Source organism: Saccopteryx bilineata, chromosome 5, assembly GCF_036850765.1.
Source record: "Saccopteryx bilineata isolate mSacBil1 chromosome 5, mSacBil1_pri_phased_curated, whole genome shotgun sequence".
NCBI lineage: Eukaryota > Metazoa > Chordata > Mammalia > Chiroptera > Emballonuridae > Saccopteryx > Saccopteryx bilineata.
In genome coordinates, this window is record NC_089494.1 from 137,357,164 (window position 1) to 137,483,154 (window position 125,991).

Below are 125,991 nucleotides of genomic sequence, written 5' to 3' on the forward strand. Positions count from 1 at the left end.
AGATGAGAACAGTTTAGTCCCATTTTACAGATGAAGTACTAGAAAGAGGCATAGGGAAATAAAATAAATTGTCTACTCTCATGCATGCAGTAAGTGGAAATGGGAGAATTCTAATCCAGAGCCTACATTATTTCCTTCTGTTGTCTTCCTGCCAAGAAGAAGGAACATATTAATATTTACTTAATGTATGAAATAAGATGTTGGAAGGGTGGCACAGAGTGTGCACACCAGGAGCTCCAGTAGGGTTTGTGATATGCTACTTCCTCAGCTTCAGTCATGGACTCACAGTGTTTGTTTCTGTGCTTCTTACTTAACATTGGTGTTGCACAGGACCATTCATATGTATCATCTACTGCACAGTAAAACTGTAAAAGTCTTATTATTGGTATAAAGATGTGCAACAACAATCTAAAGCCATGTTCTTTAGATTGTTGTAAATTTCTTGACCTGTTTCTTCATGGCTAGGGCAAGGAGGGACTGGAACGGTGATTTGGGAACCCAGGGAAAGCACATATCAAGTTTGGTCACATAATGAAATGGCCTCCACAGCAATTGTTTGTCTGGCACCCCTGTTCTAGAAATTGCTGTCTTCCCAAAAGTCCTGATTATAGTGGAAAGCACTATGACCCCACTTCCTGATACAGTCATCACCCAAACCAAGATACCGTTACTCTGGTAATTCATTGCCTGGCCTTGGTCGATTGGTCCATAAGCAGCACATAACTCAGGCCAAGCTAATTAGTGTCCTTTTCTCAGAATTTGAGAACTGGAATAGGGAAATTATATTTTTTATTTTAATTTTTATTTTTTCAATTACAGTTTACATTCAATTAGGAAACTATTAAGACTCAAACTTGAATCTGCCAGTAAACTCTGGGAGAAAAATTCATTTGCATTCAAAGAGGAAGATGCCAGGGCAGACAGCAAAACAGATGAGTCACTGGGAGTCATGATGGCAGTTAAGGCTTGGTTCCAGATATTCCCGAGGCTCAGCTTCACCCCAGACCTTCCAGAAACTAAGTTGTTTTGTAAGGGTCCACAGCATGCATTTAATAAATTACTTAAAAAAATTTTTTTTCTTTCACTTTAACCGAGAGCGTTCTAATCTCTTTAAGGTAGTTAATCAGCAAGTGGTGCAGTAGAAGTTTAAAGAGGACAGCTCTCAAGATAATGAGGACTGTTTCTCTGATGGCCACTGAAAGTTTAATAGCTTATAGACTCAGGACAATATTTCTACTGAACAACCAAAAGATAGCACAGTTAGCAAATCAAGAAACATATTTTATTAATAATCATATAAAAACCGACAAAAGTAAGAAGTTGCCAGAGGCAGAATTTCCTTTGCTACAAATTAAGAGGAAAATATTGAGAAGCAGAGAAAAAATAATAGATCCCAATCAACAGGAATAAAATCTTCTCTTTGTTACCTCCTCAGTTCTGTATAAAATAAAGTAGATGAACCAGGAAACTGCCTAGCTCCTTACTAGCTCAGAAATTCTGTTTTTTGTTTTTGTTTTGCGAGAGAGAGAGCATGAGAGAGGAACAGACAGAGACAGACAGGAAGCGAGAGAGATGAGAAGTATCAACTCTTCGTTGTGGCACCTTAGTTGTTCATTGATTGCTTTCTCATATGTGCCTTGACCAGGGGACTCCAGCAGAGCCAGTGACTTCTTGCTCAAGCCAGCGACCTTGGGCTCAAGCCAGTGACCATGGGATCGTGTCTATGATCCCACACTCAAGCTGATGAGCCTGAACTCAAGCTGGCGACCTCAGGGTTTCGAACCTGGGTCCTCAGCATTCAAGGCAGACACTCTGTCCACCGCACCACTGCCTGGTCAGGCCTAGCTCAAAAATTCTTTAGCTCTGATATTAAAAACATCAACAGTAATTCATAAACTTGTTAAAGTCCTGAACATATGACAGCTTATTTCATACTGAGCATAACTGTCAAAGGTAGAGGTCTTGGCTGGCTTAGTTTCACTGATAAAATCAGAGCAGAGCCTCAGCATATTCTTTATTGGTTAGTTAACAGATTTGTGCTAATGAAAAATTGTTACCAGTTCTTGGAGGTGACTTGTGAAGTATAAGATCTAGCCTGTGTGCCTGACCTGTGGTGGCGCAGTGGGTAAAAGCGTCGACCTGAAATGCTGAGGTCACTGGCCTGAAACCCCAGGCTTCCCTGGTCAAGGCACATGTGGGAGCTGATGCTTCCTGCTTCTCCCTCCCTTCTCTATCTGTCCCTGTCTCCTCTCTCTAAAAAATGAATAAATTAAAAAATTAAAAAAAAAAAAAAGATCTAGCCTGTGCTTTTTAGATGTTAAAAATATATAAAAATGTTGCATAAAGATGAAAGAAAGAATCAAATCTCTATCATTTTACTTCTATATGGCTTTTAATTTAAAATTGGTACTCAGTTCAAGATCCAATTTATATTTACTTTTTTAAAAAAGTCTAGCTTATTTTTCATTTAACACCAATGGTACACTTTATTATGAATATTTCTTTTCTGTGATTTAGGACAAAATGTATACATAGTTAAAGTGATGATTACAAAACATTTTTGACATGCATAGAAAATAGTAGTTAATATAGTATATCATCAAAAGAATCATTGATCCTGCAGAGTAGGGAAACACCTATGCAAGAACATGACAGAAACATAAATGTCTAATGAATTAATTTTGAGCATTATATATTTTTATAAATGCTACCATATGTTGTTTAAATTACCCATTATCAAAATTAGTACCTGGATGTTGTCACTTCCAGAGCTTCACTCTGGAAAGTTTTAAAAATTGTACTTATTTTATTTGTGTAAAATGATTTGTCATTTATTTCTAAAATTGAAGTTAAAGTTCTGAAGACTCTTCCTTAGAACAGCTTCAGGGGTGCTGTGGCAAAGTCTTTTTTTTTATTCGATAGACTTAAAATCTGCAGACTTGGAAAGCATTGCAGGTTGTCCATAGGAACTTGCCAGCATGGCTCCATGTTGGGATCCATCTGTCCCCATGCCACCCCACCCCACCTCATCTTTACCAGGGATTGTGCTTGAGGAAGAGAGCTCAGTCAGGATGAGCCTCAAAAGTTAAAGAAACTCTTTCTAGATGAGTCTATTTCACTGATCTGGTACAAAGATAAAGATCAGAAAGAATTCCCATAACCAAAATTATTGTTATAAATATTAGAAATACTGGCAGGTTATTTTGCTGTGTTTTGAGCATTTAATTGAGTTCTTACAAAGTACCAGCTGCTTAGAGGTATACTTACCCCATTTAACTCACCCAACATTACACAGCTAAGCCATGCAGCTAGGATGTGAACAGGCTCCTGATTATAGAGCCTGTGGCCCTAACCAGTGCAAAACCCCACCTTCAAATGACCACATAACTTTATTATATAGGGAAAATGTTAATCCATGAAAGAAAACCCAGCCTGTTTTTTCTATTTCTGTGGTAAAGTAATAAAATGCTATTGTGATTTATTCAACAGAAAACTTAGAGAAAAATTGAAAATATTTGCACTAAGGTTTACAATGCAGCATTAAATCGACACAAAGTTAATTGTTTCATCAAGAATATATGAGCTGGAGTCTCTGAGAAATCTTCCCTGCACTCATTCCCAAAGAAATGAATAAAGTACTCCTTTCTGTTTTTGAAATTGTTGCTCACAAGAGTCACAGCACTGAGTTAACATCTTAGAAATTTCCTTTTTCAGCATCCACATTAGAGTTCAAATGCATTGTTACAACAGGACCTAAATATTTCAATTATATCTTCACAGTATGGTATTGTAACTTGAAATCTTTCATTAAAGAGCACTTAATGTATATTTTATTGCTGAAAAATAATAAATACGATAAAGTTGCAAGATACTAAATCAATGTACAAAAATCTGTTGTGTTTCTATATGCTAATAATGAAATTTAAGAAAAAGAAAGGGTAAAAAAAACCAAATCCTTTTACAATTGCGACAAAAAGAATAAAATACCTAGGAATAAACTAAACAAAGAATGTGAAGAAAAACTACAAGACATTTTTTAAAGAAATGGAAGAAGACACAAAGAAATAGAAAGATATTCTGTGTTCATGGATTAGAAAAATGAACATAGTTAAAATGGCCATGTAATAAAAAACAATATATAGATTTAATGCAATCCCTATAAAAATCCCAATGGCATTTTAAAAGAGAAATAGAACAAAAATGATCAGATTAGTATGGAGCCACAAAAGACCCTGAATAGCCAAAGCAATTCTGAGTAAAAAAGAACAAAGTTGGAGATATCACATTTCCTGACCTGAAGTTATACTACAAGTCAACAATAATCAAAACAACGTGGTATTGGCAGAAAATCATACTCATAGACCAATAGAGAGCCCACATGTATATGCGCAAATAATTTTCAACAAAGAAGCCAAGAATAATACAATGGGGAAAAGAAAGCCTCTTCGATAACTGGTGCTGGAAAAATTGGAAAGCCACACGCAAAAATATACTAGATTGCCATGTATACCCATGCACAAAAATTAACTTAAAATGAATCAAAGACCAAAATATAAGATCTGAAACAATAAATTACATAGAAAAAAACATAAGTACTAAACTGACGGACCTTGGTCTTAGAGAGGATTTTATGAATTTGACCTCAAGGCAAGGAAAGTAAAAGCAAAAATAAATAAATGAGACTTTCTCAAACTAAAATGCTTCTGCACAGCAAATGAAACTGCCAAGAAAACAAAAAGGCAGCCAACCAAATAGTACAGGATATTCACAAACAACGTTTCCAACAAGGGTTTAATACCCAAAATATATAAAGAACTCGTACAACTCAACAACAACAAAATACAAACACAAACAATCCAATTATAAATGGGTAGAGGACCTGAACAGACACAGGTAAATAGCCAACAGATATATAAAAAAATTCAACTAGATACTTGGAAAATGCAAATTAAAACTATAATGAGACACCACTTCACACCTGTTAAAATGTCTATTATCAACAAAACAAGCAATAACAAATGTTGGAGAGGCTGTGGAGAAAAAAACTGCTGGTAGAAATATAAACCAGTATAACCACTATGGAAAATGTACAGAGGTGCCTCAAAACAATTAAGACCCAGCAACCCCTTTTCTGAGTATCAACTTAAAAAATTTGAAAACATTTATTTGTAAAGATATATGTACTCTTATGTTCATTGCCGTATTATTCATGGCATGCAAAACATGGAAACAACTGAAGTGTCCTTCACTAGATGATTGGATAAGAGGTGGTACATATATACAATAGAATACTACTTAGCCATAAGAAAAGATAAAATACTGTCAATTTTGACAACACAGATGGATTTTGAGAATCTCTTGCTAAGAAAAACAAAGTCTAATGGAAAAATTCAAGAACCATGTGATTTCACTCGTCTGTGGGATATAAAACTGAAAACACCAAATGAGCAAACAAAATAAACAACCAAAACCTCATAGATACAGACAACAGTATTGTGATTACCAGAAGGAAAGAGGTTTGGGGAAAGGGAGTAAAGGGTGAAAGGTGTCAAATATATGGTGATGGAAGTAGATTTGACTTTCGGTGGTGAACATACAATGTGATATATATAATGTATGTATTATATAATTACATCATTATACACTTGAAACATATATAACTTTAATAACTAATATCACCCTAATAAATTTAATAAAAAATGGTAATGAATGGACAGTCTCTTGGTGGAGAAATTAAATATGACTTTTATTTTGTGCTTTCTTTAATCAGTATTTTCTAAAAATTCTAAAATATACAAATATTACCTTAAAAAAATTAAGCCCAGGAGGTATGCACAATCTTTGAATACAGGCTCTATTATGAATGGAAATCATAGCAGAAATATATCTGCCCTTCTCACAATCCCCAAACTAGATTTCATTTATCGATGAATGCTTTGAAATTTTGCACTCCATTCTCTCTTATGGTAATTTTGCATTTTTACTCACCTCTCCAGAAACTGTTTCTCTTAAATAGACACCCTAATAAAAATGTGTAAACACATGCACATGTACACACACCTTAATCTTCTTCAGCTTTTTTTGGGCCTCTGATCCCCCCAATTTTTAATCATTTCTTAAAGCTTTTTTTTATTACATTGTTCATGATTATAAGACATTAGATATTCTTTCCTTTGTAACTTTCAGCATATTTAATGATATTATGTATGAAATTGTTAGGTTTGGTTTTTAAAAAGGAAGAAGGTACTATAACTATAATATTATAACCAAAAAGGCACTGTAAGATTTCCAAATTATTTCTCAATCAAGCCAAATATTACAATTCTTAAACTATATATTATTTAAAACAAAGATATGTTTTTCCCCAAAGTTATTGGCTAATCAATTTGAATCTTCCCAAATAGTTCATGATAATTCAGCTCAGAAATCAAATCAAGGCCCTGGCCGGTTGGCTCAGCAGTAGAGCGTCGGCCTGGCGTGCGGGGGACCCGGGTTCAATTTCCGGCCAGGGCACATAGGAGAAGCGCCCATCTGCTTCTCCACCCCCCCCCCCTTCCTCTCTGTCTCTCTCTTCCCTTCCTGCAGCCAAGGCTCCATTGGAGCAAGGATGGCCCCGGGCGCTGGGGATGGCTCCTTGGCCTCTGCCCCAGGCACTAGAGTGGCTCTGGTCACAACAGAGCGACGCCCCGGAGGGGCAGAGCATCGCCCCCTGGTGGGCAGAGCATCGCCCCTGGTGGGCGTGCCGGGTGGATCCCGGTCGGGCGCATGCGGGGGTCTGTCTGACTGTCTCTCCCCGTTTCCAGCTTCAGAAAATAAAAAAAATAAAATAAATAAAAAAGTAAAAAAAATAAAAAAATAAAAAATAAAGAAATCAAATCAAGATCACACTTTCGCACCTCCCCTCTTATCCATAATCCCTAGAAGTGACAGAAAAAAAAAATATTGGTAATGGTGCAGGAAAGTAAGAAAGGATATAAAAACTATTATTTTGAAAGAGAGAAGCATCAACTCATTGTTTCACTTTAATTCTGCCTTTGATTGCTTCTCATATGTGCCCTGCCTGGGGCTTAAACTGGTGACTTTAAGATCCAGCTAGCAACCCTGGTACTCCACGGTAGCACTCTATCCACTGCACCACTGGCCAGGGCCTGACTATTTTTAATCAGTAATTGGTTGAATCCACAGCTATAGAATCCATGAATATGGAGGGCAGACTAGACTATCATTATTATGGCTATTATTATTATTTATATAAATCCCACATAAATCCTTACATGCAGCAGGGTCAGTGAATCTTGGACCACAGCTCAAATATGAAAAAAATGTAACTTTATTTTTGCATAAGTCTACTTAGTTCCTATTCTGTTGGCCCATTCCAATGGGTAACAGAAACTTCATTCCAGTTAATTCAGGGTAATTTCACTCAATTCATTCTCCTTTTCCCCAGGGCTGTGTCTAATCTAACTCCTGGGCCTTTGTGGGATGCTAATGATCAGCATGGGCATCTGTCCCCAGGTTGGTTAAGGTCATCTTGATGGTCCTAGGCCAGCAGCCCAGCCAATTCCCTGCAGCGAAACTGACTCCCAGAGAATCCAGTTTGGATGCAGTTCTTTTTTTTTTTTTTTGTATTTTTTTGAAGTTGGAAATGGGGAGGCAGTCAGACAGACTCCCGCATGCGCCGGACTGGGATCCACCTGGCATACCCACCAGGGGGTGATGCTCCGCCCATCTGGGGCGTTGCTCCGTTGCAACCAGAGCCATTCTAGCGCCTGAGGCAGAGGCCATGGAGCCATTCTCAGCACCTGGGCCAACTTTGCTCCAATGGAGCCTTGGCTGCAGGAGGGGAAGAGAGAGACAGAGAGGAAGAAGAGGAGGAGGGGCGGAGAAGCAGATGGGTGCTTCTCCTGTGTTCCCTGGCCGGGAATCAAACCTGGGACTCCTGCGCACCAGGCCTACGCTCTACCACTGAGCCAACCGGCCAGGGCCAGATGCAGTTCTTTTCTCCTGGGGAGTGTTAAGCTGAGAAGGCCTCTAAGGAAAAAATCAACATTTTTTGTAAGTTTCAGGGGAATTATGGGAAGGAGGGAGGGGTGGTAAGGTAAGGACTTAGAATCTTATACAATGTGTTTTTCATTACTGGCCATTCATTTTTACCCTGTGGCCCTTTACTGAAGTAGACTGTAAGGCATCCATCCACTCTACATTTCAGGAAGGGTTTTTACATCAGAGAAGCAGAAGGAATACTTTAGGAAGTTGAAACATCTGGGCTTTTTGATATCAAAGGCCTGCCCTCGAAAGAGTCACAGCATTAATTTTATGCCATAAACAGTAACTTTGAAAGAATAAGATTTGATGGTGAAGGTCAGGTTTTCCAGGGCAAAATGAGATACAAATTCTCTAGGTTGGAAGGGAGGAGAGAAATGAAATGGAAAAGGAACTGGTAAACTAGATTCTGGGTGGGGATGAGGACCAAAAGGTTTAATGTCCAAACTGGGACACTGTGAAGGTGAAAGAGAATGCTACTAATAATTACGCTGGGGCCTAGCGTGCAGAGGACCCGGGTTCGATTCCCGGCCAGGGCACACAGGAGAAGCGCCCATTTGCTTCTCCACCCCTCCACCGCGCCTTCCTCTCTGTCTCTCTCTTCCCCTCCCGCAGCCAAGGTTCCATTGGAGCAAAGATGGCCCGGGCGCTGGGGATGGCTCGGGCGCTGGGGATGGCTCTGTGGCCTCTGCCTCAGGCGCTAGAGTGGCTCTGGTCGCAACATGGCGACGCCCCGGAGGGGCAGAGCATCACCCCCTGGTGGGCAGAGCGTAGCCCCCTGGTGGGCGTGCTGGGTGGATCCCGGTCGGGCGCATGCGGGAGTCTGTCTGACTGTCTCTCCCTGTTTCCAGCTTCAGAAAAATGCAAAAAAAAAAAAAAATTACGCTGGAACCACAGGCACAAACCAGGCCTGTCCCAAGCAAACCAGAGCGGATGTATGTTCATCCTACCTATGGGTCTCACTCTCTCCTTCTCACTCCTAGCCCAGGCCCAGGTGAGGTGGGGTTTCTAGAAACCACAGATAGGCTGGGGGACACAGTGAGGAGGGCTCCTGTTCCTCCTGGCTTACGAGAAAGCTTCCAGGACACCCCAACTAGGTGCAAAAGTAAGGCGACCGAGCTTGGCTGTGCAGGGCGGTGGACAAGGCCTGATGCCATTCCCCACACACCAGCCTGGCAGGGGCGCATTGCCAGATGTTTTCTCTGCCCCAGGAGGTCAGCAGTATCTGAGAAAAAGCCAGGCTTGCTGAGGCCATGGGGCAGAGATGGGCACGGTTTCACAAGGGCCTCATCGGAAGACCACCGCTGCCTGGGCCTATGAGAGTAAATGACAGCAAGAGAGGACCAAACCACTCTAACCCACTCTCACCAATGTCCCTCTGATTCCACCACAAATGAGCAGCCAGCTCTGGGGGTGAAAGGGAGCCTTAGGTTCACAGAGCAACCCATGAACTGGACGGCGATCCCTTCGTCTGATGGACCTCGTTTCCAGTGCAGTCCGACGGGGCTTGATGTAGACATGAACCGGTTATGAATAGCATGTTGTGCACATCTGATTTGGTGGCCTGAGATTCACACCCACTTTACAGTGAAACAGAGAACCCATTAGGTTTTCAATTTCTGGAGACAGAACATTTCTTAAAACTTCTAAATAGAAGTCCCTCTTTCAAAAACATTGCCTAGTGTCCAGTCTTCCAGGGCATTCTGGTATCTACACATGGTAATCTACACACAGAAAAACATTTAGATTTTTGGGGATAAACTTTGATATTTTATGTTAAAAAACAAAAATGCAGGTTTTATTTCTCAGCATCTGATTTCAAGAGATCATTGCCCATGTACATGAAAAGATTTGTACAAGAGTTTTCAGAGTTAAGTTGTTTATGAGAGCGAAGAATTGGAAATACTCTAAATGTTAGTCAATAGAAAGAAAAGAGGGAATGTTGATTTTGTCAAATGAAATTGCCACGTGGAGAGGGAGTGTGGAAGAACTGAGCCTGGACTTTTTTATTGAACCAGGAACTAGGAGGTTCTTGTAGACATCAGCAAGGGCAGTGAGAGCATGGATGTGGCCCCTAATCTGGTTTTGGTGAGATGGGGAAGTGTAGGTAATGAATGAACATGACGCTTTTAAAGAATGGGCTATGGAAAAGGGAAGATGACATGGCAGCCGGAGAGAAACAAAGGGTAGAGACAGACTTTGTTTTATAATGGCAGAGATGTAAGCACATTTATATGCAGCAGAGAAGGTAACAACACAAAAGGAGGGAGAAGACATTCCATGAGCCAAGACTCAGTTGAGACAGACAGAGGGAACCCTGATCTCTAGGAGAGGTGAGAAGGAAGCAGGGTGAGTATAACTGCAGGCCAACACGCTGGTGAGAAGGGAAAACAGTTGCTGGTCAGACAGAAGGCAAGGACACCTATGCGTGAGGTGGCAATAGGGAATCTGAGAAGAGAGTTCAAGCTTCAGGATAGTAGCTAACAATCTGGTTGAGGCTTAACACCCACAGTTTGGGAGAACCAGCCATAAGGTTAGCACATATCAGTCTACATTTTCTGGTTTGCCAGGCAATTGTACAAGGTGCTAAGAGAGTTGTGGCAGTGAGGAACCATTGGAAGAACATGGTTCAGTTGGAATCTAGTCAGGATGGGGGAAAAAATAAAAAAATACTTCCTATGTAGAGCACTCTATACAATTGCAATAACTGCCTGTTTATTTTCTGCCACGGGCCCCCATTAAGGTGTAAAGAATCATCTCCACCCTCTGTCTTTGAGAGTAGGGACTATGTGACTTAGGGTTATTATTTGGAAAATAACTGTCCACTGAATAAAGAAGAAAAGAAGTGTTGAGAGAATAGATGACTTAATGAAAGAGAAAAAATATAGTGGGATCAGTTTAATTAGATTCAACATATAAGAGCATCTCTTCTCTACCCTTGGCACTAAGCACAGCACACAAGCAGAGGCAGTCCTGACCCTACAGAGCCTGGGTAAAGGAAAACCATGAAGGGCATGGAGGCTGTGATCAGAGATTGACATATAGAATTTAAAATTTGGAGGTTGGGCTGGGTGACAATGCTGTCCAACTATCTTTTGATTAATGATCAGAACTGGCCAAGCTATCAATAAATGGGGAAAGGGGAAATTTTCAGGTCGAGGTCATGGCCGGACAGAGAGCACTGTGTACGCTGTTGGTGGGACTGTACATTGATGCAGATACTGTGCACAACATGGAGATTCCTCAAAAAATTAAAAATGTAACTACCACATGACCCAGCAATTCCACTTCTGGGCATTTATCCAAAGAAATCCAAAACACTTATTCAAACAGATATATGCACCCCTATATTTATTGCACCTTTATTTACAAGAGCCATGATATAAAAGTCATCTAAGTGTCCATCAGTAGATGAATAAATAAAGAAGATATGGTATTGATACACACACACACACACACACACACATATACACAATAGAATATTAGTCATAAAAAGAATAAAATCTTGTCATTTGAAAAAACATGGATGGATCTAAGGGGCATTATGCTAAGTGAAATAAACCAGAAAGAGAAAGACACATACCATTTGATTTCATTTATATGTAGAATCTAAAACAAAAATAAATAAATAAACGAACAAACCAGAAACAAACTCATAAATACAGAGAATAATACAGATAGTCAATACAGGTAGTTAGGGGAGGTGGGCAAAAAAGATGAAAAGGATTAAGAAATAAAGATGGCCAATTATGAAAACAGTCTCAGGGAAGTAAAATACCACATAAAAATATAATCAATAATATTGTAATAACTATGTATGGTGCCAGATGGGTACTAGTCTTATTTGGGTTATCACTTCATAATGTATATAAATGTCTAAGCACTATATTGTAACCTGAAACTAATATAATATTAGTTTTATAATTGAATGCAATTATAATTGAAAAATAAATAAATAAAGAGTATGATATGCCTGGGGGAAGGAGTGCAGGAGGTGAGGATGGGAAGCACAGTTGCAGCGCGTAGTGGTTGAAAGTGTAGCTTTGACTCAGAATGGGATTTGAAATCTGACTCCCCTTCCTCCATGACACTTGGGTGGGTAACTTTGCCTCCAAAACAGTGGTTGTCACCTGGAGGTGATCCCCACACCCCCAGCCCTAACCAGGGGATAGTTGGCAATGTCTGGAGACGTTTTTAGTTTCCCAGCTGGGTGGGAGGAGTGGCGTGCTACTGACATCTAGTGGGCTGAGGCCAGGGGCGCTGCTGAACGTGCTGCACGCATAGCACTGCCCTCACCAGGAACCATCCCCGCCCTGGTCAGCAGTGCCAAGCTGAGAAACTGCTCCAAGGCTTACCTGTTGTAGACTTCAAGTGGCAAAAAGCCTTTGTAAATTCGAGGCTTAGGAAAAGGCTAGTTCTCCCCCCCTCCACCTCCATATTGGCTATGATGCTGAGTATTTGCACCCACTTCACTTGCTTGCTTAAGTTGCTGGAAGCAATTTACATGGCCTTCCTCTCACTCTTGTTTATTCAGATGTTGGTTGATTTCACTTATGCATGGTGGGGGGATTCCTGTTTATGACTTGGGAGAGTTCCTGTTTTAGCCTGAGATGTGTAACTTTGTATCAAGGACTTCCTTGATTTGCATATGGCTATATAATAAAGCAAACTGGGGCTATGGGGCACTCCGATATTGACATCAGCATGGAAGAGGTCTCCCGATCCCATCCTTTTTTCTTAATGAGCCTGTTTTCTTAATTCCACACCATTCTCACTCAAGACCCAGAATTACGAACCACGCTGGTCCGCGGCACTTACCCGTAAAACTGGTCTAATAACTCCAGCCTTTCAGAGGTTTTACCGAACATCAGCCATATAGGATAGATAAGAATGAGAATGAGAATGAGAACAAAAGGAAGGAGGAATATTAAGTGGAGAGAGGAAGAAGCTAAAGGCAAATTTCCCACTGCGATTTTGAATCAAGCATTTATTTGAGGGCATGGAAAACCATGTTTTGTTGGACTGTTACCACAACAGGACCAGGAACTGGGTTTGCTGTGGATCTGAAGGAGAACCGTTAGGAGTAAGCTGATAGCAAAAGGTCCTCAACTTCCGGTGTTGTAAGACTCGCCCCATGAGAAGAAAGAGTACACCCTGAAGAGTGTGGGGACAGCCGCGGTCCCTCGTCCAACAAGGCGCAGCCCTCTGGATTTAGCGCTCAGGTTGCGAGACGAGGTGATGCCTCCAGCTCTTTTTTTTTTTTTTAATAATTGCAAAATATTATAAACTCAAATCTAGGAGGCAAAAAAACTGAAAGTATTTGTTGGTGAAATTAAAGTGCTGCAATTTTTATTTAAATTTTTATTTATTTTTTTAAATCTTTATGTAAGTCATTCCGTGTTCATTATAGGGGTCAAAATGTAACAAAAGAAAAACAAATCAAATATAATCTGACCATTCAAAAATAATTACAATTATTTTAGCACACATATCTTCAGATTTTTTCTCTACATACATAGCATTATGTATGTATGTGTGTATATGTATATATGTATAGATAGATGATAGATAGATAGATAGATAGATAGATAGGTTTTAGAGGGAGAAGATGGGAGAGATAAATATCAATTTGTTGTTCCATTGATTCAGGAATCCATTGGTTGATTTTTGTATCTGACTGGGGTTTGAGCCTGCAATCTTGGCATATTGAGATGATGCACTAATCAGTGGTCCCCAACCTTTTTTGGGCCACAGACCGGTTTAATGTCAGAAAATATTTTCACAGACCAGCCTTTAGGGTGGGACGGATAAATGTATCACATGACCGAGACAAGCGTCAAGAGTGAGTCTTAGACAGATGAAACAGAGGTAATCTGGTCATTTTTAAAAAATAAAACATCATTCAGACTTAAATATAAATAAAACGGAAATAATGTAAGTTATTTACTCTTTCTCTGCGGACCAGTACCAAATGGCCCACGGACCAGTACCGGTCTGCGGCCAGGGTGTTAGGGACCACTGCACTATCCTACAGAGCTACCTGGCCAGGGCCTATATATTTTTATATAAAATTGGAATCATCTCATTCAAAAACTTTGTAACTTGCTTTTAAATTTAATGATACATCTTAAATAGTTTCCAGTATCTTTAAGTATCTTTCTGTAGTAACTTGTCACAAACTTTTTTTCCTTATTACAAAGGAATAAACCACTAAATAGGAAAAAAGTATAAGCAATATGGAAGTGTATAAAGAAGAAAGAAAAAATCCAGAGCTTAAATTAGAAAACCATGACTTCAACTGGCATCAACAACTAAACAATGGGAAGTTCTGAATTGGGACGGGCTTGGCAGCGTCTCCAAGGTGCCAGTTCCTGTCTCTCTCCTCCGCTATTTTTGGTAGCCTCATCTGCAAGCTTGTTCTCCCAGTGGTCACAAGATGACTTCCAGTGGCAATCAAGGTTGGACTACATATGTCATAAAAATCTGGTCCTGGCACTTTCTTGAAATTTTTAAATTCCACTTTCTCAGTAACAGGTTCTTGATTTACTGGGAAACCTTTTCCAGGAATCAGGGTGGGACGGTGGAAAGAGCATAAACTTTAGACTAACCCATGCCTGGATTAAATTGTGGCTTTTATGCCTATTAGCTATGTGACAGTGGTAACGCATGGAGTTCCATGAAGGTCCCTTGTCTCATCTCTCCATTGTTTCTCTCTTACAGACAAGGCACAATATAGAAGGATTTTAAAACTATTTTTAACCTGTGGATGTATCTAGCACTCTCTTAGCACTCATTGTCACCAGTATGAAAATTAGTGTAAACCCTCTAGACAACACCAACAAAGTAATATGTCTTCTCACAAGGAAGACAGAAATTCAATCACACATGTTATGAATTAGAGTTAAGAGATTAATTATAATAGAAGGACTCCACCCAGTGCTGTTTCTCCTTCTCCCTGCCCATTAATCCAGGGAAAAGGGCCAGTTGTCCCTGGAATGATGGAAAAAGAAGAGCCCTAGAAAGGTTTCCAGCTATTCCCTGAAGGATCTGTGACCCAATCAGACTTAGCCAGTTTTCTTCCTTCTGTTTTGTTAATACCTATCTGCTTATGCTAACAATTTGAGCCCCAATTTATTGCAAGTAATTTTTAAATTTTTCAGTTGTTGCTTACTCTAACTTCTGTCTCCTCCTCCACTGGCAGAGGAGTGAAAAGTACCCAGTAGCAAACTTCCCTCAAATAAAATAACACCCCCTATCTGTCCCCAGCTCCCCAACAAAAACAAAAGAAAAAATCTCCCAACATACAAGCCAGTGCTTGTACAGGAATGGGAAGGAGGAAGAGAAAGTGTACAAGTACTGAGCAGTAGATCTAACCTTTGTAGGAAGAGCTGTTGTGCCCACCAAAAATGGACATAGAACCATCAATTCCTTTACCCCATTAGAGAGAGCACGGTGAGGGGGCGCAGTGAGAAAGGGAGGAGAGGAGTTTGAAAAAGAGGTGATCAGGGGAAAGTATGCAATAGCAGGAAGCCCCTCATACTAGAAATCTCAGTCAGTAAAAATGGGCTGTAATTTATATATAACCCCTTTGACAAAGTTCTGTTGTCTCCTGAAGGAGGAGGCACAACCAATCCCAGGTAAGTCAACTAACAAACCATTTATAAGTTGTAGACATAATACTTCTTCACTCCAAACTACTTTAGTGTGTATTTTCTAAAATAAATGGAATAATCTTACATAATTGTAGTATAATAATCAAAATCAGGATTTCAAAATTGGTTCAATATTAATAATCTTAGATCTAATTCAGATTCTCCCAATTGTCTCAATAATATCCTTTATTTTGATTTATTTATTTATTTGTCTATTTATTTATTTTTAGAGAGAGGAAGAGAGAGAAACAGAGAGACAGGGAAAAAAATACTGATTTGTTGTCCCACTTATTTATGTTTTCATTGGCTGATTCTTGCATGTGCCCCGACCCGAGATTGAACCCATATCAGAACAATGCTCTAACCAACGAAAATACATGCCAGGGCCTCAATAATATTTTTTATAGTAAAATAAATAAATAAATAAATAAATACCTAAGGTGATATATAATTGTCCCGATTCTTTTTTTACCGAGTTTATTGAGGTGACATTAGTTAATAAAATTATATAGGTTTCAGGTGTATATTTCAATACACATCATCTATATATTGTATTGTGCATTCACTACCCCAATTTAAGTCTCCTTTCATCACCATTTATCCCTCCTTTACCCTCTTTTACCTCCCCTCACCTCCATTCCCCCTAGGAATCATCACATTGTTATCTGTGTCTATGAGTTGTTTGTTGGGTTTTTTTGCTTAATCCTTTTACCTTTTTAACTCAGCACCCCAACCATTTTCCCCTCTGATAGCTATAAGTCTGTTTGCTCTCTGTATCTATGAATCTGTTTCTATTTTGTTTGTTAATTTATTTTGTTCATTAGATTCCAAATATAAGTGAAATCATATGGTATTTGTCTTTCTCTGGCTGGCTTATTTCACTTCACATAATACTCTCTAAGCCCATTCATCTGATGCAAAATGTAAGCTTTCCTTCTTTCTTAAGCTGAGTAATATTCAATTGTGAAAATGTACCACAGATTTATTTTATCATTCATCTTCTGATAGATGGATTTGGGATGCTTCCAAATCTTGGCTACTGGAAATAACACTGCAATTAACACTGGGGTGCATATATTCTTTCAATTAGTGTTTCAATTAGTTTGTTTGGATATATTGCCAGAAGTAGAATAACTGAGTCACAAGACAGTTCTATTTTTAATTTTGGGGAGTAACTCCATACTGCTTTTCATAGTGGCTGCACCAATTTGCATTCCTACCAACAGTGCATGAGGGTTCCCTTTTCTCCACATCCTTGTCAACATTTGTCATTTGTAGATTTACTTATGATAGCTATTCTGGCAGGTATGAAGTGATATAGCATTGTGTTTTAATATGTACTTTTCTGATGAATAGTAATGGTGAGCATTTTTGTATATGTCTATATATATGGCTGTCTGAATGTTTTCTTTAGAGAAATTTTTATTCAGGTCCTCTTCCCATTTTTTAATTGGATTGTTTGTTTTTGTTGTTGTTGACTAGCATAAATTCTTTATAAATTTTTTATATTAATCCCTATCAGGTATACCATGAGTAAATATGTTCTCTATTTAGTAGGTTGTCTTTCCATTTTGTTGATACTTCCTTTGCTGGGCAAAATCTTTTTAGTTTTTGTTTGTTTGTTTTTGCTCCCCTTGTCTGAGGAGACATAACTTAAAATATTACTAAGATAAATGTCAGAGATTTTATTGCCTATATTATCTTCTAAGTATTTTATGGTTTTGAGTCATATCTTTAAGTCTTTAATCTATTTTGAGTTCATTTTTGTATATAATGTGTAAGAAATTGGTTTCGTTTCATTTTTTTACATGTATCTGTTCAATTTTCCCAGCACTATTTATTAAATAGACCATCTGTACCCTGTTGTACATTCTTGCTTTCTTTGTCACATATTGACTCTGCAGCCATGGGTTCATTTCTGGGCTTTCAATTTTGTTCTATTGCTCTATGTGCCTGTTTTTATGCCAGTACCATATTGTTCTGTTTAGCTTGATATCAAGTAGTATAATACCTACAATTTTCTTTATCTCAGGCTTGCTAAAGATAGTTGGGGTCTTTTATGGTTCCATATACATTTTTGGATTTTGTTCTAGTTTGGTGAAATACGTGACTGGTATTTTGATCGGCATTGTGTTTAGACTGAATGGGGCACTTCAAGGCTTTCTGCCACAGATAGAGCCTCAGGTGGGATGTGAGTTGGGTCCCCTGGGTATCAGGAATTCACCAAGGTGGGGAAGTGATGGTGACCAGGGTAATGTAGATTCAGATTTTTCCATGGATGGGAGGGTCCAACAACCAAAAAATGACACTGGCCTGACACTTGTGTTGGAAAAGGGCTCAAGAGAGTGATGGTGGTGGCTGTCCCCCAGTTTTTATCCTGAAACCACATAACTCAGTTTCTCGCCATACGTCTTTGGCCTCCCCCAAGCTGCTGTTTCTCTGCCAGAGCACAGGTGAGTGCCTGCAAGTGAGTGAGGATATATCTGGATCCTTTGAGTGGACACCTGGGCTTCCAACAGCATCCCATCTTACCTGGATGGACAAAATCCCTGCTGATTTCCACAGCCAGAGTTTGTGAGAGCTCCCTTTTTTGGCACTGGTGCTCTGTGCTGAGGAGCCTATTGTGGGGCTGGAACCTTTTCTCTAAAGTGGGGACTCCTGCAGCTAAAATATCCCTTCTGATTCTCAACCCCACACATGGCTGTAGAGCCAACCCCTTTCATGACTCTGCCTCTCCTATCAGTCTCAGCATGGCTGCTTCTTTATATAGGACTTCTGTTCAGCTAGTCTTCAGCTAATTCTCCAGGTAGATTGTTCTATAACTTAGTTGTAATTTTGATATTGTCATTGGAAGAGGCAAGCACAGCATTTACTAACCTCATCATCTTGACTGGAACTTTGTTAAAATTTTTAAATCTTGCTTTATAAGAGTTTCTGTTCTGTCTTTCTAGCTTAGCCTTTAAACAAAGGTTGGACTGAGGTTGTGTTCAGACCCGTCAGCCAGGCCTTCCACCCTGCTGGTGGATCTGTTTGTTGGCTGCAAGTACATTCAATGTTCAGGTCACTTCCAAGTCTGCCCTAGTTTTGCTTTCTCATGGACGTTTTGGATTTTCCTTTGTGCGTACTTGCAGGCGTTAGCAACCAGGGATGTGCAAATAAATGGCTTAACCAGTTTCAGTATCTGTTTTGCATTCCTCTGGGAAATCTGGAGTATTTGAAGCAGTTATCAAATCCAAATGGCTATCTGTCCTCCAGATTTCAGTGACATCCCTCGCTACTCCATCTGTTGTTTGCTTCAGACAGGACAACTGCAGGCTGGCAAACTCTGTTTGCTTTCCATGGAGATTAGCACTCTCACTATGCAGGTGAGTCCCCTCTGGAAGAGGCAACAAGGCCTGGCATGGATAGTGGAACCACAGCAACAGACTCACACTGTTCTTACCTGAACTTTAGTGTTTTTCATGAATAAACACTTCTTAGTTTGTTGTAGGTCTTCAGCAGATTTCCAGGGTGCTGAAATGGTTGTTTTAAAACAATTTTATCTGACGTTATAGTTGCTTTTTGAAAGTGGGGATGTATTGTCAACCTCTTCACCTTATCATCCTGAAAGTGAAACTCCCTGACTTATTCTTAATCACACTCCAACCAAAACAGTTTTGTAACAATGAACTTTGAAAGGACTTGTGAACTTTTCAAAGCTACCGTATGCAAGCATTTCACAGGTATACTACATTTATTAAGTTGATTGTTTTTGCCTGACCAGGTAGTGGCGCAGGGCATAGAGCGTCAGACTGGGATGCTGAGAACCCAGGTTTGAAACCCAGAGGTGGCTGGCTTGAGTGCCAGCTCATCCAGCTTGAGCTCGGGCCCACCAGCTCAAGTGCAGGGTCGTCAGCTTGAGCATGGGATCATAGACATGATCCCATAGTTTCTGGCTTGAGCTCAAAGGTTGTTGGCTTGAAGCGCAAGGTCATTGGCTTGAGCAAGGGGTCTCTGGCTCAGCAGCATCCCCACCCCACCCCGGGGTCAAGGCACATATGAGAAAGCAATCAATGAACAACTAATATGCCACAACAAAGAACTGATGCTTCTTAACTCTCTTCCTTTCTGTGTCTGTCTGTCTCTCTCTCTCTCTCTGTATCTCTGTCTCTCATATATACAAATATGCCATAGGGAGGGCAGGAGTGGGTTCTTATTTCTCATAAAACCTTGTTTGGTGAGTTTGATATGCACCTGTAGTTCTGGAAACAAAAAGGTTAGATGTCCCTCTTAGCTAATTACTGAAAAAAATTGGCTACTGAGATGAGGAAAAAACAGTTAAATGCTTTAAAAAAAATTAGCAGTTATTCAGTCCCTCTTGTTTGTATTTTACTTTTTTTAAAATAATACATCTTTCTGGTGAAATTTTTACTATATAGTCTGCCTTCCCTAAGAACCTACCAGAAACTGTTAACTTCTTCTGTTATAAAATTATATCTTAAGAAAGTTCTTCACTCTGTCAAATAAATACACAGATATAAAAACAATAATCATTAACAAAGTATAAAAAATATACCATCACAATAAAAAATGAAAAAGCCTCAGAAACAAATATATCAAAAAGTAGGAAGAGTTTACATGAGGAAAAGGCTACCAAAAGTTAATTGGGGACATAAATAAATTGAGGGACATAACATGTATCTGGGTACACTTATTCAAGGCACTAATTCTCAGTTAAAATTCTCAACCCAATTAAAATTAAAATCTCACAAGATTCATCTCAAATAATTTCGAGGTAAACATTGCCAGGAGAATACTGAAAAAGATGAGAGGAAAATTTGGATCTCTAATGTATAATAAAATGTTTTTAAAAGAAGTTAAAATACTGGAGTACTTTTGCAAGAAGTAGGTCATTCAATGAAACAGCAGAAAACCCAGACACAGAAAAAAGATACAGAGAATTTAATGTAAAATAAAGTGGTATATTAAACTAGGTGAGAAAAGACGTTTTGTGATATGTGAACAGCCATTTTTTAAAAAGGTATTAAATGTTACAGCATGCTTCTAAAAAAATCTTGGATTAAAATTTTAATTGGGGGAAATAAAAGTAAAGAAAATGAAAATGTATGACTGGGCCAAAGAGGAGGATAAAAATCAAGCAGGCAGAAATAAGCTTTCAATTCATCTGGAGAGGTGCATTTGTTTCTCACAAATTTCCACTTGTATACTATTTACTACAATTTCTGAAACCATGAAACACTTTTCTGTTGTTGCATCGCTCAATTCCCTGGAGATTGGCTGGGGCCCAGAAGGAAGTGGAAGAGAAATAAACTGAGGGACAAAAAGATTTGTTTTTGTTTTTTTTTCCTTTTTTAGAGGAGCTTTCAGGGGGATGAGGTCCCTGACGTAGGCAAAACATGGTTTTCCACAGGGGTGAGTCTAATGCGTCTAAATGTCTGGAAACAGTCAACTCCCTCCGACGTTGGAACGGAATCCAACGTCGGAGGGAGTTGCTTCCGACAAGCAACCGCTGAGATTTTGACTTCTGGATTTTGCATATGCGCTCTGAGAAATCTTTGGCCGTAGGGCCTTTGTGCGCACGCGCAGTGACGTGAGTTTGGGGGCGCAGGCGCAGTTGCGTTTGGAGGGGGGGCGTAGCTTGGTTACTTTGATATTGAGCTGAAAGATTTCAAACCTCGGAGCTTCCCTGTTGGGATGTTGTGGTGTGAGGCGGTTGGCTTATCTAGAGCAACAGTGTTGGGCTCAGGAAACAGCGAAAAACTGCCCTTAGGCTATCTGCGATGAAGAAGATTTTTGGATTTGGGAGTAGGAAGGGCGTGTTGCCCTTGGGCTCGCCCAGCAGCCCAGGGAGGAGCAGCGTGGGAGACAGAGAACCCGGGTACCACATCCAAGACAAAGATCTGGGGAAGATTCACAAAGCTGCCAGCGCGGGCAGCGTAGCAAAGGTGAAGCAGATTCTGTTGCTCCGAATAAATGGCGTAGATGATAGAGACAAGATGAACAGGTAATGGGGTTTGCGAGGGTCACCGGGAGGGGGCCGGCATACCTGGGAGGAGCCCTTAGAGCGCTCAGCTGCCTGGGTGTAGCTAAGTGGAGTTCAGCCCGCCTGTCACTTGTGCTTGGGTCTTAACCCTTCCGCGGGAGCTGGATGCTGCAGATTTTACGTGGGGTCTGTCGCTCAGGTCGCCTTTTTGAGCAGCAAAAACAAAACTTTAAGGACCCATTCATAATTCCCCTTATAGAGCACTTTGCTGACAATTTTAAAGTGATTTAAATATCAATAATAGAAGGGAAATTAAGTATATATTGCATTTTGTATTTGATGTTCACATTTTAAACCATATACTATATACTATAGAAAGTGCGTAATGAGAGAAATGGAATCTCATAATAGATTAACTTCTGGGCTAAAAATTCTTTGGATAAAATCCAATAACCATTTTGTATCAGTGTACACTGATGCATATATATATATATATATATATATATATTCTTTACTGAGGGACCTCAGAAGGGAACTGTGAATTAGGGAGATGGCTGTGGTCTTCCATAGGAAGACCCAATTTCTCAAAATGTGTGCTCTTCCTATATTTATCAATTTTACATAAATGAAATAAAAATATGGTTTAAAAATTTTGAATTACACATGCTATCTGTCTTTATGGTTGTAATGAAATTAAGAAAATTATTCTATGGTAGATAAAGATTTGCCCTTCTGTGTTATAAATTTCCACAGATTACTTGTTTACTAGTGCTGAGAAGACAGAGAAACAATTAGAACAGAACAGAAATGCCCAAACACCCAAATGACCAATGGACATAAAAAATATTTAGTGTCACCGGTAAATAAAAGAAAAAAAATTTACATTAAAAGAGAAGTGAAATACTTTTTTCCATCCACAAAGTTTGTGAAAATGACCAGTGATGGTACTTAGACTGCTATTAAAGTTTAAGTTCCTTTTGATTTTTCAAATAGGTGGTTTGTTTATAAATACCACATTAAAAAATATATTATTTTTACCCATTAATTCTATTTATCCTAAAATACCATTATAAAGTAATTAGATGAATTGCAGACAATCTTTTCAGCATTGTTTAAAATAGTGTATTAAGAGCTCATATAAGTGGATTTTAGTTAAAATTGCAGTGTATCCATAGGGTAAAATAATATGTGACCACTGATAGAAAATAGATATATATTGAAATGCAAAGGTGTACTTTGTTTTTTGTTTGTTTGTTTTGTGACAGACAGAGGGAGGGACAGATAAGGACAGGCGGACAGACAGGCGGAGAGAGATGAGAAGCATCAATTCTTCCTTGCTGCACCTTAGTTCATTGATTGCTTTCTCATATGTGCCTTGGGCAAGGGCTACAGCAGAGAGAGTGACCCCTTGCTCAAGCCAGAGACCTTGGGCTTCAAGCCAGCAACGTTTGGGCTCAAGCCAGTGACCATGGGGTCTTGTCTATGATCCCACGCTCGAGCCAGTGATCCCACGCTCAAGCTAGTGAGCCCGCTTTCAAGCTGATGAGCCCGCACTTCAGGTGGCAACCTTGGAGTTTTTTTTTAATTAACTTTAATTTATTGTGTTAACATAGATTCTAGTGTTGCCCCGAATGCATCCTCGCTCCCCCCCCCCCCCGTATTCCCATCAACATCTCCTTTGCCCCCTCCCCATAGCGCCCTCCTTCCTTCCCTTAAGGTTTATCCCATCCTATCATCTCCCTTCCATCTACTCTCTTCCTCGGGTCCCATTGATCTCTCCACTGTCTCAATTCTGTTCCTCAGTTCACATTGTTCATTGGATTCCTCAAATGAGTGAGGTCATATGATATTTTTCTTTTTCTGCCTGGCTTATTTCACTTAACATAATAGTTTCCAGGTCCATCCATGTTGTCCCAAAAGGTAAGATTTCCTTATTTTTCATGGCCCCAAGTATTCCATTGTATATATATATGTACCACTACTTTTTTAATCCACTCGTCCACTGACAGACACTTGGGCTGTTTACAGATCTTCACTATTGTGAACAATGCTGCCATAAATATAGAGGTGCATTTCTCCTTTTGGAACAGTGCTATGGTGTTCTTGGGGTATATTCCTAAAAGTGAGATCGCTGGGTCAAAAGGCAGTTACATTTTTAACTTTTTGAGGAATCTCCATACTGTTTTCCATAGTGGCTGCACCAGTCTGCATTCCCACCAGCAGTGCAGGAGGGTTCCCACACCATCGCCAGCACTTATTCTGTGTTGTTTTGTTGATGAGCATCATTCTGACTGGTGTAAGGTGATATCTCATTGTGGTTTTAATTTGTATTTCTCTAATGATTAGTGATGTTGAGCATATTTTCATATGCCTATTGGCCATGTGTATATCCTCTTTGGAGAAGTGTCTATTTATTTCTTTTGCCCATTTTTTGATTGGATTGTTTATTTTCCTGGTGTTGAGTATTACAAGTTCTTTATAAATTTTGGCTATTAACCCCTTATCAAACATATTGTCGAATATGTTCTCCCATTGTGTGGTTTGTCTTTTTATTCTGTTCTTATTGTCTTTAGCTGTGCAAAAGCATTTTAGGTTGATATAGTCCTATTTGTTTATTCTGTCTTTTATTTCACTTGCCCGTGGAGATAAATCAGCAAATATATCGCTGCGAGAGACGTCGGAGAGCTTACTGCCTATGTTTTCTTCTAAGATGTTTATGGTTTCACGGCTTACATTTAAGTCTTTTATCCATTTTGAGTTTATTTTTGTGAATGGTGTAAGTTGGTGGGCTAGTTTCATTCTTTTGCAGGTAGCTGTCCAATGTTCCCAAAACCCTTTGTTGAAGAAGCTGTCTTTATTCCATTGTATGCTCTTACCTTCTTTGTCAAATATCATTGTCCATAAAAGTGTGGGTTTATTTCTGGGTTCTCTGTTCTATTCCGTTGATCTATATGCCTGTTCTTATGCCAGTACCAGGCTGTTTTGAGTACAGTGGCCTAGTAGTATAACTTGATATCCAGAAGTGTGATACCTCCCACTTTATTCTTCCTTTTTAAGATTGCTGAGGCTATTCGTGTTCTCTTTTGGTTCCATATAAATTTTTGGAATATGTGTTCTATATCTTTGAAGTATGCCATTGGTATTTTAATTGGTATTGCATTGAATTTATAAATTGCTTTGGGTAATATAGACATTTTAATGATGTTTATTTTTCCTAACCATGAGCAAAGTATATACTTCCACTTGTTTGTATCTTCCTTTTATCAATGTTTTATAATTTTCCAAGTACAAGTCTTTAATCTCCTTGATTAAATTTACTCCTAGGTACTTTATTTTTTTGTTGTTGTTGCAATAGTGAAGGGGATTGTTTACTTAATTTCTCTTTCTGACAGTTCATTGTTGGTGTATAAAAATGCCTCTGATTTCTGAGTATTAATTTTATATCCTGCCATCTTGCTGAATTCGTTTATCAGGTCCAGTAGTTTTTTGACTGAGACTTAGGGTTTTCTATATACAATATCATATCATCTGTAAATAATGATAGTTTTACTTCTTCTTTTCCAATTTGATGCCTTTTATTTCTTCTTGTTGTCTGATTGCTGTGGCTAGGACTTACAGAACTATGTTGAATAAGAGTGGTAAAGGGGACACCCCTGCCTTGTTCCTGATCTTAAGGGGATTGCTTTTAATTTTTGCCCATTGAGTATGATGTTGGCTGTGAGTTTGTCATAGATGACCTTTATCATGTTGAGGTATGTTTCCTGTATTCCCACTTTGTGAGAGTTTTGATCATGAATGGGTGCTGGATTTTATCAAATGCTTTTTCTGCATCTATTGAAATTATCATGTAGTTTTGTCCTTCCTTTTATTTATGTGATGAATCACATTGATTGATTTGCGAATATTGTACCAGCCTTGCCTCCCCAGAATAAATCCCACTTGATCATGGTATATGGTTTTTTTCATATATTGCTGGATCCGGTTTGCTAATATTTTGTTGAGGATTTTAGCATCTAAATTCATCATGGATATTGGCCTATAATTTTCTTTCTTTGTGTTGTCTTTGCCTAGTTTTGGAATCAGAATTATGCTCGCCTCATAAAAGGAGCTTGGAAGTCTTCTTTCCTCTTGAATTTTTTGAAATATCATGAGAAGGATAGGAGTTAGTTCTTCTTTGAATATTTGGTAGAAGTCACTTGTGAAGCCATCAGGCCCAGGACTTTTCTTTGTTGGGAGTTTTTTGATAACTGTTTTGATCTCATCTGTTGTAATCAAACTGTTTAGGTATTCTGATTATTCCAGATTGATTTTTGGAAGATTATATGTTTCAAGGAATTTGTCCATTTTATCTAGATTGTCTAGTTTTTTGGCATACAGTTCTTCATAGTATTTTCTTACAATATTTTGTATTTCTGTTGTGTCAGTTGTTATTTCTCCACTCTCATTTCTTATTTTATTTATTTGAGTCCCCTCTCCTTTTTTTTTTTTTTTTTTTTTTTTTTTTTTTGATGAGTCTGGTCTTGTTTATCTTTTCAAATAACCAACTCCTGGTTTCATTGATCCTCTGTATTGTTTCTTTAGCCTCTATGTCATTTATTTCCGCTCTGATCTTTATTATTTCCTTCCTTCTACTACCTCTTGGCTTTACTTGCTGTTCTCTTTATATTTCTTTTAGATGCAGGGTTAAGTTGTTTATTTGAGCTTTTTTCTAGCTTCTTAAGGAATGCCTGTAATGCTATGAACTTCCATCTCAGTACTGATTTTGCTGTGTCCCATAAATTTTGAGTTGTATGCTCATTATCATTGGTTTCTTGGAATTTTTTTATTGTTTTGATCTCATTGTTAACCTATTTGTTATTTAATAACATGCTATTTAGTTTTCAAGTGTTTGAGTATTTTTGAGTTCTTCTGTTGTGGTTGATTTCTAGTTTCATGCCATTGTGATCAGAAAAAATGCTTGATATGATTTCAATCTTCTTAAATTTGTCGAGACCACTTTTGTGCCCTAATATGTGGTTTATCCTAGAGAATATACCATGAGCACTTGAAAAGAATGTATATTCTGCTCCTTTAGGGTGAAAGGTTCTGAAGATATCTATTAAATCTAGTTGATCTAGTGTGTCCTTTAAGTCTGCTGTTTCTTTGTTAATTTTCTTTCTTGAGGATCTATCTAGTGATGTTAGTGGGGTATTGAAATGCCTACTATTATAGTAGTGCTGTTGATCTCACCCTTTATACCCATCAAGGTCTGCTTTGTGTATTTAGGTGCTCCTCCTATATTAGGTGCATAGATATTTATAATGGGTATACCTTCCTGTTGGATTGCTCCCTTTGTCATTATGTAGTGACCGCTTTTATCTCTTACTATAGCCTTTGTTTTAAAGTCCATTTTGTCTGATATAAGTATTGCTGCCCAAGCTTTTTTTTTTTATTTCCATCTGTATGAAATATTTTTTTCCATCATTTTACCTTCAGTCTATGTGCTTCTTTTGTTTTAAGGTGTGTCTCTTGTAGACAACATATGTATGGGTCCCGTTGTCTTATCCACACAGCTACCCTATGTCTTTTGATTGGATCATTTAATCCATTTACATTTAAGGTTATTATTGATATGTAGTTGTTTATTGCCATTTTATTCTTTAAAGCTGTATTCATTTTTTGCTATATTCTTTTCCCCCTTTGTTTACAACAGGCACCTTAACATTTCTTGCAGCATTGGTTTGGTAGTAATGAGTTCTTTGAGGTTTATTTTTTGGTCTGGGAAGCTTTTTATTTCTCCTTCAATTTTAAACGATAGCCTTGCTGGATAAAGAAGTCTTGGTTGTAAGCTCTTGTTCTGCATTACTTTGAATATTTCTTGCCATTCCCTTCTGGCCTCAAGTGTTTCTGTTGAGAAGTCAGAAGTCATCCTTATGGGGGCTCCTTTGTAGGTGATAGCCTTTTTTTCTCTAGCAGCTTTTAATATTTTCTCTTTATCACTTAGCTTTGGTATTTTAATTATGATGTGTCTTGGTGTTGATTTCTTTGGGTTTCGTTTTAATGGAATTCTCTGGGCTTCTTGAACTTGTGTGACTTTTTCCTGCATCAATTTAGGGAAGTTTTCAACTATGATTTGATTGAACAAAGTCTCTATCTCTTCTTTCTCTTTTTCTTCAGGAACCCCTGTGATGCGGATGTTATTTCTCTTCATGTTGTCACAGAGCTCTCTTAGAGTTTCCTCAGACTTTTTGAGTCTTTTTTTTTTCTGCTCTGCTTCTGTGCCTTCATTTATCTTGTCCTCTAACTCCTGATTCAATCCTCAGCTTCATCCATCCTGCTTTTAATTCCCTCCATTGTGGTCTTCTAATGTCTTTGAGCATCCTAACAATCATTATTTTAAACTCTGCATCTGGTAACTTGGTTAATCTTACTCATTCAAGTCCCTTTCTGGGTATTGCTCTTGATTCATTTGTGTTGCATTTCTCTGCCTTTCCATTTTGTCTTTGTATAAGAACGGTGTGGCCTCTGGGGTCCAATGGGTGTCGGCTTTGTGTTCCCTAGGTGTGGTCTGTCTGAAGGCCCACCACCTCCTCTGCAAATGCCTCCGGCATTCAGGTATAGGTGTAGCTGGTGCCGGCCCGCTGTGGCTGTCACTGCGGTTTTTGCCTCTCCTCCACGGGAGGGGCTGTGTTCACGTGCCTGAGCCTACAAGCCTCAGCTGGCCTCGGTCTTCGTCCCATACCCACGGGTGGGGCTGTGCGCCACGTCTGGGACTGCAAACCTTGGCACCTTGGGCAGGTCTGTGCACCTATGCTCAGCTACTGGTGTCCGCCTGTTCCCGGGCTTTTGCCCTGCCCCCGCAGGCGGAGCTGTGCTGGCAAGTCCGGTCGCTAGCCCAGGTTCCACAGGCGAGACTGGACTGTTGGCCTGCGCTCAACCTGGGGTCTCTGCAGTTCCCAGGCTTTCACCTTTGCCCTGCGGGCGGGATTGCAGGTGGGACCGCTCTTGCTCCCCTGGCCCTGCAGCTTGGCTGGACCGCTTTCCTTCATCCCCTCCGCCCCTGCCCTGCGAGACTGAGCTCACGCTGGGCCTCAGTTGTGGCCGCGAGGCTTCCGCCCCCACTGATGGGACCACGCTTTCACGTCCTGCCTCCTCCGCCCTCCCCGCACACCCTCAGCAGTGTGGGTGGGGGTGCTGTAGCTCAGACCTAAGCACTTAATACTGTATTCCTGAAGGCTCCTTCCTTCTAAGTGGCTCTGCTCTGAGTGCTGGGGGAGAGCTTGTTTGGCTGGTGTCCTGCTTCCCTTTGCTGGTATTGCTGTTTCCAAGGGAAATATTTTCTTCAGATTTGGGGAGTGACTCAGCCCAGGGGTTAGGGTGGCTGTTCCTCAAAGTGTTTCTCCCTGTGCCTCCTGGATTATACTCCCTTTCGGTTGCTCCGGTCCTCTCCTCTCTCCTGTCCCCTGGAGCCCCAGGTGGGTGGTTGTGAGAGAGGTTTTCTGCACGGTTCCTTTAAGAATAATCCTGGGTCTGAGAAATCAGTCTCTTTCTCACAACCAGTATCCTGACTTGTTTTGCAGCTAAATACTGCCCATAGGCTTCTTGTAGGTTCTAGGGCAAGGGTCCCCAAACGTTTTACACAGGGGGCCAGTTCACTGTCCCTCAGACCATTGGAGGGCTGGACTATAAGAAAAACTATGGGCCCTGGCCGGTTGGCTCAGCGGTAGAGCGTCGGCCTGGCGTGCGGGAGACCTGGGTTCGATTCCCAGCCAGGGCACATAGGAGAAGTGCCCATTTGCTTCTCCAGCCCCCCCCCTCCTTCCTCTCTGTCTCTCTCTTCCCCTCCTGCAGCCGAGGCTCCATCGGAGCAAAGATGGCCCTGGCGCTGGGGATGGCTCCTTGGCCTCTGCCCCAGGCACTAGAGTGGCTCTGGTCGCGGCAGAGCGACGCCCCGGAGGGGCAGAGCATCGCCCCCTTGTGGGCAGAGCGTAGCCCCTGGTGGGCATGCCGGGTGGATCCCGGTTGGGCGCATGCGGGAGTCTGTCTGACTGTCTCTCCCCATTTCCAGCTTCAGAAAAATACAAAAAAAAAACAAAAAAAAACTATGAACAAATCCCTATGTACACTGCACATATCTTATTTTAAAGTAAAAAAACAAAATAAGAACAAATACAATATTTAAAATAAAGAACAAGTAAATTTAAATCTGCAAACTGACCAGTATTTCAATGGGAACTATGCTCCTCTCACTGACCACCAATGAAAGAGGTGCCCCTTCCGGAAGTGCAGTGGGGGCCAGATAAATGGCCTCGGGACCGCATGCGACCCACGTGCTGTAGTTTGGGGACCCCTGCTCTAGGGCTTCAGGCTGGAGCTTTGTTCCTGGGGCTCAGGACCCTCCCCTCTCTGCTAAACTCACTTCCCACCACATGAGTCTCTCCAGGCTACTGTTCGCACCCGGGAGCTGGGCAGCCCTCTCTACGTTTCCGCTTTTCCCTCCAGTATCAGTGTGGCTTCTTCAGTGTTCCTTGGTTAAAGAGTCCTCTTAGTTTAGTCCAAAGTTGGTTTTTCCAGATGATGGTTCTTAAAATTAAGTTGTAATCCACTTTGGTTCTGGGAGGTGGAAGTTGGTACATCAGCCTACTCCATCACCATCTTGCCGCCTGACCTTGGGGTTTTGAACCTGGGTCCTCTGTGTCCCAATCCAATGCTTTATCTACTGCACCACTGCCTGGTCAGGCCAAAGAGGTACTGTACTTTGAAAGATCAGAAAAGGAGACAAAAATTAGTTTGATTATACATACACACAGACTACACTCTCATCATAGCCAAAAATATGTGGAAAATGTGATAAAATTTATTTCTGAACATTTGTATTGTCAGTGAAATTTTCTCTTTTTAAAAATCTGATTTCTACAATAAACATGTTTAGAAATTCTAGTAAAAGTTTATGATGAGTGAAATAATCCTGGGGAAGAGCAGTCATATGGTATTGCACAGATAAAAATAATTTACTTTCTCTTCTTTTAATTTTTTAAGATTTATACCTTTTGACAATTTTTAGCCTCTTCTGAAATAAAGGGAATTTTTTTTGTGCCTGTAGCATTTCTGTATATATTTATATACCTATGGTTTTTTTATTTTATATAGCTTTATTACATAAAATATATAAATGATTATAGATTGCCCTGACCAGTCTGCTCAATGGTAAAGCATCAGCCCTACATTTGATGTCACGGGTTTTATTTTTGATGAGGGCACACATAAGAAGTGACCATCTTTTTTCTCTCCCTCTCCACCTCATGCAGCCATGGTTCGATTCATTAGAGCGCATCGGCCCAGGCACTGAGGATGGCTCTGTGGAGCCTCCACCTCAGATGCTAAAAATAGCTCAGTTACCAGTGTGGCCCCAGATGGGCAGAGCATCTGCCCCAGATGGGTTGCTGGGTGGATCCCAGTCAGAGTGTATGCTGGAGTCTGTCTATCTCCCCTCCTCTCACTTGGAAAAAAAGAAGAGAAGGAAGAGGAAGAAGAAAAATGATTATAGATTTATCATTTAGGTTGTGTTCTTATAGAAATAAAACAACAGGCCCTGGCCGGTTGGCTCAGCGGTAGAGCGTCGGCCTAGCGTGCGGAGGACCCGGGTTCGATTCCCGGCCAGGGCACACAGGAGAAGCGCCCATTTGCTTCTCCACCCCTCCGCCGCACCTTCCTCTCTGTCTCTCTCTTCCCCTCCCGCAGCTGAAGCTCCATTGGAGCAAAAATGGCCCGGGCGCTGGGGATGGCTCTGTGGCCTCTGCCTCAGGCACTAGAGTGGCTCTGGTCGCAACATGGCGACGCCCAGGATGGGCAGAGCATCACCCCCTGGTGGGCAGAGCATTGCCCCATGGTGGGCGTGCCGGGTGGATCCCGGTCGGGCACATGCGGGAGTCTGTCTGACTGTCTCTCCCTGTTTCCAGCTTCAGAAAAATGCAAAAGAAAAAGCAAAAATAAAAATAAAAAATAAAATAAAACAACAAAAATAAGAACTATAAGTGATTATTACTATTGAAGAAGTATGGCTTTACTTTATAAAAGTTTTCTTTAAAAATAATGAACTCTCCAACTATATTTATTCATTGTTTCTATTTATTCTTGAAATATAACCTGAATACCTATGTAACAGATAAGACCCTTTCAACCTATTTCTCAGCCTTTTTCATCCTTTAAAACTTGATGTTGCCACCTGACCAGGTGGTGGCACAGTTGATAGAGCGTTGGACTGGGATGCGGAAGGACCCAGGTTCAAGATCCCGAGGTTGCCAGCTTGAGTGCCGGCTCATCTGGTTTGAGCAAAGCTCACTAGCTTGGACCCAAGGTCACTGGCTCGAGCAAGGGGTTACTTGGTCTGCTGAAGGCCCATGGTCAAGGCACATATGAGAAAGCAGTCAATGAACAACTAAGGTGATGCAATGAAAAACTGATGATTGATGCTTCTCATCTCTCTCTGTCCCTGTCTGTCTATCCCTATCTATCCCTCTCTCTGACTTTCTCTCGCTGTCTCTGTTAAAAAAAAAATCAAAACTTGATGTTGCCCAGTATGAGCAAAATGAAAATTTTTAAATGGAAGTATTAGGACCTAACACAGTTGAAATTTTTTCTCCCTTATTTCAAACAAAACTTTTTTGAAAGGTAGGAAATTGCAAAAGATATCATTTACTTGCACTTTTGAAAATGTATAATAGTATTAAATACTAATATTGATCATTGGAATTATCTGATTTCATACAATCTTTAAATCTAAATATTGAATAAAATAAGCCATCTGTATTCATTTGCATCCCGAGTTTTCCTTTGGCTTAACGTTTCTTCAATATTAAAGTAAAATTTACTTTAAAAATTCTTGTCCTGGCCGGTTGGCTCAGTGGTAGAGCGTCGGCCTGGCATGCAGGAGTTCCGGGTTCAATTCCCAGCCAGGGCACGCAGGAGAAGCACCCATCTGCTTCTCCACCCTCCTCCTCTCCTTCCTCTCTATCTCTCTCTTCCCCTCCTGCAGCCAAGGCTCCATTGGAGCAAAGTCGGCCCGGGCACTGAGGTTGGCTCCATGGCCTCTGCCACAGGCGCTAGAATGGCCCTGGTTGCAATAGAGTAACGACTCAGATGGGCAGAGCATCGCCCCCTGGTGGGCATGCCGGGTGGATCCTGGTTGGGCTCCTGCTGGAGTCTGTCTGACTGCCTCCCTGTTTCCAACTTCAAAAAAATACAAAAAAAAAAAAAAATCCTTTCCTATTTTGTTATTTTAGTTCTTTTTCCCCATAATGCTTTGAAGAACTAAAAGTGATTTAAATGCCAACTATATGACTAGAACTGCAAAAGGTCTGTTGTACTTACCATTATTTCACTTAATGTGAGGCACTATGGATGGTATGATGCCCAATATTTTTAATAACAGTAAGAATTTTTTTAACTGCTGCCAATTATAATCATAAGACATTCTGTATTAAATATTGCATTCCAATTTCAAAGAGGTTCAAGTGTGAGAATATAAGCATCTTAGAATCATTGAAATACCATATTCTTTCTGACCCTTAAAACATGTCTGCAAAGTAAGTATAATAATATCATTTTACTGAGTTGAAATGTTGTCTTTATAAAGTTGGAATAATAGTAATAATGATAATAATATTACCTAACAATTATTGAGCTGTTTTTTTTTTACTTGTTTGTTCTTTTGTGCTAGGAACACTATAGTACACACTTTGTATAGATTCTCCTTGAAACACACAGTTGTGTTCTGTAAGATAAGTTTCTGTCCCTACTTTGCTGATGAAGTCGAGGCACAGAAAGGCTGAGTGATAGCTAACACACGGCAGAGTTAAAAAAGGATCAGACCCAAGTTGAGCTGAATTCCCAGGTCATGCTCTCTCTAGTCATTTAGGCTGCTCCTTCACTTATGTGGTGAGTAACAAGAACTAATAAATAGTGTAGTCTCCAGAATAAAACTGCTATTTGTTTTGAAGGCATAGGGATAATATTTAATGTTTACAGTTATGTGAGTAATTGTATGTTTTGAAATGTTGAACTCTTAAGTTCCTAAAGAGTCCTCTCACTTTGTAGGACTGCTCTGCATCTGGCCTGTGCCAATGGCCACTCAAGAGTGGTAAAGCTCCTCGCAGACAGGAAATGCCTGTTGAACCTCTGTGACAATGAAAACAGGACAGCTCTGATTAAGGTATGTGGTAGCCAACTATGTCATCGTGAGATGGATTTATTTTAATTATTTAGAATAAAAATGAATTTAGTATTTACTGTAAATTTTTAGAATTTACAATCTATTTCTTGGCATAATTCTTACAGGCCGTGCAATGCCAGGAAGAGGAATGTGCAACTCTTCTGCTAGAGCGTGGGGCTGATCCAAATGTAATGGACATTTATGGCAACACTGCTCTCCACTATGCTGCCCTTGGGGAAAGTCAAGCCCTTGTAGACAAGCTGCTTGAGTACGAGGCAAATATCGAAGCAACAAACAAGGTATATACAGATCAACTAACTTTATTTACAACATATTTGAAATACATGTGTTTATTTTAGCCACAAGCCATTTCTTCCTCACACACATATACTGACTACAATCTATCAGGCCCTGTCACCTTGGAAACACCTCCAAAGCCAAGTCACAACGTGGTGTCCCCAGAAAAGGCAAAGTTCTGTCTTCCAGCTATCCTCTGCCCCAGGAGGAAGAACTTCCTATTAGGGCCTGGGGGTGGGTGCTGGGCTCAGAGCCTGCGGGGCACTGAAGGGCCGGGGGGGGGGGGGGGGGGCACTGAAGGGCTGGGGGGGGTGGAGTGATGGTGGGGCTGCCAGTGGGTGGGAGGAGGAGACCTAGCACCCAGCACGGGGAGCTGGGTCCATGCAAGAGGGAGGGAAGCAGCATTCCACAGGCAGTGTAATAAGGGCAGTGTGCCAGGTAGGTACTGGGACAGGAGCAGAGTTTCTTGGAGCCCGTGCTGTGAATGTTTGAAGTGAGGTTTGAAGAACGATGTTGCAGTTAACCTGCTGAAGAGAGAGAGGAGGGCATTTTAAAGAGAAGGAGCAGCAGGTGGCAGCACAGGAGCGAGGAGGAAGCGGCTACTTTTTAGTCACTTTCTGTATTTTTTATAGGTTTTAAAATTCAGCTTGGCTATATATAATTTTACAAACTATAAATTATTTTTGCTGCTTTACAGGATAACCTCACACCACTTTCACTTGCTAAAAGTGAAAACAGCAAGCAGATGGTGGAACTTTTATTGAATAGAGGGGCAAGGGTCAATCAGATTGAAAGGTACAGTAGATTGTTCTATTTCTTTAACTTTAGTATTGTTCTAAATTGCTAACAATTATTCAAGTTAGGAAAAAATAAATTAATAAGAACATTAACTTAAACATTTTGAAAAAAATCAACCCATCATCAGGTAGAAAAGCAATTTTTCCAACAGGGCCCTGGAAGGACAGCACCCGGCAGGACTCATCTTCATTTTTTATAATATTGACTGATGTCATTTTCAATGTGATCTTTTTGGTCATATGGTATTATTTAGAGGGGTTGCATATTAGTTTTATTAGATTGTAATAGTATGGACTCAGTTTGCTTTATGATACAATAGTGGACTTAGTCTCTCTTACAGTTTTTTAACTTTTTATTTTTAGTTTTCCTTAAAAGATACATGTGGAAAAAAATAATAATATGAAAAAAAAAAGATGCATGTGAAGCATAAATAGAAGTTGGTCTTGTCTTTTGGATGACTCTGCTTTAAAATGCTTTCTGTGACAATACTGATGTTATTATGTTATCCCTAAGTGACTATATATTACTGCTAGATAAAATAGGCTCATTAGTTTTTATCATGTTTCATTTTTAGTATAGTTTAGTATTTTTATTTTTAATTTGTATGGATAGAAGGAAGAACGGTAACTTTAATTGAACAAACTTTTCCATTAATGAAGACAAGTCATAGGTGGGCAATAAAGAAAAAAGAGATGGACTTTCAGGTCACACAAGATGGCATTTAATGCCTAGCGTTCCTGCTTGCCAGGTCTGTGACCTTGGGAACATTACTCGTCACCAACTATGTTCCTAGTGTAAAAAGGAGAATAAGAGTATATCCTTCCAGGGTGGTTGTGCATAACATTATCTAGCATTTAATTTGATGTCTAGCACATGCTTATCAGCATCATTAACTCTAAGTATGATAATTATTATTATAACTATTAATATTATTGTTTCAAGTCTGCCAGACAGTTGTTACTTACCTGACCTTTGTCTGACTTTGAAGCACAGTATGTCAGACTAAGGATGAAACAGGAAATCCCACATTTAAGTCTTTGCCTTCTTAAATGAGACTACTAATCTCAGCATAGTTTCGTCTCTGTTAGAGGACTTGAAGTTAGCAGCTTCTACTATGTAACACCCAAAAGGGACAAGAGGCTGCCTCTCGTCCCTGCATTTTAGCCTTGGAAGTAATTTACAAAGACGAACACTTCAGCATGTAAATGCCGGTGTACACAGACAAGCAGGGTATTAACCTGGTGATGTATATCCAGTTAGCAGTTTAAATAACTTAAAGTTCCTGAGGGTGCTGTAAGAGAGCAGCCCTCACGCTGCTGTGAGTGACCAGTCCACCAATGCAGTCGGCTTCTCGACAAGGTGCGGACGTCTGTTCTCAGGGTGACTACGATTGGGATGCAAAAGAATGTGCTTTCCGTGGTGGCTTTAATTTGTAAGTGTTTGCATTAAAGTGTTAGTTATCACTGAAGTGAGGTTGAAACCAATATAACTGCTACTTTTCATGGAACATGTGAGATTTCATAGTTTGATTCAGGCAGTTTGGGAATGGCAGTGAGTTAGTCAATGTCATCGGCCAGAAACCAAGCAACGGGCTAGACTAGTTAGAAGTTGCAATGGGTACAGGTTCTTTATCTCAGAACTTTTAAGATCTTTATCATCAGGGACCCTGACATTTATTCATTTCATTCAAAGTGGAACTCCTATGCATGGGGTACAAATAAAGTCACATCTCATGATTTTTCGAACTAGTTATTTGGGGTCTTGAAGTGTTCAGTTTAACAGAATGGTCATCTTTTCTGGGGGCTATCTCCTATACTGTCCCCCTTGAATTTTTCATGAACCTAAAGGGTTCTTTAAGCCCAAGTTTGATAGTTCTCTTTCTCAAGTCTGAAAGAGAGGTAAAAAGGACTTCCTAGTCATCCTGTTGCTTCCATTGGGTCTGTCGCTGCAGACTCGCTGTTGAAACTGGTCCTGTAGTCATGACTGCCCTTTGCTCCGGGGTTACCCTTGCTGATCCAAATTCCACGTCTTCCTGCTGATCCACACTTGGACTTGAAGGTTACAGAGGTCTTTAGTTTAGACACATGTGCGTGGGTCAGCCACTGTCCAGTCACCAGCCCTGTTCTGGCAGCGGGGCCTCCTAGCTTTAGCCACCCATAGCTGCACCCCGCACCCGAAAAGCTGGTGGCTCTTAGCCCTGACCTTCACGGACAAGTTTCCCTTTGAGCATCTTGTTTTTTCCTGCGAGCAGATGTCAGCTGGCACCATTCTAAGCTGTCAAAGAGCTTCAAATAACGCTGCCAGAGAAGATCAGACTTCCCTTTCTCCTTGATACCAGAGCCGCACCCCAGGCCTCTCTATATCCCGTGGGCCAGAGCACCTTTACTTAGGTTGGGGAAGGTTCCATATCGGCCTTCCCCGAGGAGTGGGCACCAACCTGCCAGAGATTCCACAATTAAGGTTGGCCCCTCAATTGATCTCTTTGCCATAATAATGAAACTTTCCCAGGTGATTTGAATGTTTCAGAATATTGATATTATGCCTCACATGAAAGGCAGTCAATAGAAAGCTTTGGATTTAAAGTAGATTATTGGGCATTAGAATTGCTAAGGCCCCATCCATGCCTCATCATATGCATGTGCAACAAGTAGGACTGTATTTCCCACATCAGTTGGGGATGGACAGGAAGACTAAGCATTATTCTTGTAAAGATCTGGTTCAGAGGTTGGGTAGATAGAGAGGGATACTAGTGCGGGCTAGGTCCTGACTTCTGTTCATTTTGTGCCGTGGTCTGATTAGCTACAATAATAGGGGAGCATTATGTTATCTGACTTCACAAGGCACTATATTTATGAATAAATGAGTTGCAAGTTATATAATAGTTGAGATGCCCTGAACTACAAACCACAAGGAAAGAACAGCTAATAACCAAATTAATAACATTTTCTGAAAATGAGAACATTTGAATGTTTTAAACATGTAAAAACTCCACATTTTGGGGGATTTATTTGGGATTCCAAAATAGTTTCAACATAGTTCATGAATGAATTTTCCCTTTGACTTACTCTTTCTTTGAGCTTCTCTTTTTGGTGTATTATCTCACATAATTGTTCCAACAACCTTGTAAAATAAGGCATCAAGATCCTTGTTTTGTAGAGGACTGTGAGCCAGAGAGAAGTGACTTACTTGTTTGGGAACAAAAAGCTGTTGGTTATAGAGCCGGGATGTCTGAGTTCAGGACACTTGCCATTATGTCAGGCTGCCTCTAATTAATTTTGAGCTATATGTACTGCCCTGGAATCATGACTGTTACATCTTTTTTCTTCTTTTACTTTTTTCTTCTTTAATTACATACTTCTTTAGTTACATACTTAATAAAATGTTTATAGATCTTAAAATTTTTTAATTTATGGTATAATTAAAGTTTTAATATTAACTCTGATATTATCTGAGATACTCTAAGAATTTAATATATTTGTAAAATACTTTTATATCAGTGTTAAAGTAGCAATATTATTTGTCATTGTTTTTTATACACAGCAATCACCAACTCACTTCTGAATGCAAAGAAGAAAGGAGATCTAGGAAGTCTTTTGAAAGCAGCAAACATCTTGGTAAGACTTCTGATAGTGAATTACTCTTGAATAAGTAAGAATAAGGAAGTTTTGATAATGAAAGAGCAGTGAAAAAAGTGTAAATTGCATTTTTAGTTTTTCTGTCTTTTTTTACTAGTCTAGTATCAGAATTATTTAAAAAGTTACTGTAGGTTATTTATTTAGCCTGACCATTGGTGGCACAGTGGGTAAAACATGGAACTGGGACACTGAGGTCGCCCTTTCGAAACCGTGAGGTCACTGGCTCTGACTGCAGGCTCGTCAGTGCGGTGTCACTGGCCTGAGTGCAGGAATCATCCACACGATCCCAAAGCTCGCCAGCTTGAGTCCAGAGGTCTCTGGAATGAAAAACCCAAGGTTATGGGCTTGAGCAAGGGGACACTGGCTCAACCCTGATCAAGGCATGTATGAGGCTTAATGTACAACTAAAGTGAAAGCAACTATGAGTTGATGCTTCTTGCCTTCTTTCTCCCTTCCTGTCTCTCTCACTCTCAAAAGACCAACCAACTTAATTAATTAATTTAAATTGTAGGTATTTAAAATCCGAGCCACTGTTGCCTGAAAAGAAATTCATTTATTTAGTCATGACCCCTAAAATCTTATATGATATCTTAATGTAAAAAAGATTTTTAAGTTAGGATGTTGTATGTTTCCTCTATAATCACATTATAGCAAATTGGACTTGTTAAAAAAGTGGATCTTTTGTTTAATTTTTATAACAAATGTATTACTTGTCATAAACAAATACTTGTTATTACATAGTAATTTTTCTCAAAAAAAAAAAAAGGAATTCAACAATACTTTCCTGGGACTATAAGCAAATGGAAAACAGTAAGAGCTATAAAACTGACTAGTGTGCAGCAATCCCAATGAGATTGTTTTTTAAAGATACCTACCGATAATGCAGAAGGTAGAAAGGTGATGCCTTATTTAGAAGCTTAGGTCGCTTTACATGTTGTTATACCAACAAGGTCTCACTCTTATCAGCTTCATTTCTCATAAGGCAAAACTGGATGAAATATGTTGACTTCATTAGACCAAGATATTTTCTTCAGTTTGTTGAATAGTTGTCATGACACTGATTTCTTGAGAACAAGATGCTTTGTTGCCATTGGTCAAAAGATAGTCACAATAAATATTCAGCTTGACTGGGGCTAGTGAACACACCTTACAATATAAAGATGATGTATTATAGAATTACATACCTGAAACCTATATCATTTTATTAACCAAGGTCACACTAATACATTCAACTAAACAAAAAATGTAAAAAAGATAATTATTATAATATTTAGCCCAACTCAGCACTCAACAAATTGTAATGAAAGCACAAAGATAATTAATTCACAATGACAAAACACTCCTGTGCTCCCTAGAGGTGGCACTGGTGCCTGGTGCAAGCTAACCTGCAGGACACCTGGGACTCAGTGCACCTTTACCAAAGAATGTGTGTAGGATGGGTTTGCAAGACAGAGGAAACACAAAGATGAAATAGAAATAGAGTTTTGATCTTTAAGGTGCTCATAATATCACAGAGCTGTCCCTGGATTATTTCTATGAATTTTTAAAACATAATTTTCAAAGAAAACTTCCAAATTCATTTATTCATTTGCCTACTTAATGGCTTACTATTTAACTCTCAAGTGTCTGAGGTACTAAATGTTATTCTGATGTTGCAGAATACAAACATTTTCAAAGCACAGTCACTGCCCTTCATATTATTGTCCTTTTTATTTTTTATTATTTGCTATAATTTATTCAGTGCTAACAAGGTGCTAGAGCCCACTAGGAGCTTATAATTATCTTTATTTGTTCTTCTTTATTGGTGTGTAGTATGTGCCAGACACTTTAAGTCCATGATGGGAAATTAGAGTTTCAAAAAAGGAGGTAGAATTTTCCTTGCACTAGCATCAGTTCATTCTGAAGTTTTCGTCCATCCATGCTGAAATAAAAAAGTTAGGAAACCTGACCAGGTGGTGGCGCAGTGGATAGAGAGTTGGACTGGGATGCGGAGGACCCAGGTTCAAGACCCCAAAGTCGCCAGCTTGAGAGCAGGCTCATCTGGTTTGAGCAAAGCTCACCAGCTTGAGCCAAAGGTCGCTGGCTCAAACATGGGGTTACTCGGTCTGCTGAAGGCCCGCGGTCAAGGCACATATGAGAAAGCAATCAATGAACAACTAAGGTTTTGCAACGAAAAACTGACGATTGATGCTTCTCATCTCTCTCCATTCCTGTCTGTCCCTATCTATCCCTCTCTCTGACTCTCTGTCTCTGTAAAAAAAAAAAAAAAAGTCAGGAACCTCAATTTAAAATGTAGTCTTTTTCTAGGCCTATGTGTCTTTTATTTGTTTGGCTCTAAAAACCTTATTCATTTTAGAAATAGCAATAATAGTTGATAGTGGTTTTTATTTCCTTTTGAAAGCCATCTTTTTTGTTTGTTTGTTTGTTTTTGTTGTTGTTTTTTTTTGTTTTTTTTTTTGCATTTTTCTGAAGCTGGAAACAGGGAGAGACAATCAGACAGACTCCCGCATGCGCCCGACCGGGATCCACCCGGCACGCCCACCAGGGGGCGACGCTCTGCCCACCAGGGGGCGATGCTCTGCCCATCCTGGGCGTCGCCATGTTGCGACCAGAGCCACTCTAGCGCCTGGGGCAGAGGCCACAGAGCCATCCCCAGCGCCCGGGCCATCTTTGCTCCAATGGAGCCTTGGCTGCGGGAGGGGAAGAGAGAGACAGAGAGGAAGGCGCGGCGGAGGGGTGGAGAAGCAAATGGGCGCTTCTCCTGTGTGCCCTGGCCGGGAATCGAACCCGGGTCCTCCGCACGCTAGGCCGACGCTCTACCGCTGAGCCAACCGGCCAGGGCTGAAAGCCATCTTTTAAGAAACCATGTTTGACGAGGATAGGGGCAGTGGCAAAATAAGGCAGGGACAGAAAAGAGGTACAGTCAGAATTTAGTGATGACTGAATGTAAAATGTTACTGGGGAGAGAAAATGTAAGATCATTTACAGGTTTCTGGTTGTGCCCTGGCATTTAAACTGGACATAAAGAATAGGACTAGATCAGATGCACAGGGAGAAGCCACAGGTCAACAAGGAAAACTAGTTTTGTTCCATACATGATGAGTTTGATAGAATATTCATGGATAACTCTTCTACATTTTTTTTTTTTACGTTGGAAACAGGGAGGCAGTCAGACAGACTCCCGCATGTGCCCGACCGGGATCCACCTGGCACACCCACCAAGGGGCAATGTTCTGCCCATCTGGGGCGTCGCTCTGTTGCAACCAGAGCCATTCTAGCGCCTGAGGCAGAGGCCACGGAGCCATCCTCAGCGCCTGGGCCAACTTTGCTCCAATGGAGCCTTGGCTGCGGGAGGGGAAGAGAGAGACAGAGAGGAAGGGGGGGGAGGGGTGGAGAAGCAGATGGGCGCTTCTCCTGTGTGCCCTGGCCGGGAATTGAATGCGGGACTCCTGCACGCCAGGCCGACGCTCTACCACTGAGCAAACCAGCCAGGGCCCAACTCTTCTACATTTTGAAAGAAGTTTCTTTGACATTTTGACTTTTCCATGTTAAAACTGTCTTTATTATTACTTTTTTTTTTATTTTAATGGGGTAACATTGATAAATCAGGGTACATATGTTCAGAGAAAACAGCTCTAGGTTATTTTGACATTTGATTATACTGCAGTCCCATCACCCAAAGTCCAGTTGTCTTCCGTCACCTTCTAACTGGTTTTCTTTGTGCCCCTGCCCTCCCCCAAACCCCTCCTCCCCTCCCCCCCACCACATAACCCCCACACTCTTGTCCATGTCTCTGAGTCTCATTTTTAAGTCCCACCTATGTATAGAATGATATAGTTCTTAGTTTTTTCTGATTTACTTATTTCGCTCAATATAATGTTATCAAAGTCGATCCATGTTGTTGTAAATGATCCGATGTCATCATTTCTTATGGCTGAGTAGTATTCCATAGTATATATATACCAAAGCTTTTTAATGCAGTCGTCCACTGATGGACACTTGGGCTGTTTCCAGATCTTTGCTATTGTGAACAATGCTGCCATAAACATGGGGGTGCATTTCTTCTTTTCAAACAGTGCTATGGTGTTCTTGGGGTATATTCCTAAAAGTGGGATAGCTGGGTCAAAAGGCAGTTCAATTTTTAATTTCTTAAGGAATCTCCATACTGTTTTCCACAATGGCTGCACCAGTCTGCATTCCCACCAGCAGTGCAGGAGGGTTCTCTTTTCTCCACATCCTCGCCAGCACTTATTCTGTGTTGTTTTGTTAATGAGCGCCATGCTGACTGGTGTGAGGTGATATCTCATTGTGGTTTTAATTTGCATTTCTCTAATCATTAGTGATGTTGAGCATTTTTTCATATGCCTATTGGCCATCTCTATGTCCTCTTTGGAGAAGTGTCTATTCATTTCTTTTGCCCATTTTTTGATTGGATTGTTTGTCTTCCTGGTATTGAGTTTTACAAGTTCTTTGTAAATTTTGGTTATTAACCCCTTATCAGACGTATTGTCAAATATATTCTCCCATTGTGTAGTTTGTCTTTTTATTCTGTTCTTATTGTCTTTAGCTGTGCAGAAGCTTTTAGTTTGATATAGTCCCATTTGTTTATCCTGTCTTTTATTTCACTTGCCTGTGGAGATAAATTGGCAAATATATTGCTGTGAGAGATGTTGGAGAACTTACTGCCTATGTTTTCTTCTAAGATGCCTATGGCTTTATGGCTTACATTTAAGTATTTTATTCATTTTGAGTATATTTTTGTGAGTGGTGTAAGTTGGTGGTCTAGTTTCATTTTTTTGCAGGTAGCTGTCCAATTTTCCCAACACCATTTATTGAAGAGTCTGTCTTTATTCCATTGTATGCTCTTACCTCCTTTGTCAAATATCAGTTGTCCATAAAAGTATTGGTTTATTTCTGGGTTCTCAGTTCTGTTCCATTGATCTCTATGCCTGTTCTTATGCCAGTACCAGGCTGTTTTGAGTACAATGGCCTTGTAGTATAACTTGATATCCGGAAGTGTGACACCTCCCACTTTATTCTTCCTTTTCAAGATTGCTAAGGCTATTCCTGTTCTCTTTTGGTTCCATATAAATTTTTGAAATATGTGTTCTATATCTTTGAAGCAAGTCATTGATATTTTAATTAGTATTGCATTGAATTTATAAATTGCTTTGGGTAATATAGACATTTTAATGATGTTTATTCTTCCTAACGGTATATGCTTCCACTTGTTTGTATATATCTTTCTTGATTTCTTTTATCAATGTTTTATAATTTTCCTAGTACAAGTTTTTAATCTCCCTGGTTAAATTTATTCCTAGGTACTTTATTTTTTTGGTTGCAATGGTAAAGGTGATTACTTCCTTAATTTCTCTTTCTGACAGTTCATAGTTAGTGTATAAAAATGCCTCTGATTTCTGAGTATTAATTTTATATCCTGCCACCTTGCTGAATTCATTTATCAGGTCCAGTAGTTTTTTGACTGAGATTTTAGGGTTTTCTATATACAATATCATATCATCTGCAAATAATGATAGTTTTACTTCTTTTCCAATTTGGATGCCTTTTATTTCTTTTTCTTCTCTGATTGCTATGGCTAGGACTTCCAGAACTATGTTGAGTAAGAGTGGTGAAAGGGGGCACCCCTGCCTTGTTCCTGATCTTAAGGGGATTGCTTTTAATTTTTGCCCATTGAGTATGATGTGGCTGTGGGTTTGTCATAGGTGGCCTTTATCATGTTGAGGTATGTTCCTTGTATTCCCATTTTGCTGAGAGTTTTGATCATGAATGGGTGCTGGATTTTATCAAATGCTTTTTCTGCATCTATTGAAATTATCATGTGGTTTTGTCCTTCCTTTTATTTATGTGATGAATCACATTGATTGATTTGCGAATATTTTACCAGCCTTGCCTCCCAAGAATAAATCCCACTTGATCATGGTGTATGATTTTTTTTATATATTGCTGGATCCGGTTTGCTAATATTTTATTGAGGATTTTAGCATCTGAATTCATCATGGATATTGGCCTATAATTTTCTTTCTTTGCATTGTCTTTGCCTGGGTTTGGAATCAGAATTATACTCACCTCATAAAAGGAGCTTGGAAGTCTTCTTTCCTCTTGAATTTTTTGAAATAGCTTGAGAAGGATTAGAGTTAGTTCTTCTTTGGATATTTGGTAGAAATCACTTGTGAAGCCATCAGGCCCAGGACTTTTCTTTTTTGGGAGTTTTTTGATAACTGTTTCAATCTCCTTTGTTGTAATCAGTCTGTTTAGGTTTTCTGATTCTTCCAGATTAATTTTTGGAAGATTATATGTTTCAAGGAATTCATCCATTTTATCTAGATTGTCTAGTTTTTTGGCATACAGTTCTTCATAGTATTTTCTTACAATATTTTGTATTTCTGTTGTGTCAGTTATTTCTCCATTCTCATTTCTAATTTTATTTATTTTAGTCCTCTCTCTTTTTTTCTTGGTTAGTCTGGTTAAAGGTTCATCAATCTTGTTTACCTTTTCAAAGAACCAGCTTCTGGTTTCATTGATTCTCTGTATTGTTTCTTTAGCCTCTATGTCATTTACTTCTGTTCTGATCTTTATTATTTCCTTCCTTCTACTAGCTGGACTTTACTTACTGTTCTTTTTCTAGTTCTTTTAGATGCAGGGTCAAGTTGTTTATTTGAGCTTTTTCTAGCTTCTTTAGGTATGCCTATAATGCTATGAACTTCCCTCTCAGGTCTGCTTTTGCTGTGTCCACAGATTTTGAGTTGATGTGTACTCATCATTCATTTATGAATTTTTTAATTTCTTCTTTGATCTCATTGTTAACCCATTCGTTATTTAATACAATGCTATTTAATCAGTCTGTTTAGGTTTTCTGTTTCTAGAGAGACCGAGAGGAAGGATTGGGGGAGGGGTGGAGTAGCTATTTAGTTTCCAAGTGTTTGAGTATTTTTCAGTTTTTCTGTTGTGGTTGATTTCTAGTTTCATGCCATTGTGATCGATATGAGTGATCGAAAGAAAGTGTTCGATATGATTTCAATCTTCTTAAATTTATGAGAGCACTTTTGTGCCCTAACATGTGGTCTATCCTAGAGAATGTACTATGAGCACTTGAAAAGAATGTATATTCTGCTGCTTTAGGGTGAAAGGTTCTGAAGATATCTTTTTTTTTTTTGTATTTTTTTTTTCTGAAGCTGGAAACGAGGAGAGACAGACAGACTCCCGCATGCACCCGACCAGGATCCACCCGGCACGCCCACCAGGGGCGATGCTCTGCCCACCAGGGGGCGATGCTCTGCCCCTCCGGGGCATCACTCTGTTGCAACCAGAGCCACTCTAGCACCTGGGGCAGAGGCCAAGGAGCCATCCCGAGCGCCCGGGCCATCTTTGTTCCAATGGAGCCTTGGCTGCGGGAGGGGAAGAGAGAGACAGGAAGGAGGGGGGGTAGAGAAGCAAATGGGCGCTTCTCCTATGTGCCCTGGCCGGGAATCGAACCCGGGACTTCTACACGCCAGGCCAACCCTCTACCGCTGAGCCAACTGGCCAGGGCTTTTTTGTATTTTTTTGAAGTTGGACATGGGGAGGCAGTCAGACAGACTTCCCACATGTGCCTGACCAGGTTCCACCCGGCATGCCCACCAGGGGGCGATGCTCCGCCCATCTAAGGCGTTGCTCTGTTGCAATCAGAGCCATTCTAGCACCTGAGGCAGAGGCTACAGAGCCATCCTCAGCTCCTGGGCCACCTTTGCTCCAATGGAGCCTTGGTTGCGAGAGAGAAAGAGACAGAGAGGGAGGAATGGGGGAGGGGTGGAGAAGCAGATGGGCGCTTCTCCTGTGTGCCCTGGCCAGGAATCGAACCCAAGATTCTTGCACGCCAGGCCGACGCTCTACCACTGAGTCAACCAGCCAGGGCCTGCTGTTTCTTTGTTAATTTTCTTTCTTGAGGATCTATCTAGTGATGTTACTGGGGTATTGAAATTTCCTAGTATTATAGTATTGCTGTTGATCTCACCCTTTAAATCCATCAAAATCTGCTTTAGATATTTAGGTGCTCCTATATTAGGTGCATAGATATTTATCAATATAACGGTTATATCTTCCTGTTGGATTGCTCCTTTTATCATTATGTAGTGACCTTCTTTATCTCTTACTATAGTCTTTGTTTTAAAGTCCATTTTGTCTGGTATAAGTATTGCTTCCCCAGCTTTTTTTTAATTTCCATTTGCATGAAATATTTTTTTTCCATCCTTTTATCTTCATTTTATTTGCATCTTTTGTTTAAAGGTGTGTCTCTTGTAGACAGCATATGTATGGGTCCTGTTTTCTTATCCACACAGCTACCCTATGTCTTTTGTTCAGATCATTTAATCTATTTACATTTAAGGTTATTATTGATATGTAGTTGTTTATTGCCATTTTATTCTTTCAAACTGTATTTCTCTTTTGCTATATTCTTTTTCTCCTTTGATCTGTTTACAACAGGTCCATTAGCATTTCTTGCAGCCTTGGTTTGGTTGTAGTGAATTCCTTTAGTTTTTTTTGTCTGTAAAGCTTTTTATTTCTCCTTCAATTTTAAACGATAGCCTTGCTGGATAAAGTAGTCTTGGTTGTAAGCTCTTGTTCTGCATTACTTTGAATATTTCTTGCCATTCCCTTCTGGCTTCAAGTGTTTCTGTTGAGAAGTCAGAAGTCATCCTTATGGGGGCTCCTTTGTAGGTGATAGTCTTTTTTTCCCTAGCAGCTTTTAATATTTTCTCTTTATCACTTAGCTTTGGTATTTTAATTATGATGTGTCTTGGTGTAGATTTCTTTGGGTTTCTCTTTAATGGAATTTTCTGTGCTTCTTGAACTTGTGAGATGTTTTCCTGCCTTAATTGAAGGAAGCTTTCAGCTATGATATGTTTGAGCAAAGTCTCTATCCCTTGTTCTTTCTCTTCTTCTTCAGGAACCTCTATGATGTGAATGTTATTTTTCTTCATGTTGTCACAGAGCTCTCTTAGAGATTCCTCAGACTTTTTGAGTCTCTTTTCTTTTTTCTGCTTTGCTTCTGTGCCTTCATTTATCTTGTCTTCTAAGCTGCTGATTTGATCATCAGCTTCATCCATCCTGCTTTTAATTCCTTTCATTGTGTTCTTCATTTCTGATACTGTATTTGTCATTTCTGACTGATTATTTTTTATTATTTCAATGTCTTTTTTTATATTTGCTATCTCTTTATTTAGGTGTTCATAATGACCATCTATTGTTGTTCTAAGATCTTTGAGCATCCTAACAATCATTATTTTAAACTTTGCATATGGTAATTTGGTTATATCTGACTCATTCAGGTCCTCTTCTGGGTATTTCTCTTGATTCATTTGTGTTGCATTTCTCTGCCTTCTCAATCTGTCTGTGTAAAAGAAGATTTTGGCTACCGGAGTCCACTTGGTGTGGCCTCTGTGTTCTCTAGTTGTGGTCTTTCTGCAGGCCCGCCACTCCCTCTGCTGCTGCTGCCTAGGTCATTCGGGTATGGGCGTTGCCAGTGCCAGCCCACTGGGGCTGTTGCTGTGGTCTCCGTCTCTCCTTCACGAGAGTGGCTGTGATCACGTGCTTGGGTGTACAATCCCCGCCCCCGTGGGTGGCATTATGCTCGGCCCTGAGGGCAGGGGTGAACACCTTTGCTCAGCTGCAGGTCTCCTTTTGATTCCGGGCTTTCGTCCCGCCCTTGCAGGAGGAGCCCGCTCATCGGATGGAAGCCTTGGCTCCACAGGCCTGGCAGCACTGTGTGCCCATGCTCAGTAGCGAGACTCTGCCTATTCTGGGCTTTTGGCTCCACTCCCATGGGAGGAGCCGGCTCCCAAGTCAGGCCACAAGCCTCTGTTCCGGGGGGCGGGGCGACGCTGTGCTCCTGCGCCCTTGCTCAAGGACAGGTTTCCACCCCTTCCGGGGCTCCTGCCCCCCCCCCCCAGGCTGGATTACAGGCTGCCCGCTGCTGGGCTTGACCACTTTTGCACGCCCCCTCCTCTCCAGCCAGGCAAGACTGAGCTCACACCTAGGCCTCAGTGGTAGCCAGCCGGCTTCCGCCCTTGCTGACAGAATCGCACTTCTGCATCCCGCTGCCGCCCTCTCTTGGGCGAGCCCTCAGCTGTGTGGGGTGCGGGTGCTGCAGCTCAGACCATAACACTCACTACTGTAGTCCCAAAAGCTCCCTCCTTCTAAGCAACTCTGGTCTGAGTGCCGGGGGAGAGCTTGTTTGGCTGGTGTCCTGCTTCCCTTTGCTGGTATTGCTGTTTCCAGGGGAAATACTCACTTCAGATTTGGGGAGTGACTTGTTCCAGAGGTTAGGGTAGCTGTCTCTCAAAGTGTTTCTCCCTTTGCCTCCTAGATTACACTCCCTTCCTGTTACTCTGGTCCTCTCCTCTCTCCCCGTTTCCCGGAGCCCCGGGTGAGTGGTTGTGAGAGAGGTTTTCTGCGCGGTCCCTTTAAGAAGAATCCTGGATCTGAGAAATCAGTCTCTTTCTCTCAAATAGTAATCTGACTTGTATCCAGCTAAATACTGTTTATATGCGTCTTCTAGTCTCTGGGGCTGCAGGCTGGGGCTTTGTTCCTGGGACTCAGGACTCTCCCCTCTCTGCTAAACTCACTTCCCACCACACGAGTCTCTCCTGGCTGCCGTTTGCTCCGGGGAGCTGGGCAGCCCTCTCCATGTTTCCGCTTTCCTATCAATCTCAGTGTGGCTTCTTCAGTGTTCTTTGGTTGAAGAGTCCTCTTAGTTTAATCCAAAGTTGGTTTTTCCAGATGATAGTTCTTTTGTGTGTGTGTGTGTATTTTTCTGAAATTGGAAACAGGGAGGCAGTCGGACAGACTCCTGCATGCGCCCGACCGGGATCCGCTCGGCACACCCACCAGCGGGCGATGCTCTGCCCATCTGGGGTGTCGCTCTGTTGCAACCAGAGCCATTCTAGCGCCTGAGGCAGAGGCCACAGAGCCATCCTCAGCGCCTGGGCCAACTTTGCTCCAATGGAGCCTTGGCTGCAGGAGGGGAAGAGAGAGACAGAGAGGAAGGAGAGGAGGAGGGGTGGAGAAGCAGATGGATGCTTCTCCTGTGTGCCCTGGCCGGGAATTGAACCCAGGACTCCTGCATGCCAGACTGACACTCTACCACTAAGCCTACCGGCCAGGGCCCAAATGATGGTTCTTAAAATTAGTTTGTAATCTACTTTGGTTTTGGGAGGTGGAAGTTGGTATGTCTGCCTACTCCATCACCATCTTGTCTCTCAAAAAATTTTTTTGAATGCTGATGTACAGGGCCATTCAGCAGCCCAGAGACTCGAGTGTGGAATAACAAAAACTTTATTAAGAGCGTATCTCGGGCAGAGCTCTCTGGTCCATGAGATGAGCCAGAGAAATCCTGTCTTTATTCTTTTTTAATTTCAAGAAATTTTACTTAGAAAATTAAATTTAATGGGGTAACATTGATCAATAAGAGTACATAGGCTTCAGATAAATATTTCTATAGCATTTGAACTGTTGATTGTGTTATATGTCCATCACCCAAAGACAAATTAAAACTGTCTTTAATAGGTGACCTCTTTTTAGTTTAATAAGAAATAAAGAAAAAGATAGCAATAAATAAAAATAACTGTAATCATTAGTACATTATTATATTATATATGATAATTATATGTTTTTCTGTAGTTATTCCAGTTGCTTGAATGATTCACAACTATTATATAAAGAAATTAAAGCCAGCTTAGAGAAAATTAACAGTGTGATGTTTTTATTTTCTTTATAGGGAGTTTCATCCTATAGAACATATTGTCAATCATTTGGAATTCTTTATTTTTTATTCTGATTAAAATGGGATTGCTGCTTGTTTCACATTATTTTCTGACATCATTGTTCCATTTATTTCTTTTATGCTTTTGTTCACATGGATATAGATCTACAAGAATCTCCAAAACAAGTATCAAGAAAAACAAATTCAAGTTCAGGTATTCTGTGAAATTACTTTCTGACCATCATCATGTCTAACACATCAATCCAAATAATGACTCATCATTGTCACCCAAAGACCATCATTTACATTAAGGTTCACTCCTGGTGTTGTACATTCTGTGGGTTTGACAGATGTATGGTGACATGTGTCCACCATGATGGTATCATGTAGAATCGTTTCACTGCCCTAAGCGCCCTCTGCACTCTGCTTATTCATGCCTCTCTTCTTCCTGACCCTTGGAAACCACTGATCTTTTTACTGTCTCCATAGTTTTGCCTTTTCCTGAATGACATATAGTTGGAATCATAGAGTGGGTATATTTTTGAATGTTCAAAAAAATTAATGTCCCAAGGTAATTGAATGTAATTATCCCACATGTTGTCTGTCCGTTGTGGCCTTTGTTGTTGATGTTCATAAGAACAGGGTCGGAGGACACATGCCTTACAAGCTGACAAGGCACAAATTCTATAGGCATCTGCCACCTACTGGGGAGGGTGGAGAAAACAGCATCTTGCCGTGCTACAGAGCACTGAGCATTCAGACCATCCTGCTCTATGCGGGGGTTCCAGGGAGACTCTAGCAATGGAAGGAGACAGTCTCAGCGGGCTATACTTCATGAAACTGAAATCACAGAGTTTTTCGCAACTGGAAATAAGGCCAGATAGAATCTGATTCCTGTGTTTTGCCATGCTGCAAAGTGTAGCGTCTCTACACCAAGCTTCCTTGTGAATGTATCATCCTAACCAAACAGTCTCCCCTGAAGAGCTGGAGAAATTATGTTATAGAGAATAATGTACAGTCTTTTAACTGCTCTTAATATTAGGCATCCAGAAAAGTTATTCTCTTTAAGTCTGACATTGTTCATTTATGGTACTGATTCTTCTAATGAAACTATTTTCTGTCAGTCTGATTGGGTCTAGTTAGGATTATGATCATTGTAAAGTGCAGTTCAAATTATGATAGACCTCAATCTCTTTTTCCTTGCATTTGATATATATCAAGGAGAGGAATAACGTTCTTAATGTATTAATTGCCTACCAACAGTATCATTAATGTTCACTCTAATATAGTCTTCAGGTGTGCTCCCCCCAAAATACTTTCTAACAAAGCATAAGGCTGGTATTTTTCAAGTCCTGTATTTTTCTATTGTTATTTTAAAATATATTTTACTTTTTTCTTTAATAGTGAATGAGAGTTCTGAAGAAGACTCTTTAAGGAGGTAGGAATTTATGGATTTTTTTCTTTTCTTTTTTAGATTTTAAGGATTTTCAAACATTTTATGTTAACTCAGGGAATACAGATAAAAAGAACTGACAATTCTTGAGTGTTCTACCCTGGGCTAGATAAACACTGTTTTAGTATTTAACATTTGTTATGGGACAATAGCTTTGCAAGGTAGCTGTGCTATTTTAGCATACTTTTCATTAACTAGGTTACTGTGGTCCAAGAAGGTTGATTGATTGACCCCTGATCCCATACTTAACAAGTGGCTGACCCATGATTTGTCAACTTAGCTTCCAAATTCATCTATTGTCCCTCAGCATACACTGACAGGGGCCTATGCAGCACTGGCCTCAGGGTAGAGATGCAGCTCAGATCAACTCAGAAAGCCAGATCTAACTGTGGTAACTCTGTGAGAGTTTTGCTGAGCCCAGTTAGCCCAAGGCTTTGTCGTAGTGTACTTGACAACAGCAGTGAAAACTAGTACTTTGTTTTCTCCATCAAAGACTTAAAGGCACATCTCAGTTAGCTATGGCCACAGAACCACAGAGTTTACCTAAGGAAGACCTAATCAGCCAAGTGTTATTCGGTATAATGATATCTGTTCTCCTTGAAATGAGTTATTTTTCTATGATGGAGGAATATCAATGTATAGACCATGTTATGTTAATTAAATTCAGCATCTATTTAGAGGGTATTTTTAGTTGATTTCTCTGCTTACTAACTTCTCAGTATGGTTTTTCCCTTTAGGCTACTAACTGCCTAGTTGTATCAAGTTTTTAATTTTCTCTCTTAGTCTTTTTTTCATGACTAAATTTTTTTTAACTTTTTTTGCTGCTGTTCTTGACGTTTCTCTTATTGTGTTATTTTTTCCTACTTTGCAAGCTATGTGTTCCCCATTTTTCTATAGACAGAATCAAAAGCACATAGAATTTCAGTTTAAAGAATCTAAGTGATTCATTCATCAAAACACCCTTAGTACTTCAGCCTGTGTTTAACATCCTGGCCAAATGGTTACTCACATGGGAAATTTGAAACTCAAAGGGATTAAAGTGACTTATTTGGATATTGTAAATGGTGGAAAATGAATGTAAATTCAGATTTCCTTTGTCATATTGTAAGTGAGTGTTTTAATAATAGAAAAGTAGGGGAGTGGGTTTAGTGAATGCAGTGGAAGAAAATAAGGATGGAATTAGCAAGAAATCCAAGTTTTAAGAGGAACAACACGGGGTTGGCGTAGGAATATGGGCTTTTGAAAAGAGATGAGAGATCAGATGAGGGAAAAGAGGTCCGAATATTGGGGTTTATGACAAGTTAAAGATAAGTTACAAGAAGGGAGGCCACAGGATGTTGGTAGTTGTCTAGAAAGGCAGATTAAAATAAAGGGATCCAGGGAGTCCTGAAGAGGCTGCTGCTCTTTTGTTTGCTTAATTGGAAAAACTAGCAAAATTCGGTTTCTATTGAAAGGTTTTACAATAATTTGAGCCACTGGGAAGATTTCCCTTATCAAAAACAGGACTGTGGTGTCATCTACCTGCGCCCCAACTTACAGATTGGGGCTTAGATCCCCTTGAGTCCTAGGAGACAGGAGATTGCTGAGCTACATAGGGCTGTGGTGCCGGCAGGTGTCTCCTCACCTCTCTGCCTCTTCTCCCGCTTAGCTGATGTCCTTCCCACGTACTTGGAGGTTGGGCTGGGTGGGACTGGCTGTCCAGTCACTAATGGAGTTGGGTGGTTGGTAACAGGCCTATGGTATGAGTCATGGCTGAGACTCCCTTTAGCTTGTTTTCCAGGAGCAGGGAACTAGAGAGCTCCTACTTGGGGTCATTTGATCCTATCCTTGTTTCTGGAGTCTGTGCCTTGAGGCTGAGGATTTAAAGTTTGGAGACTGCTTTGGAGCCTGCAGAAGGGAGATTGGGGCTGGGAACGCAGGCGTCATATACTTTGTTCTCTGACACTGAACTCTTAAACATTTCAAGGAACTCCCTGTAAAAGTGTAAAAGGATGAAATGGAGTCACCTCAATAAGCACTTTCCATCCTAAAAAAAACCAAGATTGCCATTTCTGAAGGACATAGATCAGTCTTTGAACCAAGGACAGACAGTGCAGAAAAAACAGTGTATCTTTCCTCCGGGATTTAGATCATCAGATTTTTTCCATTTCAGGAAGCAATAGCCATGTCAGCAAATTATTGGACTTTCAATTCAGCCTTCAGGACTTTTGGTGAAAACAGATTAACTTCAGGCTTTGCCTGTATATTGGCTGTCACCCTTTGTTACAGGAACTTAGAGTGAGTCTTCGTTGACTATTTCATAGGCTGGGAGAGGTGGGGGAGAAATAGATCACTAAAAGTTGTTTTTAAACAGAGGCCAAATTTTAATTATCAATATATCAAGAAAGTTCCTTTAGTCCACAGTTAGCTGACCTTTTACTCATTTTTCTTGGTTGCTTTTTTAAAGAAATGAAGTCATTTATTGATTGATTGATTGATTTTTGTATATTTTCACTCTTAACGGCTTTCCAGCAAACCTGACATTGATGATTCCTGGCCTCCATCAGACGATGAAGACTTCGAGTTTGATACCAAGGTAAAGTGTTGCCTCATGAAATTAATTTTTCTGCTCTGAATGTAGTTTTGTGTAGTTCTTACTCTTAAAATTTAGTAGTGGTCTACCTATCATTGTTTTTTATTTTATTTTATTTTATTTTATTATTATTTAGAAAGAGAGACAAGAAGAAAGAGAGAGAGGAGAAAGAGAGAGATGAGAAGCATCAACTCATAGGTGCTTCACTTTAGTTGTTCATTGACTGCTTCCCATACGTGCCTTGACAGAGGCAGGGAGGGGCTCAAGTTTACCCAGGGATCTCTTGCTCAAGCTAGTGACCTTGGGCTCAAGCCAGCAACCTTGGGCTTCAGGCCAGTGACCTTGGGCTTCAAGCCAGTGTCCTTGGGATCATGTCAATGACCCTGTGCTCAAGCTGGCAAGCCCACACTCTAGCCAACAACCTTGGTGTTTTGAACTGGTGCCCTCAGCATCCTTGGCCAAAGCTCAATCCATTACACCACCATTAGTCAGGCACATTGTTTTATCTGTAATAAAAATTGGTCAGAGCAAACCATTTTTGTAGAAATATGATGTGTTGAATTTTCTTTTAAACTTTAATTCAAGTACTTAAGTTGGGGCTGAAAAAGAGGAAGGACTGGAGAATATATAGTGATAGAAAAGTTTTATTGTGGAAAAGTTTCCCACAGTAGAAGAGAGATGAAATTAGGCCAAGGATAAGGATATTTAACGTGACTTTTAAATCATACCAACCTGACTTTTATAATACTCATGCCTAAATAAATTCGTAATAGACCCAATTACTATTGTAATTATCAGAAATCTTCCTGTTGCCTCTCAGTTCCAAAAGTGTGTATCATGTAATATATAGGGTTGTTGGGGTTTTTTACTGTATTTATTTTGATGTAATATAATTGTTAGGAGAGTTTTTACTGTATTTTTAAGCTGGCTTCTACATTTGAACTGAAATTATATTATAAAAATTATAAATTTAAAAATTTAAATTGTTTCTCCAGGCCTGTATAAAGGGATTCCACTGTGTTCTAAATCATTACATTGAGTCTGCTTAAAACTGTTTATTTAATTGAAGAATACATGTTTTGGCCCTGGCCGGTTGGCTCAGTGGTAGAGCATCAGCCTGGCGTGCAGGAGTCCCGGGTTCGATTCCCAGCCAGGGTACACAGGAGAAGCACCCATCTGCTCTCCACCCTTTCCCCTCTCCTTCTTCTCTGTCTCTCTCTTCCCCTCCTGCAACCAAGGCTCCATTGGAGCAAAGTTGGCCCGGCACTGAGGATGGCTCTGTGGCCTCTGCCTCAGGCACTAGAATGGCTCTGGTTGCAACAGAGTGACGCCCCGGATGGGCAGAGCATCGCCCCCTGGTGAGCATGCCGGGTGGATCCCGGTCGGTTGCATGCGGGAGTCTGTCTGACTGCCTCCCCGTTTCCAACTTCAGAAAAATACAAAAAAAAAAAAAGAAAAAAAGAGCCTGACCTGTGGTGGCGCAGTGGATAAAGCATCGACCTGGAAACACTGAGGTCGCCAGTTCGAAACCCTGGACCTGCCTGGTCAAGGTACATATGGGAGTTGATGCTTCCTGCTCCTCCCCCCTTCTCTCTCTCTCTTTCTATCTCTCTCTCTCTCCTCTCTAAAATGAATAAATTAAAAAAAAATTTTAAAAAGAATTCATGTTTTGCCTAAAATAATCAACAGCTATAGAAACAGAAATTCTTAATAACTATCTGGTAAAATTTCAGAAATTTGTTCTTGTTCTTGCTTTTAATATTTTTTATTTGAATTACAGTTGATACTCAATATTATATTAGTTTCAGGTGTACTGCATAGTGGTTAGACATTCATATAAATTACGAGGTAATCTCCCCAGTAAGTCTAGAATCCCCGACTCCATAAATAGTTAAGTACTATTGACTCTGTTCTCTATGCTGCATTTTGTATCCCCATGACTATTTTGTAACTACCAATTTATGTTTATCTCTTCAACTTTTTCTCCAACCCCCCCAACCTGATTACCATTTGTTTGTTTTCTGTTTCTATTAATTTGTTCCATTACTTTGTTCTATAGATTCCCCATATAAGTAAAATTATATACTATTTGTCTTTTCTTTTTTATTTATGTCACTTAGCACAATACCCTCTAGGTCTGTGCATGTTATCACAAATGATAAGATCTCATCCTTTTTTTTTTTTTTTTTGTATTTTTCTGAGGCTGGAAATGGGGAGGCAGTCAGACAGACTCCCGCATGCGCCCGACCGAGATCCACCTGGCATGCCCACCAGGGGGCGATGCTCTGCCCATCCGGGACGTTGCTCCATTGCGACCAGAGCCACTCTAGCGCCTGGGGCAGAGGCCATGGAGCCATCCCCAGCGCCCGGGCCATCTTTTGCTCCAATGGAGCCTCGGCTGCAGGAGGTGAAGAGAGAGACAGAGAGGAAGGAGAGGGGGAGGGGTGGAGAAGCAGATGGGCGCCTCTCCTGTATGCCCTGGCCGGGAATCAAACCCGGGACTCCTGCACGCCAGGCCAACGCTCTACCACTGAGCCAACTGGCCAGGGCCTCATCCTTTTTTTATGTCTGAGTAATCTTCCCTTTTATATATGTACCACCTTATTTATCAAGTCATCTATCAGTGGACACTGGTTGCTTCCATATCTTGGCTATTGTAAATAATGCTGCAGTGAACATAGGGATGCATTTATCTTTTTGACTTAGTGTTTTGGCTTTCTTCAAATAAATACCCAGAAGTGGATTGGTGGGTCATATGGTAGTGCTATTTGTAATTTATTGAGAACCTTCTGTACTGTTTTCCACAGTGGCTGCAGTATTTTGCATTCCTACCAATAGTGCACCAAGGGACTAGGTTCCCTTTTTTCATATCCTTACAACACTTGTTGTTTGTTGATTTATTGATGATAGACATTGTGAGAGGTGTGAGGTGATATCACAAATTGGTTTTAATTTGTATTCCTCTGATGATTAGTGATGTTGAGCATCTTTTTTCATATTTCTGTTGGCCATCTATATATCCAACATTCTGTGGAGAAATGGTTATTCAAGTCCTGTGTTCATTTAGTAGATAACATGGTGTTGGTAACTGCCTGTGCTTGGCTTGAAGTTCCTGGGAGATACTATGTTGTGATCGGGTTTGGCTGCTACTGGGGCTTAGCAAGAGTTACAGGGCATGCCAAGACCAGATGCTGCTTGTTTGGAGTTCATGAACCTTTGAGAGATTTTAGAGGAGTCCACATCATGAACCAAGGCCAGCAGCTTGTGAATAACAGCTGAGACATCCTTCCTGATTCTTAACCAACACACATGGGTGTAGGACCAGTCCATTTTACCTCTTATCCTTCTTACCAGTCTTGACTTGGCTTCTTTTGATATTCTTAGTTATAAGAATTCTGTTCAACTAGTCCTCAGGTTTTCTCAAAGGTGGCTGTTCTAAGACAGGGTTGTCCACTCTCTTCACTCTTATTTAACGTGGTACTAGAGGTTCTAGCCAGAGCAATCAGACAAGACAAAGAAATAAAAGGCATCCATATCGGAAAAGAAGAAGTAAAGGTATCACTTTTTGCAGATGATATAATCCTATACATCAAAAACCCCAAAGAATCCACAAAAAGACTACTAGAAACAATAAGCCAATACAGTAAGGTCGCAGGATACAAAATTAACATACAGAAGTCAATAGCCTTTCTATATGCCAACAATGAAACAATTGAGAACAAACTCAAAAGAATAATCCCCTTCATGATTGCAACAAAAAAAATAAAATACTTAGGAATAAACATAACAAAGAGTGTAAAGGACTTATATAATGAAAACTATAAACCATTGTTAAGGGAAATCGAAAAAGATATAATGAGATGGAAGAATATACCTTGTTCTTGGCTAGGAAGAATAAATATAATCAAGATGGCTATATTACCCAAAGCAATATACAAATTTAATGCAATTCCCATCAAACTTCCAATGAAGTTTTTTAAAGAAATAGAGCAAAAAATCATCAGATTTATATGGAACTATAAAAAACCCCGAATAGCCAAAGCAATCCTAAAGAAAAAGAATGAAGCTGGGGGCATTACAATACCTGACTTCAAACTATATTATAGGGCCACGACAATCAAAACAGCATGGTATTGGCAGAAAAATAGACAGACCAATGGAACAGAATAGAAAGTCTAGAAATAAAACCACATATATATAGTCAAATAATTTTTTATAAAGGGGCCAACAACACACAATGGAGAAAAGAAAGCCTCTTCAATAAATGGTGCTGGGAAAACTGGAAAGCCACATGCAAAAGAATGAAACTGGACTACAGTCTCTCCCCCTGTACAAAAATTAACTCAAAATGGATCAAAGATCTAAACATAAGACCTGAAACAATTAAGTACATAGAAGAAGACATAGGTACTCAACTCATGGACCTATGAGTTTTAAAGAGCATTTTATGAATTTGACTCCAATGGCAAGAGAAGTGAAGGCAAAAATTAATGAATGGGACTACATCAGACTAAGAAGTTTTTGCTCAGCAAGAGAAACTGATAACAAAATAAACAGAAAGCCAACTAAATGGGAAATGATATTTTCAAACAACAGCTCAGATAAGGGCCTAATATCCAAAATATACAAAGAACTCATAAAACTCAACAACAAACAAACAAACAATCCAATAAAAAAATGGGAAGAGGATATGAACAGACACTTCTCCCAGGAAGAAATACAAATGGCCAACAGATATATGAAAAGATGCTCATCTTCTTTAGCTATTAGAGAAATGCAAATCAAAACGGCAATGAGATACCACCTCACACCTGTTCGATTAGCTATTATTAGCAAGACAGGTAATAGCAAATGTTGGAGAGGCTGTGGAGAAAAAGGAACCCTCATCCACTGTTGGTGGGAATGTAAAGTAGTACAACCATTATGGAAGAAAGTATGGTTGTTCCTCAAAAAACTGAAAATAGAACTACCTTATGACCCAGCAATCCCTCTACTGGGTATATACCCCAAAAACTCAGAAACACTGATAAGTAAAGACACATGCAGCCCCATGTTTATTGCAGCATTGTTCACAGTGGCCAGAACATGGAAACAACCAAAAATCCCATCAATAGATGACTGGATAAAGAAGATGTGGCACATATACACTATGGAATACTACTCAGCCATAAGAAATGATGAAATCGGAACATTTACAGCAAAATGGTGGGATCTTGATAACATGATACGAAGCGAAATAAGTAAATCAGAAAAAACCAGGAACTGCATTATTCCATACGTAGGTGGGACATAAAAATGAAACTAAGAGACATTGATAAGAGTGTGGTGGTTACGGGGGGGAGGGGGGAATGGGAGAGGGAAAGGGGGAGGGGGAGGGGCACAAAGAAAGCAAGATAGAAGGTGACAGAGGACAATCTGACTTTGGGTGATGGGTATGCAACATAATTGAACGACAAGATAACCTGGACTTGTTATCTTTGAATATATGTATCCTGATTTATTGATGTCACCCCATTAAAAAAAATAAATTTATTATAAAAAAAAAGAATATTGGGAAACTTGCTTGTAATAAACCTTATAAATTATATTGATTTATTTGCATGTTCATATTTTCCATACCACGTGGCAATGCAGACATATATGGAAAACATGGCACACACAAACCCATGAAGAGAAGCATACAAAAGAATCCCATATGTACAAATACATGCAAAAGTGGAAAATTTGATAAAAGAATGAGATGGAGTATGATTAATTTTTCATTAAAACATTAAAATAATTTATGTATCAAAAAAAAAAAGGTGGCTGTTCTACAGTTTAATTGTAATTTTGATGTAGTCATGGGAGGAGTCAAGCACAACATTTACATACTCTGCCATCTTGACCAGAGAAACCAAGAAACAAATTTTTCTGTTATATTTTTTAAAATATTTACCCAAAGCTTTGTATCACCTTTTAAAAGTTCAAATTTCAAATTTTTATTATTATAGTTACTTAAATATTTACTTTAAATTCCTGTACCACTATAAGCTCCTGGAGGTTAGGAAACACAATTGTGCATGTCCTGGGAAATAAGATCTTGCATGTCAGAAGCATTTTTTATACTTTTGAATGTGTATAAATGAACAGACAAGTGGAGTTCTGTGTAATGAAATGTTAGAAGTAATATATTAAGAATCAAGTGTCTTAATTAAATGTTTTTAGTTTCTAGAAAAGTACTTAACTACAATATTCCCTTTTAGTGTTTAGGATAGATAAGTTCAATTGAGTTATGATGAGGAAATATGTCATAAGGAAGAAAGGATGAAGAGTATTTGGTAATCTAGAAACAAGGTTATCATATATTTTTTAGTATCTTCAATTGTAAGCTTATAATTTAAGACTAAAATTTTTTAACCTTTTCTTAGCCTCATCTCATGTTCCATTAAAAGTATCTTTTCAAGCCATACATTTTTTTTTAGAATTCTGATTATCAGTTCTCTTTCCAAGTAGAAAATGGATGTGTTGGGAATATTCCTTTTTCTTTCTTTGTTGTAAAAATTTACAGTTGACTATGTTGAAATAATTGAATGACTTATAGTGAGAAAATTAAACTATTTTAGTGGTATATAAAAAGAAAGAATTATAGAGTAATTCAAATCAGTATTATTAGGGATATACTATGACCAAAAGCCTCTATTTTATGTATGTATTTTTTATGTTTTTTTTTACATTTTATATTTAAAATATTTATTTTTTAATTGTATATATTTATATAGTTATAAAATTTTTATATATTTTATTATACATTAAAATATATACAGTTTTGGCCCTGGCTGGTTGGCTTAGTGGTAGAACGTTGACCCGGCGTGTGGAAGTCCTAAGTTCGATTCCTAGGTTTGATTCCAAATCAGGGCACACCGAGAGGTGACCATCTGCTTCTCCCCACCCCTCCCCTCTCCCCTTTCTCTCTCTTTCTCCCTCTCTCTCTCTTCCCCTCCGGCATCCATGGCTCGATTGATTCAAGCACACTGACCCCAGGTGCTGAGGATGGTTCCTTGGAGCCTCCGCCTCAGGTACTAAAAATAGCTCAGTTGCAACTATTGGCCTCAGATGGACTGAGCATTAAGCCTGTTGGTGGGGTCACCGGGTGGATCCCAGTCCGGGTGCATGTGAGGAGTTTGTCTATCTCCCCCCCTTCACTTAAAAATACACACACACACACACACACACACATATGCACACAATTTTATATTTATAAAAATGTATAAAATAATCTGTTATATTTTATGTTTGCTGTAATATAGTTATATAATTTTATAAAATTCATTTATTTAAATAACATAATAAACAATATAAAACAAATGCATTTGTTGATAGTACATTCCTAAGAATACTGATGTACTACTCGTATTTTGTAAATATATTCATTTGTACTGAAATTCTATGTATTTTTCTCTACATATTATATTGTACTTATGCTTTCCCTTTGTTCTTGTATTAAGCATATACTTTCCCCACCCTTTTTTCTTGTTGTACCACCAGGATTATTTTTTCCTTGCAGAAACATTTCTTCAGTGCCTGTTTTTTCAGTGCCTATCTCCTCCATTGTCGACATGTTTGGTCATAGCTTTCTATTTAATGTGTGTGGCTTGCATTTGTAAATCATTGTCCACAGGGCTGGTCTTGTCTTTTTCCTTCCCTTCCCTTCCCTTCCCTTCCCTTCCCTTCCCTTCCCTTCCCTTCCCTTCCCTTCCCTTCCCTTCCCTCCCCTCCCCTCCCCTCCCCTCCCCTCCCTTCCCTTCCCTTCTCTCCCCTCCCCTCCCCTCCCCTCCCCTCCCCTCCCCTTTCCTAGCTGAATTTAAGTAATCATTTCTTCTTAGCTTTTTGATAAACAGAATAGAAGCAACTTTGTACTGTTTGCAATTCTAACACATCTAAATAAGATGCTACTTAAAACTAAACTGTATACCCCCCCCACACACACACAGGAGAGTTCATGTAAATATAAATCATGCAAACACATTACAAAATTTAACAAACGAGTAATTTAAATTTCTTAATTTCTTGCAGTAGTACTCTGAACTACCTAGGGATAAATTTTATAATCTCATGGATTTCATAGTATTTAGATAATATTCATCATTTAGGGGTAAAAAGTTAACATTTTGGGGCTTACTATGTTATGTCTCATAATCCTCATCCCAGGAGAAAAAATGTATGTTAGTTTATGGAATGACTCCATTTTTTAATGAGATCACATAGTAATGGTGCATATGATCATTACTGTTATCAAATTTAATACTTAAAGATATGATTTTTTTCCAGAATGTCATGAAACCAAGCTTAGCAAAGCTAATGACTGCTATTCGACAATCCCAAAAAAACAGTAAGTTATTGGAAGACTGTTCTTGTGTTATTCCCAGATTTGAGGTTATTGCAATATTCATGTATTCTTTACTTTTCTTTATTGTAGTAGAAGGAAAATATCCCTTTGTGAGACCAGAAAATAGGACCTTCTGTGAAGACTGTACTTTTCATAGTGAAAATGAAGACATGGTTGAAACCCTTCCCAACACATCAGAAAACGTCCAAGGCTTTTCTCAACCCGCCTTGGCATCGCTTGGACCTTTTCTCAAAGTTCCTCCCATGTCTTCAGCAGTCATTGATGTTACAAAGGTAAGTTGTTTTGTTTTATTTTAAATGTCTTTTCCCCATGATTCTTCACATATTGTCCCCAACTCTCAGCAGAGTGGGATTAGAGGGATCACACTTCAACATAATAAAAACTATTTATGACAGACCAACAGCTAGCATCATACTTAATGGGAAATGCTAAAACCATTTTGATTAAGATCAGATCATGTTTTACATTTTAAAACCATTATTAAATGGGCTCATTTAAAACATGACAGTTAACATTGTTCTCTAAGCAGCTACTTCATTGCAGTGGCTGTAAAGATTTATATTATGCAGAAGACACGTGAATGATTTATTCTGTCCTCAATGGAGGGAGAGCTGCTTGTGTCGCCATTATAAACAGTGATACATGGAACATCTCTGAGCTCTGGTCTGTGGCCTCCTCCAGGGCAGGGTCAGACTGAGCAGGACTGGGAGGCCACAGACTACTGCAGACTCCCTGCCCATGTTCTCTGAGTGCCTGTCACAGTGCTTCACTTTAGAACTTGTTCAGGATTGGGGAACAAAGGAAGAAACAAACAAGAGGAAGTTGTGAAATGGAAGCAGGAGGGAGAGGACAGCAGAGCAGAATGTGGTCCCAGCATGAGCTTGGGAGCCAGGCAGCCTTGAGCCCTCTCTATACCATCTCCCAGCTGCAAGACTGTGGGCAGCTCACCCAGCCTTGGAGACCTAGGTTCTGATTGATCTTTTCTAATAACATATGCAATTAATGGACACATGTGCTCACATTAAATGAATGAAATCACAATTTATGATATTTTTCTGATAAAAGTGCTTGCTATTATAAAATAATAAGATTATCAACAGTATACAGATTATCTCTGAAAAATGACTTTTTAAAATATCTCCAACAATGGGTACATTTCATATTATTCTTAAGAAACTTTATTAATTGTAGTGTTCATATTTGTTAAACCTAACATGAAAATTCTTTCATATCTAAGTGCCAGATGTCCTGGTGACTTGATTTTTCAGCCCCTTTTTCATCAGCCCTCCTTGATAATCATAAATGTATTTGAAGACTTTTAAGTATTCAAATTGGATAGTCATGGTTTTATTAGTTTGTTTATCCTTTTTTCTTTCTTTTTTTTTTAAATGAGAAGAGGTTAGCTAGTGAGACAGATTCTGCATGCACCCCTAGAGGAATCGATCTTGCAACCTTAGTCTGGGGCCGTCACTTAGACCAACTGAGCTATCCTCAGTGCCCAGGGATGATGCTGGAACCAGTTGAGCCACTGGCTGCAAGAGGAAAAGAGAGAGAGAAGGGGAAGAGGGAGGGAAAAAAGCAGATGGTCACTTGTCATGCGTGCGCTGACCAGGGATTGAACCTGTATGCTGAGCTGATGCTCTATACACTGAAGCAACTAGCCAGGGTAGTTAGTTTTAATACTGGATATTTTTATACATCTTTAACTACCATCATAGGTAGAGTAGAGAGGCAATTAGAGCCATCAGTGTGCTGTTGACATGGGAAAAAGAAAACCATATATATTTTAAAATAGGTTTATATATCTTTTATACATCATAGTGGTACTTAAAAAATGCCTCATAATTCTATAATCACATAAGTATTTCTCTTCTATAATTGAAAATATTTCTTTTAAAATTAGTTTTTGAAAAGGAAATTTCTTCTAAAATTGTGAATTGGTATTTTACCATTAATTTTTTTTATTACACTTAAAATACTTATTACTAAAATAACCTGAAAATGTTTGCATAATTTATAAAGGGTATTTTATATTGTTGAAAGAAATTTTAAAATGTGTAGTTAAAAAATTATATCCCGTGTTATTTTTCCCTACTCTTTCAAAATTTCAGAAGTTCTATGTAGGTTTGCATTATTAAATTATATCAGCGTATGTCTTTTACAAGTATCAATCTTTTAGCATCATATGTATTTCTTGAATACAGTCATCTATTTTTACTTCAAGTGTATTTATCTAGGTCTTTCTGCTCCCTGGCCGCCTGAATTTGATATGCGCCAAACTGAGGACATTGCCCAGCTCTTTTCTGTTTCCTGACTCACTGTAACCTCTGCTGTCTTTTTCTCCATCCTCATGAATGGCAGCTCTGAGGCACGAAACATCCCAACTTCAGCCCTCCCTGAAATCACCACATCTAGTCACTCACCTGCTACCAGTTTTTAGACCAGTAATTTATTTACTGCAGTAATTTACTGTCCCCTTTTTTATTTTGAAATACTCTTTTTTTTAAATTAATTTGTTTACTTATTTATTTATTTTTTACAGAGACAGTGAGTCAGAGAGAGGGATAGACAGGGATAGACAGGGACAGACAGACAGGAACGGAGAGAGATGAGAAGCATCAATCATCAGTTTTTCATTGCGTGTTGCAACACCTTAGTTGTTCATTGACTGCGTTCCCACATGCGCCTTGACCGCGGACCCTCAGCAGACCGAGCAACCCCCTGCTGGAGCCAGCGACCTTGGGTTCAAGCTGGTGGGCTCTTCCTCAAACCAGATGAGCCCGCACTCAAGCTGGCGACCTCGGGGTCTCGAACCCGAGTCCTCCGAATCCCAGTCCGATGCTCTATCCACTGCGCCACCGCCTGGTCAGGCTGAAACACTCTTTTCCAGTTTGAATCCCCCACATTCATCTTTGCACTGCTGCCGGAGTGACTGCTCTCAAGTGTATTGTGATGATGTAACTCCCCTGCCCATTTGGTGACTGGCCATTCCATGAGGGTAAACTCATATGCGAGTTTTAGGTTAAGCTCTGATTCTCCAGTGTCCTCTCTCCATCGCGTTTTCACCAGTCCTGTTTTCCCACGTGACTATGGAACCCTCACTCACTGCGTTGTCTCAGACCTTATGCTTTTCCTCATGCTGCCCTTTACAGAATGTCCTTCACACCCTCCCTCTGCACTTAATGTATCTTTCGAGATAAATCTCTCATTTCCAGAGCTTCCCAGTGACAACACTGTTGTCTCTTTTGTGCCCTTGCTGTAGTTTAGTGTCTTCAGTTGTACAACGGGCAACTTTTCTTAGTGATTTCATGCAGCTCTACCCCTACTAGAATGCAGGGCAAAGCCTTTTATTTATATGTCTAGCCTCTCCCAGGTTAATGCCTACAGTCAATGTTTGCTGTCTTACTGACTGAAGGATTGAGTGACTGAGCAAGTGAATGAATATAACAGTTTTGTAAAGTTGGATTTTTGTTTTATTTTGTTTTCATAGGAAGAAGCAAGTGTTCCACAGAACAAAACAGATAATAACAATTTGACTTATGTTGATGAAGAACACAAAAATAATAGTGGTGGTAAGTTAGTGACTATGAATTTTTCCTGTGCTTAAATGCTAGTATACACAGATCTTATTTTTGTACATCCAAATCTGTTATCCACTTTTAAAGTATATGTTTTGCTATCTTTATTCAAAAGTATGCCAACTACTACCATCTTTTTCTTCCTACAAACGCTTCGACCTTCTGAAAATCTTTTCTGATATTACTTTTATTTGATCAAACTATTTGTAAATGGAGATAGACCTATATATGTATTTATAATTCATAGTAAAAATGTTCACATTAATGTTTCTGTGACTACTATTTTATAGATAAAATGTCAGCATTAGGATTAGGAGAAGATAAAATGTCATCACTAGGATTAGGAGAAGATGAAGATGTAGAATCACCTTGGGATTCTGAGGTACTATCTTTTATTTTTATTATTATTATAAATATCAGCATTGTGATATTAAAACATATAGGGAGATAATTTGACTTTAGGTGAGGGGTATGCAACATAATCAAATGTCAAAATAATCTGGAGATGTTTTCTCTGAACATATGTACCCTGATTTATCAATGTCACCCCATTAAAATTAATTAAAAAAAAACAGATAGGGGATGCTTTGACTTTACTTTCTCACATCTATATTGACCCATAAAAATTATTTCTTATGTTTTTTAACCTATAATTAATAAAATAACTATGTGCTAAATGCAGTGCTGGGCAAACGTAGGTTTACAGTTGTTTGTGTGGAAAATAATACAGTGTTTAATCCCGTGCTTCACACAGTCACACCAGTAAACCTACGTCTGCTCCATGCTGTGTAGTGATACTGCAGAATCCAATTCTGCTCATTTACAAGATTCATTTATGAAATTAGTGTAGTATATTATATAAAATTAAGGCTTTGAATGTATAAGTAATCAATTTGGGTTCTGGAGTTTATTTAAAAACTAAAAAATTATTATAACTCATCCTGTGCCAAGTGTATGTTACTGTGGTTTATATGGACACGTGAAACTCCTAATGAGATTTAGTGAGAAACAATTTGGATTACAGTTTTTTCTATCTTCATACTTGGAAAGGATTGTTCTATTTATTTATTTTTTTGGTATTTTTCTGAAGTTGGAAATGGGGAGGCAGTCAGACAGACTCCCGCATGCGCCTGACCAGGATCTACCCGGCATGCCCACCAGGGGGCGATGCTCTGCCCATCTAGGGTGTCGCTCTGTTGCAACCAGGGCCATTCTAGTGCCTAAGGCAGAGGCCACAAAGCCATCCTCAGCGCCCGGGCCAACTTTGCTCCAATGGAACCTGGCTGCAGGCGGGGAAGAGAGAGACAGAGAGGAAGGAGAGGGGCAGGGGAGGAGAAGCAGATGGGTGCTACTCCTGTGTGCCCTGGCCTGGAGTCGAACCCAGGACTCCTGCACGCCAGGCCGACGCTCTACCACTGAGCAAACCGGCCAAGGTTAACAAAGTATTGTTCTATTTGGGTTGTCAAGTAGGTTTGCAAGGAACATTTCCTGAGAAAGAAAAGCATGGTGAATAGTGGTAAGCATGTAGCAGTAGAATAACACCTGTTTGGATTGGCAGTGTTTTCATAATCACAGCTGGTTTGGGTCGTTCAAAGGGCATGCTGTGAGTACCCGTGTGGCAGCCATAAGTGTAAAGCATGCTGAGCTGTTCTGAGGTGACAACTGTGGGAAGAGACACGGGGCTGCATCTGCCGCCTAATGGTGCTGACACTGCATATGAAGTCAGGTGCTGCCAGCAGTCCCGGTCAGTCACTTCTTGGGACATCTTACTTTAACCTGTTGGAACGTCAGTGACCTCGTTCGTAATAAGGGTGCCAGTACCCACCTGTCACCTATGTGTGACGAACCAGTGTGGTAACAAATGTGAAAACACTCTGTAAACCGTAAAGGATGCTATGGAAATGTAAGGCCCAGTGATCCCCATGGTATTCAGGGACTTATGAAATACTGAGCACACTTTTTGTAAACCTGAAGGACAATAAAGTGGCTGTAGGGTAAAGACAGAGGTGACGGTCGGAGGGCTCTGTGGATCTCTAGTGCGGGTGGGGTGCTAAGTTTCTGTGGACTGCTCTCAGGGACCTGTCCCGAGGTCTGTGCTGCGCTGGCACCAGAAGCCTTGATGAGATCTCACGTTTTGACATTAAATAATTTTCTGTTATTGAATACCAACTATGTGCCGGGCAGTAGACACTGAACGTACAGGTTCAGGGGTTAGGCTGCAGTGAAGGGGAGGGGCATAAAAACAAGTAAACAGCAATCCAGTGTAAGTCAGTGTCAGTGCTTTGTATAGGGGGAATGGAGAATGTTAGGTTAGAGAATATGGGGGACATGGAGGACCCAGGTTTGAAACCCCGAGGTCACCGGCTTGAGCATAGGCTCATCTGGCTTGAGTGCGGGCTCACCAGCTTGAGTGTGGGATCATAGACATGTCCCCGTGGCCGCTGGCTTGAAGCTCAAGGCCGTTGGCCTGAGCAAGGGGTCCCTCACTCTGCTGTAGCCCCCCGGTCAAGGCGTATAGGAGAAAACAGTCAATGAACAACTAAAAAGGAGCCACAACGAAGAATTGATGATTCTCATTTCTCTCCATTCCTGCTTGTCTGTCCCTGTGTGTCCCTCTCTCTGACTCTGTCTCTGTCACAAAAAAGAAATTAAAAAAATAACAATAATTTGTTTGAAAAAGTATTTAAAATGTCCTCTCATTTCAGTGGGGAATGCAAAGTAGAGTTAGGTATTTTAAAGTTAGTTCCATGTTAAAATGTGCATACACATCAGTATTTTCTCTACAAAAGTACCTTCTCTGACTTTTCTTGCTCAATATGCAGCCAGTAGCCAAATAAAGATAAAAGAAAGCTTGCTCTAGAGACCACATGTGAGGGGAGCTAGTTAAATGTTTCAGTCAACAGGTTTTCTTATTTTTAAGTCTAAATGCTTTTGAAGTGTGAAATTGAGATGTTTTTGTAGAAAGGGGTTAGGAAATCTTATGTAATGCATTATCAATACAAATCGTAACAGAGTTCCTCTACAAGTCTCCCACAGAAGTCTGTTGATGACTTACCTGAGGCTGCAGATCAAAGAGGAAAAGATACACTAAATGGGCAAGTAGAAGGTAAGAACTGTATTTGTTTTAAAAAGTCTTTTGACAGAATGTTGATTAACATGAATTTCTCACATATTCTAAAAGCATAGAAAGTCTTGGTCAAACGCATAGTGAGTAAAGGAGAAATGAAAGGAGGTAGCTGTGAATCTTACCAGTGCCAGCAAGGGAGCTACTGAGGTGTCCCGCAGGTGCTGAAGTGTCAGTTCCATTTCAGGAGACACTGAGGCCCAGGAGAGTCGGGTGTAAGGAGGAGGAAAAGAACAAAATAGGGAGTGAAGAGTGAGAAAGGCAGAAATCACAGGGAGTAAGTGAAGGAAACGGAAGCAGGTATATGTGGTGGGAGGTGATAAACTAGTGCTTCAGAGAAAGAAGAGCAGCGTATCTCTAGTTGGCAAGAACGGAGAGAGAGACCCCAGTCCTAGAGCTCCTCAGAGCAGGGGAGGCACGGCGGAGTACAGGAAGCGAGTGAAAGGGGGGAGGATGAAGACCACAGATCTGGAAATTTCTTTTGAAGAGGAAAGGGAGAGAGTGAAGAGAAGGAGGGAGAGAGGAAGGCATGAGCTGGGTGATTTGGAGTTGAGGAGGGAATGTGAGAGCCCTCACTTGAGATGACTGGGATCCTGGCCCCAGGACAGGAGATGAGGTCACCACTGCTCCAGAGTACAGGGAGCAGGATGGGGCGAGCCTGGGGTGACCGTGGCCCCTCGTTTGCCCTCCTCGTGGTCACCAGGCACCCAAGGTACAAGTTACATTGGTATTTATAGTACGGTGAGAGTCATTTGAATACAGAAGCATTGGCTGGCTTTTATGGTAGCTCAGGTTTTGATAAGATAGCTGTTTTCTAAAACTCCTTTAAAAACCTGTATAGTATACCACACTGATTTTGGAAATAAAAGAGATTAGAGTTTATTCCCTTAAGTGGTACAAATGTTATTTTCAGTATATATTACTGATTTAGAAATAAAAAGGATTTTAATATCTATTTCCATGGCAGTTAAATTCTTTTTGTTTGTAGTAACCATATTTCAATATTCAAAGTTCATTTTACATTATTTCTTAGATGTGTTGTACATACCTTCTTGTATGAGTGGATCAAGAAACTTTAAGATGCCTAAAGTGGAGGATACAAGAAATGTAGGCATACCAGTAGCCCACATTGGTATGAAAAAAAAATGAATACTTTTAATTTAATAACTATTATTCTATAAGTGTATACAAGCAAATCATTTTATAACACTTTCTCTGTTGATAAATGAATTATACATTTGCCGGTTCAAAACCCTGGGCTTGCCCAGTCAAGGTACATATGGGAGTTGATGCTTTCTGCTCCTCTCTCTTTTTTCTCTCTCTCCCCCTCTCTCTCTTTCCTCTAAAATGAATTAATAAAATCTTTAAAAAAATAATATAAGTTAAAAAAAAAGAATTATGCATTCAACTGAACTAACATCACAGTCATGAACTTCCTAAATTCCAGGCCAGATTGAAGAACATTATGATCAACACTTGTAGCATAATAGTATAAGTGATTCTGACATGCTGCAGCAAAGATGTGCTGTTGCATCTGTTTCACCTTTATCCTGTCTGGGTCGTGATTGTCCTCTGGTTAAAGATCACTTTTCTCCCATCAAGCATTATATTCACTTTGGTACTGCACTCGTTTTTATTTTAGTTCAAAGCATAATCTTATTTTTGAAATCTCACCTGCATGTTTTGTTAAACCTTTATTCCCATTTTTACTTCCGTATTTATAGTGTATTCACATTTCTGTCTAGTTGGTGTTCTAATCTGCCTGCCCCTTGAAAAAAAATAGAAAACCACTAACACCAGGAGTAATCACTCCCAAAGCCAGGCGCGAGGATTCAGCTCAGTACTCACTCTGCATGAATGTACAATTACTTCCGTTTCTCATTGGATTGAGTATATGTCCGTTTGTTCTTTAGATTCCCCTGAGAAATATTCTCACTTGAAGGTAATAACTTTCATATTTTTATATTGAAGTATTAACTACAGAGTATATGAAGTATACATTATTTATTAAACATCTTGTTTCAAAACCCATGCAGCCTGCTTTCGAAGTGCAGGACCCCGTTCCTGAGAAAGCAGGAGGGAGAGCGGGCGCACAGCCATCCAGGTCAGGTGAGTGTCTACTGCGTTGCACTCGGGGCAGGAGTACAGGACAGTGGCATGCAGATGGGCTTCTTATTCCTAATTCCTTTTCTTTTTCAAGTTTAATTGTAGGTTTTGACATGAGTAATATAGATGTCATTGTTGGTATCCATGTTTCACAAAAAAGATATTTACAGAAAAAAAGATAACAAAAATGTAAGCTAAAAATAGATGTTTTTACTTTTGTTTTGTTACCTACAGTTCCCAGTGCCTAAAGTTCCCATACTTTTTAGGAATTCCCAGAGGTTAATTTTTATCTCTAAAATTTTTCTACTGTTTTAAAGTGTTTATTTGAAATCTGACCTTTATCTAGAGTAAATCTTCAATTCCTAACATGTCAACAGTGTTTGAACTTTATTCATCTTACTATTGTTACACTGATGATCTTAAGACAACAGATACTGTGATTAGACACATCTTTTATTTTTATTTTTATTTTGTGTGTGGCAGAGACAGAGAGAGTCAGAGAGAGGGACAGATAGGGACAGACAGACAGAAAGGGAGAGAGATGAGAAATATCAGTACTTCGTTGTGGCCCCTTAGTTGTTCATTGATTGCTTTCTCATATGTGCCTTGACCATGGGGCTTCGGCAGACCGAGTGACCCCTTGCTCAAGCTAGCAACCTTGGGTCCAAGCTGGTGAGCCTTGCTCAAACCAGATGAGCCCGCTCTCAAGCTGGCGACCTTGGGGTCTCGAACCTGGGTCCTCCACATCCCAGTCCAATGCTCTATCCGCTGTGCCACCACCTGGTCAGGCTAGACACATCTTTTAAAACAGTAATTCTGAAATCTTTTGGCCTTAGAATCCTTTTATACTTTTAAAAATTATTTAGAATTCCAAAACAAATTTTTAAGTGGGAAGTACTTATTGATAGTTACAATATTAGAAATTCAAACCGAACAAGTTGATAAATAAGTACTAAAATCATACCTTTTATTAGCCATTAAAACTGTACCTACAAACCATTAAGAGCTTTGATGTTATCACATCATGTCTGGAAAATTCTACTGTACACTTATCAGAAAATGAGGGTGAAAGTTACAAATAACAATTAGTATTACTATGAAAATAATCTTGACCACTTGGACCCCTGAACCAATGAGTCTTGATTCCAGGATTCTCAGGTGATACCTGAGTACAGGCAGTCCCTGGATTACGGTTACGAATGACAGAGGTTCTGTAGGTTTGAGATGTTTCTGTACCTTGAACTTTGTGGCATCTAATATTTCCCAGATGCTTTGTTAAAGTTTTCAGTAATTAGAAGTATTTCTTTTTCTTTCTTATTTTTTAAAATCTTTATTTATTGGTTTTAGAAAGAGAGGAAGGGAGAGAGAGAGGCAGGAACATCAGTCTGTTCCTGTACCTGGCCTGACCAGGGCTTGAACTGCCACCTCTGCACTGCAGAGCGATGCCCTGACCAACTGAGCTGTCTGGCCAGGGCGGAAGTATTTCTAAAGTAGTAAAGATTCAGCTAAAGATTCAGCTTAGACTCTCAATTAATAAATGTATTTTCCATTTTTATAAAGATTATAGCTTTAACTGTTCTAAGTAGTTCATTTTAACTACCACGTAGATTTGTCAGCAAAGTTGGAGTTAACAGTGACATCGCAGGAAGAGCAAGAAAGGCTCGTCGATCGGGAGAAGGATCGTCCACAGGTAAGTAGAAAGTTAACTTTAACTTTCTGGTGTAATACTGTTTTCTATGTTTTATTAATGTAACATAGTCCAAATGAAATTACCTTTCAAGCTAGGCTTTCAAAGTCCATAAATCATATATAATAATGTTTTTATAAACTTTTAACTAATTACAAGATTTAAAATAGTGCTAGAATCTATAGTAACTCAATAGCTAAACTTTGTATTTGTAATTGATGCTAAAAATATACCCAAATATTGTTTGTGTCTTTCATTTTTATAACTTCCTTACATGATAAAGAAGGTAGTATCAAGTACTGAATTATATGATTAAATGGTTGAAATTATGAACAATATAACAATAATGGCCATTGAAATGGATTCATGTGAGAGAGTATTCATCATCAGTAGTTCAGAATGTTCAGTGTCATATTGCTAGTCACTAATGCAGGGTTTAACTAATAAAGGTTAAAGCTTTATTCTTCTTTGTGATCTTTATGTAAGTGACCTCAGGGTATACATTCAGGGAGAGAATGGGATCATAAAATCATCTCTACTGCCTATGAAGGGAATCCACTTTTTCTGGTGGAACCTTTTGTTGTTAGGGTACAAACAATAGCTTTTTAATTTACATCTTTCAGTGTAGAAAATCAGTAAATATTATTAATTTTTTTATCCACAATCATTAGTGAATATAGAACATATCAGACATGGATGCACTAGATAACTATATTGATGCATACATAAACTATCATATATATCATTTGAATTAATTTTTTTTAAGTGAGAGAAGGAGAGATATGGAGACAGATTCATGCATGCACCCTAACCAGGGTCTACCCAGCAACCCCTATCTTGGGCCAATGCTCTGCTCACCTGGGGCCTATGCTCGCCACTGAGCTATTTTTAGTGCCTGAGGCAGAGGCTCCACAAAACCATTCTCAGCACCCGGAGCCAACGTGCTCGAATCAATCAAGCCATGGCTGTGGGAGAAAAAAGAGAGACAGAGAGAAGGGAGAGGGGGAGGAGTGGAGAAGCAGATGATTGCCTCTCTTCTGTGCCCTGACCAGGAATTGAACACAGGACTTCCACACGCCAGCTAACGCTCTACCACTGAGCCAACAAGCAAGGGCCTGAATCAGAGTTTAAGAGTTCATTTTTTCTTATTGTTGTTAATCATTTTGACTCCTAATAATTTAAAGTTTGCTTCTTCTTGAGTCATTATCCTTTTTTAAAAAATTTTGTTTTTCAATTATAGTTTATGTTCATTGTTATTTTGTATTAGTTTCAGGTATACAGCATAGTGGTTAGATAATAAAAAGGAAAAAACAACTTGGAGACAGAACATAACGGTGATCATCAGAGGGGAAGCAGGGTGGGGGGAGGTAGAAGAGGGTACAGGGGGAACTAATCATGATGGAAGGAGAATGACTTGGAGTAGTGAACACAAAATGCAATATATATATATAGTGTATTTTAGAATTGTACACTGAAGCCTACACAATTTTATTAACCAGTATCACCCTAATAAATTCAATAAAAAATATATAGTATACTATTTTTAAAAATCATATACTTTGCAATGTATTTTTACCGATATTTCCAATACGTACCTAGCACCATAATCAATACAATATTATTGACTATATTTCTCCCATCCAAGTACTAACCAGGCCCGACCGTGCTTAGCTTCTGAGATCAGACAAGATCGGGCGCGTTCAGGGTGGGATGGCCGTAGACTTGACTATATTTCTTATTCTGTATTTTATATCCCTGTGATCATTTTGTAACTACCAAAATGTACTTCTTAATTTCTTTACCTTTTTCACCCAGTTGCCCACCCCTTTTCCCTCTAGCAACCATCATTCTGTTCTCTATATCTATGAGTTTGTTTCTCCTTTGTTTGTTTATTATGTTCTTTAGATTCTACTTATAAGTGAAATCATGGTATTTGTCCTTCTCTGCCTGGCTTATTTTACTTAGCATAATATATCTAGTTCCATCCATGCCGTTGCAAATGGTAAGTTTTCATTGATTTTATGCCTGAATCATATTCCACTGTATCTATGTACCACTTCTTTTTTATCCACTTGTCTATTAATGGATACTTGAGTCATATCAAAGCATGACTGTTGTAAATAATGTTGTAATAAATATATGAATAAAAATGTGCATATATTCTTTTGAATTAGTGTTTTAAGTTTCTTGGATATATACCCAGAAGTGGAATCACTAAGTTCATAAGACAGTTCCATTTTTAATTTTTTGAGGACACTCCATACTATTTTCTATAGTGTCTTCAATGATCTGCATTGCCACCAGTAGTGCACAAGAGTTCCCTTTTTCATATTCTTGCCAATACTTGTCATTTGTGGATATATTGACGATAGTCATTCTGACAGGTGTGAGGTGGTATCTCATTTTGGTTTTAATTTGCATTTCTCTGATGATTAGTGATGTGGAGCATCTTTTCATATATCTATTGGCCATCTGTTGTCTTTAGAGAAATTTTTATTCAGACCCTCTGCCTGGTTTTTTTTTTTAGAAACATTCAGGAGATTGTGTGTGTGTGTGTGTGTGTGTGTGTGTGTGTGTGTGTGTGACAGAGACAGAGAGAGGGACAGGTAAGGACAGACAGACAGGAAGGGAGAGAGATGAGAAACATCAATTCTTCGTTGAGGCTCCTTAGTTGTTCATTGATTGCTTTCTCATATGTGCCTTGACTGTGGGCCTTCAGCAGACCAAGTAACCCCTTGTTGGGGCCAGTGACCTTGGGTCCAAGCTGGTGAGCTTTGCTCAAACCAGATGAGTCTGCGCTCAAGCTGGTGACCTCAGGGTCTCGAACCTGGGTCCTCCGCATCCCAGTCCGATGCTCTATTCACTGCGCTACCGCCTGGTCAGGCTGCCTGGTTTTTAATATGATTTTTTTTTATGTTGAGTAGTATGAGTTATTTATAAATTTTGGATATTTATGAGATGTATTTTTGGATGCTTATGAGATGTATCATTAGTGAGTATATTCTCCCGTTCAGTAGGTTATCCTTTCATTTTGTTGGTGGTTTGTTTGTTTTTTTCTGTGCAAAGACCTCTTTAGTTTGATATAGTTCCACTTGTTTATTTTTCTTTTGTTTCCCTTGCCAAAGAAGATATGTCAGGAGAAATATTGCTGAAAGAAATCTCAGATTTTACTGCTTTAACTTTATTGGTTCTGTTCCCATTTTCAGCAAATATGGGGTTAAGTAAATAATTATTTCTATACCATACCCTCTAGCTATAAATTTATGATTATTTAATGTGAAATTTGGGGAGCATTACTCATTTTCCAAAGGTTTTGCCTCATATATTGTATGAACACTATCCCTTTTTGATGACCCCAGAACCTTAGAGCAAAAGGAACTGTAAACAGCAACGGGAGAAAGAACAGCTAGTGCAGACAGAGGAAGGCTCCCTATCTGTCACTGAGGCGCAATGTCACCTCCTCTGGCTGTGTAATGAAAACTGCAGGTGGTTAAGACGAGGGGACAAATGATGTGTCTTTGTCTTATTTCTGTCTGACACATGGGAGCAGGGAGGTAGAGGGCATGTTAAGTAGCAAAGAGTGGATGTGAAGAAGAGCACAAAATTAAGAAAGCCCTTTTTGAAATTTTGGAAAATTTTGCTTCTTTACTGAAACAGAAATGAAGCAGAATTTACAACTATTCAGTGATCTGTAATGGTAAAATTAAGCACAAAACTATTTTTATTGATGAAAGTCATGACAATTAAACTAAGAGCCAAGCGACAAAATTAATGGAAATACAAATGTTTTTTTAATGAAGTAATAACAATTATTCTTAATATCAAACTTTTATTAAAGGTTGAAGAAGAAAATAAGATGCATACAAGTAGTGAAATGGAAGTGCAGGGAACATTGAATGCTGCTGCTGACAGCAGTGAGTTAACTCAGCAAAGGAGGAGCAAACACACTGACAAGCAGAGACTTCCTGTTATGGAGAGTGACCGTTCTAATTGGTAAGCCTATAGCAATATTTAACAATAAGTAATTATTTCCCTGTAAAACAGATTCTAATTTAAGCTAATATTCCTTATCAACAAATTATATTTTTCTACTAGGGATATTCATTCAACTTTTCCTGATAATGAGGAAAATGCAAATTAACAATGAAATACCATTTTTTGAAGTCATGATGGTAAATATTTTATTTTAAAAAATAACAAGGGTTGCCTGACCAAGCAGCAGCACAGTGGATAGAGCATAGGACACAGAGGACTCAGGTTTGAATCCCCAAGGTTGCCAGCTTGAGCACAGGCTTATCTGGCTTGAGCATAGGCTCACCAGCTCTTGAGCACAGATTTGATGGCTTGAGAGTGGGATCATAGACATGACCCCATAGTCACTGACTTGAGCCCAAAGGTCGCTGGCTTGAAGCCCAAGGTCACTGGCTTGAGCAAGGGGTCACTCACTCTGCTGTAGCCCCCCAGTTAAGGCACATATGAGAGAGCAATCAATGAACAACTAAGGTGCCGCAATGAAGACTTAATGCTTCTCATCTCTCTCCCTTCTTGTCTGTCTGTCCCTATCTGTCCATCTCTATGTGTATCTCTCTCTGTCCCTGTCTCGCTAAAAAAAATAAAAATAAAATAACTAGGGTTGGCAAATGGGAGAAAAGGGATTTCTTATACAACATTGGTAGATAAAAATTGACATATCTTTTTTGAAGGGTAATTAAGCAGCATGTTTCAGAATTTCAAATGTGTCGTTCCTTTATCCCAACAGCTTCAATTTCAAAACTAGAACCTATGGAAAAACATGACTTGTATATACACCTGCACACAGTCTAAGGACATTTATTATATATTATGTATATATGACATATAATAGGTCATTATGTATATTATATATGTAGTATGATGGATATTAAGGATATATAATATACATATATGCATCAAGGATACTTATATAAATGTTACATACAGGGTATATATGTCCATGTATATATGTGTATATGTAGTATAAACACACATAAACATATATATACATACACACCACATCTTCTGTGTCCATTTATGTACTTACTCTATTTATATACCTTGGCTATTGTGAATAATGCTACAGTGAACAGGGGAGCACAGACATCTCTTTGAGATCCTGGTAAAGGATGGATGAAATTGCCTATAAATGTTTATTAGGTCCATTTGGTCTAATGTTTGTTTCAGTTTAACATTTCCTTGTTGATTCTGTCTGGATGATCTATGTGTATTGCTGAACGTGAGATATGACAACCTCTAATATTATTGTAATATCTATTTCTACCTTTAAATCTGTTAGTATTTGCTTAATATTCTTAGGTGCTCTAATGGGTGTATATATATATATTTATAATTGTTATTTCTTTTTTATGAAGTGATCCCTTACCATTATATCCAGACCTCCTTTGTCTCCTACTACAATTTTGGCTTAAAGTCTGTTTTGTCTGATATAAGCATAGCTATAACTGTTCTCATTTGGTTTCCACTTACAAGGAATATCTTTTCCATCCCTTCACGTTAAGCTTGTACATATCTTTAAGGATAAATTGAGTCTCCTATAGGCAGCATATACAATAGTTGGATCTTATTATTTAATCTGTCAAGCCATTCTGTGCCTTTTGATTTGAGAATTCAATCCATTTACAAAGTAATTATTAACAGGTAACAATTTATAAATGGAATCTTACTGTTTTCTGGCTGTTTTGTAGTTTCCTTGTGCTTTTTTAAAAAAAATTTATTTACTGATTTTAGAGAGAGAGGATGGGGGCACCAGGAGTAGAGAGAGACAGGCAGACAAACAGACTGAAACATCAATTTATTTTTTTATGTTCCTTGACCAGGGATTGAACCGACAACCCCTGTGCTTCAGGATGAAGCTTTAACTAACCGAGCTATCCGGCCAGGGCATCCTTGTTCCTTTTTTCCTTTTTGCCTTCTTTTTTGAATTGGTTTTCCATAGTGGTATGCTTTAATTAAGTTCTCTTTATCTTTTGTGAATCTATTGTAGGTTTGGCTTCTGTAGTTATATAAAACATCATATAACAGTGTATTTTATGTTGATAACAGCTTCGGTGTTTGTTTTTTTTTATAAAACTTTACGTATTTACTCTCCCCCTTTTTTTTTTTTTTTTTTTTTCCATTTTTCTGAAGCTGGAAACAGGGAGAGACAGTCAGACAGACTCCCGCATGCGCCCGACCGGGATCCACCCGGCACACCCACCAGGGGCGGTGCTCTGCCCCCCAGGGGGCAATGCTCTGCCCATCCTGGGCATCGCCATATTGCGACCAGAGCCACTCTAGTGCCTGAGGCAGAGGCCACAGAACCATGCCCAGCGCCCGGGCCATCTTTGCTCCAATGGAGCCTTGGCTGCGGGAGGGGAAGAGAGAGACAGAGAGGAAAGCGCGGCGGAGGGGTGGAGAAGCAAATGGGCGCTTCTCCTATGTGCCCTGGCCGGGAATTGAACCCGGGTCCTCTGCACGCTAGGCCGACGCTCTACCGCTGAGCTACTCTCCCCTTTTATGTTTTGTTTTGTTTTGTTTTGAGAGAGAGAGAGAGAGGGGCAGGGAGAGAGACAGGAACATCGAGCTGCTCCTGTATGTTCCCTGATAAGGGAATCGAACCGGCAACCTTCATGCTCTGGGACAACACTCCAACCAACTGAGCTATCTGGCTAGGGCCCCCTTTTATGTTTTTAATGTCACAACCTACCTCTTTTTATGTTGCAAATTATTCATTATTAAAGTATTGTAGCTATAGTTATTTATAGTAATTTTTTAGCCTTAATAGTAGGATTATTTGGTTAATACATCATCATATTACATTATTAATGTGTTCTGAATTTGACTATATTTTCACGTTTATATTATCTATTATTGTCCTTTCATTTCAGTAGGTCTTGTGGTGATTAACTTTCTCAGGTTTGGTTGTCTGTGAAGGTTTTGTTTTTGGTTTTGTTTTTGCTTTATTTTTTAAATTTTGCCTTCATTTCTGAAAGGCAGCTTTGCTAGACTGAGTGTTCTTGGTTGTCAGTTTTTTTCTTTGAGCAGTTTGAACATGTCATCCTACTTTCTCTTGTCCTGTATGTTCTCTGCTGAGAAATGTACTGACAGACTCACGGGAGTTTCCTTTTAAGTTACAGACCTCATTTTCTTTCTGTTTTACAATTCTCACTTTGTCTTTGATGTTTGACAATTTTATTATAATGTGTCTTGAAGAAGATCTTTTTGAGTTTATTTAGTGACTTGTGAGTTTCAGGAACTTGGAAGTCCAAATCTCTTCCCAGATTGGGGAAGTTCTCAGCCACTGATTCTTTAAATAAGCTTTCTACCCCTTTCGCCCTCTCTTCTTCATCTGGAACTGCAGTCATTCACAAATTGTTTTATTTGATAGTATCCCAAAATTCAAATAGGCTTTCTTCACTCTTTTTTATTCTGTTTCTTTGAAGGACTTTTAAAATAGTGGTCCTCACCTGCAAATTAAGAAAGTAAATAAAAATGAAAATGAAAAATGGACATCAGAAGAGCCAGTGTTGGAGAGGCTAATTCTGGTGGTCTGCTTCTAGTGAATGGTAACAGCAGTGAAATTGAAATAGATCAGGATGGTAGATTGTGAAATCTATAAATTTTTTATTTCTAGGTGAAGGAATATTAGCAGTGATTATTTTTTATGGAAATAAAGCATCATGATGTAGTGTACAGGACAAGCAAGAGAACGTGCAGCTCTATCAGATACTGTTGAAAAGTTAAGATAAAAATTGACTCTTACATTAAGCAGTTTCAATAAATAGCTGTCATGAAAGCCAGACTGTAATGAAGAAGTATAAACAACTCTTTAGCGAATTTTTACTGGGAAAGGCAATAAAGAAATGGGTGACACAGTGGCCCTCGTCTACCACGGGGGTTAGGTTCCAGAACCCCTGCAGTAGGCGAAAATCCGCAAAGTAGCAACCTTATATTTATTTTATTATTCATATATATTTTAAGGCTTTATAAACCCTCCCCACACTCATATAAACCTTTCCCACACTCTTATAAAAACTTCTTATGCTTACTTTACCGCAAAAATAATTAAAATAATAAACATCTAAAGATACCTATATACCGCAAAATCCCACAATATTGCAAAAAATCTGCGATACAAAATTAGATATATACAATTTTAAAATCTGCAATACAGGGAGACTGCAAAAAGTGAACCAAGATATAGCGATGGACAACTGTAATTGAATATATATCTGTGTATTGTTGGAAAATATCCAATAGAGAAGCATGCATTTATTAAACTAAGTATTAGAAAGCTCGCTGATTGTATTACATTATATTTTTTAAATTATAGTTAACTGTGTATAATTTTAATATTTTTCAAACTTGTATTTATTTTAATATTTTTTTAATTTATTGATTTTTATTTAAGTGAGAGGAGGGGAGATAGTGAGACAGACTCCTGCATGCACCCTGACCAGGATCCACCTTGCAAGCCCTATCTGGGGCCAATGCTCAAATCAACCAAGCTATCCTCAGTGCCTGAGGCCCACACTTAGACCACTTGAGCCACTGGCTGCAAGAGAAGAAGAGAGAGAAGAGGGGGAGAGTGAGGGGAAGAGAAGCATATGGTTGCTTCTTATGTCCAGGGATCAAACCTGGGATGACTACATGCCGGGCTGACACTCTATCCACTGTACCAACCAGCCAGGGCCAAAATGTATTGATTTTAGTGAGAGATCAAGGGGGGGAGAGGTAGAGAGACATAAATTTGTTGTTCCGTTTATTTATGCATTCATTGTTTGATTCATGTATGTGCCCTGACTCGGGCTGAAACTTGCAACCTTGTTGTATTGGGATGACACTACCCAACTGACCTACCTGGCCAGGTCGTCCACAGTGTATTATATATTTCTAGCACATCCAGATTTGTGGTAAAAGGTTCTTTGTTCAGAATTGGTTCCCCCTTGGAATATTCTTTTAAAATTAACATGCAGATAATTCCTTAAAAGTTACATGATCAGCCTGACCAGGCAGTGGCACAGTGGATAGGGCGTTGGACTGGGATGCGGAGGACCTATAGGTTCGAGACTCCGAGGTCACCAGTTTGAGCGCGGGCTCATCTAGTTTGAGCAAGGCTCACCAGCTCGAGCCCAAGGTTGCTGGCTTGAGCAAGGGGTCACTCGGTCTGCTGTAGCCCCCCAGTTAAGGCACATATGAGAAATCAATCAATGAACTACTAAGGAGCCACAGTGAAGAATTGATGTTTTTCATCTCTCCTTTCCTGTCTGTCTGTCCCTATCTGTTTCTCTCTCTGTCTCTGCTACAAAAAAAAAAGTTACATGATTTTAAAAATTATATAATAATAAATATATAAACATTGAGATCATACTGAGTGGAGTTTAATCATTTGTAATGATTCTGGATATTATAGTGCCTTTCACAGTATCATCATGAATAAGTATGATTTTGTATGCTACTCTGAAGTATTAGGTTATATTAACTTAATAGTCTTTCTTAGATTCTGGGGAAAGGGGAAGATCCTACTTAGATACAATAGAAAAACAAACTAGTAACAATCTATCACAGATTATTACTTTAGATTATAAAGATTTAAAGTATAAACAAACATGCCTTCTGTAACAAAGGTGGCATTGAGACATACTGGTGCTCAAAAAGTATGTGTGCCAATGGTGAATAACAGCTGAATGAATGTCTGTTGATGAATTTCTTTAGAAAAACCCACCTTTAGTTTACTGAAAGAATATTTCCAATATTACGTAGTTATAAAATCTTTCTTATTTTAAAAAAAAATTTATGTAATTTTCAGAAATTATAATTATAGCTAGAAATGGAATAATAATACAGATTTATTTGCTATCATAGAACTTAAACACACTTAAAAGTAAGTGTTACTTTCAAGGCATATTATGACACTCACGTTTTGAAGCCAGATTTCTGGATTTGAATTCAGGGTTTGTTTTCGATCGGCTCATTAGACTCTGGCAAGCTACTTAGCCTTTCTGTGCCTTATTTTCTTCCTTTGTGAAATATATAATATATTGCCTACTTCCCACAATTTTTATGAAGATTAAAATGTACCTAAAACATGTAAAATGCTCATAACAAAGCATAGTAGTTGCATAGTAAGTCCTTAAAAAATTAATACCATGACTGTTATAAAATTGTTTCTATATAGACTTAAGCACTACTTTCCAAATAGGTTTTAGTTCCAGTAAAAACTTCTTTCAATTGAAAATGACAATAAAAAACCATAGTATCTTGTTTCTTCCTATCAAATAATGCAAAGAACAAACATTATGCTTTTCCTTTTGCTTTAACCGTCCTCTTCATCTAATTTTAATATTTTGTGTTAATATTATTAGTAGTATATTTTCTTTGTCCCTTGATGTTATTCTATTTATTGCTTAATTCTCCTTACAAAAAATTAATTAAAATGCAGAGATCATATATAAGAAACAGTAGGTTTAGATCTTTTTTGTATTTTAAATATTTAATACTTACCTGAAAAAACCTGGGTTTTTTTTAGGTCTTCAAAGAAAACATCTAGTGAAGAGAAAATTTCTACTGAAGAGAAAATTTCTAGTGAAGAGAACAAGGTATTTAAAAAAATTAATTATCAGCCTGACCAGGCAGTTGCGCAGGGGATAGAGCATTGGACTGGGACGTAGAGGACCAGGTTCGAGCAAGGAGTCACTTGGTCTGCTATAGCCCCCGGGTCAAGGCACATATGAGAAATTAATCAATGAACAACTAAGGAGCCGCAACAAAGAATTGATGTTTCTCATCTCTCTCCCTTCCTGTCTGTCTGTCCCTATTTCTCTCTCTGACTCTGTCTCTGCCACAAAAAAAAAAAAAAAAAAAAAAAAATTAATTATCAGCCGGACCAGGCAGTGACGCAGTGAATAGAGCGTCGGACTGGGACCCAGAGGACCCAGGTTCAAAGCCCCGAGGTCACTAGCTTGAATGCAGGCTCATCTGGTTTAAGCAAGGCTCACCAGCTTGAGCCCAAGGTCACTAGCTTGAGGAAGGGATCACTTGGTCTGCTGTAGCCCTTTGGTCAAGGCACATAGGAGAAAGTAGTCAATGTACCACAAGGAAGAATTGATGCTTCTCATTGCTCTCCCTTCCTGTCTGTCTGTCCCTATCTGTCCCTGCCTCTGACTCTCTGTCAAAAAAAGAATAAAAATAAATAAATAAATTATCAAAAAATATCTATAGTAAAAACATTCTAATATATTTAGTGAAACAATAGAAAATCTTCCTTTGTTCTAGAGATTTACTTTGTGCAAGCAATTTAGAAATACTGGTTCTGATAAAGGTACCTTTTTGATAAAAATCAGTTCTTTTAAGAATACCTGTGTTTGCCTGACCAGGCAGTGGCACAGTGGATAGAGCATCAGACTGGGATGCGGAAGGACCCAGGTTTGAGACCCCGAGGTTGCCAGTTTGAGCGCGGGCTCATCTGGCTTGAGCAAAAGCCCACCAGCTTGAGCACAAGGTCACTAGCTTGAGCAAGGGGTTACTCACTCTGCTGTAGCCCCACGGTCAAGGCACATACGAGAAAGCAATCAATGAACAACTAAGGTGTTGCAACGAAAAACTGATGATTGAGTCTTCTCATCTCTCTTCATTCCTGTCTGTCCGTCCCTATCTGTCCCTCTCTCTGACTCTATCTCTGTGAAAAAAAAAAAAGAATACCTGTGCTTTTGCTTTTATAAAAAGGAGTATATTTATCACCTCTATACACTTAGCATATTTTACCAACATTTTGAAAACCACTTATTTATTCATAGGTCAAAGAGAAGATTGATTCTATGGATGACCTTGATGACTTAACTCAGTCATCTGAAACAGTTTCAGAACATTGCGAGTTACCTCACTCCAATTATAAGAAATTCATGTTGCTAACTGAACAACTTTGCATGGATTGTAAAGGTAGCACCATTGTGTAAACGTAAAGCCTTTTTATGTAAACCTTAGTGATATATGGAAATCTTGTCTAGTTCTGCATCACAGGGGGGTGTACTGTTGAGCTATTTATCTGGGAAATATGTTCTATATTCATATAAAATGAGAGCGATTGTATGGTCTCAGCCCCAGAGCTGTGATGATTTCCACAGTACCTTTCTCAGTGTGGATGGTAACATCTCCTGTGCTTACTCTCTCTGCTTCTCTCCTACGCCTTCACTCAAGGTCACGTTGTGGAGATTTCCCTCCTAGAAGACCAAATCATCTCAGAGCTGTTTTTCCTGCCATTTCACCCGAAGCCTTGGTCTGCATTACAGGCATATTATTATCATATTTAAAAATTCAGATCTCATTATGTGGAAGACTCAGCTATTCTTATTGCTATAAGGTTAAAGGCCACGATCCTCTAGCTACATTTTGGATCATTTCGTATTCTTCTTTCCGTCTGTGTTACAGCCACTGTCTTATATAATGTATTTTCCTATAACAGCTCTTTGTTCTCCGCAGCTCTGTTAGGTATACTACACATATATGAAGTGTATAGTTTGATAGTTTTCACCTAAGTAACACATATGAATTCATCACCGCAATCCAGACAATTACCATATTCATCACCCGTAAGTTTCCTCATGCCCCATGACATCCATTATTATGAGATTGCGAATTGTTTTCTGAAGTTTTGTACCATTTTCCATTCCCACCAGCAGTGTGTGAGGTCTTAATTCCTCCATGTTTTCACGAACACTTTGTCAGTTTTTAAAATCTTAGCCATTCTGATGGGTGTGTAGTTTAGTATGTATTGCTCTAATAACTAAAAATGTTGAGCATCCTTCATGAGATATTTGTCATCCGTGTATCTTTTCTAAATGGTACAGATCTTTTGTTGTTTTAAAAATTAGGTTGCTTGTTTTCTTATTTGTTGAGTCTTACGGGTTCTTTGTATATTCTGGATACAATTCCTTTATCAGCTATAATTTTTGCAAGCCTTTTCTCCTAGTTTGTGGCTTGTTTTTCTATTCTCTTCACAGGGTCCTTTGAAGAGGGGAAGTTTTTCTTTTTTGATGAAATCCAATTTATCCATCTGTTCTTTGCTTTTGGTGTTCATGTCTAAGAAATCTTTGCCTACCGCTAGATCACAAAATTTTGAGTATTTTTTTAGAAGTTTTATAGTTTTAGGTCTTTCGTTTAAATCCATGATTCATTTTGTGTTCTCAGAAGTTCCTGCTGTCAAAGTTACTAATCTTTTATTCTGTGATAATTAATGGCATTCATTACCACCCAGTGTATTTTTCATGTCTGTCATTATAACTTCGATTTCTATAAGTGCTATTTGGTTTTTAAAAATTAGCTCCCATGCCTCTAGTTACCCATTTGAGCTTTGTTTCGGGATATAGTTGTTACTTATAAACAGTCTGACCCTCTTACGATTTGTTCGGTGAATCCAGAGCAGTGCTGGCTGAGAGCTCCTCACTCCCCACCACTGAGCAGGACTTCCCTGCCTACTCTCTTCTCTCTGTGAGGTATGAGTGGTGCCAGCTGGCTCATGGGAGCAGACAGGAGCCTGGTGCTGTGTGAGCACCGGGCACCGTTTCCTCTACTCTTTCCAGATGTTTCTCCTCTGGTCACCAGAGATTTCCCCCAACATATGTGCTGTTCATTCCTTAGCTGAGTACGCTCTGAGGATCTCCAGGGTTCTCTTTCTGTTCCACCCCCTGTCCAGTGTTCTGACCTGTGATCACTTTCTGCCTCAGTTTCCCCAGACCCTAGGCTTCATCACATAACTCAAGGAGTCTGCTAGACCCTGCCTGAGCCCCTCTCCCTGTGTGATGGCCTGGAAATTCTCTCAAGGCCCTGAGCTGAGACATTCATTAGGCTTGCTTCATTTGTTTCAGGAATCATTGTCCTTCATTGCCTGACATCTGTTGTCTTGAAAAGAAGTCTTTAATGGTTATTGACTGTTTGGTTTTTTGTTTGTTTGTTTGTTTGTTTGTTTGTTTTCTTTTTTCTGAAGCTGGAAACAGGGAGAGACAGTCAGACAGACTCCCGCATGCGCCCGACCAGGATCCACCCGGCACGCCCACCAGGGGCGACGCTCTGCCCACCAGGGGGCGATGCTCTGCCCATCCTGGGCATCACCATGTTGCAACCAGAGCCACTCTAGCGCCTGAGGCAGAGGCCACAGAGCCATCCCCAGCGCCCGGGCCACCTTTGCTCCAATGGAGCCTTGGCTGCGGGAGGGGAAGAGAAAGACAGAGAGGAAAGCGCGGCGGAGGGGTGGAGAAGCAAATGGGCGCTTCTCCTGTGTGCCCTGGCTGGGAATCGAACCCGGGTTCTCCGCACGCTAGGCCGATGCTCTACCGCTGAGCCAACCGGCCAGGGCTGACTGTTTGGTTTTTGCTTGCTTCAGCTAGGAGGGTAAATCAGCGCCTGGCACTCTGTCTTGCCAGAAGCAGATTGCAGTAGGCTTTGGCACCTGCTGTAGAGTCTAGAATGCCCTCCGCGCCACTTTGTCTTACTGCTTCCTCTCAATCTGTGTGCGTCAGTGTGGCCATCTCCTCTTCTGGGACGTCTTCCCTGGGCCCAGGCTAGATTGAGTTCTGTTATGTGATCATGGAACTCTGTTTTCTTATAGCACCTATCTGATTTATAATTATCATTTTATTTATCTTTATCTTCTACTGAACTTTAAGCTAAATGAGAGCAAGGGGTCTTGTCTGTTTTACTTGCAGAGCTTAGTATTTATATAATGTCCACACTGCAGATACTCAGTAAACGTTTCTTCAGTGTATAGTGAGTGAGTGTGAAAATGCACAGTCATTAATACACAAAAAGTACTTATCCATTTTATTTCTATTTTTGTCTTCTCTCTGATGCAGATTCAGTTAACTTATTGAAAATCCAGGATGCGGTTCTCTCCTATGAAAGATTAATAGAACTTAGAAAAAATCACTGTGAACTACTTGCAGGAAAAATTAAAAGGATGGAAAATAGGGTTGGTGGACTACACAAGGAGCTGTCAGAAACAAAAGAAATGACATCACAGGTAGAACATCAAAAAGTGGAATTGGAACAAGAACTCTGCAATTTGAGGTATTAAACAGTTTGATTTTATAGAAATATTTGAATATTTACTTTTATTTTACAGATATATAGGGAAAATTTTAAAATCGCTGCCTTTCTAAAATTTTACAGGAAAGAACACTTCTTTAGTATTATGAATTATGACATTTTTGGAAATAATGTAGTAATTTTCTTAAAGATTTTATTCATTTTAGAGAGGAGAGAGAGAGAGAAGGAGAGAGGAGCAGGAAGTATCAACTTCCATATGTGCCTTGACCAGGCAAGCCCAGGGTTTCAGACCAGGGACCTCAGTGTTCCAGGTCAATGCTTTATCCACTGTGCCACCACAGGTCAGGCAATAATGTAGCAATTTTTAACAGAGCACACTTCTAGTAGTAAGTTAATGTATACTTTTTTATATCATCATTTGAATGACCATATAGAAGTCCACCATATGGAAACCTTGTTATTTAACAAATAAATTTGGTTGCCTTTTATTATTGTGTATTATAATTAATGCTGCTAGGAATGTCTCTTATATAGGTCTCCTGCATTTTTTATTATATACTCTGAGTAAATTTTTCTTCTAATTCAAGTGAGTAGGGGAGACAGAGAGACAGACTCCCACATGCTCCTTGACCAAGATCCATCTGGCAACCCCCACTGTGGCCGATGCTCTGCCCATCTCGGGCCATGTTCACAACTGAGCTATTTTTAGCACCTGAGGTAGAGGCTCCACAGAACCATCCTCAGCGTCTTGGACCAATGCACTCGAACCAGTCAAGCCATGACTGTGGGAGGGGGAAGGAGAGAAAGAAGAGGGAAAAGGAGGGTGGAGAAATAAATGGTCACTTCTCCTGTGTGCCTTGAGCAGGAATTGAACCCAGAACATCCACTTGCTGAGCTAATTAATGCTCTACCACTGAGCCAACCGGCCAGAGCTGAGTAAAATTTTTAATAGGGTATTATTTGGCTAAGTGTAAGAACTTTTTAAAAGGATCTTGGATTCATATTTCTAAATTGTTTTCAAGATAGTTCCTATTAATTTACATTCCCACCAACAGAATATAAAATGGCCATTTTTCTCAAGACAAAAAAAATGTTTTAAATAATGCAGTTTTAGTTTTAATATATACATGGAATGAAAAGTAAAATGGAAAATGATGACTGGTTAGCTTATCCAGCATCTTCCTTATATATGGATAAAATTAATTCCAAGGTCTGTATTGAAAGTACATATTACTCTTTATTATTATCTTAATAAAATATGGATCTTGTCTTCCTCCAAAAGAAATTTTAAAGTTATTTATAGAGTAGGCAGTAATGAACAAGGTAAGCTGAAAGTGTTTCAGAGGAACAAACGTAGAAAGTGTAGAGCAGCAGACAGTAGACTCCCTGGGCTTGCCTTGGAGGTCAGTAGTCAGTGGATGTGTCTCGTATAAAAGACATCTGCACATGCTGACTTACACTGTCAGTCATTTTAGGGGGACCTGAGATATTTTGTGAAGCTGAAATTTTATTTTAGTGAATTCATATACTTGTTTATACAAATCACTTCTCTTTCTCATTAGTAATTAAATCATCTGTCCAGATGGAAGAGTAATTAGGACTGTGGATAAAGGGTATTGTCAACTCTACCTTTACTGAATAGTTTCACAATTCCTTTCCTATACTCTTAACCTCTTGACCTGAATTCCTAGTGACTGAAACTTACGAAGAAGCAGAATGTTTTTTCATTGCTGCCTTTCAGGTAGATATATCTTCTGGAAGAGACTGAATTGAGAAATAAAAACATGAGACTTGGCAAGAAAAAAATTCAAGAACAGAGAAATTTTTATAAGGATAATAAACCAACATATGTAAAACCAGATCATAAATTAAACTTTTTATTTTCTAACAAAATGAATTTTAACATGAGTGTATTTAACTGCAGATTCACCTTAAAAGAAGAAAAAGAGAAGAGAAGAAATACTGATGTGTTATATGACAAAATTAGGGATCAGTTAAGAAAAAAAGAAGAGCAATATATTAAAGAAGTTGAAATGAACCAACAACTTGAAACCACTCTTAGAGCACTAGAGATGGAGTTGAAGATTGTAAGAAAGAATTTAAATCAGGTAAATTTATCTTTGGGAAAAATTTCTTATTTCTTACATTATTTGATCAATATTAATTATGCCCCTTGGATTTATTGTACATTATGTAGGTTTAAAACAATCCAAAAAAAATGTTATCTCATTCAAAATATGAACTGTCATATATATAATTAAAACTATTAATTTATTGTACTTGGCATCTAATAAACGTTCTATTTATGCTTCTAAAGAAGTAAAAGTTAAATTGAGCTTAAGCATTAACATACATATTAATTTTGGCAGTTTAAAATGTCAACATACAGGCTGAATTGCCTTGACACTGTGATGAACGTAGTCAAATGTCGTCTTATAAAGCAGTTTTATTTTACAGTACTGTATTTTTGTTTGACAAATTTAGCTGTAATTTAAATTAAGATTTGAGTTTTTCATGGAAGATCCTTCCATTTAAAAAGGCTACCTCCTCTCAATGGTAGAGTGTTGACCTAGCATGTGGAAGTCCCGAGTTCGATTTCTGTCAAGGGCACACAGGAGAAGCGCCCATCTGCTTCTCCACCCTTCCCCCTCTTCTTCCTCTCTGTCTCTCTCTTCCCTTCCTGCAGCCAAGGCTCCATTGGAGCAAAGTTGACCCAGGTGCTGAGGATGGCTCCATGGCCTCTGCCTCAGGTGCTAGAATGGCTCTGGTTGCAATGGAGCTATGCCCCAAATGGGCTGAGCATCACCCCCTGGGATCCCAGTCAAGTGCATATAGGAATCTGTCTCTCTGCCTCCCTGCTTCTCACTTCAGAAAAATTTTTTTAAAAGGCTACCTCCTTTTAACATTTTTTTTAAGGTCTGCTCTTAAACTTGTGACTTTCTTTTTTAATGGTATGAGACCAAGAACCTAATGAAAGGCGTCTCTAGGTTGTAGAAGAGAGAAACGACACTCAGAGGCAACTTGCTCGAGAGCAGAATGCCAGGAAATTACAAGATGAAATTCTGACCAATCACCTTTGCAAACAAAAGGAGATAGGAGTAGCTCATCAGGAAATTAATTCTGAGGTATTTTGTTTAGTCGTTTTCAAATGCTTTTGTGTATTTATTTGTATATGTGTGTGTTTGAAAAAAACACAATGCTGTACATATGGAAAATATAAAAGATTTTAAAAGTTATTTGTATATATACACATAAGCATACACAAACACAGAATCCTGAACCTGCTTATCTTTTTAACCTCCACATTCCAGATTGTGATGCTAAATGAGTTCATTGATGTATAAAGAAGACGATCTATTATTAATATATGTAATTTTTATGACTGTCTATGAAAACATTAGAAAAGTAGAATATCTATGAAATGTTCTTGGGAAAAATGAATTATAGGAATTTAATTTATCCAAATACATGAAGGATTAAAACTCATACTCTGAAATCTCTGTATATTCAAACTGTAAGCTCAATTCTTTTATGGGGTGGCACTTTTGTTCTACTGAATGAAATAATAGTCTTTATTCAAATCCATTGGTCTTCAACTGTGAAGTAGTGACATTCATTATGGCCTCATCCAAAGAGGAGGCTTTTACTATTTTCTACAGGAACTGATAAGCTTTCCATGATCTCAAAAGTATTGCTACTAACAACAGATGCTTCCGTTTTTGGCAGTGACTTTATTTCCTTGACATATTAATAGAGAAGTTAGATTTCACACCCACTAATGGTAAGGAGGAAAAGTATAGCTAGTTCAGAGATCACATTTTAGATGTCATTCCTCTATTTTTGATAAAAGTAACAATTTGTTCTAAGTAGTATCTTATTTTAGTACAGAGAGCTTTTGATGAGGATGGTATGCCATAATATCTACTTAGTGAATATTTATTGATAAGAATTTTTTCTTGGCCCTGGATGGTGTCTCAGTGGATAGAATGTCAGACCAACATATGGACAACTGGGGTTCAATTCCCGGCCAGGGCAAGGCACACAGGAGAAGCAACCGTGTACTTCTCCGCACCCCCTCCTATTTCCCTTCTCTCTCTCTTCCCCTACTACACCTGAGGCTCCCAAGTGTGGCCCCGGGCACTGAAGCGCATAAGCCTCAGGCACCAAAAATAGCCCGTACTCAAGCATTGGGTCCAGATGGGGTTGCCGGCTGGATCCCAGTCAGGGTGCATGCAGGAGTCTGTCTCAGTATCTCCACTCCTCTCATTTAAGAAGAAGTGACCAAACCAGCTAGGGCCTAAGCTCAATTTTTAAGTGTAGTCAGATATATTATTCTTTTATTTTTGTCTTCTGGGCTTGTGGTAGTTCAGAGAAAGGCCTTTCCTATTTATTTATTTATTTATTTATTTATTTATTTATTTATTTATTTTAACGAAAGAAAGACAGGAAGAAAGAGCGATGAGAGGCATCCACTCATAGTTACACCACTTTTAGTTGTTCATTGACTGCTTTCTCATGCATGCCTTGATGAGGCGGGGGGCTCCAGCTGAGCCAGTGACTCCTTGCTTAAGCCAGAGACCTTGGGCTCAAGCCAGCGACCATGGGGTCATGTCTATGATCCCATACTCTAACCACCACCCTGCACTCAAGCAGGTGACCTGGGGGTTTCGAACCTGGGTCCTCGGCATCCTCACATCAATGCGCTATCTACTATGCCACTGCCTGGTCAGGCAGGCCTTCCCAATTTTGAGGCTCTTAAAAATTCTCTTATGATCCTGTTTTACTTTCATGGGTTTATTATCTTATATTAAACTCTTTTAACTTTGCAGAATTTATACTTTTATAAATTTGGAGGTTATCCTTTAATTTCAAAGGATATCATGATAAGTCGTTTCAATGAGTCGTGGCTATACTCCTTTTCTGTTTTACTTAGGTTTCTGACAGCTATAATAAAGAAGATCTGTTGCATGAAAACCATATGTTGCAGGATGAAATTGCCAAGCTGAAGCTGGAAATAGACACAGTAAAAAATCAGAACCAGGAAATAGAAAAGAAATATATTGAGGACATTGCAATTGTCAAAGAAAATAATGACCATCTTCATAAAACAATAAAACTGAATGAGGAAACATTGACAAACACAATATTTCAATATAATGAACAGCTTAATGTTCTGAGAGCTGAGAATACAATGCTAACCTCTAAACTGGAGAATGAAAAACAAAACAAAGAAAGGCTGGAAACAGAAGTTGACTCATACCAGTCTAGACTAGCTGCTGTTGTGAAAGATCATGAGCAAAGCCAGACTTCAAAAAGAGACCAACAACTTGCTTTCCAAAGAGCAAGAGACGAATGGTTTTGCTTACGGGACAAATTGAATTTTGATCTGTCTAACCTAAAAGATAGCAATGAGATTCTTTCTCAACAACTTTCTAAAGCTGAAAGTAAATTAAGTAATCTGGAAATTGAACTTCAGCACACAAGAGATGCTCTCAGAGAAAGGACGTTGGTTTTAGAAGGCGTACAAAGAGACCTAAGCCAAACAGAGTGTCAAAAAAAAGAATTTGAACACATGTATCAAAAGGAACAAGGTAAAGTGAATAAATACATTGGAAAGCAGGGATCCTTAGAGGAGAGATTATCTCACCTACAAAGTGAAAATATGTTGCTTCGACAGCAACTGGAGGATGCTCACAACAAAGCTGAAAAAAAAGAAAAGACAGTAATTAATATCCAAGATCAGTTTCAGGATATCATTAAAACATTTCAAGCCGAAAGTGAAAAACAAGGTATTATGCTGAATGAAAGAAATAAGGAGTTAATCAATGAATGTAATCATTTAAAAGAAAGAATGTATCAGTATGAAAATGATAAAGCAGAAAGAGATGTAAGTATCCAGAAAGATAAATATTTTTTTAATTTCTTCAAAAAATTCAAACTAATATTTAATGTTAGCTAAATGTTGAATCTAGTTTGAATATTAAATATATATACATTAGACCCTGGCCGGTTGGCTCAGTAGATAGAGCGTCAACCCGGTGTACATACATCCGGGTTCAATCCAGAGTTAGGGCACACATGTAAAGCACTTCTCTCTCTCTTTCTCTCCCTCTCCCCCTCTCACAGATAGTGGCTTCATTGGTTTGAGTCAGTCTCAGGCACTGAGAATAGCTCAGTTGATTTGAGCATCAGCCCCAGATGGGAGTTATAATAAATATATATTATAAATGTGTTTGCTCTATCAGCTTAGAAACTGACATTGTAGCCTGACCAGGTGGTGTCGCAGTGGATAGAGCGTTGGACTGGGACACGGAGGACCCAAGTTCGAAACCCCAAGGTCACCAGCTTGAGCACAGGCTCATCTGGCTTTAGCAAGGGCTCATCTGGCTTTAGCAAGGGCTCACCAGCTTGAGCACAGGGTCTCTGGCTTGAGCGTGGGATCATAGACATGACCCCATGGTCTCTGGCTTGAGCCCAAAGGTCGCTGGCTTGAGAAAGGGATCCTGGTCAAGACACATATGAGAAAGCAATCAATGAACAACTAAGGAGTTGCAACAAAGAATTGATGCTTCTCATCTCTCATCCCTCCTGTCTGTCTGACCCCACCTGTCCCTCTCCCTGACTCACTCTCAGTCTCTGTCAAAAAAAAAACACACAAAAAAAACTGACATTGTATACAATGAATGAAAATTAGAATTGAGAAGTGCTTTGTTATGAGTAAAGACATTGTGTTACCCATGAAATTTTAAGAGTTCAAGTTATAGATTGTTAATAGATATATATTGATATAAATTTAATCTTAACTAAAGAACTTTAATCTCTCTGTCACCACATTTTCATACCATCATGAATCAGATAAATGAAGATACTCATACCTAAAACAAGTATTTTGAAATTAAGATTCAATTAAGCAGATTATTGTGGTTAATTTCAGATTTCCCAGATGAACTGAAGTGTAGTTGTTGTATCTTATAGTACCTTTCCTTCAGTTGCTTATATATATATTTTAGTTGGTATAATGTTATTTTTATTTATGTCAATTTGAATTAAATTTGGAAATATTTCAATCTCAAGTAATATGTTTCTATGACCTCTCAACTCTTTAAAGGCATCTATTTTTTATTAAATTATAACTTGGGACAAATGTGATGAGTTTTAGCAAAACTATACTTGATTTAATCTTTCCACTACTATTTACAATTTTCTTTGAATATTTGTACAAATAATTTGCTCATTCTTCTCATTTCAAGACCCAGTTACTATCAGTTGGAGATAAGTTTGTCCAGTACAGAGAGATTTATAGCTTTCTATGATGTATTAATTTGACATTGACTCTCCGTTTCAGACTAGTGCAGGGTGGCAGGGTTTATGTGCAGCAGGGAGGGAGGTCAAGGCCAGGTTACCAAGGACCCTGACAGGATCTGCTGGAAGGATTTGAGCAGGGGATATTCATATGTGAGGAACTCTGGAGTTAATTGAAGCCTCATAAAAAAAAGAGAGAGAGAGAAAATGTTCCACAATGTTTAATTTACTACCACTAGATCCACCTACATACAGATTTCTCTTTGAGATGTCAGTAGATTGTGAAGCTTTGAGATTCATTGGCAGGGAGCTAAGAGTGGGAAGAATCAGTTGTAAGTAACCTAATACTGATTAGGTAGGAGGATTGATTATGTTGTCTGTGTCTTCAACCTGATGAAGTAAACAGGAATGTGTCCATATGAGGAAAAGAAGATGAATTGATGTATGTGATGATTTTTCCAGTTATAATCTGTTAATAACATATGACTCTTAAGACAGTACATCCAGAGTGGGGCAAAAGTAGGTTTACAGTTGTTTGAATGAAAAATAATACAGTAATAAATAATACAAGAACAAACTCTGTCTTATATACAATGATAAACCTTCTTTTGTTCTGTCCTGTATGTGAAGTTACATATTATTAACATAATTTAATAGTAATGTAATTTATAAAATCAGTAACAGAAGTATCTTACTAGGCAGTTGTGAGACAACTTCAACAAGAACTGGCCGATACCCTAAAAAAACAATCCATGTCAGAGGCTTCACTGGAGGTTACATCTCGTTACCGTATGAATTTAGAAGATGAGACACTAGATTTAAAGAAGAAATTAGATCAAAGCAGATGTCAAGTATGTATGAAATTTAACATCTCATTACTTAATCTATAGTTGGTTAAATAAAGTGTTTTAGGATACTAACTTTCATGGGCAGCTTTTTTTTGTATTTTTATTGTAATTAATTTATTATAATTTTATTATCATTAGAATGCACTTCTTAAACCCTGGCCTTTATTCTGCCATTTGTATTTTATATTTTTTCTTATAATATTTACCTTTAGGAAAGTTGAGAACTATGCATCATTATTCATAGAAGTCTAGAGACTTGTTTTTCTACTAAACAGTCTTTTTAGTGATATTTCCATTATGATGAGGCACCCAGATGAAAGCAGAGGATAATGTTTAGTGGAATGTTCCATAAAATCATTTTATTTCTTATCACTTTTGTGAATGGTTATAGAACCTCTGTTTATTTCATAGATTTCAAAATAACTTGTACAGAAAAGCCATTATTCAAACCAGTTGAAGTATACATTTCCTTCATTTCTCTCACTTAGAAATACTATAAAAGCATGGAAATGTTCAGATCATTATAGTATGTACATCCACATCAGAGAATTAAGAAAGTTAAATCGAGATCCACCATTGGATTTTTAAAAAGAAACTTGTATTGATATAGTTCATGTATCATTTAGTTTGCCCATTTAAATTGTACAATTCAATATTTTTTAATATATTCACGGAGTTGTGCCTCTATCATCTCAATCAATTATAGAACATTAACAAAGTTTTTTTATAGAGAACATTTTTATCACCCCGAAAGCAAACTCCACATCTCTTAACGCTCACTCCAGCTTCTCATCTTCCCCAGGCCCAGGCAACAGCCCCTCTTTTCTCTGTCTGGATTTGCCTATTCTGGATATTTCCTGTAAATGGAATCACACAGTATGCAGTCTTTTGTGACTGGCTTCTTTCACTTAATATCACATTTTCAGGGTTCAGCCCTAATATCACACATGTCAAAATCCTATTTATTTATTTTTATTGTTGACCAGTACTTCATTGAGTGGCTAAACCAGTTATCCCTTCATCAGTTGATGGAATTTTGTTTGTTTTCACTTTTTGGCTGTTAATCATTCCACTATAAACATTAATGTACAAGACATTGTGTGAAGATATATTGTAATTTCCCTGTCATTACAATTGATCGGGCTGATTTGAGCATCCCCTGGCCTTGCCCGTGCCATCCATTCTGTCCTTTCTGTCTCCATTTCTCTTGCCTAGTCCTCCACCTGTTCGGCTCCGGCTCCCAATAGCTCCAGCTCCGTGCAGCATTCGCTGACCGTCCTAGCGCTCATCAACCTCGTTCTTTTCAGCACTAGTCATCTTGTTTGTGCAGAACAATTCAGTCCTTAGTTTTATGTTGTTTTCATTTATTTCATGAGAGATAATCTTGATTTGTAAATATAAATTTGTCCCTGGTGTATATTATTTGATATGATGGTATCTATCTTTGAATAAATTGGAAATATTTTAGCTTATCTATTTTTAGGATAAAGTCATGTTATACCAAACTGATACTTTCTTCTTAAAGACATTGATATAATTAAGCTTTTATTCTCAATGTAGTTTAAGCATTTAAATGTAATATAATAGAGAGTTTTTAAATCAGAAGCTCAATTTTTTTTTTTTTTTTACCTCACTGTAAGAGAAAGAAATATCGAAATCAGCCTTTCTTTACTTATGCTGCCGGACTGGGGTTACAGATTTAAAGCCCTTTCCCAACCGTAAAGCCCTGGGACGGCGTTTCTGGTACGCCATCCCACGTCACCTCCTCTGCTCAGCAGAGTCCCTGCCAAAGCAGCCGGCGTAAACGGTGCTGGAATGGAGTGGTGGGAACTCTGAGTCAGCAGCAGAGTTCGTCATTCCCCTGTCAGTGCCTTTACTCTGCCTGTCACAGTCATGTACGTAATGTCCTCAGTCCAAGAGGTGCTGTTTGCCTGATAGCTCACAGTGCTTGCTTACTGAGTAGTGCAGAGAGAAAGTAAGTTATAAATTATTATTGGCAGAAAAAAGTACTAATGACTTGTGGAATTGGTGAAAGCTTTCTGAGTACTGGGGGCGTATCCTGGGCCTCATGCTCCCCTTTTGCTGCTGTTGTCACTGGTATGAAGAATGATTTCAGTGTGACCACTTCCATTGGCATGCCATCTGCGTAAAGGATAACATTTTATTAGAACATAAAATGCAGTGACAGTAATAATGCTGACTGCATACCCTTCATGTGCACTGTGGGCCACATACTCTCCTAAGTACTTTATGTGTATTCCCTAACTTAATCTTCCCAACATCCCAGTATTATCTCCATTCTACAGATGAAGAAACTGAGACACAGGAAATACAAGTAATTTTCTCAAAACGACACAGGTAATACCTGATGAGCTTGGGATTCAAACACAGGCATTCTGGCTCCGATGCACATACCGCCTCTCCAGCTAGTCCACCAAGCACTTGGTTGTCACCAAAAGCAGCACTTTAACTCTCACAATCACTGGAATAGCCGTGGTCATTCATACTTGTGATTATTTAAAATTATAGTTAATGTGGTGCTTAGCATACAAAAATGTTTATCATAAAGTAACTTTCTATTTTTCCCCATTGAACAATTTATAAGTGTATTTAATTATCTGATAAAATAAAATGTAAACGCATGAATCATGTCTTTGTTGTAGTATTAGAGAAGAGGTTGGCCGTCTTGACCGTAAAGGAGCGTGTAGTCAGTATTTCAGGCTTTGTGGGCTGTGTGGTCTCTGGTGTCACAACTCAGCTCTGCTGATTTGGCGAAGTTGCCACAAAAAAATGCAGATGGAAGAGTGTGGCTGTGTTGCAATGAAATTTTAGTTACAGAAACAGACTTGTACTATTGTTATCAGTAGCTCAAAGTGTTTTTTTCTCTATTGCAGTTGCAAGAAGCACAGGATCAGTGTACTGAGGCTGTAAGATGTGCAGAGGAGACGCAGGATCACAGACAAAGGTATAATTTAAAGCAGCACAGAACATGACATTAGCATTTATAAAGCTGATGAGCAGTGTAGCATGACAACTACATCAGATAAGCTGGATAAATATTCCAGCTCTGAGCTGGTTTAGAATGCGTGATTTGTGTACATTACCTCTAAATTTTGAACGTTATCCACAAAACACAACTAGAAAAACAGTACAGTTGCCAAATCATCTCTTCAAATTGTAAGATTGTTTGTAATTTCACCTTCAGATGTTTGTTTAGAAAATATGTGGTATTTTTTAAATCTATGTTTGAGAATAATTATTTTAAAATATGCTTTTTAGGCTTGAAATTGAAAATGCTAAGTTAAAAGTTACAATCAAAAAGCAAACACACAAACTTGAACAGCTTCAGACACACCTGTTAGAAACAAATGTGGTAAGTCAATCTTTTCATTTCTATCATGCTGAAAAGAAATTTTAATTTCTCTAGTAGTTGGATACAAGATATTTGGGACAATATGAAAGTCCAACTGATAAAAGTTTATTGTATTCATATGATACTACTTGCTACCAATACTGTAATTCCTCTTTATAGAGGAAGTTGTCTGAATTCATAAAATTAATTATTTTTATAGTAAGATTTTAAGAAAAATAATTGTGATAGTCTAAAAGCAATATTTGATATATACGACGTTTTGTTTATCCATTCACTTGTCCAACATTTAGGTTTTTCCAGTTTTTGACTGTTGTTGATAATACTGCTATAGACATTGGAATAAAAATATTTGTTTGAGTCCATAAGTGGGAGTAATTATTTAATCTAAAATTCTGAATTTCTCTTATAATCTAACTAAACCCTTCAGTGAGATTTTGAGAACAAATTACTTTTAATGTTCTAATTTTTCCCTTCATCAAGAATGAATACTTGCCCTGGCCGGTTGGCTCAGTGGTAGAGCATCGGCCTGGCGTGCAGAAGTCCCGGGTTCGATTCCCGGCCAGGGCACACAGGAGAAGCACTCATCTGCTTCTCCACCCCTCCCCCTCTCCTTCCTCTCTCTCTCTTTCCCTCCCTCAGCCGAGGCTCCATTGGAGCAAAGATGGCCCGGGCGCTGGGGATGGCTCCTTGGCCTCTGCCCCAGGCGCTAGAGTGGCTCTGGTCGCGACAGAGCGATGCCCCGGAGGGGCAGAGCATCGCCCCCTGGTGGGCAGAGCATCGCCCCTGGTGGGCGTGCCGGGTGGATCCCGGTTGGGCGCATGCGGGAGTCTGTCTGACTGTCTCTCCCCGTTTCCAGCTTCAGAAAAATACAAAAAAAAAAAAAAAAAAAGGAATGAATACTTGGTCAGCCTGACCAGGCAGTGGCGCAGTGGCTAGAGCATCGGACTGGGATGCGGAAGGACCCAGGTTCGAGACCCCGAGGTTGCCAGCTTGAGTGCAGGCTCATCTGGTTTGAGCAAAGCTCACCAGCTTGGACCCAAGGTCGCTGGCTCGAGCAAGGGGTTATTCGGTCTGCTGAAGGCCCGTGGTCATGGCACGTATGAGAAAGCAATCAATGAACAACTAAGGTGTCGCAACAAAAAACTAATGATTGATGCTTCTCCTCTCTCTCCATTCCTGTCTTTCTGTCCCTATCTATCCCTCTCTTTGACTCTCTCTCTGTCTCTGTAAAAAAAAAGAATGAATACTAGGTCATTGTGCAAATGTTTTCCAAAAGCATTGTATTTTTTTTCTTTTCTGGATTTAAAACAGCAAAGAGACACAGTGAAAACATAGAAATCGCTGTTCAACCAGGCCTTACATGGCAGCATAGTATTTCTAGCATTGCAGGTCTAGAGGCTATTTATTTTCTATTCACTTGTGTTAATCAGCCTTGCAAAGATTTAAGAACCCATTCTCAGAAAACATGTGTGTGTAATCCAGGAATCCAATTTATTTATGAATGGTGAAAATCACATAACTATTTTAATAAGCAAAACAGGATTCTCCTGACATTCATACTGTCCTCTGTAGGAGAGGCTACGTATGATTTAAGATCAGAAGGTTGCACTGTGAACCCTAAGTGGAGCGATGAGGTGGATATAGTTACCAGTTAGTTTCTTACAGTCTCAATAGCTAGGTGTATGCAGTTTCCTTACACAGAAATACCTGTCAGGGAACTAGAACATTGTGTTCACTGGTCCTTCTTATGGCTGAAGAAACGTTGAAAATTATTTTTTATAGACTTTATATGAGTAAGTCATATTGCATTAGCATACTTTTTGTACAAGTGAAATGATAATAGGTTGATAAGGAGTCTTCTGTGAGTGAAAGTGACAGGGTTTTCACCTTATAGTTTCATATAGAAATCTACTATGGTATCAAAAAATTGCAAAACATAAGAATACTCCAAGTTGATTAAGCTTATACAAAAATAATGAGGGATTATTTTTGTAGATAAAATGAGTTGGATTTATGCATAGAATTATTAATCACCATAAGGTCTGTCCTATGATATGAATCAAAAATTTAATAAGAGGCAGCTTTCAACCAATTTAATCAATAGCCCTAACTTCTCTAGAAGGTTCTTAACTCATGTATCCTCAGTAAGATATTTGATCAACACAGTGTTGAGGTGAAGAGTCTGAATTGGCAAGAAGAAGGTAGCTCTAGCTTCCTCAAGCCAGCACACAGTGTAATTGAGTATGCAGGGGAAAGAACTTCAACAGGCTTCCACTCCATACATCAGGCATCCATGGAACAGGAAATTTTTTTAAAAATAAGGCAAATAATTGCTAATTGGATGCTTGTGAAAAACTTTTGACTTACAGGAGAAAAACAAGACAGAATATGCTGATCAAATCCTAAAGGTGAAATTGTCCCCAAAATCAGAAAATAATACTACACTCATAGTAAGACCATAGGAAACAACATAAAATATACAAGTTTAGCTATCTGCACAGATTATTCATACCTAGTCACAGTGTGTGAGTGTGTGGTTGAGGACATTGTCTGTGAGGAACTAGAAGGAGAAAGAAAAATGCAGGTGACTTCAGTGAAGGGATCAAGGCTGGAAATGTTGGTTAGGGCTTCTGGTTTGAAGTGTTGGGGTTTAAGGAACTCTGAGAGAATTTTTTAAAAAGAACAGAAAGCGTCAAAGACTGACTGGGTTACTATTTGGAACTGAATTGGGGTTAGAGGAGCAGAGGGAGGGTGTGTGTGGTTGTGATTTTCAGTCACTGCTGAGAAGTAAAGCAGGATAAGGACTAAGAAAAAAGACCCTCGGAGATAGGTTAGTGCTATTATAGGATTGAAAGTCAGGTTTTATGTAAAAGAAGAGAACATGTGGTGAAAATAAGAATATGTGGGTGAGACTCAGCATTAAAGAATGTTAGGGTTTAATGGAAGGGGGAATAGGATGATAGATATAAAAAGCTTTGAGCCTGACCAGGCGGTGGTACAGTGGATAGAGCGTCGGACTGGGATGCGGAGGACCCAGGTTTGAAACCCCAAAGTCGCCGGCTTGAGTGTGGGCTCATCTGCTTTGAACAAGGCTCACCAGCTTTGAGTCCAAGGTGGCTTGCTTGAGCAAAGGGTCACTTGCTCTGCTGTAGCCCCCCCCCCCAGCGAAGGCACATATGAGAAAGCAATCAACGAACAACTAAGGCAGTGGTTCTCAAAGTGTGTGTGCCAAGGTACATTAGTGCACCCTAGAAGATTTCCAGGTACACCCTATGGTATTCCAGAGAATTATGTGCCTGTTGGGGACCAAAAACCAACCGGGTTTTTGTAGTTTAGATTTTTAGGGGACAGAGGTGTGGAGAATTGGCTGTAAGCTGACAGTCTGCCCAACCCCCCACCTCACTTGCCTGATTAGGTTGCAAAAGGCTGTTAAGCTGTGGTGCTGGATTGTTTACACTACCCCCCATGTTCCCGGGAAAGACTAGAGGCAGGTTTCTTCTATCCTTTGTTTGGTGTAAAGTTAAGATGATATGTATGGTGGGGGTTTTCTGCACTCAACACAAGAGTAAAAAGAGAGGAATTCTTCAATGTATTGATGAAGAAATGAGAGTTTACCTTTCAAATATATGCCCAAACATTGAAGAAATTGCTAGGACATATCAGGCTCATGTTTCTCATAAACACAAGAATGAAAAAACTTAACACATTTGCGCCGGGACCTGCTGAATTTACTAAATCTTACTAAGAATGTGTCTATTATATATAAAAAGATAACTTTTTTGTCTTTTTTTTTATTTTTTAACCCCTCTATTCTAAAAAGCATAACTCGAAAAATGGAACATAAAAATGTGTTATAATGTCAGAATAAATTTAATTTTGTCATATTTATTTCATTTAATTACCATAAAAGCACACTTGGACTTTATATTTTTTTTCTTTAATATTTGACTTAATTATTACAACATATTTCTCAGAAATTTGTATATAGTGCGCCTACAATTATTTGTAGGATTTTATATGCGCCCCAACTTCAAAACATTTGAGAACCACTGAACTAAGGTGCCACAACTAAAAATTAATGCTTTTCATCTCTCCCTTCATGTCTGTCTGTCCCTATCTGTCCCTCTTTCTGTCTCTGTCACAAAAAATAAAATAAAATAAAAAGCTAAGAGCCTGACCTTTGGTTGCACAATAGGATAAAGCATCAGCCTGGAATGCTGAGATCGCCGGTTCGAAACCCTGGGCTTGCCTGGTCAAGGCACATATGGGAGTTGATGCTTCCTGCTTCTCTTCTTTCTCTCTCCCTCTCTCCTCTCTAAAAATGGAATAAATAAAGTCTTTAAAAAATAAAAATAAAATAAAAAGCTATGAGAATCAAGTTAATATTGTATTTATAAAATATAGTAAAGACAAACATAATTTAAAGAAAAAAGTGTTTAATAGAAAAGGGGAGATTGGAACTATGGACCAATGCTTAGAGAGAATGAGAGCCTTTCTCATCCTAAAGTCAGGTCATCATCATAAGGTAATGGGAATTTTTCAAAGAATCTTTTAGATGTGATTTTATAGATCCTGGAATATTTTGAACTATTAATGAAAATGTTTCTAGGATATTTTTGGAATCTAAAATGTCAATATAGTCACTCTCTTAAAAGACTGTAACAGTATTTTATATGTAAAAGCCTCTATTTTAACAAGTTTTGACAATTTAAATTCCAGAACAAAAGTGATGAAAATGCAAAGTTGATTTAAGCTGCTGTTAAGAAGTCATTATTTTTGAAATCTGCCATTATTGACATCAGGTTTATAAACTATATTTTATAAACTTCTCTATTTAAAAAACTGTCTAAACATTATTCCTGAACTCATGAGTTAATATTTTTTTTTGAGATAATATTTTTAAGAAAGAAGAGAGAGCGTTAGTTTTAAAAATAACTTTTAAAAAAATGTTTTTCTAAGTCTCAGGATGAAAAGGAACAATTAAAGAAACACATTAAGTTAAAACAATCTCTAGAATATAGCTTGGATCAAGAAGTGAAGAAAAATAATGAATTAGAGAAAGAGATTACCAGGTAAGATTTTAATATTTCAGATCATTTATACCATTAGTTAAGAATTAACTGTCATTTTACTTCGTTAAAACCAAAATACAAATTTATTAATTTATTTTCTGTCTGTAATTTTCATAACTGAACATGTCCTATTTAAAAATTTACTGTAGAATCTCAGCACAATCTGAAATCTTTTTGAATGCCAAAATATTATACTTTCTCTTTAATGATTCCTAAAACAATAATGAGAATGTCCTTTACATCCTAGAAACTGAACTTTTATGTCTACTTTAAATTCATATTTCTGTAAGATGTCTTTGCTCTCTTTGGTAATCTTTTCTTCTTTTAGTAGTGTGCTTCCCTTCAGCATTCAAATAATTTAATATCTAAAACCTTATCTGTGTCATTGTTTAATAACACCAAAAATTATCTTGATTTGGCTTTTGTTTTCTATCTCCTTTTTTAGTAATAAAATTATCACACATACAAAAATGTATGTATAATGTTTTTTTCACTTACATAAAAAAAATAACTGCATCATTCTCAATGTCCAGGAAGCCCACACATGCTTCCTTTTAGTTTATTTGCCGAGAATTTAAGTTTGTTCTCTGATTTGCATCAATGTTTTTCTCATTTTTGTGTTGCTCCATTGTTTTGCATCCCAGTTGTTTTGTTAACATTGTGCTAGCAAAACAATCTTGAAGGGACTGTTACATAATTATTTCTGATTTATTTTCTTCTAAAGCAATTATTTCTGATTTATTTCTCCTATCCCTTTCCAAATTTCCCTTCAACTCAGACTTCAAAGATTTTTATTTCCTCCTTCTCTTTTTATTTCCAATGATCTGCTTGATGTTTTTGTTAGTCCTTTCCTTCTTGTAGACTGTCGTCAGTAGGTACCAAAAGGTATTTTTTTATCTTTTCAAAATACTCTTATATAATTATGCTTTTCTTCTTTACCTTGGATACTGATCTCTGGTTTCTAGTTGATGTCTAATGATAGGTGAATGTTTTTTATAAACATACTAAAATGAATGTTAATAATAATAACTTATTGCCCGACCAGGTGGTGGTGCAGTGGATAGAGCATCAGACTGGGATGTGGAGGACCAGATTCGAGACCCCAAGGTCGCCAGCTTGAGCGCGGACTCATCTGGTTTGAGCAAGGCTCACCAGCTTGAGCCCAAGGTCGCTGGCTCGAGCAAGGGGTCACTCGATGTGCTGTAATTTTCTATCTGTAATTTTCATAACTGAGCAATGTGTCCTATTTAAAAATTTACTGTAGAATCTCACGGCACAATCTGAAATCTTTTTGAATGCCAAAATATTATACTTTCTTTTTAATGATTCCTAAAACAATAATGAGAATGTCCTTTGCATCCTAGCAACTGAACTTTTATGTTTACCTTAAATTCATATTTCTGAATTTGTAGCCCCCTGCCGTCAAGGCACATATGTGAAATCAATGAATGAACAACTAAGGAGCCGCAACGAAGAGTTGATGCTTCTCATCTCTTTTCCTTTCTGTCTGTCTGTCCCTATCTGTCCCTCTCTCTGACTCTCTCTGTCTCTTCCACAAAATAATAATAATAATAATAATAATAATAACTTATTTATAAGAACTCTGTATAGTTACAATTTAGTAACAATGTTAATTCTGTATCATGTATATCATTAAATTTTTTCATCTTATTTACATAAGTTAGTATGCTTTCAAACAATATTAAGTTGGAACAAATGAAAGTATAATAATTTATAGATTAGTTTTATATTATATGATAGAGTGTAATATCTGTTTAAATAATTATTAAACATTTATTCTTAACAAATTTTACTTATTTGTACATTTCTGCAGATTTAAGGAACTCTTAAATATTACAAAAAGGAAGTTAAATGAATATGAAAATCAAGGGCTTAGTTTCCCTGGAAATTTAAAACCGAATCAAATTGAAATGGATATTCAGATTAATATGTTAAAACATAAGGTAACTTTTAATAAGTTTTGGGACCTCAAAATCTCCTAATTTGGGGAAATAAAATCATTCAATGCTTTGAGCAATGAAATATTGATTTTTCTATTAATTTTATAGACAGTATCAGTGAAAACAACAACTTTTTTTTCCATCTTGCTATAAAAGGAAACATTTTATATCAATGGGCTCACAATACATGGTCCTTCAGGAATGCCTTTTTTATTTAGCATCGTTTTCAAAATACGACTATTTTGCAGTATGTATCATCAGTTCTTTGTTTCTATTTATTGCTGAGTAACATTTCATCATATGGAGAGACCACGTTTTTTTAATCTATTCATTATTTGATGGACCTTTAGGTTGTTTGCACTTTTTGGCCTTGTTAGTAAAAATTGCTGGCTTATATATTTAACTTTTGAGGAACTGCTAGACTGTTTTCCAAAGTGGCTGCACCATTTTACATTTTCAGTCACAGTATATGAGAATTCCAATTTGTCTACTCTCTTATTTATTTTAAGTGAAAGGAGGGTAGATATAATGATAGACTCCCACATGCACCTCGACTAGGATCTACCCAGCAACCCCTGTCTGGAGCCGATGCTCGGATCAACTGATCTGTTCTTAGTGCCTGAGGCTGATGCACTCAGACCAACTTGGACCAACCAAGCTATCCTCAGCACCCAGGATGACACTCGCTGGAACCAATCGAGCCACTGGCTGCTGGAGGGGTGGAGGGAGCGAAGGAGGAGTGGGGGAGGAGATAGAAGCAAATGGTTGCTTTTCTTATGTGCCCTGACCGGGAATCAAACCTGGGACTTCCATATGCCAGACTGACTCTCTATCCACTGAGCCAGCTGGCCAGGACCTACCACACTCCTATCAGCACTTGTCATTATCTGTTTTTTATAATAGCCAATTAGTGAGTGTGAAGTGGCATTTCATTATTGTTTTGATATGCAGTTTTCTAATGACTAATGATGTTGATCATTTTTTCACATGCTTATTTATTTGTATGTCTTTTTTGAAGAACTGTCTATTCAATTCCTTTGCCCAACTGATAGTCATTTTATTATTGAATTGTAAGAGTTCTTTATATAGCTTAGATAAAAATTCTTTATTAGATACAGGATTATGAAATATTTCTTCCATTTAGTATCTCACCTTCTCACTTTCTTTATGGTATCCTTTAGAGCACAGAAATTTTTTTATTTTGATGAAGTCCAGTTAATCTATTTCTGTCTTTTGGTTTCCTGTCTTAGAAACAATATCCAAATGCAGTCATGAAGATATGTACCTATGTTTTCTTCTCAGGGTTTTATACGTTTTGAGTTAACGTTTATATATGGCATGAGGTAGAGGCCTATTTTTTGCATGTGGGTAATCCAGTTGTTCCAGTACCATTTGTTAAAATGACTATTTACCTCTGATTTCATTGTTTGGCACCCTTGTGAAAAAGTACTTGGCCATAAATGCGAGGGTTAATTTATGGATTCTTTCTTCTCAGTCATTGATCATGTGTTTTCCCTTATGCCAGTACCAAATCAAATTTTGCTAGAACCCTTTCCCAGTCATCTTGAATATTACCAGTTGTTTTATGTAATAATAACAAGGCAGTGTAGTAGATAGAATGTCTTCAACTCTACTTTTGTGGCAATGTTTAGGTTCTTAATAAAGCCTGTGGCTGCTTGTTTTGCTGACTGTGTGATGTGACGAGAAAGTAGGCTTACAAAAATAATGCCCATTTTTCCTTTATTTTCCTTTATTTTCTCCATTCGAATCTCTAGGCTCTAACCCAGTGCCTCCCACTTTCCTCCCACTGCCACTAAATCCCGGGGATAGGATCTGCTGACTTAGCCCGCCATTTACTTCATTATGTGTAAGTCATAATGTAGGGACTCCTCGGCAGATTCCACTGACTGGGGAGGAGGAGATCTCGAGAATGTCCGTTTTCCTCTTTGGAAACCTCTCAATTTGAAATTTCAGTATTCTAAAGCCCATTGTGTGCTATGTACACACACTGTGGGATAACAGAAAGATGAGATGGCCGTACCCTCCCAACAAACAAGACTCAAGTAAGGTAGAGGAGAAGTTGTGTGTAACTAGTGCCAAAGGACTCTACAGTTGTTCTACCACTGAGATTTAAAATGATGTCATAATGTTCTCCGTTCCCTCGCTGAGGAAAGGAGACGTGGTTCCACCCACGGGATGCTGCCCGTGGCCCTTGGCTGTCCCTCTGAACGCGGCATTCTGTCCTCCGCATGCGCAGTGACCTGTGTCTGCGGCGCTTTCCTCGGCCCGCCCCCAACAGGTCACCTGAGGCCACAGGCCTCTTTATTACGCACTGTCCTGGTCTCCTCTCATCCAGGCTAGCACGCAGGGCTTTACTGCTGAAGTTCTCTTAGAAGCTTTGAGTTTCCTGTGGATTTTATTGGGGCTCAGGCATTAGAAAAGCCTCCCTCACAAATTGTTTTGAGATGAGCTGTCCACCTTGGGCTGCCTGGAGCTGTTGCAGGACCCTGCCTTCCAAATCCTTCTGTTCTGAAAACCCTTCAAGGAAATTGAAGCAGCACCTTAAGTCCCTCTGAGGTTTCAGGGTTTTCCAGGCTCGGCTTCATCCTTAGACCAGGGTTTCCTGGAAGCACCTGGATTGGATTTTTCCAGGAAGCTGTGTCTTTATTTTAGCAGTATTGACAACTGGACACGTGGAAGAGGCTATAGACGGGGACTGGATATTTGAAAGCAGTGAGTCCTGGCTCTCTCATATTTAATAGTCTCTTTAGTTATCTTTCTCATTGATTTCACTGTCAGCGCTACATCCTTCCTCCAGGCTCCAGTGCCATTTTGTTCACTCTCCCAGAAGCCCTTGCTGTCACCTCTGCTTCAGGGCCATCAGGCCTCCGCATTCGTCTCTTGGAGGCCCTTGTGGCTGTCATTCTCAGCTTGTCCACATTATTTCAGGGCCCTGCATGTGGGGCAGCTGTGTTAGGTTTGCTGCTGGTGTACCCGCTGCAAGTCCTTTCTTGATTAGTGCATAAGCACCTGGCAGCGGCACGTGTGTGTGGCCTGTAAGGCTGTGGGTGCTTGTGCTCAAGAGAGGTGGGGGATTGTGGATGGTGGGTTGCCTGCCCGCTACTGTGAGGGGCCATTCTTGCTGTTTGTGTGCCTGAGAGGTGGTTTCCCCTGCCCGTGTGCTTGTCTGCCATTGTGAGACTTTATTAAACAGAATGGCCCAATGCTTTCTGGCTCTGCAGTTTCTTGACCATCTGCCCTAATCCTATGTGAACCTGCCTGGCCTCGGCCACCGGCATTGCCCCCCACCTCCCGTTTCAAAGGCACAGTGTTTGTTTGTTTGTTTATTTGTTTGGTGACAGCACCCTACTTTTAAGATCAGATCAGTGTCTGTGCCAGTGCCTTACCACTGCTTAATAAACCACCTCCTAACCTAGGGGCTCAGATCAGCATTCATTCTGCTCACAAATGTGCAGTAAAGCTGAGCCTGTGCGGCCGGCTCGTCTCTTTTTCCGTTTGCCATCCGCTGGGAGACTGGAAGCCAAGAATTAGAATCACCTGAAGGCTTATTCACACATGTGTCTCTCCCTTGCAGTGGACTTCTAGCTGGGGCATTATTAGCTGGGGCAGCTCAGCTGGAACACCTATGCGAGGACTGACTGTGTGGCCTGGGCTGCTTCCTTCTTTACAACATGGCGCTGGGTTCTCAGGCAGAGCTTCCCTGGAGAAAGTCAGGGAATCACGTTCTCTAACTCCGACATGGAAGCCACACAGCAGTTCACCCTGTTCTAGTCACTGGAAACCAGTTACCTGCCAAGGCCAGCACCTGTTTCATGAGACAAGTGCCAAAGAATTTGTAGACGTGTTTTAAAACCTGACCTGTGGTGGCGTGCACAGTGGATAGAGCAGCAACCTGGAAGGTTGAGGTCCCTGGTTCAAAACCCTGCACTGTCAAGGCACAAATGGGAAGCAACTACAAGTTAATTCTTCCTGCTCTTCCCCCTCTTTCTTTCTCTCCTCTCTCTAAAAAGAATAAATAAAGTCTTTAAAAATAAAACTCTGCTACACTCTACTTGCCTTCTTTAAAAATTATTGGGAAAGATTTAAGAGTCTTTCTGCTAAGAGATGACTTATAGTCATTTTGTAGAGGAAAGACATGAAAGAGTCAGAGAAAAAAGTATAAAATCAAGTGCAATCTTGTGGCAAAGATGGCAACAGTAAAGAATATATTTTTGTGACTCCTGGTGGTTATAACTTTGTTCTTGATTCTGATATTCCAAGACTACTACAGTGAAGATAACATTTTATTGCAACTGAATTCATTTCAAAGTTTGATACTGGTATTGAATTATAGACTACTCTGTTTATATCTTTATAATGAAACTATATTGTTTATGCAGAATGATGATCTTGCAGCAAAACTGGAAACAGCATCTTCAAAATGTCTACGTCTAGATGAAAAAAAGAAACTTCTTCAAGAGGAGTTACTGTCTATGAAAGCAATACAAAAGAAATGTGAAAAATTAGAGAATAAAAACAAGAAGTTGAAACAAGAAGTAGTAAACCTCAAAAGATACATGGAACTGAATATGGTAGAATACAGTGAGGTTGAACAATATAAACGGAAGATTGAAGAAAGGGCAAGACAGGATATAGAAGAAAAAATGGAACAAGTCAATCTAGTTTTACAGGTTAATTTATGGATCTTGCATGTGCTTTAATTTATTTCACTGCAAATTACATTATGGATATATACAGTGTGTGCATTTCCTCTACATCCCTTAATAGCAACTTGTTTTCTAGGTTTCTGGAAGGAAGATGACATTTGTTTCTCCCTTTCAGTATTTCAGTATTTATTATTATTATCAATAAATTGATCTTTCAGTGATAACTACGTTACTCTGGTAATGATTCTTACAAGAGGATCATTCTATTTTATCTTATTTTTGTGTGTGTGACAGAGGGACAGGCAGATAGGAAGGGAGAGAGATGAGAAGCATCAATTCTTCATTGCATCATGTTAGTTGTTCATTGATTGCTTTCTCATATGTGCCTTGACCAGGGGGCTACAGCAGAGCGAGTGACCCCTTGCTCAAGCCAGTGACCTTGGGCTCAAGCCAGTACCGTTGGGCTTTAAGCCAGCGACCCCACACTCAAGCTGGTGAGGCCGCACTCAAGCTGGATGAGCCTGGTGCTCAAGCTGGCGACCTTGGGATTTCGAACCTAAATCCTCCATATCCCAGTCCAACACTCTGTCCACTGTGTCACTGCCTGATTAGGCTCATTTTATTTTTAAGACCAGTTGATATAAAACAAAACTATTGGAAAGAAAAGAAAAAATTGTGATTTAAAAATTATATCATTATTAAGTTATATTGTTCAATTTTTATAATTTTAAATTGCTTCTATTCTTTGGATTATCAGAATACATGAGTATTAATAAATGAAAGATTTAACTTTATGTTTAAAGTTGCTATCTGAATCTTTTACTCAAAACTAAAGGAAACAAGTATATTATAACTGTTCAGATTATACTTATTGCAAAAAATGTATCTTTATTTGCTTTAGACACGAAGAATATCTCAAGAAAATTTAGAGCAGCTAATAGAGTATCATAATGCTTCAATAAGAAGTCAGTTGGAACTCAGAAATAAAGATCTGGAATCTGAAGTCTCCAAAATGAAAACCAGAAATGAAGATCTGGAATCTGTACTGTTTAAAATGGAAACTTCTCAATACTGTAATAAAATCGAACTGGAAAAATACAAACAACTCTACCTAGACGAAATAGAAGGTAGAAAGTCATTGACTAACAAACTAAACAAGTAAGTCAAAACACAGAATCAAAGAAAATAGATGTAGCTCATTAATTAGCTTCTAGAGCAGGGGTCCCCAAACTTTTTACACAGGGGGCCAGTTCACTGTCCCTCAGACCATTGGAGGGCTGGACTATTATGAACAAATCCCTATGCACACTGCACATAGCTTATTTTAAAGTAAAAAACCAAAACGGGAACAAATACAGTATTTAAAATAGAGAACAAGTAAATTTAAGTCAACAAACTGACCAGTATTTCAATGGGAACTATAGGCCTGCTTTTAGCTAATGAGATGGTCAATGTCTGATTCTATATTTGTCACTGCTAGCCATAACAAGTGATATGACGTGCTTCTGGAGCTGTGAGGTGTGCATCCCGTGTCACCGGAAGTAGTACTACTGTACGTGAGCAACGCCGCACTTTGCGGTCTCTCACTGACCACCACTGACTTCCCTTCTGGAAGTGCCGCGGGGCTGGATAAATAGCCTCAGGGGGCTGCATGTGGCCCACAGGCCGTAGTTTGGGGATTCCTGTTCTAGAGCAGTGATTTTCAACCATTTTGAGCTGCAGCACATTTTTTACATTTACAAAATCTTGAGGCACACCACCTACCAATATGACACTCTCGAACACAGTACATATTATACATATAGTTAATAATATAGTTTCTAAATGTATTTATACTCACTTAGTGTGAAACCTGGGCCTGTTTCGATGAACACAAAAGGGATATCCTGGCAGGAATGGTAGAAAGACACACACGAAGCTCTTCCTCAACACTTCTCAGTCTCTTTCTGTTTTTAGTTTTTATCGCAGTCAAACCTGAGAAGCTCAGCTCACATAGATATGTGGTTGAAAACGGGAGAAATGTCAAAATAGCTTTGTTGGCCAGAATGAGGAACTCCTTGGCAACAGATAACCAAAAACTGTCCAAAGGAAGATCAGCAAACTTTAGCTTTAAAGTTAGATAACATTGTGATGCATTGTATATCACCCTCTGCGGGGGCCTCTTTTAAAAAGAAAAAGGTCAAATATCTATATACACCATCAGGATAGACATAACCAGCTGAGGCTGAGGCTTCATCTAGTGGTGGCAACATTTACCTCCAGTCCTGACCAGGATTAGAAATCGGGACCATGGGGAGGAGTAGCAGCTTCAACTACTTGCCACAGCCACACAATGACAAGTGCGTGGCAGCCCGAGCGGGACCTTCCTGGGTGTGGATGAATTGGTTCATCGCTAGTGGTCGGGATGAATCCTAGAAGGTGATTGGTCAGTGAGTGTTCCCTGTGCCTCCACTCTTCCTGTAGCTGATAGCTGAAGGGATTGTGAGGGGAATGTTTATGTTCAGATGGAGGCGGCTGGCGGCAGGCCGGATAAATAGCTTCTGCGGGCCGTATCCGGTACACAGGCCATAGTTTGGGGACCCATGTTTAATTTCCCCACAGCACACCTGACCATGTCTCACAGCACACTAGTGTGCCGCGGACACTGGTTGAAAAACACTGTTCTAGAGTATAGTTTTTTTGTTTGTTTGTTTTTAATTTTATTTATTTATTTTTTACAGAGACAGAGAGTGAGTCAGAGAGAGGGATAGACAGGGACAGACAGGAACAGAGAGAGATGAGAAGCATCAATCATTAATTTTTCATTGCGCGTTGCAACATTTTAATTGTTCATTGATTGCTTTCTCATACGTGCCTTGACTGCGGGCCTTCAGCAGACTGAGTAACCCCTTGCTCGAGCCAGCGACCTTGGGTTCAAGCTAGTGGGCTCTTGCTCAAACCAGATGAGCCCACACTCAAGCTGGCAACCTCAGGGTCTCGAACCTGGGTCCTCTGCATCCCAGTCCAATGCTCTATCCACTGCGCCACCGCCTGGTCAGGCTAGAGCATAGTTTTTATTGAGCCAGGTTCATGGGATTGATAGGACGTGAAAGTTAACTAAATAGTGTGACTTTGGGAAATAATGTTAGTAAATGAACTTATCTTTCAAGCATTCACCCAGGACTCTTCCCCCAGGACTCCTTACCTCTCTCCCCAACTTTTGGTTTTACATGAGTTTATTTTTTCCTCTCAATATTTTCATGTAGCTCATCTGGTTTACTAGTCTTTAAGTGTTTTTGAAGCCTTGTACTTTAGACACTGGTATTATTATAAAATTGCTTGTCAGAATTCCCCTAGATAATATTAATAAAGAGTTGGAAGATAACTTAAACCCAAAGGGTTAAATACTGGGCACATTCTGGCACTTGGTAAATTCACTGTTTTGTGATTATTATTATTTTTTTTTAATGAGAGAGAGAGAGAGAGAGAGAAAGAAAGAAAAAGAAAGAAAGAAAGAAAGAAAGAAAGAAAGAAAGAAAGAAAGAAAGAAGAAAGAAAGAAAAGAAAGAAAGAGGGACAGGCAGGGATAGACAGGAAGAGGGAGAGATGAGAAGCATCAGCTCATAGTTGTGGCACTTTAGTTGTTAATTGATTGCTTCTCATATGTGCCTTGACCAGGGGCTCAGCCAAGCCAGTGACCCCTTGCTCAAGCTAGCAACCTTGGGCTCATGCCAGCGACCATGAGGTCATGTCTGTGATCCGAAGCTCAAGCCGGCAACCCTGTGTTGAAGCTGATGACCCCACAGTTCGAACCTAGGTCTTTAAGGCCCCGTGTCAAGGCTCTGTCCACTGCACCACCATCTGGTCAGACTTGATTGTGATCTTTGTTATCACCAGTGGGCACCTTGAGAGAAACTGTCCCTTCTATACTTTTTCTATTCTGCATGTTAATAGGGAAAGATTAACACAGCAGTGGAGGGCAACATAATTGACAAAGTGGCTAAAAATAATTAGGTGGTCTGCCCTAGGGGGTGGGGAACACAAGCAGGTCCCACCTCCAGTGCCTTGGTGACAGTGTTATGAGCGAATTGCCCCGGGGCTGTTTTAGTTCATTTTGATCACCAGCTAGGTCATCTTGTTCTCCCTTAGAGGTCGTTGCTCTAAATTATGCCTCGGTGCCAAAGGGTTAAAATCTCCAAGGCAATGAGTGTGCTGAACAGGGTCGTGAAAGCAAATCCCTGACAGCGTCTCTGAGGGGTGGTTTGCTTTTTAATCTTAACCTGGTTTACTAAACATGTCCAACTGCATCCTCAAGAATCTGGTAAATACAGCCTTTCAAGAGGCAGCAGGTGTTTTCCTGATAAGCTGTCTACATCACTGACGGCCATCTCTTTCCTCCAAACTAACAAGAAATTTGCCTCCCAAACATATGTCCTTCTTTACAACAATTTAGAACCTAAACTTGTACATAGTAGGTCTGCTAGGACACATTTTCAGTGTTAAAATGTATTTTAATGGAATTCCATTTACTACTGTGGCAACTTAAAAAAATGCAGATACCCTTAGGGAAAAATTAATACTAAGCACTTGTGTTTTACAATCTTCACAGGACTCAGGAGAAGCTAGCAGAGGTCAACACTGAACTTCTCCTGCAGAAAGAGCGGAACACGTCTTTACTCAGCACTGTTAATAGGAGGCCTGACCCGGAGACGCCTTGTGTGGGAAATATTAGAAATAGTTTTGTACTCAATAGAATTTCTACTCCAGGAGAAAACTTGGTAATTCCTACCTCAAAGCCATGGACCTCAAATAATAACATGGAGACTTACTTAATCAAGGTTTGTTGTATTCTTTTTCCCTTCGGTTTCAGATTTCTGATCTAATTCTTGTGTTTCTTTTGGTGAAATTTTGAGTTGTTTATGCACAATAAGGAAAAGTTTTCATTATTTGTGCTAATAGAGAAAGGAGACAGAAATTTTACAATCTTTTTTAAGTCCCTGGGTCTCTCATTTTCAAGAGATACCTATCATTAACTTTATTCAATAAGTGTGACTAACGTGACACATTTTAATTTTTTTGAGGCCCTGGCCGGTTGGCTCAGCGGAAGAGTGTAGGCCTGGCGTGCGGGGAACCCTGGTTCGATTCCCGGCCAGGGCACATAGGAGAAGTGCCCATTTGCTTCTCCACCCCCCCCTCCTTCCTCTCTGTCTCTTTCTTCCCCTCTCGCAGCCGAGGCTCCATTAGAGCAAAGATGGCCCGGGCGCTGGGGATGGCTCCTTGGCCTCTGCCCCAGGCGTTAGAGTGGCTCTGGTCGCCACAGAGCGACCCCCTGGAGGGGCATAGCATCGCCCCCTGGTGGGCAGAGCGTCGCCCCCTGGTGGGCAGAGCGTCGCCCCTGGTGGGCAGAGCGACGCCCCTGGTGGGCGTGCTGGGTGGATCCCGGTCGGGCGCATGCGGGAGTCTGTCTGACTGTCTCTCCCCGTTTCCAGCTTCAGAAAAAAAAAATACAAAAAAAAATAATAATTTTTTTGTAAAGCTACATTAAGTTCCACTTTGGAGATGAAGCATTATTGTCTAATAGCCAAGGCTGCACTCGGAGATGCTCTGGCTTCCTTTCTAATGGAGTTCAGTTTGGCCGTGGTTCATAACAATTTAAACGTTTTACTGCACCCCAATTTTTTCATCCCTAAGCATAAGTGAATGATGACATCCAAACACTTAACCATATATGGAAGTTTATGTTTTAAATAAAATGGAGGTAAATTATTTTTATGAATTAAATAAACTTGTAACACTGAAAGGATTTTGTTAATTGAAAATTTTTGTCATCTTACATGAAAGAACATTTTTTTTTTTTTTTTTTAATTTTTCTGAAGTTGGAAACGGGGTGGCAGTCAGACTCCCACATGGGCCCGACCGGGATCCACCCGGCACGCCCACCAGGGGGCGATGTTCTGCCCATCTGAGGCGTCGCTCTGTTACAACCAGAGCCATTCTAGTGCCTGAGGCAGAGGCCACAGAGCCATCCTCAGCACCCGGGCCAACTTTGCTCCAATGGAGCCTTGGCTGTGGGAGGGGAAGAGAAGAGACAGAGAGGAAGGAGAGGGGCAGGGGTGGAGAAGCAGATGGATGCTTCTCCTGTGTGCCCTGGCTGAGAATCAAACCCAGGATTCTTGCACACCAGGCCGACGCTCTACCACTGAGCCAACCAGCCAGGGCTTTTTTTTTTTAATTTTTTACAGAGACAGAGAATGAGTCAGAGAGAGGGATAGACAGGGACAGACAGACAGGAACAGAGAGAGATGAGAAGCATCAATCATTAGTTTTTCATTGCATGTTGCAACACCTTAGTTGTTCATTGATTGCTTTCTCATATGTGCCTTAACCACAGGCCTTCAGCAGACTGAGTAACCCCTTGCTGGAGCCAGCGACCTTGAGTCCAAGCTGGTGAGCTTTTTGCTCAAACCAGATGAGCCCGCGCTCAAGCTGGTGACCTCAGGGTCTCGATCCTGGGTCTTCCACATCCCAGTTCGATGCTCTATCCACTGCGCCTCCGCCTGGTCGGCCGAGAGAACATTCTTAATTGCTATTTACTTAAAACATTTTTATTTCAATTTTTATAAAATGACTTGCAGAACTATTGTACATTTTCTACATAGTAAAATTAAGCAAATATGTGAATTTTTATTTTTTTAATATTTTAATTTTTAAAATAAAGTTCTCTATGTCTGTATATCTTGCCAGCACTGGAATGATTGATGACTAAGATGGCAATGATAGAGAGTCTTGAAATAGCAACTATCTTTCATTGAATATCTTTGTTATTAATATACATTCTTCATCTTATTTGTTGACATTTCAGCTCCAGAGTTTCTGTTTGGTTCTTCTTTATAATTTCATCGTCTTGGCAAAGCACTCCCTCTGTACATTAATTTTATTCCTGAGCTCACTGCACTATCTTCTGAGTTTCTTCATGACTGCTAGTTTGGTTGCTGGGATTTAATTAATGCCACTAAGAAAACATAAAATAATTATATCAGAGGTGGTTGCATGAGGTCTAAAGTGATAGAACTATGTGGGTTTTGGGTGGGACATTACAAACCCACAGACTTCTAAAGGTTTTTTAGCCATGATGCTAGAGAGTAAAATGTTAAAAGTAACATTATATTGATTTGCTCATCAATCCTCTTTATTTGTAAGGCCTTATTTAAAATCTTGGACTATTCCTATGGTGAAGTTCTATTGTATCCAAGATTGTTACTCTAACTATAAAAACAATAATAATAATATTGTTCTAAGTCTGTGATTTTAGTTGTTCTGGTTGTTGAAGCAAGTTTTTTCCGCTTTCAGAATATATAGATTTATGTGATTCCTTTTGTGTTTACTCAATTCCCAACGTAGATCTGTCTCTCAAGTTATTATATTTAAATGAGTCATTTCGTAAGCTATATATCATTCCCACCATAATGTCTCTTGTTTAACATAAGTACTACAAATAATATTTGACTGATTTCAGATGCGGCAGGAGTTTGAAAAAATTCTAACTAGAGAATTAAAAGAAGGTATGTTGCCAAAATTTATTAATTAAATTTAGACAGCACTGATTTCTGAAATAAACTGTAAATAGTAAGTAGAAGTCATTTCTATGTTTGGACAACAGATACTGCATTAAATACTTGCTTATACATAGCGAATGAAAAATGTAAAAGCACAAAGATTTATAAGGAAGACACAGATGTTGTGAATTAATTCATCATGTTTCATAGCTTTTAAAAAATCTCGAAAGTCCATGTATGTCTCTTCATTCCTGGTTGTCTCCTTCCTCCACCACACCTGCGGACTGTTGACCTGCACACGGAGCTCCGGTCAGAAAACCGGCTCCATCCGCCTCCCGTGTTCTTGCTAGTGACACAGGCCTAATAACCAGACTCATCTAGTAACAGTCTAACAGTTACAGTTCATGTAGCTGTCACCCAAAGGGTGACATTTAAATCTCTAGTCATTTGCATTTTCATTGATTAATCTTTAACCTTGAGGAAAACCTCCAAATTCCTGTGAAGTAAAAAAAAAAACCCAAAATCCCTGTAGTTCTTGCCAAATAAGTCAGCCTTCTCCCTGCTGCTGCCCCTCCTCTGCCCCTTTGCTAGCATCTCACCAAACTGGACTTCTGATAGCACCGGTGTTCCCCTCACCTCCCGTCTGGGGGTCTGCTTCATTTCTCTTTCTGGCTACTCCTTTTTTGTCCTTCAGGTATCAGCTTACACATCACCTCCACCAAAAAGCCGACAATATTGACACAAACCTGGGGTGTCCCTTCTGTGTGTTCCCACAGTGCCCCGTTTTATACTTGTCATGATGTACATAAATGACTGAGTGGAAGTTGCTGGCTCACTTGTCTTTTCAGTTTATAGTACATGATTGTTCCGGGGTGTCATCTTCATCTTATAACTCCAGTGCTTGTCATACAACCTTAGCTCATGGTTGTTGAATAAATGAATGAAGGATGAGAAAACCAGAAGCTCTGAGATTCAGCCATAGTAGCAATCAATTCAGTTGCAACCGTGGGCAGATTATGTTTCTTAGTATTCCTGTGTTGTGAGTTGTAATCATATATTGATGTTTTCGTTCTTAACATTTCTACTAGTTGTATTTTAGATAAAATATATAATTCTTCCTTTTTCTTTACAGAGGCTGCTGAATTTGAATCTGATTCCTGTACAGCTTATCCTGTAGGATCAATTGATCGGTCAAATTCAAGTCAAGATTTACTTTTGAAAGCAACACAAGAATATGCACAGATTTTGAAGAAAAATTACATGATCTGAAACAAATACTAAAAATTTATTTACTGGACTCTTTACATAACATTTTAATCATTTTACATTAAACACATGACATGTAAAATCTCTATTAAAGAAAAATATTTTAGGATCACATTTGTATGATGAAAATTTATATAATATTTTAAATTCTATTTCTTGGCATTTAACTTTTAAGCAGATTTTGTAAATAAACGCCATCACTATTGAGTTTTACATACTCAGACTGCCCAAATAGCCACTGTCTAAACCAAACCCAAACAGCTAAGTTGTCATTTATACTTTAGTGGTGTCAATTGGTAGCTTTTTAGTATTCTTCCATTTTATCACTATATTTGGTCCTAAAGATTTAGACAAATATCATTTTAGTATCTCATGCTCTGGCTACCATCAATTTTTGGATGTATTGCAATTGTTATAGTGCCATAACACTTATCATGTACAATATATAAAACATTATATAATATATTAACCATTTGTAAGTTGCAGACATGATGCCTCTTTAACTCCTAAATAGTTTAGTATGTATTTCCTAAGAACATGGGAGTGCATATGTCTTTGTGTACCAATGAGTTTTTTGGATAGATACCCAGTAGAGGGATTGCTGGATCATATGGTAGTTCTATTCTTAACTTTTTGAGGAACCACCATCCACTCTTCCATAATGACTGGGGAAAATCGATTTTCAAACTAAGTTGCTGGTAGAGTTCATTTTCTTGTATTTGTGTTCCCAGCAGTGAATGTGAAACCTCAATTCTTCAATTGGTTAATAAAGTATTCAGAGCCAAGAACGTAATGCAAAAAGTTTACCTATAGCCTGACTGGGCGGTGGCGCAGTGGATAGAGCGTCGGACTGGGATGCGGAAGACCCAGGTTCGAGACCCTGAGGTCACCAGCTTGAGCGCGGGCTCATCTGCTTTGAGCAAGGCTCACCAGCTTGGACCCAAGGTCGCTGGCTCGAGCAAGGGGTTACTTGGTCTGCTAAAGGCCCACGGTCAAGGCACATATGAGAAAGTAATCAATGAACAATTAAAGTGTTGCAATGCGCAATGAAAAACTAATGATTGATTCTTCTCATCTCTCCGTTCCTGTCTGTCTATCCCTATCTATCCCTCTCTCTGACTCTCTCTCTGCCTCTCTTAAAAAAAAAAAAAAAAAAAAAGTTTACCTATAAAGTCACAGAGGTAGGAGCAGTGAGCCAGCTGGGCTGCATGGACTCAGGAAATGAGTTACAGAGGCTAAAGAAGGGCTTTTTGAGATTAGCAGAAAACAAGCAAAGACTCTGTGTCTAAGAAAAGAGGGGAAAGGTGCAGGTGTGCTAGAGAGAAAGAGAGAACACTGGGTTCTTCACCTTAAGCATTTTTATCTGGGTTTTTTTTTTTGTTTTTTTGTTTGTTTTTTACAGGGACAGAGAGAGAGTCAGAGAGATAGATAGGGACAGACAGACAGGAATGGAGAGAGATGAGAAGCATCAATCATCAGTTTTTCGTTGAGACACCATAGTTGTTCATTGATTGCTTTCTCACATGTGCCATGACCGCGGGCCTTCAGCAGACTGAGTAACCCTCCGCTCGAGCCAGTGGCCTTGGGTCCATGCTAGTAAGCTTTTTGCTCAAGCCAGATGAGCCCGCGCTCAAGCTGGCAACCCCGGGGTCTCGAACATGGGTCCTTCCTCATCCCAGTCCAACGCTCTATCCACTGCGCCACTGCCTGGTCAGGCATTATCTGTTTTCTAAAGGTGGAATTTTAGGGGAGTTCTCAAGGGAGGATCTCAATAGAATATTCATCAGCTTTCCAGGTGTGTTTTTTCAGGGTTGTGGGCTTTACTGATTGGTCAGCAAAGCCTGGGGGTCATCAGTCACTGCATCGGGTCCTGATGTCAGCCATGGCGATGCTTCGTCTGGCCTGGCTGCTTTTCTGGGCCTGGAGCTGAAACACAGTAAGGACTAGATGTTCTCTCTAGTTTGATCAAAACTCTGTCTCTGTGGTCAACAGACCCGAGGCTCTGCTTCTAAAATTATTTGCACCTCATTGTCCTGAAGGCGGAAGACTTAAGGCAGTGGTTGTATAAGAGCTTGTATGACATACAGGAGGAAAGGTCACCCTGAGGGTGAGGGCCTATCCTCTAATAGTGGTTTTCTCTAGTTCTGCCTATTGCTATTTGTCTAGCAATAGGCAGAACTAGAGAAAACCTGCCCTGGTGACATTTTGTACCTGGCCTTTAATTCCTGCTCTGTGCATGCTTGTCTAAGCACCTCCTCTATCAGTTAGATAGGACTAAGGGCTCTAGCTTCTTGCTAGCTGTCCTATGGCCACCGTTGTCAACTCCTCAGCTCCCTGACGTGCGGCCTTCTGCATTAGCAGTTCACAGCAGAGCAGCTTGCTTCTTTAGGCTAGTAGGAGAGCAAGAACAAGTCCACTGACCACAGTGTAGAGATAGCATAATGTAATCATGTGAAGGCTATACCGTCACCTTTACCATGTTCTGCTGCTTTGAAAAAAGTCACAGGTTACTTCTACGCTCAAGGGAAGGGGATTATATAAAAGCATGAACACCAGGAGTTTGGGGTCACATACCACCTTAAAGTCACCTACCACAGAGTGCATTTAACATGCAGAGAGTCTTAAAACTGTGATACTAGTCACATTCATCTGAAGGAGGTATAAGTCAGGAACCCCTATGATGCAGATGTTGTTTTCTCTTGTAGTCACAGAGCTCTCTCAGTTTCCTCAGTCTTTTTGAGCCTTTATTCTTTTTGCTGCTCCGCTTCTGTGCTTTCATTTAGCTTGTCCTCTAAATCGCTGATTCGATCCTCCACTTCATCCAACCTGCTATTGATTCCTTATAGTGCAGTCTTCATTTCAGATATATTTACCTTTTCTGACTGGTTATCTTTTGTGATTTCAGTGTCCTTTTTAATGCTTACTATCTCTTTGTTTACATTCTCTTTGTGATCCTCCATTCTTACTCTAAGATTCCTGAGCATCCTAATAACCATTATTTTAAACTCTGCATCTGATAATTTGGCTACTTCCATTTTATTTGGTTCTTTTTCTGGAGATTTCTTTTGCTGATTCATTTGGGTCATATTTATTATTATTTTTTTTGTGTGTGACAGAGACAGAGAGAGGGACAGGCAGACAGGAAGGGAGAAAGATGAGAAGCATCAGTTCTTCATTGCGGCTCTTTAGTTGTTCATTGATTGCTTTCTCATATTTGCCTTGACTATGGGGCTACAGCAGACCGAGTGACCCCTAGCTCAAGCCAGAGACCTTGGGCTCAAGCTGGTGAGCCTTGCTCAAACCAGATGAGCCCACACTCAAGCTGACGACCTCGGGGTTTTGAACCTGGGTCCTCTGTGACCCAGTTCGACGCTCTATCCACTGTGCCACCGCCTGGTCAGGCTGTGAGTCTTGAATGCAGTTGGCTCCTTTGTGAGTGTGGTGATCCCTTCAGGCTGACGGGCTCTAAGGGTCAACATTGATCACGTGGCTTATACACTCTGCTTTGTCCTGTTGGGCGTATTCTCCACAGTGTCGGGTGCCTGCTGGGCACTTCCTTTGGGTGTGACATTTGTCTAGCTTGCTGAGTCTAAAGGTGTGGATTGCCACCCACAGCTGGTTGTGTTGGTTCTGGGTCCTCTTGGGCAGGGCTGGGTATGGGTTGGCATCAGCAGTTATTTATAATCCACCATGGGCTACCTGTCTGGAGCTACTGCTCTATTTGCTGTTTGTGTCTGTGTTTTCTGTGCCTGGTTAATGTGGGAGGTGCCAACCTGTGTATAAGGATCAGCTTTCTCCTCTTAGAGATGACAGCAGCTCTGTGCAAGGGCCTGAGCTCCATATGATTTGCCTCCACTTTTCAGCTGCTCCACCTCCTCTTGCAGCAGCCTGGTCTTCCCACAGGGTCTTCTGTAGAGAGACGATAGTGTGGGCTCAGTCTGGCCTCACCCTACCAACCCCTCCACAAGTTGCAAGCTTTGTGGGTTAGTACATTGAGGTCGAGATGACAACATAGTGGGACCCCTACTTCAGGGGTCTCTTAGAAGTTCAATAGGGAGCAAGTGGCCCCTACTCCAAAGCCTAATCCCTCAGGCACTGCTGGATACTCCACAATTTTATTTCTCCCCAGGGAGGAGAGCAGCAGGTTTAGATTGAGTGGGATTGACAGTCCCCTCTGCAGTTCTTCCAGCTGAGGAGCATCTGGTGTCAGTGAGGAAGACCGAGAAGGGACTAGTGCCCTTATAAAACAGGCTAAGAGAGATCCCTAGCTCTCTGCCATGAGCCACGGAAGATTGGTCTCCATGAACAGGGACGTGGGCCCTCACCAGACAACCTGCCAGTGCTTCATCTTGGAATTCCCAGCCTCCAGAACTGTGGAAAGTCGATCTCTGTTGCTTATAAGTCTGTAGTACTTGTCACAGCAGTCCACACGTCCTCAGACAAGCCTCTCAGGAGCTGTGGCGACCCCTGTGACCTGAGGGCAGCCTTCACCCGACAGCCAGCAAACAAATGGGAAGATACATATATAGTCCTGAAATAATAAATTCTGCCAACAAACTAAATGAGCTTCAAAGCAGTTTCTTCCAGTTAAGACTCCAAATGACAAAGCAGCCCGGCTGACCCTGAGCTAAGGACCCAGCTAAGCCACGCCCATAGTCCTGACCCATGAAAGTATGAAGGAATACATGTGTGTGATTTTAAAATGCTAAGTAGTTGGTGATCTGTCATAGAGCAAGAGAAACTAAGGCACTAATAAAGAATTATACTTTTTTTAAATTCACTATTTACGTAATTATAGAATTATATTCAGTTTCTCCTTTGCAATTTTAACAAGGTGTGGATACCGATGATCCCCACTGTTTTGAGACCTTTCTTGCAATGGGAAAGAAAAAGAAAACTCTATGAACTGGAAAAGAAGAAACAGAACTATCATATATTACATGTTTTACATATATTACATATGTTACATATATTACAGTTTGTTTATGCTGAAAATCTGAAAGATAAAATATTTAAGTTAAAAAAATGAGTGTTTAATAAGATAGTAAATCCAAACTCAAAATGCAATGTAGCAATTTTATTCCTAAAAGCCAGCAAAAAAAAAGACAATAGAATTTTGAAAGGACATTTATACTAGGATCAAATGTACTAATAACTGAAAATAAATCTAAAAAATGTATGCAAGATGTCTCAGTAATATTTTAAATGTTGAGAATTAATGAGAAAGGCTATTAAATCATTTGGAAAACTCAGTATTATAAAAGCCCTTTCTCCACAATTTACTTATACAAGTCCAGTGAAAATTATTGCAGTGTATTTGTAGAGCCTGCCAAGTTGATTATAAGAGAGAGATGGAGCCCTTTCCATTTTCTTCTTTCTCCTTCCCAAGCATGTCAGTTCAAGGGCATGTGGACAGTAGCCGGATGGGGGGTGGCCCAGAGTGAGGCGCTGGAGCCTGGCAGGAACGAGGCACGGGTCAGTCTGGGAGCCCCCGGCTCCTCTCGGTGTTGGAGCTCTAGTCAGAGCAACCCTGACAGGCGAATGACATAGGATGAGAGGTCGAGGTCAAAACGAGGTCAGGAGGCATCCAACAGGGACAGAAGGACCGCCCAGCTTGGGTTTCCAGAGCCTCGCAAGGGAAAATCATCTGC

The 125,991-nt window shown here is 39.4% G+C and overlaps 1 protein-coding gene across 3 annotated transcripts; it reads left to right on the plus strand.

The window, feature by feature from the left end:
* Nucleotides 1–21,334: 21,334 nt before the first annotated feature.
* ANKRD26 (ankyrin repeat domain containing 26) lies at nt 21,335–121,120 on the plus strand. Of its 3 annotated transcripts, none has more exons than XM_066280250.1 (34): nt 21,335–21,699; nt 33,754–33,868; nt 33,994–34,167; nt 34,863–34,960; nt 38,504–38,577; nt 50,520–50,570; nt 51,761–51,794; nt 54,321–54,384; nt 62,689–62,749; nt 62,837–63,039; nt 66,258–66,339; nt 66,636–66,727; nt 69,358–69,451; nt 70,503–70,601; nt 71,383–71,411; nt 71,506–71,578; nt 73,183–73,265; nt 77,101–77,255; nt 83,806–83,875; nt 85,073–85,214; nt 88,124–88,337; nt 90,241–90,424; nt 91,304–91,441; nt 93,250–94,203; nt 96,317–96,469; nt 99,361–99,431; nt 99,746–99,839; nt 104,799–104,911; nt 106,746–106,875; nt 111,273–111,563; nt 112,441–112,697; nt 116,128–116,356; nt 119,035–119,080; nt 120,207–121,120. In XM_066280250.1, the coding sequence occupies exons 1-34, from the start codon at nt 21,476–21,478 to the stop codon at nt 120,341–120,343; spliced, it is 5,028 nt and encodes a 1,675-aa protein (XP_066136347.1). In that variant the 5' UTR covers nt 21,335–21,475; the 3' UTR covers nt 120,344–121,120. The 3 variants fall into 3 exon arrangements, with proteins under 3 accessions (XP_066136347.1, XP_066136348.1, XP_066136349.1); XM_066280251.1 differs by having other exon boundaries at nt 62,840–63,039; XM_066280252.1 differs by lacking the exon at nt 70,503–70,601.
* The last annotated feature ends 4,871 nt before the right edge of the window (nt 121,121–125,991 follow it).

Excerpts from the sequence above, each read along its gene's own strand:
- ANKRD26 (XM_066280250.1), top strand. The coding sequence starts at position 21,476 with ATGAAGAAGATTTTTGGATTTGGGAGTAGGAAGGGCGTGTTGCCCTTG. Across the intron at positions 99,840-104,798 it reads ACCTGTTAGAAACAAATGTG|TCTCAGGATGAAAAGGAACA; the intron begins GTAAGTCAATCT and ends TGTTTTTCTAAG. Across the intron at positions 112,698-116,127 it reads TTGACTAACAAACTAAACAA|GACTCAGGAGAAGCTAGCAG; the intron begins GTAAGTCAAAAC and ends CAATCTTCACAG.